Here is a 144,179-nt window from a genome sequence, read left to right as displayed (position 1 = left end):
CAATGTTGGGAGGAGGATTCAATGGATTGTATCACAGGTTTACCCAAGTCTGAGGGAAAGAGTGTCATCATGGTGGTAGTTGACAGACTTACCAAGTATGCACACTTTTGTGCATTATCACATCCATTTAAAGCCAGTACAGTTTCTATTGCATTCATGGAAACAATTCAAAAGCTACATGGAAACCCAAAGATTATTGTAAGTGACAGAGGTTCCATTTTCACTAGAAATTTTTGGACAGAATTATTTTCTTGTCTTGGTACTCAGTTAACTCATAACTCATCTTATCATCCTCAATCTGATGGGCAAACTGAGATAGTAAACAAATTTTTGGAAGGATATCTTCGTTGCTTTGTATCTGATAAACAGACACAATGGGTCAAATGGTTGCCTCTGGCTGAATGGTGGTATAACACTTCCTTCCATACAGCAACAAAAATGACCCCATTTATGGCACTTTATGGGTATCAACCACCATCCATCACATCATATTTAAGAGAAAATTCTAAGGTTCAGGCAGTGGAACATCACATCGAACATCAACAACAAGTCCTCCAACTCTTAAAGGATAACCTCGTGTTGGCACATAATAGAATGAAACAACATGCAGATCAACATCGCAGTGAAAGAAGTTTTGATGTAGGTGATTGGGTATTCCTACGGTTACAACCATATAAGCAAATGTCCCTCAAGCAAGCTAAGAAGGATAATAAATTATCACCAAAGTATTATGGTCCGTACAAGGTGTTGCAAAATATTGGTACTATGGCATACAAATTGGAGCTTCCTGCAGCTTCTCGATTGCACCAAGTTTTCCATGTTTCATGTTTAAAGAAGGTTATAGGCGACAAGCTCCCAGTTCAAAAAATATTGCCAGAACTTGATGAGGAAGGAAAAATTATATTGGAACCGGAAGCAGTCACAGAAACAATAACTCGACAGTTACGAAGTCGTTTAATTTCAGAGTATCTTATCAAGTGGAAGAACTTATCCGCTGAAGATTCCACATGGGAGGATGATAATTTTATGCAGAAGTATCCAGAACTACTCAAGCGTTGAGGACAACACTTTCTTGAAGGAGAGGGGCATGTTGGGTCCCTATAATACTAGTGATTACCCCATTACTATTGTAGTTATACCCCTTATTAATATTTTTGTTCCCCTATTGCCCCCAGATTGTTATTACTGTGCCCCATAGAATCCCTCTATTGTTATTTTTGTGGCTTTATATTATTATTGTTAGGTCGGCTAGATTATATTGTGACTCCTTAGACTCCTATATATAGAAAGGAGGTTTTGTCATTTGAATCATCCAAGAATTGTTCATTTATGTAATGTAAAGGAGGTTGCCCCCTCGAACAGGCTGAATTCTAAGGCATTGATCTATCTTTTCTATCTTTTTCTTGAGTTGGATTCATAACAACATAACTTAGAAATAAATCTCAAAATTTTATTTGTGAATACTACTAAGAATATTCTGGAATATTTCATGGAGGTTAATGTTGGCATTATGATGCATGTGTTGTACTTGATGGCAACCCACTCGTAGAAGAACAACTCACATATATATAACTAGATGAATCTACAGAAGAGATATCAGATATGATGAGATGTAGGACAACTCAAAGGAATCAGATGACAATTCTCAGTACGACAAGTTAGCTTTGCCATCAAGTCCAAAGGGGGAGATTGTTCGTATTATGATACAAGTGTTGTCCTTGATCGCAAATCACACAGATGACAGATCATAGTGTAGAAGATCAGTAGCAAAGAGTTAATGTTTAGGCTCTCAGAATGGAAGAAAATGAGATACCCGCAGGTTCCTATTCACGAAGTCATGGACGTACGCAGGTGCGCCAAACAAAAGGTGCAGACATGTATGCAGGTGCTCCAAAAAACAAGTGCGGACGTAAAGTACACGCAATTTCATGCAGAGAAAAGCACGCACACGTGGGAAATCTTATGGTTAGTCCATGGTATTTAGTCTAACATTTTGAACCTATGGTATGGTCTGTGGTTTTGCATCCAAAGTATTAAACCCAGGTATTGGGTCCCTAGTATTAGATCTCAATGCTTTTGGACCATGGTTTGAGTAAGGCCTAGACTATAAAAAGGAAAGGAGATCATTTGGCTGGGGGTGACCAATGTGTTGAATATCTTGAGAAGAGCAAGATCTGAAATTCTGGTGGTCAGTTGGTGAATTATAGTTGGACCTAAATCAAGGAGGAACCTGAGCATTACAAGATGATTATGATCTACTGAGGGGTCGAGATCTCCTTGAAGCGTGATCAGATCTATAAATCTGATAATCTGAGTATAATTGAAGTCTGATAAATTATCTATACCCGTAGGTCTGATACAGCGCAAGCGCAGATACCCGTAGGTTCGACATAGCGCAGGCACAGATACCCACAAGTTCGACACAGCGCAGTTGCAGACATATGCAGGATTAACACAGAGAAGGCGCGGATACCCGCAAGCTTGACACATCGCAGGCGCGGATACCCATAGGTTCGACATAGAGTAGTCGCGGATATATGCAGGATTGACACAGAAAAGGCGCAGATACCTGCAGGCTTGACACAACGTAGGCGCGGATACCCGCAGGTTCGACACAGCGCAGTCACGGATATACGTGGGTTTGACACGACACAGGTGCGGATACCTGTAGGCTCAACACAGCGGACACGCAGATACCCGCAGGTTAAGGAAGTTAATACTACGTATGTATGCAGGTTTCTATTGGTGAAGTTGTGGAATTTTATTGAAATATGTTTTAGCTGCTTTTGTCTAATACTGCAGTGTTCAGGGTTCTGAATTGGTGTCTGGTTACTGGTATTGTGTTCTGAGAAGTTATTGATTCAATATTTGTACAAGGAAGTTGGTTGATTGTAGATATATTTAAGGTTTGATTGATATTCATGGATCCAATCTGAAAATTTATGAAACGTGGTCCCTGGAAGAAAAAGAAGGTTGTAGCCTTCTATAGATCGACACCTACGTACTAGTACATCAGCTAGTACAAGAGCTAAGGGGGTTGTAGCTCCCTTCTAGGAGAGTTTGGAGAACGAGAGAAGGTCGTAGCCTTCTGCAGGTAGTAGCCTGTGTACTGGTATAAGACTGCACCAGCACAGAACTATTGTAAAAAGAAGTTTCTTATTAAAAGAAGATTGAGACGACTTGCAGCAGGTGGTTTTCACCCACATTGGGTTTCCACCTTACAACATGGTGTTGATGTGTGCTTCTTGTCTGTGATGATCTGTTCTATTTTACTGCTCCTATTTACTATTCATATGGTTAATAATGTTCCGATGCACTCATTAAGGATCAACTAACTGAATCATAAGTTTACTGGATATACGCTTTCTGCATTACACACAGTTGCATATACACGCAGTTTTCCTTAACTGAAGTAGCGTATATGAATCTTAATATGGAAATGAAAAAGTTATATTGATTTGATAATATTGATTCACTCCCCCCCTCTCAGTATTATTTCCAACAATTGGTTTCAGAGAAGGTTCTTTGGTTGAAGCTTGATCGCTTGAAGGAGATCCGTAGAATAATGGGAAAGAAGCTTATGAAGAAAGAACATAAGAAGAATAAGACATCTCAGAAGAACTATGACAGTGGGAACACCGATCGGGGAATATGTGGAAGAAGCACTTCAGATTCAGAATCACTTTAGAATGAAGATGAACTATCATGTATGAATTTGTTATCCCCTGGTGATACATTTATCCATCCATTTGGAGATGATGAAAGTGATAGTGAAACAACTGAATTTGCTCTTATGGGTGAGCAAGAAAGATATCAAATAGAGGAAGAATTTAAAAGGCTTACAGACAAAATTAGAGATCAACAGGATCTATTAAACAAAAGGGAATGTGCCTTCAAAGAAGAAGCTACCAAACTAAAATCTCAACTAGAGGAAGGAAACAAGGTAAGGAGGTTATTTAAGGAAAACGAAGATCAATGTCAAAAGTTGCAGGATGAAGTGACATCATTAAGAAACGAAGTGAATGAAAGGAGCCCAACAATAAAGAAACTCAGAGATAGATCCAGTTACAATGAAAGTCTTGAAGCTAAGATCCTCTCGCTAAAAGAAGATCTTGAAGAATCAAATAAGCAGAATAAATAACTACTCCAAGCTCTTGAAAAACAAGAAAATGAAGTTCTTGAATTAAGACATCAGTTGGAAGAAGGAAGGAAAGCTGAAGAGAACATGAAGAAGTAGTATCGTGAAAAGGAAGAGCATCTTCAGGTTGAGGTAAATATTCTAAAAGATAAATTAGAAGAAAAGGATAAGCTCTTACGATTTCAAGATAGTACTAAGATCTTGGATGATATTCTTAGTAGTCAAAGGTATCCTGCTATCAAAACTGGTCTTGGTTTTCATGAATCTAGTTCACAAAATAAGACAAAGATCTCTAATGCACAATGTGAAATACTCAACAAGGAGATGAGAGGTCAATCCCATCAAAAACCAAGGAAAGAAATTCTTCAAAGAAAATATTTTACTCCTCCAATGAATAATTGTTGAATGTTATGTATGTCATAATCTTGGACATGTTGCAGCCAGATGCAGAAGAAGAACTTTTCAAGACCATCACACAAAAAGATCATCACATTCCAGGTACTTTAAGGGATATTGCTTTGCTTGCAATATGTTTGGTCACAGAGCTGTTGATTGTTATAGAAGGAATATGAAACATGTAAGATGTTATGCATGTAACAAGCTTGGACATCCAGCAAAGGAATGCAGAACCAAAGTACGGGCACCATACCAAAAGGGGAAAACATCATCACACTTGAAGATATGGAAGAAGAAGGAAGTACAATCAGAAAAATGTGGCACAACACAATATACAGACATAACAAACTCAAAGGGAGCTGAAAGTGTAAAACTGCAGTGTCCTAAATCTCATACACAAGTTTAATAAAGGGAAGTCACGTATATACGTGAGTTAGTTAGTGCACAATCGCGTATATGTCAGTTTGAGAAAAGCAGTGGGACAGACTTAGAAAAAGGGCCTGATATGATTTAGTCCATTACTTGCTATGTTTGATACAATCTGCTGATGATGTCTTAAGATGTTTAGAAGTGTTTTGATCCTAACTTATTGATGATGATGCCTTGATACTTCTTGCTGATATATGCATGATCAGATCTGACAGTAAACAGATGGCACAGGTTCAGGGGGAGCATATGCCTTTAATAATGCATTGTTGTCATTATGGTTAGTAGTCCTTGGTAATGATGCTTATATGGCTAAATGATATATGAGTTGTCCATGAAAAAATCTCATATGATTCTTGGGGACGCATAGTTGATGTTCAGATCAGATTTGTAGTTGATTCTATGATGATGCATATATGGTGCTTACATGGTGATCTTCATAAGGATAAGTACAAAGCTTGAATACGCATCTTCATTACTTATGAGTCACTCATATGTTGCTATCGTCATATGCATAAAGATCATTTAATACAGTTATGATGTAGAATTCCTATAGTTCTTGGCGCTCATATGGATGTGGATTGTTGCTGTTGCTAATATCAAGAAGTTTTGACAAATGATCTTGAGCTCAAGATACATAGTGCTGGATACATGGATGATTACTCAAAGTTGCATTGTTGGAGACATGATAATGATGAGTTCTTACCTGTGTGATGATAGGTTGATACTTACACATGTTGATTGATGCAGATGCTCCCAAGTGATGATACTTGGATCATGCAGATCTTGATGTTGATGAGATGGCTATGGTGTTTTGTGAATGATTCTATATATCATATGCAGAATTCTGTTCAAAAGGATGAGTTGATGCAGACATACCCTGTTGATGACTTATACACTAATGATCATATACAGGTTGCAGGTCTAGAAGCTGTTGTCAGATGATTATGGAGCAGATTATACATTGTGTATGATAGTTGCTGATGACTATCATGATCTTATGTTTGGTCTCTATTATAAATGTCATGTAAAGGTCATATCAAGACTCATGATGTAATAGTTTGTCTCTATCTATTGTAGTCATTTGATGAATCCCTTTTGGTCATATGATGTAATTTGTACCCCCACTATGCATGGAAAAGATGATGTAATATTTAAGTCATGTATAAACAATTGGTATTTGGTATATCCCCACTTGGTTGGGGGATGGATGAATGTATGAGTCTTTAGTGATAGGAAGGTAATTTATGATAGAGTCATGTTCTTCTTGTAGAGCATCTTTTTGCAGACCTTGCTTACAGTCAGGGGGGGCATGAACAACATGCTTCAGTAGAGCAAAGATTTCAGCATGTACTCAGAGGGAGCATGGACAGATTGGTACAACTTGGCATATACAAAGGGGGAGCTCAATCAGAGATTTCAATAGGTACTCAGGGGGAGTATGGACAACAGAATGCTTATCAAGGAAAGAAAATATCTTGGTCTGCCTTTGCCCTTGATGTCAAAGGGGGAGAGTGATTTGGTGTTGTTGCCATCAAGTCCAAAGGGGGAGATTGTTGGCATTATGATGCATGTGTTGTACTTGATGGAAACCCACTCGTAGAAGAACAACTCACATATATATAACTAGATGAATCTACAGAAGAGATATCAGATATGATGAGATGCAGGACAGCTCAAAGGAATCAGATGATAGTTCTCAGTACGACAAGTTAGCTTTGCCATCAAGTCCAAAGGGGGAGATTGTTGGCATTATGATACAAGTGTTGTCCTTGATGGCAACTCACACAGATGACAGATCATAGTGCAGCAGGTCAGTAGCAAAGAGTTGATGTTCAAGCTCTCAGAATGGAAGAAAATGAGATACCCGCAGGTTCCTGTTCACGAAGCCGCGGACGTACGCAGGTGCACCGAACAAAAGGTGCGGACATGTACGTAGGTGCTCAGAAAAAAAAGTGTAGACGTAAAGTACACACACTTTCATGCAGAGAAAAGCACGCACACGTGGGAAATCTTATGGTTAGTCCATGGTATTTAGTCTGACATTTTGAACCTATGGTTTGGTCCATGGTTTTGCATCCAAAGTATTAAACCCAAGTATTAGGTCTCTAGTATTAGATCTCAATGGTTTTGGACCATGGTTTGAGTAAGGCTTAAACTATAAAAAGGCAAGGAGATCATTTGGCTGGGGGTGACCAATGTGTTGAATATCTTGAGAAGAGAAAGATCTGAAATTCTGGTGGTCGGTTTGTGAATTATAGTTGGACCTGAATCAAGGAGGAACTTGAGTATTACAAGATGATTAAGATCTACTGAGGGGTCGAGATCTCCTTAACGTGTGACCAGATCTGTAAATCTGATATTCTGGATATAATTGAACTCTGATAAATTATCTATACCTGCAGGTCCGACACAACGCAAGCGCGGATATCCGCAGGTTTGACACAGCGCAGTCGTGGATATACGTAGGATTGACACAGAGAAGGCGCAGATACCCGCAGGCTTGACACAGCGCAGGTGCAGATACCCGCAGGTTCGACACAGCGCAGTCGCTGATATACGCAGGATTGACACAGATAAGGTGTGGATACCCGTAGGCTTGACATAGCTCAGGCGCGGATATCCCTAGGTTCGACACAGCGCAGTCGCGGATATACGCGGGTTTGACATGGCGTAGGTGCGGATACCCGCAGGCTCAACACAGCGAAGGCGCGGATACTTGCAGGTTAAGGAAGTTAATACTACGTTCATACGCAGGTTTCTATTGGTGAAGTTGTAGACTTTTATTGAAATATGTTTTAGCTGCTTTTGTTTAACACTGTAGTGTGTAGGGTTCTGAATTGGTGTCTGGTTACTGGTACTGTGTTCTGAGAAGTTATTGATTCAGTATTTGTACAAGGAAGTTGGTTGATTGCAGATCTATTTAACGTTTGATTGATATTCATGGATCCAGTCTGAAAATTTATGAAACGTGGTCCCTGGAAGAAAGAGAAGGTTGTAGCCTTCTGTAGGTTGGCACCTACGTACTAGTACATCAGCTAGTACAAGAGCTAAGGGGGTGGTAGCTCTCTTCCAGTAGTAGCTGGAAAACGAGTGAAGATTGGAGCATTCAGTAGGTCGGCACCTACGTACTAGTAAATGGATCGGCTAGTATAAGAGCTAAGGGGGTTGTAGCTCTTTCACTTATTTACATCATTATTTCATCTTCAAGCATCAATTTTTGTGATGTAATTGCATTGAGTTCATAGTAGGATGATCAAATATATTTGTTTGAATTGCTAACAAAAGGAATTAGGATGTATATTTATGTCATAAAACATGATGCTAGGTAAAAAATTTAATAGTAAAAAATCAGAGTTAATCATTAGGCCCAAATTTTGAGGTAAAAAATGGACCCCAAAATAAAAAATATACTAAGAAAAACAACTTTAAAACAACCTATAAGATTCAAGATGATAATGTAATCCCTAGGGGTGAATGTTTTTGGAGTGAAAAAGAAGAAAATTGTTTTTGTAAATCATATTTTTGAGTTATCTCCTTATATGTTTACTCAAATTTCAAATGTGGGTACTCATTCGATGCAGAATTAGATTTTGTGGCTAATTAGCCACTCTGCATATTTTTTGGCCCATTTTAGACCTCAAAATCCCCCTAATTTAAATAATTTAATAATAAATTATCCAAAAGGCATAGAATGATAGGTAGTAGTGTGTATAGTTAAGAAACTCATTGTGTGAAGTTTGTTGGTTCAATACCCCATGGGTCTAGCTAACAAAAGGAAAAAAATAAGAAACTATATGATCTTTAAAATTTATTTCATAATCATAATTATTTGTCATTTGATAAATTCACTATATTTAATCATTAATAATGTATGTATTAAAAATCAGTCTATAATTTTATAATAAGTCATAACAACATAAAATACTTTATTAATAACAATATTTTTAAAGTAATAAAAACATTATTTTATAGTTTTTTGTTTTTACAACATAGTTAGTACTTTGTATTAAAAAGAGGAAGTGACTAAGTCACCATTGTAATACAAAAATGATATTGTCTCTTTAAAGAAAAAAATAAGATAACTATCAAGTAGTATGAGTCTAAAGAAAAGAGGTATATTTTATCCTTCACAAAGGATTTAAAACATTCTACTAGAGAAAAATCTAAAAATGACACCTAAAATCAGAAGTGCTTTGCATCACATAAGATACATTAATAGTAATAAAACGTATTCTTGTTTTATGACTCATATTGAACAACATTAGTAGGCCTTGATTCTTGTTTCTCCAAGTCTACGTCTTCTAGCATTTGGAGGACCATTTCCGCTTCTTTAGGTTTGGTAGGGATAAAGCTTATTGAACATTCTAAACTTGGAGAAAACAAATTGAGAATCATTAATAAGATTGAAAAATCATATTCCTTGGCATTTATTATTCTACATCTAATACCTAATTTTCCTTTCTAATTGCAGGAGGGTTTCCAAAATCAAAGAATTTTGACATTTACATTGACTTTAGTTTTCACCAAGAATATGTATGCCTTGTTGCCATTGATGAAGTCTTCATGTCTGTGCATGAATTTATATATTTATTGCATATTCCTTAGATGATTTCCATGGTACATGGGGAAATTCATAGCCAAAAACCTCGAAAGGTGCTTAACTAAAATATGCATGACTGAATTTGGGAGGAAACACGTACAAATCACCCAAATGGAAACTCGAAGCTATAAAGCACAAATGAGCGAAAAATACCTTCTTATGATCGAAGTGGTGGAAAGCTTAGAGTATTTTGTAAATGTAAGTCCAAGGTTAACTCAAAAAACAACAAAAATTTCCCAACATACTTAATCATAATGCGAGAATGATAATTCCAGTCAACCCATAGGAGAAAGCTATCTACGATAAAGAGTATGAGAGATCTAAATTCTATGTTATTAGTGCAATGAAACAAGAAAATGATATCATAGCTAAAATATATAAAAGAAACACTATATAGACTTTCCCTTTCTCGTAAAAGAAGTAGACTTAAAGTGACCCCAACGCTTCAATATAAAACTAATGCAGAGGAAGACCAGTTGTGCCAAACCAAATTTGAAACCTCAAAGTATGACCAAGAAAAAACTTGACCAATAAATAAATAAATTCATAGATATTAGTCTAAATGTCTTACTCAAAGTTCCAACTGAGCTAAAGGTGACAACCATAGAGACCCCCATCAACCTTTACTTGAATTCCTACCTCATACTCCATGATTCCACATACAACCTATATTAGGTTTCCCAACAACTCAAAATGCTAATAGTGAGTTAAGAAATGATTGTTTGATGATGTGATGTGAGTGATGCATATAATGTCCCACCTCCAAATATATTCTTTCCTCATGCTTTGACATAGTGACATAAATGTCTTAAACTACTTGGAACATGGTGACATGCATTCAATGATGGGAGTCATAACTTTAAGGGACAACTTTAAAAAAAAGTTCATTTCCTTTTCTTAGAATGTCTCACTCAATATCAAGAGCATGTTGACATGGTTGTATGAATGCTAGTTTGTTGTTCCCTCAACAACCCCATTAAGTTTTGAGCAAAATCTGGGGCCCATTCTATTGTGTTTTGGGGATTTATATTGATCTTATCTCCATCTTTCACTTTCTTAATATTATGTCAGTTCCATTCCTTTGACTTGATTTGATGTTTTCCATTAATAGGATTTTAACTTTCTTACTATTCAATTTTTTTTTTTTGAAAATATGCCCAGAACTCTCATATTTTTCTTCATTTCTTTAGTTTGATCTTCTTTTTTTAGTTGAAGTTTCTTTAGTTTTGAATTTAACCGTATTTTATTCAAACACTTATTCTAACTTTTTCCCCTCGATTTCCAAGTTAGGCCTAATTGTCAAATCAAGCCTCCTGTTTATTTTAATCATGTTCTCCTTGCATAAGTTCAACATCAGGGCCCTTCTATTATTCACTCAAGTGGTCATTTATTTTATTCTTCATATCTTCAAACTTACCTTTCCCCAATTTCTAAATTGGGCCTGAATTGAAAATTTGGACCCTCATTTCACCTCCTTTTACTAATACTTTTATTGATTTATAAATTGGTCCCTAAGTCCCCACTATCATCATTCGAGTTATTCATACTTTTGATTTTGTCCAATGAATTTTGTCATTTTTATTCCTCTTCAAATTTGGGATGAACCTTGGAAGGTCAAACTCTTCAATTTATTCATTAAGATATTTTTTTTTGTTGTATTCTCATTGCATGTGTTTGTCGTAGACTTTTTATTAATACAATTTTTTCTATTATTGTTAATAAAATAACCTTTAACTTCAATCCAATTGTATTTATTTTATATAATAAAAAAATTAATAGTAATAATTAATTATAATTTTATTTTATTGGTGAAAATGTTATTAAAATTTTGTTTATGAGAATTTTAAATAATTTATTATTACTTTTTGTCTTGTTTTCTAGTTTGTTTATGACTTGTGGGACTAGCTTTTTACTGACAAACTATGACCTAGGGGCATCTAAGTTATCATATTCACGTGGGGATTGCCCATACCTTGGGCCACACCAACCCTTCATATGAATATATTTTTTTGTGCCCATGAGATTTCGAACTAATGACCTTTACGAAAGGAGTACCTTAACATCTTGTGGGTAATTTATTCAATAGATTCAAAATAAGTATTTTTTTTAAAGATAATTTTAATTAATTTTTGATTTCAACATTTTTTTGGGTTATATAAACCCACACAATTTTCTATGATCTTCACATGAATAATACCTTAACAATGCATTATATCACCAATTATTCTATGCCCATGGGCTTGTTTGAAATTTTTTGTTTTTATTAAAGAACTCAATATGTAACTTGTGCCTTAACCATGTGTCACCAACTATTTTAGAACCCATGGGTTTGTTTTAAAATTTTCATTTTTATTAAACACTCAACATGTCACTCTTCTTATTTACTCCCACTAAACCCAATCGACATATATAATGTATTTATGCATACTCTCCACGATATTTTGATATAGAACTTTTACATGACAGTAAAAATTGCAATTTTTAAAATAATTTTTTATAATCAATTTTGTGAAATATTTTTTTTGGTTAAAAATTTAATTTTAAATAAATGAAATTATTAATTTTTAATATAAAAATGGGTTAAATATTTTCAAATGCTCTTACTATAATTAGACTTGCACAACCATATAAATTAAATGACTGGTAAATACATAGGTGTTAAAACACTTAACTCATGGTACATCTCATTTTATCAAGATTATGAAAAACAACGAATTATAGTTTTTTTATTATTAAAATGTTAAAATATGAGTTATATATATATATATATATATAACCATGAATATTCACCCCTACTTTAAGATAGATATTCATAACCTATAAGTGGACTTTGTTACAATACCATAGGCCAATATCATGCCTTACTAAAACCACATGCTTAGGAAACCATAACTCATTTTTATGCGCCACATTTTCATATAACATTTTTTGAATTAATCGATTTAATTAAAAGGACATAACTTAGAAATAAATCTCAAAATTTTATTTGTGAATACTACTAAGAATATTCTGGAATATTTCATTGAGGTTAATGTTGGCATTATGATGCATGTGTTGTACTTGATGCCAACCCACTCGTAGAAGAACAACTCACATATATATAACTAGATGAATCTACAGAAGAGATATCAGATATGATGAGATGCGGGACAGCTCAAAGGAATCAGATGACAGTTGTCAGTACGACAAGTTAGCTTTGCCATCAAGTCCAAAGGGGGAGATTGTTGGCTATGATACAAGTGTTGTCCTTGATGGCAACTCACACAGATGACAGATCATAGTGCAACGGGTCAATAGCAAAGAGTTAATGTTTAGGCTCTCAGAATGGAAGAAAATGAGATACCTGTAGGTTCCTATTCACGAAGTCGTGGGCGTACGCAGGTGCGCCAAACAAAAGGTGTAGACATGTACGCAGGTGCTCCAAACAAAAAGTGCGGATGTAAAGTACACGCAATTTCATGCAGAGAAAAGCACGCACACGTGGGAAATCTTATGGTTAGTCCATGGTATTTAGTCTAACATTTTGAACCTATGGTATGGTCTGTGGTTTTGCATCCAAAGTATTAAACCCAGGTATTGGGTCCCTAGTATTAGATCTCAATGGTTTTGGACCATGGTTTGAGTAAGGCCTAGACTATAAAAAATAAAGGAGATCATTTGGCTGGGGGTGACCAATGTTTTGAATATCTTGAGAAGAGCAAGATCTGAAATTCTGGTGGTCGGTTGGTGAATTATAGTTGGACCTAAATCAAGGAGGAACCTAAGCATTACAAGATGATTAAGATCTACTGAGGGGTCGAGATCTTCTTGAAGCGTGATTAGATCTATAAATCTGATAATCTGGGTATAATTGAAGTCTGATAAATTATCTATACCCGTAGGTCCGACACAGTGTAAGCGCGAATACCCGCAGGTTCGACATAGCGCAGGCGCAGATACCCGCAGGTTCGACACAGCGCAGTCACATATATACGCAGGATTGACACAGAGAAGGCATGGATACCCGCAGGCTTGACACAGCGCAGGCGCGAATACCCGCAGGTTCGACACAGAGCAGTCGCAGATATACGCAGGATTGACACAGAGAAGGCGCGGATACCCGCAGGCTTGACAAAGTGTAGGCGCAGATACCCGCAGGTTTGACACAGCGCAGTCGCGGATATACGTGGATTTGACACGGCGCAGGTGCGGATACCCGCAGGGTCAACACAGCGGAGGCACAGATACCCGCAGGTTAAGGAAGTTAATACTGCGTACGTATGCAAGTTTCTATTGGTGAAGTTGAGGACTTTTATTGAAATATGTTTTAGTTGCTTTTGTCTATTGCTGCAATGTTCAGGGTTATGAATTGGTGTCTGGTTACTGGTACTGTGTTCTGAGAAGTTATTGATTCAGTATTTGTACAAGGAAGTTGGTTGATTACAGATATATTTAAGGTTTGATTGATATTCATGAATCCAGTCTGAAAATTTTGAAACGTGGTCCCTGGAAGAAAGAGAAGGTTGTAGGCTTCTGTAGGTCGGCACCTATGCACTAGTCCATTAGCTAGTACAAGACCTAAGGGGGTTGTAGCTCCCTTCCAGTAGCAGCTGGAAAACGAGTGAAGATTGGAGCATTCAGTAGGCTGGCACCTACGTACTAGTAAATGGATTGGCTAGTACAATAGCTAAGGGGGTTGTAGCTCCCTTCTAGGAGATTCTGGAGAACGAGAGAAGGTCGTAGCCTTCTGCAGGTAGCAGCCTGTGTACTGGTATAAGACTGCACCAGTACAGAACTATTGCAAAAAGAAGTTTCTTATTAAAAGAAGATTGAGACAACTTGCAGCAGGTGGTTTTCACCCACATTGGGTTTCCACCTTACAACATGGTGTTGATGTGTGCTTCTTGTGTGTGATGATCTGTTCTATTTTACTGCTCTTGTTTACTATTCATATGGTTAATAATGTTCTGATGCACTCATTAAGGATCAACTAACTGAATCATAAGTTTACTGGATATAGTTGTTGCATTACACACAGTTGCATATACACGCAGTTTGACTTAACTGAAGTAGCGTATATGAATCTTAATATGGAAATGAAAAAGTTATATTGATTTGATAATACTGATTCACCCCCCCTCTCAGTATTATTTCCAACAATTGGTTTCAGAGAAGGTTCTTTGGTTGAAGCTTGATCGCTTGAAGGAGATCCATAGAACAATGGGAAAGAAGCTTATGAAGAAAGCACCTAAGAAGAAGAAGACATCTCAGAAGAACTATGACATTGGGAGCATCGATCGGGGAATATGTGGAAGAAGCACTTCATATTCAGAATCACTTCAGAATGAAGATGAACTATCATGTATGAATTTGTTATCCCGTGGTGATACATTTATCCATCCATTTGGAGATGATGACAGTGATAGCAAAACAACTGAATTTGCTCTTATGGGTGAGCAAGAAAGATATCAAATAGAGGAAGAATTTAAAAGGCTTACAGACAAAATTAGAGATCAACAGGATCTATTAAACAAAAGGGAATGTGCCTTCAAAAAAGAATCTACCAAACTAAATGCTCAACTAGAGGAAGGAAACAAGGTAAGGAAGTTATTTAAGGAAAAGGAAGATCAATGTCAAAAGTTGCAGGATGAAGTAACATCATTAAGAAACGAAGTGAATGAAAGGAGCACACCAATCAAGAAACTCAGAGATAGATTGAGTTACAATGAAAGCCTTGAAGCTAAGATCCTCTCGCTAAAAGAAGATCTTGAAGAATCAAATAAGTAGAATAAAGAACTACTCCAAGCTCTTGAAAAACAAGAAAATGAAGTTCTTGAATTAAGACATCAGTTGGAAGAAGGAAGGAAAGCTGAAGAGAACATGAAGAAGCAGTATCGTGAAAAGGAAGAGGATCTTCAGGTAGAGGTAAATATTATAAAAGATAAATTAGAAGAAAAGGATAAGCTCTTACAATTTCAAGATAGTACTAAGACCTTGGATGATATTCTTAGTAGTCAAAGGTCTCCTGCTATCAAAACTGGTCTTGATTTTCATGAATCTAGTTCACAAAATGAGACAAAGATCTCTAATGCACAATGTGAAATACTCAACAAGGAGATGAGAGGTCAATCCCATCAACAACCAAGGAAAGAAATTCTTCAAAGAAAATATTTTACTCCTCCAATGAATAATGTTGAATGTTATGTATGTCATAATCTTGGACATGTTGCAACCAGATGCAGAAGAAGAATGTTTCAAGACCATCACACAGAAAGATCATCACGTTCCAGGTACTTTAAGGGATATTGCTTTGCTCGCAATATGTTTGGTCACAGAGCTATTGATTGCTATAGAAGGAATATGAAACATGTAAGATGTTATGCATGTAACAAGCTTGGACATCCAACAAAGGAATGCAGAACCAAAGTACGGGCACCATACCAAAAGGGGAAAACATCATCACACTTGAAGATATGGAAGAAGAAGGAAGTACAGTCAGAAAAATGTGGCACAACACAATATACAGACATAACAAACTCAGAGGGAGCTGAAAGTGTAAAACTGCAGTGTCCTAAATCTCATATGCAAGTTTAATAAAGGGAAGTCGCGTATATACGAGAGTTAGTTATTGCACAATCGCGCATATGTCAGTTTGAGAAAAGCAGTGGGACAGGCTCAGAAAAAGGGCCTGATATGATTCAGTCCATTACTTGCTCTGTTTGATACAATCTGCTGATGATGTCTTAATATGTTTAGAAGTGTTTTGATCCTAACTTGTTGATGATGAAGCCTTGATACTTCTTGCTGATATATGCATGATCAGATCTGACAGTAAACAGATGGCACAGGTTCAGGGGGAGCATATGCCTTTAATAATGCATTGTTGGCATTATGGTTAGTATTCCTTGGTAATGATGCTTATATGGCTAAATGATATATGAGTTTTCCATGACAAAATCTCATATGATTCTTGGGGATACATAGTTGATGTTCAGATCAGATTTGTAGTTGATTCTCTGATGATGCATATATGGTGCTTACATGGTGATCTTCATAAGGATAAGTACAAAGCTTGAATACACATCTTCATTACTTATGAGTCACTCATATGTTGCTATCGTCATATGCATAAAGATCATTTAATACAGTTATGATGTAGAATTCCTATAGTTCTTGGCGCTCATATGGATGTGGATTGTTGCTGTTGCTAATATCAAGAAGTTTTGACAAATGATCTTGAGCTCAAGATACATAGTGCTGGATACATGGATGATTACTCAAAGTTGCATTGTTGGAGACAAGATAATGATGAGTTGTTACCTGTGTGATGATAGGTTGATACTTACACATGTTGATTGATGCAGATGCTCCCAAGTGATGATACTGGGATCATGCAGATCTTAATGTTGATGAGATGGCTATGGTGTTTTGTGAATGATTCTGCATATCATATGAAAAATTCTGTTCAAAAGGATGAGTTGATGCAGACATACCCTGTTGATGACTTATGCACTGATGATCATACATAGGTTGCAGGTTTAGAAGCTGTTGTCAGATGATTATGGAGCAGATTATACATTGTGTATGATAGTTGCTGATGGCTATCACGATCTTATGTTTGGTATTTGTTATAAATGTCATGTAAAGATCATATCAAGACTCATGATGTAATAATTTGTCTCTATCTATTGTAATCGTTTGATGAATCCCTTTTGGTCATATGATGTAATTTGTACCCCCACTATGCATGGGAAAGATGATGTAATATTTCAGTCATGTATAAACAATTGGTATTTGGTATATCCCCACTTGGTTGGGAGATGGATGTATGTATGAGTCTTTGGTGATAGGAAGGTCATTTATGATAGAGTCATGTTCTTCTTGTAGAGCATCTTTTTGCAGACCTTGCTTACAGTCAGGGGGAGCATGAACAACACACTTCAGCAGAGCAAAAATTTCAGCATGTACTCAGAGGGAGCATGGACAGATTGGTACAACTTGGCATATACAAAGGGGGAGCTCAATCAGAGATTTCAGCAGGTACTCAGGGGGAGTATGGACAACAAAATGCTTATCAAGGAAAGAAAATATCTTGGTCCGCCCTTTGCCCTTGATGTCAAAGGGGGAGAGTGATTTGGTGTTGTTGCCATCAAGTCCAAAGGGAGAGATTGTTGGCATTATGATGCATGTGTTGTACTTGATGGCAACCCACTCGTAGAAGAACAACTCACATATATATAACTAGATGAATCTACAGAAGAGATATCAGATATGACGAGATGAAGGATAGCTCAAAGGAATCAGATGACAGTTCTCAGTATGACAAGTTAGCTTTGCCATCAAATCCAAAGGGGGAGATTGTTGGAATTATGATACAAGTGTTGTCCTTGATGGAAACTCACATAGAGGACAGATCATAGTGCAGCAGTTCAGTAGCAAAGAGTTGATGTTCATGCTCTTAGAATGGAAGAAAATGAGATACCCGCAGGTTCATGTTCACAAAGCCGCAGACGTACGCAGGTGCGCCGAACAAAAGGTGCAAACATGTACGCAGGTGCGCCGAATAAAAAGTGCAGACGTAAAGTACACAAAATTTCATGCAGAGAGAATCACGCACACGTGGGAAATCTTATGGTTAGTCCATGGTATTAAGTCTGACATTTTGAACCTATGGTTTGGTCCATGGTTTTGCCTCCAAAGTATTAAACCCAAGTATTGGGTCCCTAGTATTAGATCTCAATGGTTTTGGACCATGGTTTGAGTAAGGCCTAGACTATAAAAAGGAAAGGAGATCATTTGGTTGGGGGTGACCAATGTGTTGAATATCTTGAGAAGAGCAAGATCTGAAATTCTGGTGGTCAGTTCGTGAATTATAGTTGGACCTGAATCAAGGAGGAACCTGAGCATTACAGTATGATAAAGATCTACTGAGGGGTTGATATCTCCTTGATGTGTGACCAGATCTATAAATATGATAATCTGGGTATAATTGAAGTCTGATAAATTATCTATACCCGCAGGTCCGACACAATGCAAGCGCGGATATCCGCAGGCTCGAAACAGCGCAGGCATGGATACCCGCAGGTTTGACACAGTGCAGTTGTGGATATATGTAGGATTGACACAGAGAAGGCGCGGATACCCGCAGGCTTGACACAGCGCAGGGCGGATACCCGCAGGTTCGACACAGCGCAGTTGCAGATATACACAAGATTGATACAGATAAGGCGCGAATACCCGCAAACTTGACACAGCGCAGGCGCGGATATCCCCAGGTTTGACACAACGCAATCGTGGATATACGCAGGTTTGACACGGCGCAGGTGTGGATACCCGCAGGCTCAACACAGCGGAGGCACGGATACCTGCAGGTTAAGGAAGTTAATACTGTGTACATACATAGGTTTCTATTGGTGAAATTGTGGACTTTTATTGAAATATGTTTTAGCTGCTTTTGTCTATTACTGCAGTGTTCAGGGTTCTAAATTGGTGTCTGGTTACTGGTACTGTGTTCTGAGAAGTTATTGATTCAGTATTTGTACAAGGAAGTTGGTTGATTGTAGATCTATTTAAGGTTTGATTGATATTCATGGATCCAGTCTGAAAATTTATGAAACATGGTCCCTGGAAGAAAGAGAAGGTTGTAACCTTCTGTAGGTTGGCACCTATGTACTAGTACATTGGCTAGTACAAGAGCTAAGGGGGTGGTAGCTCCCTTCCAGTAGTAGCTGGAATACGAGTGAAGATTGGAGCATTCAGTAGGCCGGCACCTACGTACTAGTAAATGGATTGGCTAGTACAAGAGCTAAGGAGTACGAGAGAAGGTCGTAGCCTTCTGCAGGTAGCGGCCTGTGTACTAGTATAAGACTGCACCAGTATAGAACTATTGTAAAAAAAGTTTCTTATTAAAAGAAGATTGAGACGACTTGCAGTAGGTGGTTTTCACCCACATTGGGTTTCCACCTTACATCATGGTGTTCATGTGTGCTTCTTGTGTGTGATGATCTGTTCTATTTTACTACTCCTGTTTACTGTTCATATGGTTAATAATGTTCTGATGCACTCATTAAGGATCAACTAATTGAATCATAAGTTTACTGGATATACGCTTGTTGCATTACACACAGATGCATATACATGCAGTTTGCGTTAATTGAAGTAGCGTATATGAATCTTAATATGGAAATGAAAAAGTTATAATGATTTGATAATACTGATTCACCCCCCCCCTCTCAGTATTATTTCCAACAGTTAAATCTCTGCCATCCACCTAATAATTATTGAAAATTAAAATAAAATTCTCGAAGCCATTTGTATTCGAGTGGTTAGGAGAAAAACTAATTCATAACATGTTTAAACTATGACATAATGTATATCGATAGTTGTATTTTATAGTTATACTCCATTTTGTATTTGGATTTGGCTTGAATGATGGGCATTCATGAGTCTCTTAAGAAAGTTTTTGTCTTATACAATATATGACAATTTAAAGCTGGAGTGGACCACTTAAACCATAGTAAAAGTGTGGATGTTGATACTTATGTTATAGGTCCAGATATACTTTGATAATCAAGTTTAGAAAATTTTGTTTGGCTATATAATTGTCTCATTTTTCACATAAATTCTTTAATTCTTATACCGATTTGCTATCCTTTTAACCCATACTCATCTATCTTTGTTTTCTATGATACGAACCTTGGTGAAATTTGTTTATCCATAAAACCTTGTAATTTTATTTAATGATTTGTAATATAAAGGTGTTTTATTGTGATCTAGCTAAGAGTTTGTGGAGACAAATTTTGTGATGAATAGGGATCATGAAGCTCGAGGAAAAACAATTTCACCATGGATATTTTTGGCTAAAGGACAAGTACCAACATAAAGTTGTTCCTATATTATAGCATTAGTTGTAACAATGACCCTCAACCTTCTCATAGACCTAGAAGATATTTCTTTGAATTAGAAAGAACATCTTGAGAATTAGAACACAATTCTTGGTTCTATCTTAAAATGAACAATTTTCCATCATCCAAGTCAGAGGCAACTCGATCCTTTTATATTACAAAGAAGATTTCAAATTAATATTACAAAATAAGGAACATCCTAAGAATCAAGTATTCTTAGGATGTTCCTTATTTTGTAATATTAATTTGAAATCTTCTTTGTAATATAAAAGGATCGAGTTGCCTCTGACTTGGATGACGGAAAATTGTTGAGTTCAAGATAGAACCAGGAATTGTGTTCTAATTGTACCTATTTCTCTGACATATTTTTAATGAAAGGAGCTACCAATTAAATTATTCATTTATCTATTCACATTATGATCTGCATTTTCCTTAAGACTGGCTGACTCCTTGTAGTTGGGTATGCTCCCCTAGACGAGGTGTTGTCTCGAACATGTATAATAGATAGTTTCATTATTGAAGAAGTGTAGGATTTCTATGCGATATTGTGTGTTGTTACTTTTTGATTAAGTGTCGCTCCTTGGTTTGAATGATTGGTTGTTACTTTGAGTGTCAATTATAAATGCTATTTGTGATAACAATATAGTTACTAGACTTTCTCTTTGATTTTTCTTTCTTGAGATAATGTTCCTTTCAATTCTAGTTTTTGTTCCTTAAATTAGTGTTTGTTGTTTCTCGCCTATGGTCTAGTTTTTTTATGAATTAGCGTATGGGCATATGAGTGATAGGTTATAAGATTTCCCTTGTTGTTTCTTAGTTAAATTTACAAGTTAGAATTGTGTTTTAGAGAAGCATTTTCGATTAGCATTAAATTTAGCTGATTTTTAAGTTGCATTTATATTTTACATGTGTGAGTTAATCTAATTAGAGATAGAGTACTTTTTTCTTGTCATTCATTTTCTAATTTTGGAAAATCTCTTCTGGTTCATTAGGCTTTGCTAGATTTACATTATTTTGAGAGTGTGTATATAATATATCTTCCTTCAACAAGTAGGAATATTTGTTAAAGTATTATAGGAAATCTCATGTAGAACCAATATTAATGTTTAGGTTGATAAATTAATTTCTAGGTAATTAGTTGTTTAATTTAAGCAATTAAAAGCCCTAACATTTTGGTGTTGTTGTCGGGGAGGCTATCAAAATAGCACTAATGCACTAATATCTGGTTGTAGATTCATACTTTGCTTCAACATGATTGGATATTAAAGGTATAAGGCAAGAACCTACACACACACCCTGGATAATTTGTGGTGGAGTCTGCCCTCAGCTGGTAGTCTTAAGCCATATAGTGTGCATGACTAGAAGAGGATATATCTAGGTAAAAATAACAAAGAAATGAATAAAAAAACCATCCTTGTGGGTGAGAAAACCAAAGGCCATGTGGGCCTTGGAGGAACAACCTTTACATATGAAATCACATGAAGAGAAGAATCTCAAGCTTCATCGAGACCTCGACTAGTATCTATAAAAGGATATACTCTTGTCATTACTCATGTGGAAAAGTCCTATGTTACAACAAAAGCTAATATTCTTAATAAAACCATGAGATTGACAATAAAAGAAGAGGATATTTTTCAATCCTCATCAACAGAACATCCCAACATTCATAATATAAGTGAGGGACACTCATAATTTGAGAGAAGGAGGAGGTGAAACATGTGATCCAATTTTTCAAACATCGGAATGAGATCCTCCTACAACACAAATAACAAAATAAGGAATCATGATCTGTGATTTAGGTAGTGTTGTGAGACATTGACATATTCCTCCAGAGCTAGAACAAGGCCCAGGACCTCAACATCACCATAGCAGTCCTCATCAATTAGTGCCTCTTGACTTTGGGATCCCAGAAGGGTACTGGGGAATATGTTAGGCCCCTATGCTACTAGTATAACCCCTTATTATTATTAGTACAACCCACTTATTATATTGATGTACCCATGTAGTGCCCATATTGTTACTATTGTGCCCCATAGAAGCCCACTATTGTTATTATTGTGCGCTTACATTATTATTGTTATGTCGGCTCTGATTATGTTATGACCCCTTAGACTCCTACATATAGAAAGGAGGTCTTTTCATTTGTATCATCGAAGAATTGCTCATTTATGTAATGTAAAGGAGGTTTCCCCCTCGAAGAGGCTGAATTCTAAGGCGTGGATCTCTCTTTTCTATCTTTTTGTGAGCTGGTTTCATAACATTTGGTATAAGAGCTTTGGATTCTAGGGTTTCGTTGCTCCAAATAGGTCATCATGGAATTTTCGCTATAGCTCTTTTTCTGTGACGTTTCAGAAGCTAAAAACAAAACCCATTTGAGAAGACAACGCGCTGAACCTTGGGTCCCAATTTCGGAGCCTTTCGTGCTATATTTGTAGAGATATGATCTGAGGAAGTTGGTCTTTTTGTAGACTCCTGAATTACATTCCAAATAGGTGACTTGGGGAAAATCATCATAAATTTCTCTCTGAGCATCAGATTGAAATTTTGTAAGAAGGTACAGAAAGAGGACGGACTGTAGTTTCTTGTATATATTTTTTAGTGCCAAAGGTCGAAAAAGTGACACGTGGAACTTCATACAAGTTTGCTCTTCTGGAAAGGTGTATAATCAGGTCATCTTGGGAGATTGTGCATAACTCTTTCTTGGAGAATCCAATTTGGATCAGACGTGTGGCATTGGAAATAGGACGCAGAGGGCTACTACAAGTCGCAATTTCAGAACTTAAAGATCCAAAAGTTCAGAGTTACAGTAATTTCAAGATCGAGCTCCTAAAATCAAGAAAAAGCAAGATGAGGAAGTTTGATGGCGAGGATCCGGTAAATTGGATACTTCAGATGGAGAAATATTTTGATCTACATAGTGTACCACTGTTACAAAAGTTATGTATTAAATCCTCATATTTAGAACCGGATCAATTTTTATGGTATGAAGGGCTTTGTTCTCATAAACAACTTGTTACATGGCCAATTTTCATGGAGGAAATGATAGCACATTATGAGGATACAAAGAGCAACACCTTCTTTAGAGCAACACCACAACAATTGGAAAGAGTAAAAGGGCTTTGTGACATAGTGGAAAGAAAAATTATGGAAACTAGGAAGCATACCCCTCACAACTATAAAGATGGAAGTGTTGTTTCTCCTAGCCTTCCACAACCTACAAGGGTCACACCACAACAATTGGAAGAAAAAAGAGAAAAAGGGCTTTGTTACAATTGTGATAGCAAATGCACTAAAGGTCATATGTGTGCTGAGAAGAAATTATTTTACATAGAATATGAAGAGGAGGAAGAAAAGGATCAAGAAACATCAAAAGAAGAGGATATATGCCAAGACCCCACCCCAGAGAAAGAAGAAATGAATTAGACCAAATCTTGTAAAGCATTGGCAAGAATTACCACTCCTCAAACTCTCAAGATAGAAGGACATATCAAGAAGAAAAAGGTGCAAGAAGTGAAAGATCACATCGAGAAAGAAGAAATGAATCCAACCATATCTTGTAATTCATTGGTCGAAATTACCACTCCTCAAACTATCAAGATATAAGGACATATCAAGAAGAAAAATGTTCAAGAATTGAAAGATCACATCGAGCAGCAAGAAATGAATCCGACCATATCTTGTAAAGGATTGGAAGAAATTACCACTCCTCAAACTCTAGAGATAGAAGGAAATATCAAGAAGAGAAAGGTTCAAGCATTGAAATATCACATCGAGCATCAATAACAAGTTCTCCAACTTTTAAAGGATAACGCCAATTCGATGCAAAATCAAACGAAACAACAGGTAGATCAACATCGTAGGAAAAGTGTTTTGATGTAGGTGATTGGGTATTTTTACTGCTACATCTCAAGCAAGCTATTTATGAGAAGGAAATGTTGGCAATACTACATGCACTTAAAAAATGGCGACCTTACCAAATGGGAAGACTCTTCAAGGATGAGGATGTGGAAGCATTGTTTTGTGTTATTTCTATTATCCAACCAGATTGGATAAACGAAGCATGGGGTGAATGGAAGAAGGACGAAGAAGTATGGCCACTTATTCAAAAGTTGCAAAAGATCCCAATTCAAACAAAATTACCAGAAATTGAAGAGGAAGGAAAAATCATATTGTACCTGGAGCGGTCACAGCAACAAGAACCCGACAGCTACAAAATCAATCAATTTCAGAGTATGTCATCAAGTGGAAGAACTTACCTGTTGAAAATTCCACATGGGAGGACAAGAATTTTATACAGAAGCATCAAGAACTACTCAAGCGTTGAGGACAACACTTTTTGAAGGAGAGGGGCATGTTAGCCCCCTATACTACTAGTGTAACCCCTTATTGTTATTAGTACAACCCACTTATTATATTGATGTACCCATGTAGTGCCCATATTGTTACTATTGTGCCCCATAGAAGCCCACTATTGTTATTATTGTGTGCTTACATTATTATTGTTATGTCGGCTCTGATTCTGTTATGACCCCTTAGAATCCTATATATAGAAAGGAGGTCTTTTCATTTGTATCATCGAAGAATTGTTCATTTATGTAATGTAAAGGAGGTTGCCCCCTCGAAGAGGCTGAATTCTAAGGCGTGGTTCTCTCTTTTCTATCTTTTTGTGAGCTGGTTTCATAACAGAATATTTGATCAAATAAAAGGACAGGTAAATTCAACTACCAAAACAACCTCAACAGTAGAATTTCCTATTGTTGATCCGCAGGAAAATGCACCTATGAAAGCCATACCATTACAAGGTCTTCTAATTTTTCATGGATTGGCCTCAGAAGATCCAGTTGCATTCTAGTTCGAATTTTATGTACTATGTAGAGGATATGATTTACCACTGATCCACAAAAATTTAATTTGTTCCTCTCTAATTTTAAGGGGGAAGATTATGATGGTTTATGGAAATAGGAGGAGGTATTATTAACTCTTGGGACAAAATGAAGGAAAGTTTTCTTTCAAAATTCCAGGACTATTGTAGGTCCAGGGATCCAAGAGAAGAAATATTTAATATGACCTATAAAGAGGATGAAATCTTATAAGAATTCATAGAAAGGTTCCAATATAACCTGCAAAGGTCACCATATACTACACGTCTTAAAGAAGTATTGAAATATGCCATTATTAGGGCTATGGAAGGTGAATGGTTGGAAACATTTAATCTAATGGGATAGAGAGATATATTGAAAGCAAAATATGATGCATTATTAAGTCGTGTATCAAGTGTTCCCAAATAAGTGCAAGTAGCAAGCATGGAATATGAAACCCCTTGGGAAGAACTAGTAGAATTACTGGCGGAGGAGTTACTCAGGCATAAATCTATAATTTATTAGAAGATTTTAAAACTGAAATTATAAGTACCCTGACTACACAGTTGGAAGTATTGCAGGTAATCAAAAGCAAGTAGGGATGGAACAAGTGCTAGCAATCTTTTTCCTAAAAACATGGTCATAAAGAAGGCCCATTAGATGCAATCAACATTTTTGTGATCTGTGTAAAAGACCATCCAAGCAATCAATGTCCATATTTTCTAAGATTAAAACATATATACAAAGAGGCTGAGGAGGAAGTTGATCCAACGTAACTTGTATCTCAATGACAAAAATAAAAATCTCGACCTCTAAGTATGATCCATGATCCCTCCACATTTTTACTAATCAATATAAATTACAGCAATAACTTGGATCATTTAGGCATAATATACAATGCCCTAGACCATTTTGGCATAATCCACAATATCTTAGACTATCCTAGTAGAACGAACAATATCTTGGACCGCCTTGGAAAAATATGAAATATGCACAATATTCTTCCTAATGGACAAATTAGTCTACCCAATGGCCATTTTGGTCTCAAAATTGGAAACACTCTCATGGTACCAGTAATCAACCTTTCAAAAAACTACCCTAATCACAAAAATCACAACAAAAACTCTAGTTACCCTTGAATGCTCCACCAAATGCATCTTCGTTATGCCCTCAATTTACCGTACAACCCAACCCCAACCCAACAATATACCCATTCAATTCGTTGAAGTATGATATACTTATAATTATTGTCTTCCCACTTTGGAATATGATGAAATATAATTAAAATTGGGTCAAACAATATTTACAGAAAAATATCCAATAATTTTTTAGCAAACAAAAAAGAAAAATATAATAAAGAGTAGATTCAAAGCCAACTTAAATTTTTATCATCAAGCGCAACCTATGGTGGATTAGAATCGTCTTAGTCACCAATATCAAATCCAGCTATTGAAACCACTAGAAATAATAATTTGACTAAGGTTCCAATTGTTTCTCCCCCATTTCCAGGCAAATTAAATTTAGTAAAACAACCAGTATTCCCCGAATTTTATCTAGTTGGAGAATTATGAAATATGTGCAACAAAATTTCTCTTTTGCATGCTATTAAATATGTACCCATTTATGAAAATACTATTAAAGAGTTGTGTGTTAAGGATCCCGGAAAGAAGCAAAAATACACTCCCACTATCCATGTAATTGGGAAACTGTCTGATTTAATCTTAGGGAAACAAATTCCTATGAAATATGAAGAGCCTGGGAACCCTGTAGTCATTGTACAAGTGTAGGGCATCAATTTTTCGAATACCTTGATAGAATTGAGATATTTTATTAATATTACAACACTAAATCCTTGTGCTTTTCTTGGATTATATCAATTAATACCAAATACTACAATCCTGGAATAACTAATAGGTTTGTAATTAAACTCGAAGGAATTCTGGAAGATGTAATCATTTTGGTGGAATCTTGGGAGTACCCCACCAATTTTCTGGTCGTTAACCTCAAATACAAGCTAGAAGGACATACCCTTATATTCTTAATACATTGGCTTACTACTATTGATACATATATCAGATGTCAGATAGGGAATATAACGATAGCCTGGGGAACAACCATTAAAAGTCATACTATTTACCCTCCCACTAAACCTAGCACAAAATATGGTAATACAATACGGATCTTTCCTAAACATGAAGGAGAAAATTTGCCTCCAATCCTCACTATAAGAAAATCTCTTACATTAAAATAAGAAATAAGGATGAAATTATTAAAAACTTCATCAACCAACCTTCTTCAGTAGAACATCAAACTTGTCAATTGGTTGAAGCTGTAATGAAAAATCAATCTCAGGGTAACCCTATAAAAGAGTCCTCGAACGATCATATCCCTATGATAGTTTTTCATAGTAGTATTGCAATTGAAATTGAACTTGGAAAAACACCGAATATTAATTCCAACCTTCCTAGTTCTCAATAGGAACGATGAGATACAAATCCTACAAAAACATAAAGAAACATTTTCTTGGGACTACACTCATATCAAGGGAATTGATTTAGAATTATGTACACATCACGTATATATATAAAAGGATGTGCATCCTATCTTTCAACCTCAAAGAAGTCTAAATCCACATATTAAAGATATAGTTAAACAAGATCTCCAGAAATTACTTGATGTCAATTTTATATACCCTATATCGGATAGCTAATGGGTTTCACTGCTTATTCTCATCGCTAAGAATAATGGGAAGTGGATAATTTGTGTATATTATATTGATTTGAATAAAGCCACTCAAAAAGACCACTTTCCCCTTACATTTATTGATCAAGTCCTTGATACTTTGTCTGGAAATATATATTTTTCTTTCCTACATGGATTCAGTGGGTATAAACAGATCCAGATTGCTTTGGAAGACCAAGATAAAACTACATTTACTTATCCATGGGGGAATTTTGCATATCAATTTCTGCCATTTTGTCTTTGTAATGCACCAAAACCTTTTAGAGAGTAGTCTTAGGCATATTCTATGATTTAGTGAATGTTGGACTTGAAATTTATATAGATGATTTCACACCCTACAATGATGACTTTGAAGAAGATTTGGGAAACCTATAGAAGGTCCTCATGATAGGTATATTGACTAAGATATGTCTTAGCAATGACAAATGCCACATGTTAATGATAGAAGGCATAGATTTGGGACATTTGATTTCTGTTGTAGGTATTCAGGTGGACCCATTGAAAATTTAGGTAATTCTCAGAATCTCTACTCTGCAAACAACAAAAGAGGTATGTAGTTTCCTTAGCTATGCTAGTTATTATTGGAGGCCTATGAAAAAATTTTCAAAAATTTCAGCACCACTATATGTGTTAATAGGAAATGTGGAGCTTACATGAATTGATAAATGTGATGGTGCTTTTGTAGAATTAAAGAAATTAGTTTCTACATTGCCAGTATTAAGAGGTCCCAATTGGAAATTTCCATTTCACATATTCTCTGATGCATCAGATACAACCATAGGAGCAGTATTTTGGTAGGAAGAAGACCAAAAACCCTATATTATCTATTACATTAGCAAAAATATGATGCTAACATAATTAAATTATACAATGGTGGAAAAGGAGATTATGGATGTCATTTATGTTGTTAATAAATTATGCCATTATATCACTGGATATCCTATTTTCTTATATATCGATCATTCGGATATCAAGTATTTAACCAACAAATGATTACTAATGGAGAGTGACTTGGTGGTTGCGTTGGTTGCAGGAGTTCGACATCGCCATCAAGGTTAAACTAGGAAAGGAAAAGCTCATTGTAGATTTCATATCCAAAATTATGCATGTGAATGATTCATCTCCTGTAGAAGAATGATTCCCATATGAGCACTTATTTATGATATCCACTAGAATGTCATGGTATGCAGATGTCACCCACTATATTGTAGTAGGGAAATTACCATCACATTTGTCTCCTCGAGAGAAGATACATATCATTCAATTTAGCTATCGGTTTTTCTAGATAGATGGTTATTATTTTTATAGAAGAGAAGATATTCAGATCCACAAATGCATAAGGGAGGAAAAAATTTACAACATCCTTAAGGCTTGTCATGATGAACCTTGTGGAGACCATTTTGCTGATAGAAAAGCATGACACAAAGTGTTACAGATGGGTTACTTTTGGCCAATAATATTTAAGGATGCTAAAAAACATGTTCAGTGATGTGATAGATTCCAAAGAATGGGAATCCTATTCAATCTGATGAACTTCCTTTTCAAGCGCAACTGGTACTGGAATCATTCAAAAATTTGGCTATTGATTTTGTGGGTCCCATTAACCCTCAAACAAATAAAAAATTGTATATTCTAGTTTCTACCAACGATGTTACAAAGTGGGTGGATGAAAAATATATTTCAAGAGATATAGACGAGGTAGTGCCAAATTTCTTGTTCGAACAATTTGTTCGATATGGCTGACCCAGATAAATTGTCATTGATAGAGGACCAAAATTTATTGCTCATAAAATTTCAGCAACATTTTAGAAATATGGCATCAAGCACATAATTACTTCACCATACCATCCACAAGTGAACGACCAAGTTGAAAGGAAAAACAAGGTGCTGGAAAACATTTTATCAAAAACAATGGCTTCTAATTGTTTAGATTGGGCTTATAAGCTTCCTAAATCACTATGGGCTTATCAGACTACTTCGTATAATACCACAAGATTTTTACCTTACCAAATTGTGTATGGTAAAAAGCTTATTTTTTGAATTTAGTTTGAGATTAAGACTTTGAGGACTTCCCTAGAAGTCGTATTGGATCTTTCAGAGGCATAAAAATAACGCCTTGAGCAACTAAATGAATTAGATGAAATTCACCTCGCTTCCCTTCAACAAACATCAATAGTTTTGCAACAGAGGTCCAAATGGCATGATCATTTCATGAAAAGGAAAACCTTCCATAAAGGTGAACGAGCATTAATGTATGATTCAAGATTCCAAGACTTCCCAGGTAAATTTCAAACTAGATGATTAGACCCTTATGAGGTTGATGAAGTATAGGATAATGGAATAATGTGCATTACCACTATAGACCAATATGATATTTCTTTCCTTACAAATGGCCATCGATTGCGCTTATACCATCCACAATTCACAAAAGATTCTTTTCTTAATAAAAACAAAGATGAGACAGATTTGGAAATCATAGGTGGTCATTTCGATGCCCTCACACCTTCAAAAAAGTAAAATTTTATTTTTATATAGACTAGCATTTGCACCTTATGTTGCAAAGGAAACGCCATAAGGCATAAAGTGGTAAGGCATAGAGTGGGGAAGAATAGCAACATGTGAATGGGCATTGTTGAAAGCAAGGGTGGACGATAATGTGTATTCTGAAAATGGATATTTTGTTATGGTCAACCTAATGCATTCATTAATTAGATGACAACGAAAAATTTTCGAGCCCAGGGTGAACCAACACAAATCTTTTCTACAAGACTGAAATTGCCTAAATGATTCCTCAATCAATGGAAATAGCCGTTTCCCTTCTCTGATACCTAAAATACATTGTAGGAGACCGATTTTTCAAGTAACTTAATATAACTAGCAATTGCCCCAAAAAGTGCAAAGAGAGGCTGATTACAGACATGTTTTTTTTTATGTATAAAGTGTTGAGAATGGAGGATCTCGGATTAGACTTTAGTTGGACTCCATTGGTTTGGGAGATGTATCATGTGTTACCATTTGTGCATATTATGGGCATAAAGTTTATTATGATGATGGAGATTATTTTCAACCAGTTGTGGGTTGGCAACAACTTTTGTGAATGCCTTGGGTAAGATTCCATCTTCTGGATAATGGAAATTCCAGTGTCCATTTAGTCTATACTAGAGTACAATGATTGTTGGCAAAGCTAAAGAAACTGTCATCAATATATAGAGCCAATGTAACTCGTAGTCATCAGTTTTTATCCATACAGGGCTATGATTATAGGTACCAGCCATTTGAGCGGGCAGCCGGTGTATTTGCTAAATAGGGATCATGTTATCCTCGTGGAGTTATTGGTTGTGCTTAGAAAATATAAAGTAGGATTGAGCATCAACTATCTGGCTGGATGGAATTTTTGATAAGTGCTGGCCAATTTTATCTATTGTGTAATCATTTCCCTGATTTAAAGGCTTCTCTAAGTTACTAATAGAGACAGTTCTTAAAGATAAGGCTTCGAGAACCTTGCTTTAGTTGGTGGAGGCTTAGTACATTTTCTTTTGAAGCTTTGGCCTCAAACTCGAAAGCTACTTGTAAAGAATTATCCAAAGCATTTATACTAAGCAGGTCCATTTTTCTTTGGATATTTTGGTTGAGAGTCCTCTGAGAAGTGAGTCGAGGAACTTCCAAGTTCATCACCATGGACTTGAAGCCATCAAAAATATTGTTTTATGCCTTTGACCAGGTACTTGCCTTACGTGAATCCATTGCTTCATGATTTCCTCTACTTTCCCCTTCAGGTATAACCTATCTTGCATTTCTTGCTTGAAGCATATCAAAGTTTGTGTAGGAGGTGAATTTGAGTTGACTAAGTCTCATACAAGAGCCCACCACCATGTTAAGGGTTGGTCGCTCCATACTGACTTCTTTTAGCATCAACTTCTGTGCATCATTCAATTGTTAAATTTGAAAGAAGGCTTCTCATACAAGAGCTCACCACCATGTTAAGGGTTGGTCGCTCCATACAGACTTCTATTAGCATCAACTTTTGTGCATCATCCAGTTGTTACATTTGAAAGAAGGCTTCTAGGCTTTGCAGTGAAGCATCCAACACTTATATTTTAGGATTGAAGGCTTGATATATAGTTCATATATCAGTGATGTTATTTTCCCATAATACCGTAAGACTGAAAGATTCATATCTGGTTGGAATTTCGATGATAGTGCTGGCCTCACATTCTGCTAGACTCCACATTTTCTGAAAGGCCGGGAACATATTTTGCAATTTTAGATGCAATTGTTGGTTGTCAAATATGTCTTATACATTATTTTTATTGGACTTCATGCCTGCAGAGATATTTACTCTTGGATACCTCCCCAGCCATGATAGAGAAAAGGAGCCCAAACACTTGTGAGGCTTCTTCCTTTGCATAGGTGGTGTGTCAGAATGGGTGCTCTTTTGGCAGACATTTGAGTAACGGTCTTCCGCCAATATAAGATTTTGGTATGCAAGTATAATTTCAACATAGAATTGCCTACATGAACTTAGACCTGAACATTGCTGGAGAATAGAGACTTCAAAGCTAGTTCTTCAAGCGCATGTAATATAGATTTATTTAGAAAAAGGATGCGTGAAGACAATTGTAATGTTGAAGACAGACTTTGATCACCATATTGAGGAACTAACATTGTGCCCGAGCCCTACTGGCTTGAGAGTTTTGACAGGGTTTGTGTCCGACTAATATAGTCAATGAAGGTGAGTATTGAATAGGTTCTGATTGGACCACAAAACCATGATGAGTCTCAATGATTCCTCAGCAAGGCATCAACCAAAACAATGCAGGAATTACACAAGCCTTTCAGGATGCTCTCTAAAGAAACATGAAACTTCTCATTGTGTTTAGCAACGTTTCTATTGAAGGTCAAGTTGGCTCATGTAAAGCAAGGGAATTTTTGCATCTTCAACAACTTCACATTGTCAAAGACAGCCGTATTCTCTTGTCCAATGTAAGAAGAGAAAGAACACTTACAATGCAATATATTCATAAAAACATACTAAGAAATGATAGTTATCAAGATAGAATCTAAATTCAAATGTGGATACCATACAATACAGAAAACAATTGGCCCACAAAACTACAGTTCAGAAAATTCAGGAGTATACATATTATTAAAGCAAAAACATGCACTTCTTCAAATTTATTGAAAAAAATAGGTATGTGGATAGTCCATACTAATTTTATAAAAAAAAATAATGATTGGATAACATAAACCCCTACAAAAATGCTCAAAGGTCCATTGAGCCTTCTGATGCAATCCCTTCAAGAAATGTATTTCCTTATCATACACAATAAACTGTACGAAACCCAGCAAAAAGTAGCAGGTCTTCTCTAAAGAACATTAGATTTATTATTGAGATTATTACAAGTTTGATTTTAAAAAGTTGATAGCCATCACACTATTTTCTTGTGCTTGGTGGGCGTATGTATTTGTTTGCATGTGTTGTGATTCTACTTTTGATAATGTAGGTCATGTAACCTATTCTAGGTGTTCCGGAAGTAAGAAGGATATGCACAGACATTAGGTACACCCTTTCAAGTTGAAAAATAAAAATTAAATAAGCACATAGCAAACAGAGAATATATGACTAAATACCTAGTGGAAGCTACTTATTTAGTATGTTGGCTCGGTTGGCATGCTTCATTTGAGTGTAACTTTGTTTATGAAGGTCTAAGCAGGCCTTTAAGGTGCAGGCAACCGTTTCCCAACTACAAATGCAGTCTCCTCGAGACTTCACACATGAACAGAATAGACAAACCTCTCTAGGCATCAGTAGCAGCATAGTCTCCTGAAATCTCCCATGGCTATCTCCTAAACGAGGGAGTAGTGACAGGCATTGGAAGGACAGGGAGAAGAAATGGGCAAATAACATATTCATTGGTGGCTTGAAAGTTAAAATGCATTTTCTTAAGAATTCTTTAGGGTTTCTTGGGAAGATGATTTTTTTGGGTTAAAATTGGATTTGGTTTGGTTCAGTTTTGGACAAACAACAGATTGACTATATGAATCCCAACTGAACCGAATTATTTGGATATACCAAAGTTCTTCCAGATTTTCGAATGTTTTCCTAACTTTTTTACCATGTAAAAGATAGTTTCTTATTAGATATAATTGCAATCAATCGAAAGCAAGAATAAAAAACTAAGCACAACAAAACAACCACAACTCTAAAAGCATTTAAGCAAACTATACTACAACAACAGAAATTCATGAAACATAGAATTTATTACATGAATATGAAAAACACTACATATTTCAACAATAATTTAGAAAAAGGCATCGCTCAACATCAATCTCAAACAACATAAAATGCCATGTTTCACCAACTGCATGATAACTTGCAGTGGAATAGTGTTACTTAGAGGAAAGGAATCCTTTTGGAACATTATATACCATTTTTTAGCAGAATGGTTGAGACAAAAAAACACCCTTGAGCTTTAGATGTCAAGAAAATACAGCCTATATTTCTAACACATTGTTGATTTCATGCCTGCCAACAATCCATGATGTTGCTACTGTTAAAAGACAATCCTTGGTTGACTAGGTTATTGCAGTTGTGTTTTAAAGTGCCTATAATGGAACACTACATATAGAATTTGAAACAATTTACAAAAATGTTCACTTTAAGGCTTTTCTGCATATGTTTCTGGCAATCCCAAAAGGAAATTTCCGAATCTTTCATATAAAAATTAAATGGGGAAACCAACAAGAAGAGAAAATATCATTATTTATTTTAATAGAAGGCCTCTTCTACGCTTGTAATCATTCATAGTTAATGTCAGACTATGCCTCCTTCCATCATTGCTAGGAACTTTCACTCCACAAGTTGACTCAATCTTCTGCTTTCTAGCCATAAAAACTAAAGGGGCCCCTTGAGCACCCCCATACTTCTGCAGTCCAGCAAGTGAAATTGGAAGTTCAAAATCATGCAAAGAATACACCGTTGAATCTTCTGATACAGGAGCATCAGTGTCGACAAGCTTTCCATCATCCTCAATAGTTTCTATTGCTATGGCTTCCTCTACTTTCGCTGCATCTGCCTCTTTGTTCGAATCAGTGTTGTCTTCAGCAACCTTCGCCTTTATATCATAATAATTTTGAGACTGAGTCCAATGTTGAGTGAAAGGATCATACCCCGCTTCACCTGCTTTAAGATTAAGGTTTAGAGGCTTGATCTCAGAAGCATTCTTGAAATTTTCAGCCTTGTTTTTCTTATTCATTTCTACTAGCATCAAGGCTTTTGCATCCTTGCTTTTGCTCTGAAGAGAAAGGAATTCTAGTTCCTTCAATCTCACTTTAATTCTCTCAACTTTTGAATAATCATGCCTGCTCCCCACCAGCTCCATCTCTCTTCTAACCCTGTCCTTTTCAGCAACCACATTCGATGGCCTTTTGGAAGCCAACTTCTTTTCCTACAACATTTGTTTTACATTTTCTGCAGAATACACAAATTGATTTATCTTTTTTAGCGCATTTATTTTTTCCTCAACTTCTGCTCGACTAATCATCCGACCACCACTGCGTTCTACTTCCCATTTCCAATCTGAAAACTCTTTCTCAAGTGGAGGTGAATCAGACACCCTGGCCATATGCCATCTTGTTGCATTGCTCTGGCTACCCCAGAAACAATTCAAATACTTGTATGTGGTGCGGTTCTCAAACTTGTATTGTTTATCAGGGTCTGTCACATCAACATTTTTTACCATGCAAAGACGGTAAGTACTCTGTCCTGACCTGGACATTCCTATCCCAATTCTTACAAAGCAGCCCACAATGATATTCGCAAAGAATGGTTCCATAAACCACTTGGAAAGTTTTGATCTCCTTATTGTTATGCTTATAATATCTTCAAAGCTGCTCCCTATCTTCATCATCTTTGTATAAATCACTTCCTATGGATAATTCGCTATCAGAATCATCACAGCAACCCCTGTCATCATCATCCTTGTCACCATAATCAAATCTCTTTTTCAGGGGCATTCTTGACCCAAAAGCCTTCCTATTTGCTGTCGCAGCATCATCTGAATCATCATCATCAATGTATTTCGAGTCATTGCCATCATCTAAATCAGAATCTTCCAGTCTCCCTTTCGCAGGATTTCGGTTTTTCTTTCCATCATTGGTAGATGTTCGACCAGCTGCTTCTAGCAGCAAATGCTCCAGTTCAGCCATAACTTTTTTTTCCCCTCTAAACACCCACGTCGATTGAATAGTCCGTTCCCTGGCTAGAGCAGAGACTGCAAATACCACTCCTCAATAGATCTTCAAAACCTAAAACCTACTGTCCATCAAACAGATTAAAATTGTGAGAGGCAAACCACACCATGGAGCTTAATAAATGTACATCACCAACATTACATTTTGTAATACATGGTCCTTACAATGAAACGAACAGTACTATCTCAATTAGTTCAAAAGAACCCTTAGACCTATAAAGAAAGCACATTGAACATAGAGATGGCAAATTTCAAAAATATTTCTAAGGAACATAAATGGATGGAAAGGTCCAAAATGCAACCTGTTCTCTGACATCATCACTGGCAACACTAAGAAGTTGCACAAACTTGGGCACAGCTCCATGATCAATCACAACTCTGGTATGCTATGAGGTTCCCGACGCAATATTTGTTAAAGCCCAGGCTGCCTCAAACTATAATATGACCAAATTAAAACGATATTAGATTACCACAATATAATTTCAATTCAATACTTAGAATCTCAACTGAAAAACAGAGCATACCTGAAGCTGAGGGAAATTATCCCTTGTAAGAAACTCTACAAGTCGAGGGACCACACCTGCAACGATAACTTCCTCAATTGGAGGACTGCCTTCTGTCACATATATTTTTTCAGATGGCCATTTCCTAAAGACAAAAGAAAATGGTAATAAAGATACATATACTCAAGACTATTACCAATAGAGAGAAGCTTCCTGAATTGAGTTGGTGCTTCTAACTGCATGGTAGGATCATCATACCAGACCCCTGCTACCATTGCAGGAAGACTCTCCAACTGTAACATATCCAACATAATCTTAGTAAGACTCCCTTGTTATGTTTTGGCTATAAAATATTTGGGCTTAAGTTAAGTCATTATTTATATGTAATTGATGCACAATTGTAAATAGAAATTTAAACCCATTGTCCTTGCATGTCCCACAGTTGGACATTACTTGTCATGCAAGTTGAAACATGTTGTGTTGCCTTTAAAAACATGTTATAAAGTAAGCAATTTCAAAAAATAGAAATTTCAGCTGAACAACCAATGAGATCATTGTTCAATGGTGAATGCAATGGTGTGTCAGGCGACGCACCAAAGATCTAGTCTTCCACAACACCAATAAACGGTTGGGACAAAATTTAAGCACTGTCTTATTTTTATGGAAAGAGCAACTCCCTGTTGCCGCAGCTTGGCAAAACAAAAGTGATTGTGATGCATGGTTCATCTTAGAAGACCCCAAAACTGGGCCACTTGCAATGCCTAACATAGTCTAGCCCAAATGTAATCCTTCTGGAATTTAAAGGAAGCACATCTCCCCATTTGCATAAGTCCATTTTTTGGATTGGAAAACAAACTTTCTGGGCACCCCAATTGAATTTGAACTATGTGTACAAGTTTCCAGGACAGCTGAACTGGGGAGATGGGAGGAGGGGTGTTTAGAACGACCAGAGCACACCCCCAAACATTTCATGGGTTGGCCAGTTGGGGACTCATGAAATAGAACTAATTTACTGCATAAATATCAATTTTTATTGGTTCTAAGTTGTTTTTTTTATTGCACTTGCCTTTCCAGGGGAAGTGGATTACATATACATATATAGTTTACTGCATAAATATCATTTTTTACCTGCCTTTCCATAATTTAATTTTCCAACCCCTATCCGAAGCACGACTGTCAGTTTCTCCCATATCTTCCCTCTCTTTAGTGGTTGGGGATTCAGTATGAGCTGAGTTCTATTACTTCTATCATTTTCAAATGTTTCGATCATTTCAGTCTTGAATGCTGCAAAAATTATTTGATCATAAACATCATCGATCTCACAGAGGTTTTTTATGGTGTCAGGACCAGATGCTATTCTCAGGTCTTTTCTTATCACCTGGCCTAAACGGGATGTCTCATTTTTCATCCATCGGTCTTGGCATGATCATCTTTATTCTCACACTGTTTATATGATCATTTTCTGGAGGAAGAATGTTACAGTCTTTGCAATAGCAGAAAAGTCGAGTCCCCTTACAAAACTCATGAGTCATGATTCATGGTAAGATAACATGATTTTTTAGTATGATTTTTCAACTTGCCAGATCTCAATATTTTCTTAAGTCCAAAATTACCTCTGAAAGCAGTTGCTTCATTAACATCACATTAACCATTGATGGGAGGAAAATCTCCCCATTCCATCCACTTAGCCTTGATCTTGACCTAGAGATTTCAAGATGTTATGCAGTGTTTCCAAGCCTTTAACCACACTGCACAGAATCCGTTGCATCAAGTACATCTCTGAATAAAAACACCATTAGAACTACAATACGTCAAACCTACATATGCCAATATGTGCCAAATCATTAATCAAATGGAGAAGTAATCGTTATTGTTTTTTCCATTTTTTAACGTTACAAATAAGGGTTCGACATTGAAGCAGCTAGGAGTTCCCTCCAAAATCCCAAAAAAATCCCTAAACTTGGCAGGGAACCACGTAGGTACAGTTAGAAAGATTTCCGAATCCCCGATAGAGTTCTCGCTCGTTTGGTAGGTTTCCGCAGAGTACCGAAGTGCCCGAAATACAAGAACGCAGGTTTTAACAGCAGGAACGGGTCCCGAGCTACATAGAATTTAAGTTTCTGAAACCTCGTAAATGAAGATTTGCTCTTTTGGGATCCGCCGAAATTGTTTTTATTTTCAGCATTTTGTAAATGAAAAACATAAACATGGACAGAAGTTTGAAGTGATCACTGGTAACAAAAACTCTATTTGGGAGCTAACCCCTTTTAAAAAACAAACTTCAAGGGTTACCCCTGTTGAATTTTAAGATCCTTGAAAGTTTTCTGATTGAAATTTCTCTCTGTTGGGTTCCATCATTTGTTTTGTTTTTTGAATTTTTTGTGACTGTAAAACATAAACATTGACAGGAGATATGTCAAACCCAAAGTTTCATATGATCCTGATTTTCAATTAAAAATCATAATTTCGGGATCCCCCCTCTTGAATTTTAAGTTATTTGAAAACCTCCTGAGAGAAAATTTCACTCTTTTGGGTGCCATCTAAATCGATATTTTTAAATTTTAAGAGAAGGAAAAAACACAGAACATATGTCCAACCCTGTAACCTGAATAGCCTAATTTTGAGGTGGGTTATCGGCCAAAAATGGATGAATTCAACATACCTTCTTGTCGACAGTAGTAGAGTGCCCCTGCTGAAGGAACTGTTGCGCCGCCTGCATCCCTTCTCTTCTCTTCTTCTGCAAATTATCTTCCCTCTTACTTTTCCTGATTTCTATTAGATTGTCCTCTCTTTTGCAGCGAGCTTCGTCTGCATCGACTGACGGCTTGTAATTCTTCTTCCGGACCTCGGTCCGAGAATTGGGTCGAAGCGACATGGCTGTAAAAATTTGAAAAACAAAAAACAAAAATCGCAGAGCCAAAAGCCTCTGGAAATTGACAGATGAAACCCTCGAAATCAATAGATTAAACCCTGGAGAGTATTTCTCTGAATCAATGGCAGATTCAAAATCCGAAAACTCGGTTCTACGGAGATCAGATCTGAAGTTGAATCTGGATCGTATTTGGATGTGCGAGCACTCGCACCACTATAAGTGTTCGAGCCCGAACAATAACTTTGAATACAGAGAGGCCATTGGGTTGGGAGACAAAAGGAGAGTGGGAAGATCAACGACCAAACTTCGTTCAATCGTCTAACACCACAAATCCACGGTCAACAATAGGACACGACATCGGCTTGGGCAATTCATTTCAAAGGGAAACGCCTTATGGCGTAACAAGGAACTCACCTGACAATACATCATGTAAACATATCCTCGTGGAGTTATAGATATTTTATTTTCTTATTTTTTATTAATAAAGTGTGATTTTGTTTGATTTCTCCCAAGCCAAGTCACATAACCTTATCGTCGTGGGGTTGTAAATATTTTATTTCATTAATAAATTGTGATTTTGTTTGATTTCGTCGAAGGCAAATTGACTGACACCTGTGTTGAATAATTAAAACCAATGATATGATAAAGATACTAATAAACTTTTAAATCAGAATTGTTTTTGGTGAGATTTTTTTTGTAAGTTTTGTTTATGGTTTTTTCAGTTTAATTGCTCTAAATTTGTTAGGAATTTATTCAAATCACAAGTTTTGATTGGTAATTTCTGCACAATAGAAACACCCTAAAATTTTTCAGAATACTGAATTTATATATACACTCAAAACCAGTTTAAATAACACAAATCAAAATTTTCGAACAAATTCCAACACCAAAAATCTAAAAGATAACACTAATAAAACTCTTTTCAACTCTTTTCTTATGTAATTACCCTCCTCAGTGAATCTCTACCAACTAAAAGTACTTTGATCCGACTAAATTAACAAACGATTTGATTCAGCAACGAATCAAATCGTTTCTCCTGTGTTTTGAAACAATTAAATTAAGCACAGGTAGTGGGCTCTGCATGCTTCAAAGCTGCCATGGTTTCATACAGAGGGCGATGCAAAGTCTCGGGAAGCTTGAAAGCCAGAAACCCTCCCACAATACCCGAAACGCCGATAATTGCAAACGGCAGGGAAGGATTTACAGTTACCATCACCACCACCAGCGGAGCGATTATGGCGTCGATTTGTCCCGCTTCGCTCGCCAGCCCGAGCGTTGTGTTCCTCACTACTGTTGGAAACAGCTCGCATGTGTATATATATAGCAAATTATAAGTCCCCGCCATGCCGAATATTGCTACCACGCCACATGCTAACTGCACGCCGCTCAGAAATCCCCGCATGCGCTCGACAACCCAGCTTGGCATGCCCATTGTGGAGTTGGGATTCGAACTGCGAACATGGAGTAGGGCCAACATCAGGCCTGCCAACATAGAAGCCACTCCGCTCAGCAGCGTCGTCGAGACCAGCATCGCTCGCCGTCCGAATTTTTCTAACATGAGCGCCGTCAGGCAAAGGCGGGCATTTCTACGCTTCCATTGAGGAAAACGCTCAGGTATAAACTGGTACTTAGATTTACAACGTTTAGGCTCAAACCATAGTAGCCCACTCCACAGGCCAACCAAATGAACGCCATTAAAACCATTCGGGTCCGCGTCACAGGCGACTGGAAAACGTCCACGAGGCTTCCCGATGACTCGTCAGAGTCCGCCGCATCCTGTTCGTCGCCTGCCAGGGCCAAAGAAACTCCCGCCAGCAGCGATTTACCGTTCTTGGCCGCAATTGATCTCATGATGCCCATGGCTTCTTGCAGCCTGCCCTTCACCAGGTACCACCGCGGGGACTCCGAAACGAACGGCAGAACGAAGATGCAATACAAGGCCAAGGGAATCAAACTCACGTCGTACAAATATCTCCAGTTGTCGGAAAAGTAGGACAGAGCCGGCATCACTGCTATGCTGAGAGAAAAGAAGTAGAAAGTCGACATGCCAACCGGTCCTCTCTTGGAAGGTCTGACGACTTCCATCGCCAAGACGAATGACGACAACCCCAGGCCACCACTGCTAATTCCCGTCAATAGACAGAGAATTAAATAAACCCAAAAATTCGGCAACATTACCGTCAAGAAACCAAAAATGGCATTGCAAATGCAGACTAACTTCAAGACACCCTTACGCCCCAGCGAAGAATCCGATAGATGCCCAAATATCCATGCACCTGTATAAAAAAAAAATCATAAACTGAAAGAAAATATTAATGGCAATCAGCCGTCAGATATAAAAGCGCACAGGGGCTGAAAATATCAATTACTGAGCAAACACCTGACAAAGAACGCAGATTGCAGAAACCCAACTTTGTATTTCTGGCCGCAAACGAGATCCCATTTGGAGACCGTGGAAACCCCAGGGCCTCCGTCCCAGCCCCATGACGCCCGATCCATGGAACACACAGATCCCGTGGAACTGCAGGATTCGAACCCGTGCTTCATGGAAAGGAAATCCTCAAAGGGTTTCTCTATGTTGCAGTGCCAGTTGGGCTCATAGTCTGCAAAAATCATGACCATCGTATGAAAGGCCTCCAGAGTCCATGCGAGGCTCGACAGCAAGAAATGCTTAATCTGCCACCGTCCGAACTCTACGGAGATCAGATCTGAAGCTGAATCTGGATCGTATTTGGATGTGCGAGCACTCGCACCACTATAAGTGTTCGAGCCTGAACAATAACTCTAAACAATAACTCTGAAGACAGAGAGGCCAATGGGTTGGGAGACAAAAGGACAGTGTGAGGATCAACGACCAAACTTCGTTCAATCGTCTAACACCACAAATCCACGGTCAACAATAGGACACAGCATCGGCTGGGGCAATTTATTTCAAAAGGAAACGCCTTACGGCGTAATTAAAAAAAGCAGGGTGTACTATTTTTTTTTGTTTTTATTTATTTTGTTTACTTTTTGCTTTGATTGTTTTTACATGTATATATTTATTTTTATATATTTTGCTATGTATAAATTAATATTTAGATTCAAAACTGCTCATGAAGTTTACTAGATCACAAGTGTTAGTTTCAGTATTTGCATATTTCCATCAGTGATCAAAAATCCTCTTTTCATATCATATTAGGGTCCCATTATGAAATTTTTGTCATTCCACTAGGTCATCATGCAAAAATTTGGTCACTGAAGGTTGAATTAGGGGTTCCTTTACTTCTTTAAGAAATTTACCCCTTGTTGGCTCATTTAAACCTTGTTGAGTATCCATTGTCCATAAATTTAATGAAATCATGCCATCACATCAGTCATGTCATCTTGAAATTCATTCCTTCAAGGTCTCATTAGGTCTTTTAGGGTTTTTCAAGGTTTCATTAGGTCATTAGGGTTTCCAAGGTTCCAATAAAACTCCATTCCATTGCATAAGACCAGCAAGTAAAGGGTGATCAAATAGCATCTCTTCACCATGTGAAGATTATTTGTAAAGAGAAAAGCTTATTTCATCATGTACTTTTAAGTCCAAATGTAATATTTTTAATTTTCATTTTGTAATTTTATGTCATTTAAATGTAATAAGTACAAGGTTCCCTTGATGTTAACTCAGTGTTCCGAAGATGCCAGACTATCAATAAATCAATTTTTCAAAGGAAATAGTTAATTGAAAGGGTAAAGTTTCAAAGGATTAAGTGAATGCCAAAGGGAGTTGTATTTTCCCAAGGGTGTCCAAATCATCATTTTCCACAAGCACTAAAGCCTAATTTCCTCTCCCAAAGAGCTAGGGTTTTCTACGAAATCAGAGACATCTGTGAAAATAAAGAATAAGGGAGGTAATTTCAGAAAGTATGAGGCCATTCCAACTTATAAACATCAGGTCTCCATCATTTTTCAAGAAGTCATTCCAAGGGACAAATCATTGGCCACACACACGACCAAATTTTCTTCAAACTATGTTTCTGACGAAACAAAGATGAATTTGACAAAAGTGAGAGAGATTTTTGTCCATAATAGGCCAAGTATGAAAAACCCCTTTACATTTTTATACAGGTGTCACGATTTTGGAGAAATTTCAAAAACATAGTTGCTACAAGAGAGTTGTTGTACTTCTAGAGTGACCTTGGGAAAATCAATGTTTCCCCTAAATGGAGTGTCCAAATGACTTTCTTGATGAGTCAACTGATAACTATAGAGAAACATATTTCCAATAAGCTATCACGAGCTCAATTTGGAGTTGAGGAAGATCTCAAAAAGGTGCTTGCAAGAGCACACTTCACTTTTGCACCCTCATTCTGCACGTTTTGACTAGTCTTGGGAGAATGAAGTTTTGGAGGGTCAAATCAAGTCCATTTTGGAAAATGGAGGTAGTTTTGGAAACTAGACAGGACAATATTTCCAATGAGCTATCTTGGGCTGAATTTGGACATCGGAAAGGTAGTCAAAATCAATCTGCCATTTGGAGTGAACATTCTGAACTTGGGGGGTGTGCTTGACTGGAGTGCTGCGTGTTTGCCTGAAATTTTTGTGCATTTCCTAAGGGCATTGTGTGCCTTTAAAAGGAGGGTGAGTTTTACCATATTTCTGCGCGTTTGCCCAAAACCTTCCAGAGGTAGCCCACAAAGCACAACATCCTCTCCAAACTTCAAAATGTGTTACCAACATGTTCCATCACCACAAGTAGGTTGAAATCACATCACTCCTCTCCTCCACAATTGATTTATATGGTGTTTCATTGTGTTTTGGTGTCTTAATAAATTCAAAACCCTAGAAACATAATCCCATCCCTAAATTCCATATCCTAGCTTCCCACTACCATTCCTACATTTCAAAACTACCCCTTTCCACCTCCCTCATATCACACATCCCCATTTCCATCTCCTCAATTTCCTCGCACCATTCCATAATCTCTACACGTACATTCCATTTCATCACCTCCCTAGGATTTGACTCCAAAAACTCAAAGTTGCAAAAGAGAAGACTGAAGCCTTGACTAGGCAAGAGGAGAAATTGAGGCTAGAAATTCTTGATGAGGAATCACTCCATGCCTCAAACACATGATCAACAGTCATCCCACCAATTCGAACAAGTTTTGAAGAAAATTTTGTAACTTGTGAATTACTGTGTTTTTTTAGGCATTTTTAGCACAGTGAAAAGGTCAAATGTGCAACACCTAGGGCGTTGCACTCTTTTTTGGGTCATCTAATGAGCAAAAGGTCAGCATATTTGAATTTAGAGTGATGAGTACATGTACCCTATGCATTTTCTAAGCATTTGGAAACAAACAGGTCAGCCAAAAAGGTCAAAAACCATCAAAAAACCACCTTTTTGCCTCATTTCTGGCTTGGGCGTTGTGCGTTTACCAGTCTTGGGAGATTGAGTTTTTGATAGGGCAAGTGAGCTCCAAATTGAAAATTGAAGACATATCTAGAAATTAGACTTGAAGGTCTTTCTAATGAGCTATCTTGGAGAAAATTTGGACACTGGGAAGGCACCCAAAAGCAGTCTTGAACTTGGAGGGCGCGTTTGACACTAAAAGGGCACGTTTGATAGTGGTCTCCAATTTTCACTGTTTCTCTCCAAATTGATTTTCAACTATGGAAAATTGATGGTTTACTTATGTAATTGATAAGGATGATGTAATTATTATGGTTTTTACTATTATCTAGGGTAAATACATTAGTTAAATGGCCTACATGACTTGTAATGAATCCGTTTGCTTAAGTTAGGGATGAATCACTTTGACCACCATATACTCTAGCTATTAGTTCAGTATTTCTTGCAATTGCTCCTCCTCTCATGGATTGGACCTTTGAGACTAGTATGAGCTGGTTTGAGGCCTATATTATGTGTTTTCTTAGTCATTTTACAGGTTGGACTCTCTTGGATGTTGTAATAGCTTTCAGAATTTGGCATGGAATATATTGGATGAAATTGCAGCTATTTTTGTGGGATTCTTGTGGCATGGTAATTTGATCTTGTTTCTTCTTCAGTTTCATATGTGTGAATGTTTTGTTCCTTTCATGATCCATTTCACTCTAATTATGTTTGATTTTTAAGGTGTGATAAGCAGAATTCATCTTTGTATGCTTTGTTTTGGGAAAATCATCATAGATTGTTTCATTTCTTCAGTTTAAAAATAATTCATGACCCTCATGTTCTTTTTAGCATCTTACTAGTCTAAACCATCTCATCACTATACTACAAATTTTAAAGTATCTTTCCTACCTTGCCCCATCATATGTCTACAATTCTGATTCACTTTGCCTTGACCTTGTTCGTTCTCTGACCTAATTCACTCATCCTTCTGACTACCCAACCAAATCAAATCAAAACCCTAAGCTACTATATCTAGCCTAAAACCCTAATCCATCCAGCCCTCTTGGCTATGATCCTTTCGAAAGAGCCCTCTCTCGCTTGGTAGGGCTAGCTACCAAGTCAAAAGCTTGGTCTGTGGTTGTGTCAGCTGGACTCTTCCTTAGCCTTGGAGATCCGAAGGAGTGATAACAAAAAGCATTGAAGCTATACTACTCATTCGCGGAAAGGAAATCATGATCAAGAACAAAAATCATTAACATGCATCAAGATTCAACACACATACATAGAGATTTATCTAAGGGAAAGTGACTGCTTAAAACCCCTTACTATATGTATCGCGTTAATCAAATAATAGAGAAGAAGTATAATCCTTTCTCAAGCCTGAGAAACCTCTGCACTAGTATAATCTATCTCACTACATCACAGATTGACTGAAGCCAATACTTGGCCAATTTCTCAGCATGCCAATCTCCTATTTCCTTGTGCAATTCCTTTAGGCCCTTCTTTGACTGCATGCACCACCTGTACAACTTGTTAAATTCTACAATTGATAGTACACTTCCCTTGAATTCCATTCTCAACTGGGTAACTCAAATTCTCTTCATGCATGAGTTAATTTAGGCTTATTCATCAGTTTAACTAGATGATCGCTCAGTGTGAAAAAAGTTACACACCCTTGACTGAACCTCCACTAGTTCTACTAACATTAAGAACTAGTTACAATGACAATAACTCAAATTAAATGAAATAAATTGCTACAAATTAGAAATCAATCATGTATAATTGAACTCAAGGGTCTCTATATTGAATTTACTAAGTTAACTGAGTGAAAATACCCATGTCACCTTAGTTAACTACCTCCAAGTCTTTTATTTTATTGAAATTCAATTTTTCTCCTAATTTAATCAAGGCAAAATTAAATTAGGATTTTTTCTGCATTCTCAACAATCCCTCTCATCAAGAAATGGATTGTTAGATACCCCAATCCTAATTCTATGCAGCTTGAATTTTCCTCTTGAAAAAGACCTTTTCAAAATATCTGCATCTTTCTCCTTTATCGGAATTACTGCAACAACATAATATGCCTTTACACACAATCTTGTAGATGGTGATAATGGATGTCGATATGCTTCGATTGATCATGAAATATTGGATTCTTAGAGAGTTCGATACAACTATGATTGTCACAGTAAGTAATTGTACTATCCATCATCTGACCAAATAACCCAACATGAATCTTTCTCATCCAGATAACTTCACATGCTTCTTGACTTGCAGCCATGTATTACGTTTCCCTTGTTGGCAGGAAAAGTTCCCTAAGGTAAGGGTTGACAACCTCAATAGAGAATAACAAGAAAATAAACAAGAAGCAATCAAGTAAGCATGCCAAACATGTGAATTATTAAATGTGGACTTGGAAACTTACCCGGAGGTCCTACGTTTAATGATGTTCCCATAGGGTCCAAACCCTTTGCTTCCTCTAGAATCGAGCAGGCCTACAAATCAATTCAGAGAAGAATATACATGATATATAATTCAATTTTCATACATAAAAGATATGTTAGATCATCATATATAAACATCTAAATTTCTATTCAAGAGACAATAACATATCAGCAACAAGACATGAGCTTCTTTATTGATAATCAACAATAAGTACAGGAAAGGTACAACCTGATCCAAGCCAAAGCATTGAGGAAGCCTTACTTTGGATCCGCCCAACCTGATCCACGAATACAATCTCTCTAAAAAATGCAAGGATATGCTATAAAGATGATGAACATCTTTGCAAAGGAAATAAGGGTTTCCATAGGCACTGGGAGTGCATGAGGCATGGGAAAATCACACTTGATCTGGGAGAAAAATGGGTATAGTGTCGACAACTCTTCTCTTATGTGTTTTAAGCCTACCCAAGGTGTGCATATATACCACATGGAATTAGTTAATTCAATTGTGCTATGGGTTCCTGTAGGTGGGCTCTTGGTAAAACCTGTGAACCCCGCCCCAAAAATAACATACTATTTTATTTTTTATATTTAAAAAGGTATACATTGGTATGTAGTTATAGAACCCACGTATGTATGTGATTTTGAATGGGTAGAATCACGTATGGAATTTGATATTATTCTATTTTATAAAGGATGAAGTCTGCTTGGGAAAAGGTTTCCCGAGGCCATACAAGAGCATCAAAATCTACAAGAGTGCTAAATAATTCTATAATAGATGCCCCCTAATATATGGGGTCAGAAGGGATACATGATGGCCGAAATGTATTAAGTATAGAGAGAGCAGTCATTCGAAAATCTTGGAGGAGATCACTAGATTCCAGCTCATCAAATACTTGTGGAAAGGAGTCAGAAAGAAAACTCATGTTCGAGGTAGGCATACCCATTCTCAGAAGAACATGTACATTGATCAAGTATAAGTGGAACTAGAATGTATACATAAGTGAAGGGAAGTAGCTTTAGAATGCATAATGAATCATCAGATCATAGCCGCAAAAGAACACAACGGAACTATGTCTCAATATCACATATAGAAGAACATCTTATCAATGATGGAAGAATATTGTTTGATCAATGATGATGCATAACTGATAAACTCGGGTGCCAAAATATAAGATGTTGATGTGAAAAATTGCAACATATAAGGTGGAAGGTGTCACTTGCTAAAAACTGAAGGAGTTGTCAAGTGAACCAAAATGTTGACACAACCTGAGGTCTTCACCCACCACAGAAGGTAAATTTCTACACTATGGGGAAACGAGTTGATGTCGACCATGCGAGAAATCGTTCGATTACCAGTCATTGATGTATACCATTAACAAACATGAGATAACTCACCAATAATGATAATGAGTGTCATGGTACCCCAGAACAATCTAACAAGTGCAAATAAATGTGTTGAAATCAAACACTTGAAAGAATTTATCAATAAAGAGACATTGATGTATTCTCACCATCGATAGCGAAGGAGTCTGCCACTAATGACTGCAAACCTTGAGGAATTGAAAAAATGACTCTAGACCTTATTCCCAGAGCAATGAGTTGGAGTCAATGGGAAAAGATTCACCGAAAGGAAGGAATTAAGGCATCGCACATCAACTACCGTGAGTGTAACCCATAGGGAAATAACTTGGAAGAACTCTTGGGTGTGTTCTATTCTTTCGACAACTAGTCGCACGTGTGGGGGGAAGTCACAGGAGGGGCTATTGCTCCCCTTGTTCAATGCACGAGACACAACAGGAGGGTCACAGGGAGGGCATATCCATCCCTATCGGGGGGTTTTAGGGGGGTGGTAGCCCCCTACACAGGGTTTGGGGCAGTGCCCCGAGAATTTTTTATTGGACCCTATATTAGGTGGGCAGACCTACCTATCATTTTGTGCATGGTTTTTGCACATGGTATTGTGCATGATGGTTTTATTCCCATGGTATTTTATATATCTCATCAAGGGAACTAAAATTATGTTCTAATCCTGGGTTAATGGATTGGGGTTTTATGAATGCTTCAACATGTATATATGTGTAATGTAACAATGAGGAAAATAATGAAAAATCAATCTCGTAGTCCCGGTTTTTGGATCTAGGGGAAATATTTGTGTATTTGTTTTATATTTTCATCATTGTTTATTTTTTGTCTTTTAGAATTCATATGCAGGTAATTTTGTACATGGTTAAAACCTACATTTCGTATCAGAGTTATTTCGTCTTCAAGGGGATGCCTTTGCTGCTGAGTTGTTTTTCTCAGTCCTGTGGTAGACCCTATTTTGTGGGAGATATGCGGGGCCAATTCTTGCAGCGAAAGAATATGGAAAGGAGTGGAAAGATAGAGATTGAAAAATTTAATGGTCAAAGTTTTAAGTTGTGGAAAATCAAGATGGAGGATTGTTGGCAATAATGTCATTGATGGAAAATGTGCAACAAACAAAGGAGTAACACAAGGAGTAGCAAGGAATGCAGAAGCAACAAAAGGCAAGGAGAAACAACAAGCATGCATGGTTGCGATCAATGCTAAATAAGAATAGGTAGACATATGTTGTTATAGCTACAAATCAACAAACAAAGGAGCAACAAGCACAAAGAAAAACAACATAAGGAGAAGAAAATAGTAAGAGAAGGAAAAGGTGCAGAAGAAGTAGGAAGAGTTGTGATAATTTGTTTTTTTTTTATAATGTTGTTGAGGTTACTATATTAAATAATCTGTTGTGATGTAAAACTGTTCATTAAGCTTAATTGTTGTGATGCAAAGGCAAGACTCCAAGGCAAAGGAAAAGATTGTTGTGATGCATTAATGAGAAAGAGATTGGTATTTGATGTTGGCATTAGGTTGATTCATTTAATGATTACATGTGGCTGAAATTAATATTGGATGAGTTATTTATTTTTGTTCTAATATTAAAGATATTAAGAGTTTGGAAACAAATGAGTGGAAGGAAAATATTCAAGCCTATTCACTTCATATTCCTATGGGGGATACGAACAACCATAAAACTATCTATATAAAATATGTGATTTTTGAAGGCATAAGGGAGGTTAGGGAATGGATGAATGTGGGGGAGCTGATTGAACTATTATGCATTAGTTACCTGACACTTATGAACCTAATGTGAAGCAGTTTTGAAGGGAAGAAGATGTAGAAATGAAGATGGAGATATGTAAAGTTTATGACCAGGTAGACCAGTCGATTGTTATTTCATGTTTGCATAAGGGGATGATAGCCTCCTTTCAAGTTGAAGCTTGAAAAATATCCAGTTGGAGTTGGTTGAGGTAGGATCCTTATGTGGGTTGTAGCCTACAGAGAACATATGGGAGTTGGAGCTTCTGTACATGTTGCATCTTGTAGAAAATGGAGGTAGCAGCCGCTTGTAGGTTGGGGCCTGTTATCACTCTCATAATTCTTTTGAAGTAAAAAGAAAGAAAAACCAAAGGTAGCCATAAACCTCTTTTGGATATCAGTACCTAGCCTTCTTGATGCTCATAGAGGGCTCTCTCTTTAAAATTTAACTTTATTTTAGTTAAGATGCTTTTAGGCTAGTTATGATTTTTCAAGGGGTTTTTTATTTGTATTTGAGATTGGGTGGTGGGATATCTTAGACAAATAGATAAAACGATGTCTTTTAGACCATTGGGCTATGGAGTCAAACAATAAGGAAGAAAAATTGGCTTAAATCACTAAAGGGAATGTTCTAAGGGCAAGATAGCAGAGTGTTTTTCAGATCTTTGAGACAGAGGGGTGAAAGGGTTTCAGTCGGGGTGAAAGGGTTTCAGTCGGGGTGAGAGAGCAGTTAAGGGTTCTCAGACCCAGATAATGAATGAGGAATGAAGGTATAATCAAGATCAAAGGGAAATTAAGAATCCTTTAACCTAGATATTCAAGAAATCAATCTAAACCAAAGAGAAATTAAGAATTATTTAATTTAGATATCAGCAGAAAACATTTAAATGTATAACTGTTAAGACAGAGTGTAATTAAACAAGTTTTGAAGTATTATTCCAGTTATGACATTTAGATTGAGAAACAAATTAAAGATTATGAATAAATTTGAGAAAAATAACAATAACACATGAAAATACTTGTCTGAAATTCGCTCAACACATGAATCCTTGGAAATATCTAATCTTTATTTATCAATCCAGCTTGCTGGCTCAACAAATGATACAATAACCTTCTGGGTCTTCTGATCAAAATGTCTATAGAAATGTCTAATAGAACCCACTCTACATACTTCGAATTTTAAATTATTAATACAAATGAAGTTACAAAATATCTGAAACTATATTTAGAACTAATCTAGGAAAAAAGAAATATCTTCATGCAAGAAGATAGAGACAAATATTGAACTGTTTCATGTTGTCCCTTTTATTTTGGTTCAATTGGCTTTGATTTTTTTCCCTTTAATCTACTTTGGTGTTTGGTCTTTCACATTGGATGCTTAATTTACTTTAGCCTTTCTTTTGATACACATTCATTTGATACACTTTGACTCTGCTGATCTGTCAACATACTCTTACCATGTTGTTTTACTTTTACTATACATTAACCTTCTTACTGCATATTTCTATAGTAAATTAGTTAATTTCTCCCATGTTTCAGGATAAGGTAATTGGATTTTTAGCATCTTTCTATATGTTTCATCTGCCTCTGTGTATTTGGAAAAAGTAGGCTTATTGATAAACAAGTGTTTTACCTCCTGCTGGAGGTAAAACAAGTTTTCAAATGTTTGGTAAAGTACTTTTCCTGTTGGCAATGCCTTCATTGATGATGTATTTACCTGATCTTTTGCTACCTCTCTGATTTTCTTGTTGTAATCCTCCTATGTCATCAGCTTATCATTTATGACTAAGGGATTAGGTAATCCCTTTTCTCTCAAAATCTAGAACTTAGCCATAAATCTATCAATGACTAGCTTCATATTCTGACACTTATCCTCCAAGTTTTTCATCAAGTTCCTCTTGGAGAGGACCTTTCTGACCTCCAAAATTGTCTTTGTTCTTTCCTCTATTTCCAATTCCTACAGCTCATACTTATTCTTGGTGTTAAGGAATTGGATAATTCTGGAAGCCTCTTCTGGCATTTATCCTAATTCTGCTTTTACTTTCTGGATGGCCTCTGTGGCCAGCTTTATCAAATATATTTTCTCAAAAATCACCTGAATAGATGGCCAAATATCATTGACAAAGTCAATGATATTTTCCCATAGTTGTTCCTTAGCCTGCCCAAGGGGTTCTTTCAGTGTTAAGTCCTTTTCCAGGGCTTTCAATCTTTCACTCATCCTGGTAGCCTTTTGCACTTCTTCTTTGTACATGATTTTGGCAAGCTTGTAATCAGTTTCCAAGCTTGTCACTTTCTCTTTGAGCTTATTCATCTATGTGGTTTGTATGGACATTTCTTCCATAGCTTTAACCAATTTTCCTACTTCTTCACCTGATGTACCTATTGTTGATGTAGATGTTGTAGAAACTGGTAGTGTTGTGGCCCTTGGAGCTGTGGGAGCCAATGGGGCTTCCAATGTGGAAGGAACAACCATGGTAACTGTTGGGATGACATTTACCGAGGTAGTGCCAAGATCAGTTTGTTTTAATTTTATTAGGTTGTCCAATTCCTTTTCTGTCTCCCTCAACTGATCATTGAGTTTAAGGACTAATTCCATCAACTCTTCATGCTTAGTTTGGCATTCCAAGACTTCTTGTGTCTGGGGGTGCCTCAGTTGAGGTATCTTTAACTGTTTCTTAAGGGCTGCAATGTCATCATTCTTCTTTTTTATTAATTGTTCAGTATCCTTGATGTCTTTGGGTTCATGTCCCAATTCAATTACCAAGTCTTCCAAAGACTTGATTCTAGTGTCTTTCACTTATGAGGAGGCCTTTTCCAACTGATACTAGGTCAAAATGTTATTCAGTGAATTCTGCAATTGATGTGCAGCCATGGCCTTTCCTGTAAGGGTGGAGTAAATCATTTCTCTAGCTTGCTTGTGAAACTCAATCTGGTCAACAGGATGAATATCCCTTGCCAATACTTCAAAGTCTATCTTCTTGAAATCTACTGATGTTCTCAGTAGTTGTACAATTGGCTTCATGAAGGACATTTGTATCTTTCATTCCTTGATGTCAAAAGCTGACATTAACCTACTTTGATTAGGCGGTGTTAGCTTGAAATATTGTGAATAGGATTTCGCCTTCAGTTTCTCATTTCTCATTTTAATGTCCTTTAACCTGTCCTTAATGTCCCTATCTCTATCAGCAGGCTTATTGAATGGGGAGACTTCTACACTGAGCTACCTTTCTAAAATTTGAGTTTTTGATGTAGATGGCTCCTGTGTTTTTCTAGATGGAGTTGTGCCTTTGATCTTGTCTAACTTAGTATTAGTTATTTCTACTGAGCCTTCTGTGTCTTCTTTTTATGAAACAGGATTGAACCTAGGCCTTTTGCTCTGGCTAGCTTCATACTGTACATTGGAAGTGTCCATACCTGAGCTGGAGCCTTCCTCTCTGTTCCTTTTGGGATTCTTTTCCTCATTCTGAGGAGTCTGCAAAACAAGAGGGGTACTCATGGTTCCTTCATTCTCTAGTGCCTACAGGAATGAGCTTTCATCAAGCTGTCTCTTTAAATCAAACAAGGTATTTTCGACATATACTTTTGTACTATCCCTGTCTATGAGAGTGTTTTCCAACCACTTAGATTGATTGGAATATCTCTCTATTTCTCGTATATCGTGATGAATGTAAGGTCACAATTTGACCTTTTGTCTTCGTTTGGTTATAAAACCTTGAGGGTCATACCTCCACATGAAACTATTCTTAAACTTCATTTCTTGTAGAATTTGATCTGCTTCCTCTCTCGCATCTCTAGTATTGCAAATGAAAGGGCCTAGCTGGTTCTTGATCTTGAACTGAGTCCTTTTCTTGGCTGAGACAAAGTTGATACCATCAAAGTTCATTATTTTCCTATAATATTATAGAGAAAATAACCTCATGGGGAGGTATTTTGGCAGTTTGTACGTGGAAAGCTGGCAACCATAGATTCTTATTTCGGTGTGATTTTGGTAAAGGTACCAATCTCCCACCTTACCTTGTTTGGACAACTGCAACACTATTTTGATTTGTTGGCTTACTCTGGGTGGAGGGCTTCTTGTCAGCATGGTCATGACTAGATGGACAAAAGAGTCAATGAAGTCTGTGTAGGTGTATGATGATGAATACCTATGGAGTAGTGGTGTCCAAAATATAATAGACCCGGGCTGGCCTTTAGTATCTAGCTTCTAGATGGTGAAGGTAAATCTGTTTGACTGATAATACGAAAACATGTGGTAAAGTACTTATGAGTACTTGAATACTCTCTCATTGTGCATTCTGGTAAATTTTTCATGCATCCTTTCAGCTATGAACTGGGTATAATTGTACAAAGTAGCAGGAGGCTTTCCTGGGGTGAAAATGGACATGTAGGCGAAGATGAGCTCATCAATGTATTCATCTGTGGTATAGCGCAGAATACATGATATCATGGTTACAATTTGCTTTCCATTTCAGAGAAAATGGCAGAAACATATGGAGGGGCATCTATAGGAATGTGCTGCTCCTCTACAATGAAAGTTTGGAGTATTTGGTCCAGTCTAGATGGACTCAATTGTTGTACTGGTCTAAAAAATCCCAAATGGAGAGTGGGGTCAGGTTTGGACCTGGTTGGACTTGCAACATTTCATTGATTGACTCAGCTATAATAGTAAACAAGACTTTTTGTTCTGGGGACATTATAGCTCTCTGGCTGGGAATGTAACAAGCATGGCACAGATGAACAATCTCAGGAAAGACATGCACTTGTGGAAACTGGTATTTTGGTAAATTGGATTCCCAAAGGCAAATTTCATCAGTATTGTTTAGATATTTTTCCTTACTCCAACAATGAATTTTGAGTAGGACTGTATAGGCGCTTGTGTCTTTGATTTGAAAGTTCCTATCTGCCAGGGGAAGGTGGTCAAGGTCCAAATGGGGGGTTGTCACTGGTCTGACATCTATGGCGATAGGGGCAACCATAATTCAGTTATTGTGGATTTGAATTTGACTTATATAGGTTTATATAATAGGTTTGAAGGTAATTCAGAAGCTTTCAGAAGGGTTTTGGGTATTTAAGTCAGGAACACTCTTTAATTTTAAAGTAATTTCAATTAATTTTACTCAATTAAAACACTTTAAAGATTGAACGTTTTGAAATTAAAAGGGTGTCTGGTAAATTCTCTTCAAATATCTAGAATTTGGGTGAATTAACTTCAAATTGGTGTTCTCGGCAACTGCAGAAATTTGAATGGGATCTGGTATGGATTGAGATCTTGATTGGGGTATCTGCAACTTCTTCAGGAGTGAAATTGAGGTCAATTGGCGATTTCAGGGTTTGAAGGTGTCACAATGGCTTGTAGAGGTTTACAAAGAAATTGATTGAAAAAGGCCAAATAGGGCTTCTCAGCCTTTTTATTGAACAACGGTCATTTTTTGGTGGGCAAATTACAAATGAATAGTGGGTAGTTTTTCGGGTTGGGCGGGGAGGTGGTTTCCCAAGCCATCACACCACTTTATCGAGGAGACGGTATTTTGGAGAGGTCACCCGATCTACCTTAATGCTTGACATGTAGGAGACGGGGGTTTGGGAAATACCACTTTATCGGGTGGGTAAAGGTTGGATATTGGGTGAACCCGATATGGCTGTGAATCGTTACATTCGAGTGCTGACGATCAGATGGAAGTCGGGTGACGAATTAACATGGATGAAATAATTAATGGTGGTTTGTGATTATTTTGGAGTTTAAACATGGGAATAAATGATCGGACGGGTTAATGGATGGATTATGTTAACTTTACGGAGAATTGGTGAGTTAAGAGGGTTTTGTTGGGGGGATAGGGTAAAAATATAGTTTATAGTTAAACTAAGGGTAGGGGTAATATATACGGGGATTTATTTATATACGAGGAAAAGGGGTATATCAGGAGCCATATTATTAAGTTAGAAATTAATATGAACTTAAATGAGTGGAATGAAAATAATACAAAGTATAATGTATGTTGGGTAGTGGATCCCCCAATAGCGGGTTTTTGGGGCTTAAAGCCCAAGTTTTGGGTTAATGTAATGTAAATACCCTGCAAAATGCGGGCGCAGAGTGCGAGACTCTAGGGTAGTCCAACCTAAAATATTGTAATTTAATTTAGAATGTGTCAGCCGTGGACCATGGGAATGTATAAATAGAGCAAGGCTCTAAGTGTAGAAGTAAGTTTTTGCTAGTTTTTGATATTAAGTGTTATGGGTTTTTGAATGTGATATTTGATCTAAGTCTGTAAGTCTAAGTCGTGGTTGGTAGTAGTAGGAGTAGGCTCTGCATCTATGTGTGTAGAGGCCTGGTAGAGTCCGCAACTGTGTGCGTGGATCCCTGCAGCTAAGTGCGCAGGCGGAGTTGGGAATGTAACTGAATAGAGGTTTAATAAAAGATAAGGGATTCTGAAATATTGTGCATCTGCTCACATATCTGTGTGTTTATACTTTTGTTATATGCATCTCTTTATAGTTTATGTTTGCGTGCACTTGTTATGAATATTGAATGATTGATAAAGACTCCCGGGCCTACAAAATTAAGTAAGATCTATAATAATAACATAGTAAGGGTAAGGGATCCAGACCGTGCCTCTTCACACTCGGTACAAAAGCTACGCAAAGGCCAGACAGCTATGCAGAATAGTATAGGTTCGCAATATTGGTTTGTGACCTTCCTAAACCTCATCAAGACATCCCTAGGATGCGGAAACCTAGTTCCAACGCCCTCCCCTACTACCTCGGGTGAGACCTCAGTGCGCACTCAATGGATTGCTGCCAAAAGGGCAAGTAGTTTAGGATTTGCTTGGCTAAATCACTTCTGAACCTGGGTGAGGCCCCAATAAGCCAACAAATGGTTCCGTTGCCGGGACCAAGATTTGTCTAAGGGATGTTTGATGTCGGAACACTAGAACCCTACAAAGAAGGAAATTGAAGAGTAGTTAGATCAGAAGCTTCACGAAATTGTGATACAAGAAAACAAAAATATGCAAATATCTGAGAAGAGTTGGCTCGATCACTACGTATATATGAAAATCCACGAGATCTTCTTCGCGTCCTTCTCTTATGAACTGTACGAGTGGATCACGAGGGTAGACGACAGCCAGGGAAGGTATAAGCTCGATCGACCGATAGTGTGGACTCCGGAGTTAGTACACAGACTAGAGGCATCAGAAGATAAGATTGCACGGGTCGTGGACCATCGGCTAGACTGGATAATAGGGGGGTTCATCAGTGAGTATGCAGTAGACATGACTGTGAGCTATAGCGAAGCAGAACGAAATTTTCTCAAGGGACCGCAAGGTAGGTACATGAAATCCTTGAATAGCTGGATTAAGATGCTTTTATGTGAAAAGCAGGTTATGTGAATACATTAATGAGTGGAACTACGTGGAGTGAAAAGATCTACAAAGTGATCGAAGGGTTAGGGAACAGTCCTTTAATTTCACCTTCGTGAGAGAGTGAGGAAGAGTGCGCTCAGATTTCTCCGAGAAGTGTGGTAATTTTGATAAAGCAACTCATTCCATAGCTATCACCTCCACTTACGCCATCACCCACTTCACCTACTTCACCTCCATCTTCATCCACCCCAACTCCACCAAAGTCACAGTTCAACATGACGAGTGTGATAAAGCTAGCCGTATTCAAAGGAGTAGGGAATGAGGATCCAGATCAATTCTAGTTCATGGTAAGAGCAGTGTGGGAAGCACACGGGGTTGTGTATGACAACATTAATAAGGCTACATTGGTGAGTGCACTGTAGGATCACACATTGACATGGTATATCAATCACTCAAACGATCACCCAAGTGTAGGAATAGTGGAAATCTAGAATGCGTTGAACAGAGAGTTTAGCTGGCTGAAGTTAGAGACACAGTTAATCATTGGGTTTAAAGAGATCATGATGCTTCTAGGTGAAACCACCAAGGATCTAGATCAGAGGCTGAAAAGTAGGATCCACGAGGCTAATATGACGTTGACAAATGTTCAGCACCGCGTGTGGTTTGTAGTGTCTTTGACACCAAACCTGAGGATGACGCTGTCATAGCAGAAGCTTTCAATCTAGGTAGAAGCATTGGAAATAGTGATGAGGTTGCATGAAACACTGATACAGGATCCGGGGTTGGGAGTCCAACAAATCCTCACAGAGCTATAGAACTTATGCTTGGATATGTAGAGTTTGAAGCAGGATAAGGCACCCTGGCCAAAAGCACGCGAAGAAGTGTGGTGCATAAAATGTAAAGGCCAGGGCCATGATAAGGATCACTGTCCAGTATTCGTGAACTATTTGGCAGGAGGGGGACCAATGCCGTTGAGACCAGAGGCACAGGTAGGGCCAAGTGCGGCACCCGCGCTCTAGTGTGTGATCTGTCAGGTGGGAGGAAAGCACACGACGGACAACTGTCATTTGTTGCAGAAGTATACACAGACTCCCCAGCAGCTGTTTTGCAATTTTTGTAGATCAGTGGGCCATGACGAGCGTACTTGTCGCAACTACAAGTTAATGATGGAGTGGACCCCAGCATATAGAATGCAGACAGAAACGCGAGGCCTCGACCCAGCCGTGGGGATGGTGCGCACTAGATTTCAAGGCTGAGGTCGAGGATGGGGAGGAATGGGACCAGGAAGGGGCCATAGATAGTTAATCTGTTATAATTTCAGAGGACCAGGGCACTATGCTCGCGATTGTACCAACCCAACGAGAATATCTTGTTCGTACTATGAGTAGTTTGATCATGAAATGGTAGATTGTCCTACGTTGATCATATAGATGTGCAAGAAAGGGGTACTACAACATACTCCGACTTAGAATATCCAAATGATGAGGTCTGAACCATGCAAGGAAGACCCTAATGTGAACATGATGCTCAGAAGCGACACGACCACAGGGGAGGATAAGGAGAAGCAGGTTGAGGAAGAGACATGGGTTCGCAAGGCTCCTACAAAGAAACCTGAGTTTGACTTGGAATGCGCAAAGGAGACATTTATGGAAGCTAAGAAGAGCTTCACGAAGGCCTCTACTTCAGGTAGTAAGGATCAACCAAAGCCAGAAATGGATCCTTATATGCTTACTACCTTTTTAGAGACATGGATAAAGTTTTTGTGCGACAATAAAGCAGTTAAAGGACTACAAGAGCTGATCACTAGGTGCACAGGGTTGGATGGGCCACCCATAGTCTAGAAATTGTGAAAGCATGCGTTACGGATCGGGAGGGAAATGAGATTGATGGTGCAGATTGGCGAGTATGAAATGGATCAGGTAATCCTAGCCCTGGGTTTGGATGTGAATGTGTTACCAAAGTAGACGTGGAAACGCATGGGTAGGCCCGCATTACAGTGGTCTCCTATTCAATTACGAATGGAAAACCAAGAAAAGATCTTGCCCATGGGGAGATTGTAAGCAGTAACAGTGGATATCGAAGGCATGAGCATGTAGATGGACTTTAAGGTAATCAAGATTGTTGATGACAGTAACCCCTACCACACGTTGCTAGGAATAGACTGGGCCACTGATATGAATGGAGTCATCAACCTGAAGAAGCGGAAGATGATATTCGAGAAAAAGTCTTTATGCATAGTAGTTCCGCTGGATTCAGTCGAAGGAGCGCCCTACACTAAACCTGTGCACGATGATGACAACGACGATGACCTAGATTGCATTTACCAGACAACAACGCAAGACCAGGATCGGGTTAACTCGACAGCATATGGGAGAATCTCATGGGAGCATGATAGTTCTTGTACTTCGGATTCAGATGAAGAAATAGAGTGCTGGTAGAACCAGTTGCACGAAGTAACAACGCTGAATTGCAACATGATGGTTAGATCACTACAGTGCGTGCCGGCCGAAGTAAGGGAATCACCAACATATGATGGGGTAACAAAAGTGGATAAATTCTTAGACAAATTTGAAAAAGCAATCCCAAAACAGCGGCAGTGCGGTGCACTAAAATGGGTGTTGTGCGCAACACTCGCATGATGGTGGAATACACAACAGAAGAATATTGGAAACTGGTGCGAATGTAGAAGATGGATGCACTTATGATTTGGAAGTCCCCAGCAACGAATGTGAGTCGGGCAGCCAAGATGAGGTAGTTTGTGCGACCACCTGTGTCGATGGGTGCAGACGTGTGTTGTGCGAACACCTCCCAGACTAAGGATAAAAAATCATAACCTAACGTGGCAGCAGGGAAGGCGACACACTCCATGAATAGTCCGTGACAGAGCATTCAAAAAGATATGTGTGGTCATGAACAGAGTTCACCAGATGAGATGAACCAACTGGGATTTTCACGTACCACCGATTTGATGGGCCTATAAGACGATAAGCAAAAAGCGAAGCACGGAAATGACCCGAACACCGACAAGTAGAAATGAAACAGAGGGGAATTTCCAGATTGCAACCAAGATGCAAGGATCGGGGTACAAGATTTAGGTAGTTACAGGAATCCATTCGGCGAGGGAGCTTGAAACTTTATAAACTTGATGAAGATCGGGCATGGCTGAGGAAGAAAAGCATGACATTGGACGAAGAAATTAGTGAACTCCAAACCGAAGTCGCGCAAACGGGCCGCAAAAAACTAAGCATGATGGGACCAATTCTAGCCAGCCCTGCTACTGCATTAGAAGGAGTTGTGACCCTGCTATCATGGCTACGACCACACCTTACTAAACAGGGGAGCCTACCATATGAGGAAAAACACGATGCACTAATGAACGAAAGGGTAGTTGAAGGGTGCCCGCGGCCCGGGTTAGTAGGAAAATTGAAGCCTTGCACCAGGAGTGTGACCACTAGACTATCTGTAGGAAGCACAGTCTCAGCACTCCAAGTAGTTGAAAGAGGGCGTGTGACTATAAATGAATTTACAAGAAAGATACACGGAAGGGAGGTTCCGTGTAGGGCCAGTATATCACAAGGGTCGCGGTCGTGCGTAAGGGGTTGTGCTGCTGTGTAGGTTGGCTTGGAAGTGACCATTGATGTCACTGTTCATGACAAGAGGACCAATTTAAGACAGAAGGGAGCAGATAGTGGGCCATTAAGATAGGAGTTAAGAGCTAGATTTAGGATGATCTTCCACCAAGAAGGTATTAATGACTCAGAAGTGGAGGGAATGGTCGAATTCAGGTTCAAACGCTACTATAAAATCCCTTGGGGTAGCCTCGAAGCAACACTTCGATGTTTGAGATTTGAGCCAATACAGAGCAGTGAGCACCAAGCTACCTTGTCACCCGTGAGTACGCGACCGAACGAATCGGGTGTAGAAACAATGAAGGCTGTGAGAACCAGAGTGAGATTCACGGAAGTTACCCCAGAGCCCTGTGTGACCCAGGAGGAGCCTGGAGAGGCAACAATTGCACTAGAGGTACCAAAGTCCCCACAAACGCCACGACCACAAAAAAACAAGTAGGCAATGGGGCCAGTTCAGGTATCACCCTGGAACCCACGAGTTAGTAAATTATCAATGACAGAGAAGGGCAAAGTTGTCACCGTTGAAACAGAGGAGGAGGAGGAATATTTACATGCACTAATTGCCCAAATTGAAGCATAGGACGATGAGGTGGGGAATGTTTCCCAAGTACCTTTAGCGATAAAGTTACCCCTCTACATTCCCCCATGGAAAGGGACAACCAAGATATTGAAGGACCTAGAGGCCACAAAGAGTGCGCTCTAGAACCCGCTTCTTCCAGATGAAATAAGGTTTGACAGTCTGCCACTGGAACGGGTGCCTAATATAAAGTTCAAAGACTGGGACCTCATGGACAGCGAGAAGTTCCCACAGTTGGCCGCGGAGCAATTATTGCAGCAGAAATGGTTACGCGGTGTGGAGAAGGCTGGGATACTACATTTGCGATGGATACCACACTACCACTGTGCGCCCATCACGATTTTTGTCATTCGGCAAGTACTGTGTCTAGTACATGATGGGTATCTCTGGCTGGAGGAACCGATTCCCATCACACCCGACTTAATTCACCGGATTTCTTGGCTGCCTATCAAAGTAAACAATCTCGCAGCCATAGCAGGAAAGAGCAACGACTTAGCCCTCGCGGAAGCGATGAAGGCCAAATATAAGCTGGAGAAGAGGACTTGAGGGTATGTAATAGCAAGCATCAAGGATAAAGGGGTGCATGTAGCCACTGAGCTGCTGGCTGGCAAGCTCATGAGGAAATGCCACATAGACGAGGTGCCAGCGTCTGTAATTGCATTGGCGGAGCAGTGTGCAAAGGGGGTCCAGTTCAATTGGGCATAGTTTCTCTACGATGAATTTTTGACAAATTGTAGGGAGGCCCAGGAGTAGGGTAAGACCTTCCACTCCCCGTGGTTGCTCTTATGCATCCTGTTGGTTGCAGGGGAGCGTCCGGGGGACAACTAGTTTCCCACCATTGAGAGGAACCTACCCGAAGCCGCGAGGTACACCTTTCTCTGGGCGATGAAAGACGAGACAAGGGTTCGTGAGATAAATGTGTTTTGGGTGTTCATGGAGGTGAGTATCCAGACATGGATCAACTACAGGCTGCACTTGTCCCCGACAGTATACAACAATTTGCAAGGCGCAACTGAATTCAAGGTGGATATGCATAATCTGTATATCAGGCGTGAAAGGATCCATCCCAAACACAGGTAAAGCTTCCATTCATTGCAATGGACGATGCAATCTTCAATGTAATGGTGACATGGTCTCCGGAGTGGAATGCTCCAAACTTGGTAGAGCTATAAAAGGTTGCATCATAGCAGTGGAAGTAGGAAGCCAAGCTGCACATTGCGAAGTTGGCGGAAAGAAAGAACCAAGAATAGGAAGCGCCCACGCAGCGAAAGGCAGCTAAGGTAGCAGCGACAGCACGGATGGAAGAAACCACAACCGTGACCACCAAAGAGACTAAGGAAGGTCAAGAAATTTCCATGGAGTAGGACATACAGGGGGGAGGTGGAGACACAGGAACACACGGAGCTTATAACAAAATCGACCCAACTCAAGAGGCCGCGCATCTAGGAGCAGCCAACCACACGAAAAAAGATAAAGACAACAAAGACCTTGGAGGGAGGCATTCTTGGCAGTAGCGAACTAGTTCGCGATGTCAATAATGATCCTATAGAGGAGTTGATGATGGAGCAAACAACTGTGTTGGGGGCGCTCAGAGCGCATTTACAGGCATTACAAGTGTGACCCCCAGGAGTGATGACACCGAACCTTGCAGAAGGAGCATATGTAGCTAAGCAGATGTTGCTGGATGGACTCCAAGCGAAGATCAGTGCACCAGCCGAGTGACTCAAGATGAGTCATGATGATTGTGTCGGGGGCCTGTTGGGCAGTGGATCCCCCAATAGCGGGTTTTTGGGGCTTAAATCCCAATTTTTGGGTCAATGTAATGTAAAGACCCTACAAAATGCAAGCACGGAGTGCGAGAGTCTAGGGTAGTCCGCCTTAAGATATTGTAATTTAATTTAGAATGTGTCGGCCTACGCATGGTCCGCGGACCATGGGAATGTATAAATAGAGCGAGGCTCTAAGTGTAGAAGTAAGTTTTTGCTAGTTTTTTATCTGAAGTGTTATGGGTTTTTGAATGTGATATTTGCTTTGAGTTTGTAAGTTCAAGTCATGGTTCGTAGTAGTAAGAGTAGGCTCTACAGCTGTGTACGCAGAGGCCTGGTAGAGTCTGCAGCTATGTGCGCGGACCCCTACAGCTGAGTGCACAGGTGGAGTTGGGAATGTAACTGAACAGAGGTTTAATAAAAGATAAGTGATTCTGAAATATTATGCATCTACTTGCAGATCTGTGTGTTTATACTTTTGCTATATGCATCTCTTTATATTTTGTGTTTGCGCGCACTTTTTATGAATATTGAATGATTGATAAAGACTCATGGGCCTACAAAATTAAGTCAGATATAAAATAATAACATAGTAAGGGTAAGGGATCTAGACCACGCCTCTTCACGATCGGTACAAGAGCTACGGGAAGGTCGAATAGCTGTGCGAAACAGTACAGGTGCACAAGATTGGTTCGCGACCTTCCCAGACCTCATCAAGACATCCCTAGGGTGTGGAAACCTGGTTCCAGCACCCTCCCCTACTACCTTAGGTGAGACCTCAGTCCATGCTTCGCGGGCTGTTGCTGAAAGGGCTGGTAGTTCGGGATTTGCTTGGATAAATCACTTCTGAACCTAGGTCAGGCCCCAATAAGTCAACAATGTAATATTTTCACTTTTCCTTTACATACACTTATACTTAGGATAAAATCTTTTTCTGGGTATTTTGAGTGAAATGGAACTTAACATCGGGTTTTTTACTTTTCATAGTCAAATGGAGTTTAACCTTAGGAAAACGGGTTTTATTAGGGTAATGAAGGGAAATGACTTTTATGAAGGGAATTCTAACACTTGATGTCCATAAGTCATTAAGCCAAGGGTCCGGTCCCACCAAAAGTCAGAGAAATGCTCTGAGCCTTTATGACTTGAAGGATTTTTAGTACTAGAACATACTTGTGGATGGGGAAATTAGTAAGTATAGGGATGAAATGAATGAGGGGAAGTCAATTAAATCAACTTGTAAACCTCTATTTTTGCTTTCTTAATTTCTCATGCACATTGAAACATATGATTAAGCATGATAAATGTGCTTTTGTCCAATCAACTTTATACTTCAACAACCTTTCTTCTACTTACCCATTACTTACCCTAACATTTTTTCTTCACTTATTTGGGTACACTTAGGCTATCAAACCCTTATCATTCTTTTTTCTTTTGAAAAGTAAACTATCTAATTCTATCCTTATATCTTCCAAGGGCTCAGATTAAGCTGATGAGTCCCTTTTATTTTCTCAACCTATTTAATGATCTGCCGAGATTAAGCTGTTTGGTCAGATTTTATTCTCTAACTATGAACATAAAATTCAAAACATGAAATAGTCAAGATTAAGTAGTTTGACTACCATGGGTTGTGGAATGTATGACAAGCTGCACACAACCATTATTTACAGAAGAAGTAAAATAGTAGTGGCATTTAGACTTTCACACTATCATGATCTGTTTTTGTTTTTGTTTTTGTTTTCATTTTTTTATTTTGTTTATTTTTTACCTTTTCTTATTTTGCTTGTTTGTTTGTTTGTTTTTTTTGGTCCTTTGATATTTCTTTTAAGATGCACCCTCTTTACATTTCTTAATTTTTAATATGGAAAACATTTGTAGAAAGAAAAGGTATGTACAATATTACAAGGCTTAATCTTAGCCAATTCAAAATTATGAATCCTATCACTATAGGACTCTAACAGTGGCTCCACATGGGGATGGCATTTCTTAGTGAAATGTTAAGAACTCTAAAGGTCAGTAGCCTTTGAATTGTGGCTGAAGTTACCTTGCAAAGTGTCCTTCTGTGAATCTGTATTATTGATACTTATGAGAGTGAATCCTCCAAAGCTCAGGGCCTTCTCTCCGGGCTTCAACTTCAAAGGATTACCATCCAATCCAATCTACACTCTGCAATGTTATGTACAATGATGCACAATAAAATGAACTATTGTGAATCAGTGGAAAAATAATGCATCAACCTCCTACCATTAACAGGTCCTCCTGGTAGATCTGATCCATCTATGTTTGTTAAGAAAAAGGCATTGTTACCTCTGTAGCCATAAATGACATAAGGCCCCTGCCACAGAAAATCAAATTTTCCATGCTTACCTTTGTATTCTCTCCTTAAATCCCACTTAAGGACTTTGTCTCCTATGTGAAATTCATCTGCTTTAGTCTTTTTATCAAAGACTTTCTTGATCTTTGCCTAGATTACCTATGATTTTACATATACTTCTTCTCTACTCTACTGCAGGTGTATGGTCTGATTTATTCTTCTTTGAATATCATTTGGTTCCACCTATAATTCCTGGAGGATATTCATGACTGGTACTCCCAAAGATGATGGGAAAACTACATCCATCCCATAAACCCGCTGACAGGGTGATGTTACAATAGACTTCTTAGTAGTTAGTCTATATGCTCATAAGGCATTGACTAACTTCTTGTTCCATGTCTTTTTATTGTCTTCCAGTAACGTTTTGATAATATTGACCATAATTTTGTTGGATGACTCTGCTAGTCCATTACCTTGAGGGTAATAGGTTGTGGAATGGCAACATTGATGTGGTATTTGTTACAGAAATCTATCATTCTTTTGGATTTAAAAGCTGCTGCATTATCAGTAATGAGCTTCTGGGGACACCCAAATACTGAAAGGATATTACTCTATAGGAAGGTGATTATGACAGTGTCTGTGGCTTGCCTAGAAGGTATGGCCTCTATCCATTTGGTAAAATAGTCTGTGGCTGTCAGAATCCACTTGTGCTGAGCTGAGGATGTTGGGTGTATTTCTCCAATGAAGTCTAACCCCCATTGTTGAAATGGCATCTCAGTGGAAATTGGTTTAAGAGGCAAGGATAAAAGTTTTCTCTTTCCCTAAAAAATATGGAATTTATGACAAGAGGTCAAATGTTTTTTAACATCTGCAAACAAAGTAGGCCAATAAAAACCACCCCTGAGAATCTTGTTAGAAATACTCTTCCAGTACAAGTGTCCTCCACAATCCCCTGCATGAAATTCTTGTAAAATCTTGTCAGCTTCATCTTTTAATAAACATGTTAAAAGAATACCACTATTGTCTTTCCAAAACAATGCATTATCTATAACACAATATCTCAATGACTTCATTTTTAAGAATCTAGCTTTAGTTCTTGTCAATCCAGGAGGAGCTTGTAAGTTTAGTAAAACAAATGTAATATTTACATACCATGGTGAATCAGTAAAAGGTTCATTGATCTGTGGAGTCGCCATCTCCCCCTGATCATCAAGGGCACTAATGAAGTTAATATCAAGCACCTGACAGTTTGATTCAACCATGAGTTTGGCTAAACTTTGGCCTTTGATGAGCTTGGTGGGTTTTATCTCTATGTCATATTCCAATATTGTGGCAATCCATTTGCCTCTTTTTCCTTCAGGACCATTTTGAGTCAAAATGTCCTTAACTACAGAGTTTGGAAAATAAGCAATAATGTGAGAGTACAGCATGTATTCTCTAAAATATTTGATAGCCTTAACCAAAGCTAAAGCCTGTTTTTCCATGATATTGTATTTGAGTATGGCATCTCTTAAGGATTTACTAAAGAATGCTATTGGTTGTTCATATCCTTGATTTTTCTTTTGTAGCAAGACTGCTATAGTCATGTGTTCTAAAGAAAAAGAAGAAATGATAAAATCTTTGTTAAATTTAGGACTAATTAGGACTGGGGTCTTGGTTAATTCTTCCTTAATAGCTTCAAAGGATTGTTTGGCCTCCAATGTCCATTTAATTGCTGAGTCTTTTCTTAGCATGTAATTTAATTCCCTAATTAATTCTGCTAGATTTGAGATGAATCTCCTAAGAAAATTAATCTTACCTAGAAATTATTGTAGCTCTTTTATGTTTCGGGGATGGGAAATGGTAAAAATGGCTTCTATTCTAGCAGGGTATATCCTAATCCCATATTTAGATATGATGTGTCCTAATAGATTTCCCTCTTCTAGACCAAAAGGTGTCTTTTTAGGATTTAAAGAAATCTCAAATTTCCTACATTTGATAAATACTCTTCTAAGGTGGTCTATGTTATATACCTAGGGGGGATAATATGGGGTACCAAGGGAGGTACCCAAGGTAATAATGTAATAATGGGATGGGCCACAGTAATAAATAAAGTGGTTAACCGATATCATGTAAGGGACCACAAGTAGTTAATAATAATGTAATGGGCCCATGGTATTAGTTGATGGTATGAGGGAACCATGGTAATGACCCATGGTATTGTATGTATGAGGCCTATATAGAGGCTAGAGACTCCATGTCAAGGAGTAGTGAAGGATTATTGTATGAACAGGCATATGGCTTGTGGAGTGTTCTCCTTCCTTAAGGAGTGAATGTATGGTGTTGCCCTACCTTAAGGGTTTGATATTAATAAAGTGAATCATTTCTATCTATTTCTATCTTATTTATGGGTTTATTGGTATTCTCTTATATTTTTGGATCAGATCTATAACAAGTGGTATCAGAGCACTTTCTTGGGCACAAAAGTGGAGAATTTTTTTATTTTTGCAGGATTTTGGGGGTGACGAGTTTGCAGATCATATCTGTACATTTTGGTGCAAGATCTATAAAATATAATTGCAGATCTGGATTCTTTGTGAAGAAATAGCCAATTTCAAAAAAAAATCAGTTGAATCGGAGTCCAGATGAAGGAGATATCGCTGATCTAAAAATCAGTGGGGTTGCAGACAATTTTTCAGGGTAGCGAGTTTGCGATGCAGATCTGGACGTCCTGATGCAAGATCTGCAAAACATAATTGTAGATCTGGAATCTTTGTGAAAAAATACCTAATTTCAAAAAAAAATCAGTCGAATCAGAGTTCGGATGAGGGATATATCGCTGATTTAAAATCAGCTCTTTTTGCAGAAATTTTGGTGACAGCGGGAGAGTTGCAGCGCAGATCTGAAATTCTAGTGCCTGTATCAAGATTTCTATCACATGGGAATATGCAGAATGATTGTTCCATTTCTGAAAAAAGGTTATAATAGAGATTCTGAGCAATATTGACGGAATTGTGAACATTTCAAATTTTCGCCAATTTTTTTGTGATGGCGGGCCTAGATCTAAATTTGAGGGACTTGTATCCATTTGATGGCTCTCATCCAGCCAAATGGCTAGCACAAATGGAGAAATGTTTTAGATTGAATTACATCATGGATGATGAGACTCAGCTGAGTGTGGGAACAATGTACTTGGACATTGAAAGATTGCAATGGTGGCAAGGGCATCAACGTTGCTATCAAAGGCCCTTGACTTGGGACAAATTCACAAAAGCTCTTATGGACCACTTTGACCGTAAATCTAATCTTGTGGATAAGCTCACACAGACAGATACACAGCCTAACAAAGATTTTATTTTTATAGGAAAGAAGGAAACCAAGGAACCTAAAGGGTTATTTTTTGCTAGTATCTCCTTATTGCGGGTTCATGGATTGATTCAGAAGGATAAAATCATTGTTTCTATAAATCCTAGTTGCAAGCATAATTTCATCAATGTTAATTTGGCAAACAAATTGCAAGTTCCAGCAAAACAAATTGAAAATACACAGGTTGATGATGAGGATGTTCAAATTTATAAGGATTTGAAGCTTTCTATGGATAAGTATGTGTTGCATGGTGATTTTTATACTTCATAGCTGGATAATATGGATGTTGTTTTGGGATATCCTTGGATGGAATCTGCAGGTACTATCAATATTAATGTGTAGAAGAAATTCGTGAAGCTCTGGTATAAAAAGAAGAAAATTACATTACAGGATATTTCCATCAATAAACAGGTAGAGTACATGGAGGTTGAAGCAGAAGATGTTCCAGGGACTGACATATCAGATGATGAGCCTTTGATGATCGACAATCAAACACAAACAGAGGCTGAAGCAGAAAATGTTACAGGTACATCATATGAGAGCTCAGTGGTTGAAGTCATATTGGAAAATAAGACACCGCAACAGGCACCACAGCAGGGTGAATTAAAACAAAAGACAATGTGGGTTAAAACTTCCACATATCATCACCCACATCACCCTACAAGAAAACAAACAACAAGATGGCAACCAATTAGCCAGAAGGACAACAACCCCCGTATGACGGATAGTGAGGAGCGAAGATCCACCTACTACACATCAACACAGAAGAGCTGCCACGGTCAACTTCCATCTCAAGCGAGCGAGGCACCAACGAGATCAAGGGTTCACCTTTCTCTTGGATGGCTAAATGCACATGCATGGTACCAGTGGACTACTCTTTTGAGTAGATCTTATTATTTGTGTTCTTCCCATGTTTCGGGGACGAAACATGCTAAGGGGGGTGGAATGTTATATACCTAGGGGGGATAATATGGGGTACCAAGGGAGGTACCCAAGGTAATAATGTAATAATGGGATGGGCCATAGTAATAAATAAGGTGGTTAACCCATATCATGTAAGGGACCACAAGTAGTTAGTAATAATGTAATGGGCCCATGGTATTAGTTTGATGGTATGAGGGAACCATGGTAATGACCCATGGTATTGTATGTATGAGGCCTATATAGAGGCTAGAGACTCCACGTCAAGGAATAGTGAAGGATTATTGTATGAACAGGCATATGGCTTGTGGAGTGTTCTCCTTCTTTAAGGAGTGAATGTATGGTGTTGCCCTACCTTAAGGGTTTGATATTAATTGTTGAGATTGCAACAAGATGATGGAGCTTAGTGAAAAGAGTCGCCTTCACTAAGTGGGCCCGCAGGCTATTTTTGGCGCAAGTCTATTTTTAGACTATGTCTATTTTTAGACATATGGATCATGTCTATGTTTATGGATGATTGATCAAGTTGGGAAAAATAGATGGACTTCTATTTTTTATGAAAGTGTGAGTGATCACAGTGTGAGTGATCAAGTCTATTTTTAGACTGGCTGTCAAAAATAGAAAAGTCAAATATTATTATCTCACAATAATATTTGGACTATAAACTTAATATTATTCTCTTGGAGCACTTCAGTTTGAGCTACGGAAGTGGCACATGCAGCTGTCAGAAGGAAATTCGTTTTTCTTATGAGTCAGTTGAGTTGTTGCATGCATGACTTCAGTTAGAACTCAAGTGAGTTGAGTTTAGTGGACTGGAGGTACAGTTGATAGAGTTGTGTTCAGTTTAACTTAGTTAAACTGGTTGTAGTTAGTCTAACTGCAGATAGACTAATGATGAGTTGTTAAACTAATTATTAACTCATAATACAACTAAAGAATACATCAGTTAACTCAGTTGCATGTCAGTGCATGTTCAGTTCAACAGGGACAGGTGGTAGAGAATCAGATTGCTATCAGTTGTGACTATAGTTGTGCACCAGATCTTGCACAATCAAGGGATTGAGTATGCCAATGAGTTTGCTCACGTATTTGGCCAGCATTTTAGCCTTTGCTCACGTCCACAAAGAGTGAGTGACTATTTTGCAGGTGAAAATCGAGTTTGGGAAGCCATTCTCATCAGTTCTTGAGCAGGTATTGAGCAGTGGAGGTAGGCAAGCAGTGGAAGAGATTTGGAGATCAGATCTGAGCTGTATTGTGTGTAACAGAGGTGGAGATACTTGTGAGAAGTATTATGCTGTGTAATGTTACATGACTCAATCATTAATATATAGATAGTGTGGGGTTTTTAGCGAGATGCTTTCCCCGTGATACATACTGTGTTAATGTGTGAATGCTCTTGATGTTTTATTGTTATTGATGCTGCTATATTCTTGATCAACGTAGAGGAGATTATGTATTATACATGTTCCGCTTAAATTGTATGATCAGGATAATCTTTGTTGAATATGTGTTAAATTATTCAAAAAATTCTACATGGTATCAGAGCTAGATAATTGTAGAAAAAGTTTCTACATGGTATCGGAGGAGCTTGATTTGTAGAAGAGATTTTTACAGGATATCAAGCGAGGGTTGATCGTAAGCAGTTGAGTTGGTTGCTGGTGGAATTCGAATTTGCAGCAGTGTTTTCTTGGTGACAACGCAGCAATGTCTTTCAACGGATTGCGATTGGAGTATGCTCTTGAGGGCAGCTCAAACTATATTGCATGGAAGGACAGGATGGAGGCAGTATTGGATGATAACGGGCTGAAGGAATTCATAGATACGGATATCCCAAAGCCTACTGATGCTACTCAAGCTGATGCTTGGCAAAAGAAGATTGCAAAATGTCGAAGAATTCTGTTGGAGGGCGTGAAGGATCACATTGTGTCCAGCCTCCATGGAAAGGATACTCCATATTTGATGTGGAAATCATTAACAGAATTATTCCAAAGCAAGAGCGATCAGAGGAAGCTGGCGCTCAAAGATAAACTCAGAAACATCAAATGCGAGAAGGGAGACATTATTCCCAAGTATCTCACGAAGTTCACTCAGTGTCGAGATGAGCTGGGAAGTGTGGGGGTTACTGTCGATGATGAGGACTTGGTGAGCTTGGCTCTCCTTGGTCTTCCGAAGAGTTGGCATTCCTATCAGGACTCTGTCAATGTTTGGGAGAAGTTGCCAGGATGGGAAAGACTATGGTCAGATCTTGTGCAGGAGGAGATCAGGCGGAGTACCAGGGACAGATCTTCGTCAAAGGGAGCTGATGAAGAGAATTGTGCTTTGGCTGCCAAAGAAAAGAAAGGGAAGAGCAAGAAAGCTTCTCAGTCTGGTGCGAAAGGCAAGAAGCAGGATATGTCCAAGGTGAAGTGTTTTCACTGTCACCAGCATGGACACTATGCCACAAATTGTCCGCAGAAGAAGAAGAACAAGCAAGCTGCTGGATCTGCAGCGGGAGAGGCTTTAGCTTCTCAGTTTGAGCTTGATTTTTCATTGATCGCATGCTTGGTTTCAAGTGTGATGGGATCAGTGTGGTTCTTGGACAGTGGTGCGTCTTTTCACATGACGGGAGATAGAGATTTGTTCTCTGATCTGGAGGACAAAGATCTTGGAGTGCACATCGAGATGGGCGATGATGGTAGATACAGTGCGACCGGTATCGGTACCATTTCCTTTGAGAGGGAGTCTGGTAAACCCTTTGTATTGAAGGAAGTCATGCATGTTCCAGGATTGAAGAAGAATCTCATATCAGTGGCGATGTTAGAAGACAAGGGGTATGATGTTGTTTTCAGTGAGGGAAAGGCCTTCCTGCGCAGCAAGACAACTGGTGAGACCCGGAAGATAGGGGTTCGAGTGAGGAACCTTTATCAGTTGCATGTAGATGGATGCGCAGCAATGGTAGGCAAGGCAGAAGGATTGGTGAGCCGGGATGATGGCGAGTTGTGGCACAGGAGATTGGGTCACCTTCACCATGGAGCCTTGAAGATACTGCAGCAGATCACTACAGGGCTTCCTAAAGGCACACTTGCGCAGTCAGATCAGTGCAAGGGGTGTACTTTGGGGAAGTTTGTGAAAGCCACCTTTCACGAGAAGGATAGTCGCGCCACGACAATACTTGAGAGAATTCACACAGACGTGTGTGGACCTTTCTCAGTTGCTTCGACAGCAAAACACAGGTATTATGTGATTTTTGTTGTTGATTTCTCTCGTAAGTGTTGGATCTTCTTCATGCAGAAGAAGAGCAAGACATATTCAAAGTTCTGTGAATTCAAAGCACTGGTCGAGAAGGAGTCGGGGAAGAAGGTGAAGGCTCTTAGGAGCGATAATGGTGGTGAATACATCTCGGACGAGTTCAAGGATTTCTGCAAGGCAGAAGGGATTCGTAGAGAGCTCATAGCTCCCCATAACCCACAGCAGAACGGGGTAGCTGAGCGGAAGAACAGAACGATTGTGGGTGCTGCACGGGCAATGTTGCATGATCAGGGCCTACCCCTTCACTTGTGGGCGGAAGCATGCAATACAACAGTTTATGTGCAGAACCGTTGTCCTCATAGGATACTTGGCATGAGTACACCCGAGGAGGCTTATTCTGGTAAGAAGCATGATCTTTCTCATTTGAGGATTTTTGGTGCTAACGTTTACATGCATGTGACGAAGAATGCCAGAAAGAAGTTGGAGCCGACTGCAGAGGTTGGGATATTTGTGGGGTACACTGATACGCCCCACAACTATCGTGTGTATTTTCCAGACAGTGGTAAAACTGTTGTGCGACGGGATATAAAATTTCAGGAGGAGAAAGCCATGAAGTGTTCGCTTGAGAGGGAGCTACACTTGCATGCAGATGAGGAGCTATTAGTTCCTAAGGATGAGCTTCAGGACGTGGATCAGCCACAGGACGAGGTTCATGGAGTGGAAGAGACCACTCATGCAGCGCCAACCATCAGAGGGCGAAAGCGCTTGACAAAAGCTGAGCAACCGGCTCAAGATGCAGAGAAAGTTGTAGGACCACCTACAGCCCAACGCAGGCAGAGACAGTCACCTGATCGGTACAGTGGATACATGGCTCTTATGAGCAAGTGTGTTGTGACTGAGCCATCCTCTTTCGAGGAAGCTGTGGAGGATCCCGCATGGGTAGACGCCATGGTGGAAGAGTATGATTCTATTGTCAGAAACAGTGCATGGGAGATTGTTCCTAGACCGGAAGGGAAATCAGTGGTGGGTTCGAGATGGATCTACAAAGTTAAGCAGGCAGCTGACGGGAGTGTGGAGAAGTACAAGGCAAGATTTGTTGCCCGAGGCTTTTCACAGATTGAGGGGATCGATTATGAGGAGACCTTTGCACCTGTCGCAAGGTATTCTTCCATACGGACGATTCTTGCTCTCTCAGCGCAGATGGGATGGCACATTCATCAGATGGATGTGAAGACTGCGTTCCTCAACGGAGTCATTGAGGAGGAGGTGTACATTGAGCAACCCGAAGGCTTTGAAGTCTTCAGCAGCGAGTCGCATGTGTGTAGGCTCAAGAGAGCGTTGTATGGGTTGAAGCAAGCACCACGTGCTTGGTACACACGGATAGACAGCTATTTCACAGGACTTGGATTCTCCAAGAGCGAGGCGGATCCGAACCTATACCAGATTGTGGTGGAGGGTAAGTTGCTTATCATTGTACCGTATGTTGATGATTTGATTCTAACGGGTGATGAGCTGTTGATACTGTCATGCAAGAAGGATCTTGCTACAGAGTTTGAGATGAAGGACTTGGGCCTCCTTCACTATTTCCTAGGATTGGAAATATGGCAGCGCAGTGGTGGACTGTTTGTTTCTCAGGGCAAGTATGCTCGGGAGATAGTGGAGAAGTTCAACATGCATGGCTGCAAGCCTGTTGATACTCCTCTTCCTGGAGGTTGGAGGAAGGAGGATGCCACTTCGGGAGAAGAAGTGGATGCCACTGTTTATCGACAGTTGGTGGGGTCGCTGATGTATTTGGTCAATACACGACCTGATATATGCTATGCATTTAACCAGCTTTCACAAGCTATGGTTAAGCCTACCAAGCTCTTCTGGAAGGCGGGCAAGCATGTATTGAGCCACTTGAGAGGCACATCGGGATATGGTTTGTGGTACAGACAGGAGGATGAGGTGAAGCTATGTGGCTTCACGGATGCAGATTGGGCAGGGAGCCCAACGGACAGAAAGAGCACATCAGGAGGGGTCTTCAGTATCGGATCGACAGTAGTTTCTTGGTACAGCAGGAAGCAGAGATCTGTGTGGATGAGGATGATCTTGGTCGGGTTTTTCGGGTCCAAGCACATCAGGTACCATCATATCAGAGATTGTGTGCAGCGGAGGATCATGTTACTTTCGTACATTCCAACGGAGGATCAGGATGCTGATATTCTGACGAAGGCTCTCACCAGGAGAAAATTCGAGTACCACCGAGGCAGGATAGGGGTTGATGATAATCCATATCTTGTCGAGAGGGAGTGTTGAGATTGCAACAAGATGATGGAGCTTAGTGAAAAGAGTCGCCTTCACTAAGTGGGCCCGCAGGCTATTTTTGGCGCAAGTCTATTTTTAGACTATGTCTATTTTTAGACATATGGATCATGTCTATGTTTATGGATGATTGATCAAGTTGGGAAAAATAGATGGACTTCTATTTTTGATGAAAGTGTGAGTGATCACAGTGTGAGTGATCAAGTCTATTTTTAGACTGGCTGTCAAAAATAGAAAAGTCAAATATTATTATCTCACAATAATATTTGGACTATAAACTTAATCTTATTCTCTTGGAGCACTTCAGTTTGAGCTACGGAAGTGGCACATGCAGCTGTCGGAAGGAAATTCGTTTTTCTTATGAGTCAGTTGAGTTGTTGCATGCATGACTTCAGTTAGAACTCAAGTGAGTTGAGTTTAGTGGACTGGAGGTACAGTTGATAGAGTTGTGTTCAGTTTAACTTAGTTAAACTGGTTGTAGTTAGTCTAACTGCAGATAGACTAATGATGAGTTGTTAAACTAATTATTAACTCATAATACAACTAAAGAATACATCAGTTAACTCAGTTGCATGTCAGTGCATGTTCAGTTCAACAGGGACAGGTGGTAGAGAATCAGATTGCTATCAGTTGTGACTATAGTTGTGCACCAGATCTTGCACAATCAAGGGATTGAGTATGCCAATGAGTTTGCTCGCGTATTTGGCCAGCATTTTAGCCTTTGCTCACGTCCACAAAGAGTGAGTGACTATTTTGCAGGTGAAAATCGAGTTTGGGAAGCCATTCTCATCAGTTCTTGAGCAGGTATTGAGCAGTGGAGGCAGGCAAGCAGTGGAAGAGATTTGGAGATCAGATCTGAGCTGTATTGTGTGTAACAGAGGTGGAGATACTTGTGAGAAGTATTATGCTGTGTAATGTTACATGACTCAATCATTAATATACAGATAGTGTGGGGTTTTTAGCGAGATGCTTTCCCCGTGATACATACTGTGTTAATGTGTGAATGCTCTTGATGTTTTATTGTTATTGATGCTGCTATATTCTTGATCAACGTAGAGGAGATTATGTATTATACATGTTCCGCTTAAATTGTATGATCAGGATAATCTTTGTTGAATATGTGTTAAATTATTCAAAAATTTCTACATTAATAAAGTGAATCATTTCTATCTATTTCTATCTTATTTCTGGGTTTATTGGTATTCTCTTATATTTTTGGATCAGATCTATAACAGTCTAAGTGTTCATTGTCAGATTTAGAGAAGACTGTTCTGTCATCCTGGTATACTACTAAGAAATCATGGCTTTCCTTGGAAAAAACTATATCCACGGCTCTTTGAAATGTAGCACATGCATTCATTAATCCAAAGGGCATATTCAAGTACATGAAAGTACCCCAGGGAGTATTAAATGAAGTTTTGGCTTGGTCCTCAAGTTGGACTAAGATCTGGTTATATCGAGAGAATCCATCTAATAGTGAAATCCTAGATGACCCTGTTATAGACATTTTTGTGCCTTACAGCATTGAGCATGAAATGTCCATAATCCAAGGGATCCAAAGTCCCTAAAAGAGTTGTTCCTACCCCTAAAGGAACAAGGTCAACCAATGACAACTTCTCCCAGAAGTTCTCCACCAAAAACCACTCAAAAACAGTCAATTCAGGATCAATTCAGAGGCTCCACTAGCTGCCTGCGTTGAAATGCAGAGGCTACACTGGCTAGGTGCACTGCAACGCAGGTGGAAGCACTACCAGGGTGCGCTGAGCGGGAAATGACAAATGGCAAGCTCATTCAACGAGGTGGAAAGACCATGGAAGCTTCCAGAATCTTCTCCAATGACACTTGCCTCAATGAATTTGACTAGTGATGAGTAAGAGGCTCTCAACCTCCAAGTGGAAGTAAGAACTGACAGAGAGAAGCCACAAGTCAAAACATAAGCTGACTCATCCTCTCTGCTTACATCTATATATGGATCTCTCACCCAGAGGTTCAGGGGGCTGGAATTTTGTACTTTGCAGAGAATTGCTGTTGGTTTGAGATTGAGATTAGTACATTGGGTGATTTATGCTTTGTTGGAGGAGAGGAAGGGATTCCTTTGCTGGGAGGTAGATGCTGGATCGGAGCTCACTTGGTTGTATCTCCTCTTGGACTTTCTTATTCTGTCAATAAACTATTTGAGTTTCTCCTACATGTTGTGTACCAATGATGTTTTGTTATGCTTACATGGTTAGCTTAATCTGATCTTGGGCTTTTTATGAATTTATATCTGTATCTTCATGTAGTTTCTCTCTCTTGTGATCTTGCAGGAATTCGGTGAAGCTGGGCCGGTGAAGGAGCAAGGAGCTGAGAGTCACTGAAGAGAGGAGCGATTGGATCAACAAACTAGCGGAAGACACAGGTTAGTTACATCCTTTCTCCTCATTTACATTTCATAAAGAAGAAATACTCAAATAAGTTTCCTTGTTTGTTGCTAAGGCACTATCACACCTTAGAGTGGGATAGGGGCATTCCGAATGGATACTTTTCCCAACAACAAATTGGCGACTCCGCTGGGGATCATATCTTGTTAGTTTATTTGTGTTTCTATTGTTGTTCTTCTCATAAACTCAGGAGTGTCAAATCGAAATGCATTTTCCATTTTCAAATGGAAAGTAGAGATCTGTTACTCTAGTCCATTCACTGGGCCTGTTTTTATGATCTGAACAAACTGATCCATGAGTGCTCTAACAACCCTTTGTGATAGATCTTAGTCCTCCTTTAAATCATCCTCCTAATTGTACCTAATTGATAGCTTTTATCCGGCCAAAAACTGTAGATTAAACTGCAAACCGTGACCCAGAACCCAGAGACAATTATTCTTTCTGCTTCAGCGCAAACTCTATGAAGAGGTTCTGCATTTCAACGCAGGTCCCGTGAAGGCTACTTGCGTTGAAGTTCAGTTTCTCTGTGCTGAGGGTGCGCTGATCAGCCTTTGCCTTGTGCAGCTGTGGTTCCCTGCTTCCTTTTGCTCAGTTTTATCTCTGTTTTTTTGCAGCCTATTATCAGTAAGTGTACCTATCTGAAACCCCTTTTCTCTGCCTCAATTCCACCTCCGTTGTATAAAGAAACTGTATTTTTTCTTTGTGTATTTGTTACATCATTTGCAGTTTCCCATTACAAAAGTAAACTAGTCATACTGTCGCCCTTAGATCTAGACCTGTCGTAAGTGTCGTTTTGATCTTAGGAGTGAGTTTGTTTGCTGTTCACAGTTGATTACGCTTTTACTTTTGTCTTTAAGTTTGAATTTATGCATTTCTAGTGTCGAAACAAGTGTTTACTTCAAAATCATAAAGTGTCGTAATCGTCTTTTTGTTTTCAAAAAGAAACTTGTTTATGTTTTCACTTGAAATCGAATTCAAATTTGTACAACAGCTTTCTTTTTAGGCATCAATATTAAGAAAGCGAAAACAAATACATGCATATGTGCATTTGCATTTTGATAGTTTGCATGCTTTGATTTAGGAAAAGTGCATTTACAATGTGCTCTATGCTCTTTGAGAAAAGATTGTGTCTTTCTTTTCCCCTTGTAGCTAGGATTTTCATTGTTGAAAAGATATAAAAGCTTGCTTATCATCTTTAGACTGCATTTAGGAATTGTATCATACATCTGGTGGTGATCCAAAAAGGCAAACTTCTAAGAAATATCAACCTAAAATAAATTGAATGAACTTAACAACGCTTTGTAACTTAACGCACAACATAGAGGTCTAGGCTAGAGATGTGTTGCGGCGTCGTAAAACCTGGTGACTATCGATCTCGCTGATGGTTGGGTGATTCCTCCTAAGAGATGATAGCGCCAGTACGGATTGTGCTCCCACGTACCGTCGAGTATATATTGGGAGACCCCTATAGGAATAAAACCTTTATCCATAGGAAGCCGTGTCGGCCGCCCTACTGATCGCAATGCACTGAACACAGCATTCGGGAAGATTGACCGCCCGTACCTTAAAAAGTATTCTGCGGTTTTGCAAAAAGTTTGGCACACCCTCTACCTAGAACTCCAGAGCAGTTCCTTTTGGCCTTTTTTAGACTCTATAACGGAAAAAGTCCATCCGAGCATTTGTCACTTCGGGCTCGTTAAAACATCGAAGGAGACTAGAGTCATCTTTTGCTTTTTCTCGACTCTTTAAAATTGAAAAACCAAGTTGTGTCTAAAGCGTCTAAAAATTCATTTAATTCGGAAACACACTTTCCCCTTTTTGTATTTTGGTTGATCGAGTAATCCGCAATCGTGGAAGAAAGTCAATTGGAACCCCATCGTTCGCGGAGGCTTACGAGTCAACCGTCTTTGTCTCCGGAATCGAAAATAGTACGGACAAAGCGAACTCATTTAATCGGTTCGAAATCTCCTATCAAAGTTAGAACAAGTGTTCCAACAACATCTGAGATTCCGGTTACTCCAAACATTTCTGGAAACCCTACCTCTACAGAAGAAGTTCAACAGCCATAGAGGGACAGTGATATTGATCCTAGTCTGAGAGTAAACACTTTTGTTACTGAACCAGTTCCATCTGCAACCGGTTCGGAGAGTCTTGCTCCTCAAAAATCTGTCGCTGTCGATTCAACCCCTTCTTCGGCACCAGAAATATTTTACGGACATGACGGTCTTCCCCTTCCACCTGGTTTGATTGCAATAAAGTAAATTGTAGAAGATTCGCAAGCAAGTACTCCAACACATTTTGGAGTCGGGGTCACTCTATTTCCTTCGACATCAGAAGTTAGTCTACCACCAGTGGAAGTTCCTGTAGAATCGCTAGGTAATCTTTTGGATAGACTCAAAATGTCTGAACAACCGTCAACATCTAGGACTATGTCGGCTGACACAGCGATAGCGGAACTCCAAGCCGTCACTCCGACAATGTTTGCGGGCGTACCATCTGTCCCGACTAGCTCACAACCACTAGAAGGAGTCCATCCAGGGACTATTTCGACAGTATGGTCTGTTCCTGTTTGTTCCTCTGGAATAATATCCGGCAACTCTTATGTTGAGACTCGACAAATTGATCCATTTGGAGGTCAATTTGGGCAATCCAATCCCCAAGGGCAAACAATCCCCTTGAGTTCCGGGTTACCACCGTATGGGGGGCAGTATGCCCTTTCATTACCCCCTCCGGGAGGATATCCATACGGGAGTTCTCAACACTATTCAGGTTATACTGGAGTTACGTCAAGTGGTTGGGTACCTATACTACCCCAACAACCAAGAGTTGCGTATTCTATGCAACAATGTGCACCTATGTCGAACATCCCAACAACACCAGCTATTGTAACAGTGTCACAAGTTCAAACGCTGCCTGTTGTATGTCAACCTCAGATTTCTCAGGTTGTAGTGCAACAGCCCATTGACCCTGTGACTCAACCACAATCGCCAACTGGTGGGACGACACAGGTCCAAACGGGTACAATTACCCCGCATCTTGGTCCAACGGTTAGTATAGCGCAACAGAGCATGGCTTCACAACCGTGGCTGGTGCAATACCAACAACCACAATTCCAACAAGTGTACCAAGGTTCTGAGCAGCAGATCTTTGTGAACAGTGGACAACCGTACATTCAAAATGGTCAAAATCAACCACTTTACGGTGGTCATGTCCACCAACCGTATCAATCATACCAGCATCAATTACATTATGCTGGTATGCAAAGGCCAACTGCTCAGGAAATTCCATCGTATCATGGGTATGCTTCACCTAACCTGAATCAACAGTTACCATTCGTGGCAACTTTAGAGTTACCCGATTTACACCGGTTAACAAACGATCCAATTGCTTATGCCCCTTGGTGGCCAGCGATTCCTCACAAACTTCCTTCAGATATTCCTAAATTTAATGGAAATCCAGGTGAGGACCCTTCGAATCACGTGATGACATTTCATCTATGGTTTTCATCAAACACCCTAAACGATGATCCGATAAGGCTTCGCCTTTTTCAGAGGACGTTAATGGGTCCAGTGGCAAAATGGTATATTGAATTTCCTAGAGCTTCGTTCGACAATTTCAGCACCTTAGCCACGACTTTCTTAACCCATTTTCAATTACCGGTAAGGTATGAAACGGGAACGGAAATCTTAACCAACTTCAAACAGACAACGGCCACTCACATATATGATCATATACATGAGTGGCGACGTCGTCATAGGATGGTAAAAATGTACGTTCCCAATCAGCTATTAGCTGAATGGTTTATCAAGTCGTTACTTCCTGCTATAACGGAAGATGTGGCACAGGGGGGAGTCGTAACAGAAGAGAAAGTTATCGCTCGTGCGCAATATCTAGACTTGGTCTATACTCAGTCTGGCACGCTCTACGACAAAATACATGACGCCCCTAGACCAGAATTCTCAATTCCTCCTCCGAAATCAAACAATGACTCTCATGCCGTCGATGGCGTGATTGGCACGATAAACACGAAATCGACAAAGGCTGCGTCCAAGAGAGCTCGTAAGATTTTAGATCAAAATGCAAAAGATGAAATTCTTGCTTCGGAAGTAAATGCCGTATCAGCAGATAAGGGCAAAGAAACCAAACAACCAAGAAGCAATAAGAAACAAAACAAAGGGAAGAAGAAGAAACAGGGTGAATCATCTCCTGAAAAAACTTCTTCAAACCCTCCTGGAAATAGGAAACCACCCCCCTCAGGGTGTCAGATATGTGATGAGGATCATTGGACCTCACAATGTCCATACAAAGCTGAGCTTAAAAGATTCTTTAAAAGTTCGCAAACCTCAGCTGTGTTAACTGATCCGTTTCCAAATCCAGGAACAAATCTGGTTGATAGTGGAAATGCTTCCCCGTCGCAAGTGCTAATGTTGTTGATTTCGAAGCAACAAAATGATGCTTTGATTTCGACAAGGAACAAAGATTACGGGAATCCGCAACTATCGAACAGCAAGGATAAAGATCAACCAAGCAGTTCGACAACAACTTCGACAGAAGTTGTACCACCCATCATTCCTGAATTAACAATAAAACCACCAAAGGGAGTAGTACACAAGTCGACATTTAATCCTCGTGCCAGAGCAGTGTAGCATTATAACATAGTGGAAGATTTGGCCCAATCGCCATCCACTATGTCGACTCTTGAAGTACTACAAAATTGCCCATCCCAAAGGCAAGCTTTGTTATCAGCCATTGGTGGGGTTGATCCTAAGGATTCCAATCTTGTATCCTTTGACCACAAAGGATACGATCCTCAGTTACCAGCTCAACTAGCTTTCCTTATCCAAGTGAAAGCCCTCAACAAAACTGTTCATCGAACAATTATTGATGAGGGGGCATCTACATGTATTATGTCGATGAGTTGCTGGAAAACTTTAGGATCTCCAACCTTGTCGCGATCCTTGACAACATTAAAAGCATTCGACGGAAGGACATATATCCCATATGGTATCCTAAATAACTTGAAGGTTGAATTAGGGGGAAAAACAGTAGAAATAGATGTTGAAGTCATCGATGGGAATCTTGATTACAACATCCTACTAGGAAGACCGTGGATCTATGCGATGGCAGCTATTGTGTCGACCTATTTTAGAAAGATTGCATTCCCCTTTCAAGGGGGGATTACGATCGTCGACCAACAAAACTTCCTCCCTAATGGTTCACAAGTTACAGGAAGCATTCCCATGATCCATGGAAGCCCCCATTCGCTTCAGAATATCGCAGTAGGCCTACTAAAATATCCTAGACTAATGGGAACTTTCGCTCTTCCACCCCCAATCGACTTGGCGGAAGTAGCATCGATAGGTACTTGCAATATGATATCTTCCACAAAGATCTCAGAAGACGATATCAACATGGATCATGCAATGGTTTTGCCCCCAAGCCCAATAGAAATATTATAGCAATCAATGTTTCTGGCATGGGAGGCGAACCCAAATCAACGCTCATCAAGCGTTTGGGTAGATAGGTCTAGAGAATATGGTACCCCTTTAGATCCTTGGTTGAGAGTGCATGGAACTGACGAAGGAATTCTACAATCAAGGTTGATTGAAGGGACACCATGGAATGATTGCCACCATCGTTCCCTTCTTCCAGAATATGAAGAAGATACTCAAGATGACCTTTATCACCCTACAGTTTTTGAATTCCTATCAAATATTGTGAATAGGTGGATTCCGAGCGAAACTTATCCAATATTGAAGAGACTATAGCCATAAATATCTCGACTAAAACAAATGTTGTAGAGAATATTTATGTCGGCAAAGGTTGTTCTCCTTTAGAACTGGAAATATATAACACTCTTTTTCGTGAGTTCAGAGATGTCTTTGCTTGGTCATATGATGAAATGTCAGGCATTGACTCGAGTATCGTTGAACACAAAATTAAGATGTATCCAGATGTCAAACCGGTATGACAACGGCTCAGGCAGGTGCACCCCAAGAAAGTCGCTGCCATTAAGGCAGAAGTTGAAAAACTTCTCCATGCTGGTTTCATCTACCCGGTTCCTCTAACCGATTGGGTATTGAATATTGTCCCTGTTATGAAGAAACAAGGGACAATTAGAGTGTGTGTCGATTATAGGGACGTAAACCAAGCTTGTCCAAAAGACAACTACCCTACACCCTTCATCGACCAGATAATTGATGAATGCACCGGATGTGAAATCTTTTCATTCATGGATGGATTTTCCGGGTATAATCAAATAAATATCTGCCCACAGGACCAGTCAAAGACTACATTCATTTTTCCGTGGGGCACATTCGCATATCGAAAATTACCATTTGGTTTAAAGAACGCAGGGGCGACGTTTCAGAGGGCAATGAATTATGCCTTCCATGACATCAAGAACATCGTTCAACCATACCTCGACGACCTTCCGGCTCATTCGCGAAAGCGGACTGATCATCCGCAGCATTTAAGAGTGATATTTCTACGTTGCCGACACTACAAGATACGACTCAATCTGCACAAATGTGTATTTTGTGTCAGTTTTGGTCGTTTACTTGGCTTTGTAGTCTCCAAGGATGGGATTCGTCTCGACCCTTGCAAGGTCCACGCAATCATCAATTTACCTCCACCTTCGAATTTGCTTCAGATTCAGAAACTCCAGGGAAAGCAAACTTTCTGAGGAGGTTCATTCCAAATTACGTCGAACTTGCTAAAGGTTATACACGTCTTTTGAAAAAGGAGGTACCCTTCGTCTGGGATTAGGTTGCGCAAGCTTCCTTTGATGCTTTAAAATATTCCTTAATAAAAGCATCATTAATGTACACACCCGATTATCAAAGAGACTTTAACATGTATCTGGCTGCAGCAGATACAACAATCGCAATGGTTTTAGTTCAAGAAGTCGATGGAGTTGAACACCCTATATATTATTTAAGTAGAAACTTAAATGATACAGAAAGTAAATATTCTTATTTTGAAAAACTAGCGCTTGCGGCTGTTCAAGCGATACAAAGGTTTCGACACTATGTCCTCTTTCGGAAAACTACCATTCTGTCTTATTGCAACCCCATGACTTATATATTGTCGCGACAGTTGCTGAGGGGGCAAATATTCAAAATGGATAGCAATCCTTCAAGAGTTTGATCTGGAATTCGTAAAATCCAAATCAAAGAAAGCTCTAGTTTTCGCAGAATTATTGTGCGATCTCCCATCATCGTCCAACGATGAAACATCCGAAGAATCAATCGTGGACGAGAATTTGTTTCTGATATCCACAAGCAATGAGTGGTATGGAGATATAATAATTTATCTCCAGACCCAAAAATTCAGGCCAAATACCTCTCACTCTGAACAAAAATGTATACGATACCAAGCAAAAGACTACATGATCGTCGGTGATACGCTTTACCGTCGTGGTATCGATACAGTTCTGAGAAGGTGCCTCACCCATGAGGAGGCCGAAAAAGCCCTGAATGAGTGTCATTCAGGCGCGTGTGGGGGGCATCAATCTGGATATGCTACAGCACAAAAAATCTTACGAGCAGGATACTTCTGGCCAACCATGTTCAAAGATTGCATAACCGCAGTCAGAAGTTGCCATGCTTGTCAAATTTTTGATAGCAAAACCAGAAGACCACCCGCACCTTTACAGCCAATAGTTGTTGTTGGGCCTTTCGCCAAATGGGGCATCGATTTCATGACATGTAACCCCACCTCGACGGGGGGCATGGGTATATTATAGTCGCCGTTGACTATTTTACCAAATGGGCCGAGGCGATGCCTACATTAGATAACACTGGTGAAACAGCTGCCCTTTTCTTTTTCAATCATGTAGTCGCCAGATTCGGCGTACCACAGGCTATAGTTACGGATCATGGATCGCATTTTCGCAATCACATGATGGTTGAATTAGCTACCAAGCTAGGGCTATCTCACGACAGCTCTACCCGTATTATCCGCAAGCCAACGGACAAGTTGAAGCGATCAACAAGGTCCTGAAGCGTATGTTGCAAAGGATGATCAGAGTTCACAAAAGAAGGTGGCACCTAATCCTGTACTCAACCTTGTGGGCTTACCGAACATCGGTAAGGAATGCGACCGGGTTCACACCTTTCCAGTTGGTATATGGCCTGGAAGCAGTCTTACTTGTCCAGTGCGAAATCTCGTCTCTTAAACTCGCAATCGATCTCCTCCCCGGAACTTCAGGAGAAGAGGCCCGTTTCTTAGAATTAATCCAATTGGATGAAACCCGTCGTGATGCCACTTTGGCTAACGAAGCCCATAAGAAACGAGTCAAGGCGCAGTTCGACAAAAATGTCAAACCCCGTGTCTTCTAAGAAGGTGACTTGGTCTTGCTTTACGACCAAGAATCCGATAAATTGGGAGCAGGTAAATTTAATTCTTTATGGATGGGCCCCTACATTGTTAAACGAGTGTTAGCGAAAGGAGCCTACGAGTTAATGGATTATGACGGAATTCCACTGGCGCAACCCCGTAATGGGTTGTACCTCAAGTGTTACTATGCTTAAATAGTAACCAATATGCTTTTGTTGTATTTTGTTTTCGCCAAAGTGGTCGTTTGGTCGAGTAATCCACCTTTTTACATTTATTGCAGATGTCAAACCTTTTGGAGACATGTGTTGGATATGCCGACGGAGCGAGTCATAGTTCGTGGAACCTATCCTCCGCAGCATGGGCCATTTTTGATCCAAGCAACGAGTTAGTAAGTTTCAGAGGTGTATGTATCGGTCAATCAACGAATAACATCGCTGAGTATAGCGCGTTGATAGAACTACTCTCTGATGCCATCACCCATGGTATACGCCGACTAATCGTTAGGCTAGACTCACAACTCGTAATACTACAACTCAATGGTATATATTACGTCCGAAATCCAGCTATTTATCGCATGTTCCTAAGAGTTAAGATTTTGGAAAGACATTTGATTTAATTCAATACCAACATATTTCTAGAAACTTAAACACATTAACCGACTCATTAGCAAACTATGTGTTAGATAGACATTTGCGACATTTATAAAAAGAAACACATCATCAATGTTGTACATATGGATCACATAACTCAACCAGAATAAAACCCCGAAAATCAAATATATATATATATATATATATAAGCTGTTTATGGTTTACATATAATGTTCTGTAACCAAGACAAAACCGGTCACATGACCCAAAAAACTCAAAATGCTAGGGGGCACCCTAGTCTAGTGATGCTCGTGATAGCACGTCACAGCCTGTGCGATCATGCGTAAGAGATGAGTCCATCGTCTAGGCACACCAGTAGTATGCCGTTGCAACTGTAAAGGTAACTCGTCGATCCTCACATATGGAATACCGAGAGTAAGGCTCTCAACCTGCTCCTGCACAGCTGTAAGGGTCTCGGCCACATCAAGGTCACGAAGGATAACCCTCCCGACGGCCTCTCCTGCTGGGGCAGCGGCTGGCACTCTCAGGCGAACTACTGGACAAACAGGACTAACATCTGCATGCACACATGAGTTTGATTAAAGTCTTGATAGAATAAAGCACAAGGAAATTATAAATAAAAACAGTAAACAGTGATATGGTCAAAGATTTTACCAATAGCGCCCCACTGCTCGCCGTCCGGTAGTACTAAATCCGGATCACCCCGGAAGTCCATGCCAACATATGGATACTCGGAATAGACCATCTCCTGATGCTCAAACCACCTGAAGAAGGTATCAGAAAAAGAAATCTGAGATTGACCAACATGCCTAGACATGTGGTCAACCCGTCTCTGCATGCGTGGTTCAGTAGGAGAAGGCAAGTCGAGTGTAATGTACTGTGTCTGCATCAGTGGTATCTTCTCCAAAGCAAAGGCGGTCAAAATAGAACCGAACCCAAAGTTCTTCAACCTCCCGTCCTTTACCTTGGTCAAGTGACTCTTCATCTAAAGAAGTACTGCATCACACCAGTTGAATATTTTCGGTTGGAGGCACTCCAAGACATGTTGCATATAGGATTTGTTGGCTACATGAAGAGACGCACTACCGGCCATCCTACCAATAGTGTAGAGGATAGACCTAAGGGACCTATCAGCAACCTCACGGATAATGATCTTGTCGTCTTTACTCGGCTGAGATCCTTCCCTGCAATACTGGCGGACATAATCTCTCACAGAGTCACTCCCTCGGGCCGAACCTGACAAAGAGATGGGCGCACCCCGCCTCGACAAGCCAGTCAAGAAGTAAATGTCTACTGCGGTCAAGGGGATAGATTTGCCCCTAATCTGGAAAACTTGGTTGATAGGATCCCAAGCATCGAGTAAATACTGCAGTAGGTTGATCTGATGTCTCATGCTAGAGATGCGGAAGAACTTCAACAGACCACAGTTCCGCAGCGCGTTCACCGTAACCGGATCATGTAGGGCAATCATGTCCTCTTCTTCATGTTCTCGTTCTCACCATGTAAGGGTCATTCTGCTCCAATATCTCTAAAAAACAAACATGAGATGAGTTAGATCTTGGTTTTGATGAGAAACAAGCAAAATTTTTCATCAAAAACTGTGAAACAAAATCCTTTTCTGCGCCCAATGCACCTACACAGTGTTCCACCTGCGTTGAAGGTCAAACTGCCTTCATACTGCTTGACATTCAACGCAGGTTTCGAGTGACCAAGGTGCACTGATGGCACCCCATGGGCTCAGAAAAATAGGAAATCAAGCACAGAATACAAAAAGGAAACCATGAAATGAAAGAGCTCGGGTTTAGCTCCTACCTGGTCCAGACGGCGCCGAGAATCGTCCACAGAATCTCCCGAAATCATCTGATGAAAATCAAGGGGGAAGAGGCACCTCCAAAGCTCCAACAAACCAAGTTCAAATGAAATGGTAAAATGAGAAGTAAAAACACTTTTTAATTGCTTTTTACGTAGTTCAAAGTGAAATATTAGGGTTTTAATCTCATTTTCAAGCAAATGTTATTCATTTCTAACTAGTTTGATGTAGCAATTGAGGGTACAGTACTATCTTTGAAAAGAGCAAAGCTAGTTATGGTAAAAATCAAAACAAAACCATGTTATCGAGCAGTTTTAGCACATAGTTCATGCTCGTTAAAAAATAAACATAAGACCGAACAGTGTTTTTCCGCGTTTAAGCTCATTAAAAACTGAACTACCCTCCGGTAAATAACCACCGTGAATGTAACATTATCAGCCACTAAAGCCTTGGTCGTGTTTGCACAGTCACCTCCACTTTTCCATTGGCCGATCATTCACCTCCATATTGATTATTTACCCATTTTGAGGAATAGCTGCGAAGAGTGATTTCACTAGCCATCCTTGTGACACTGCCGTGATTGGAAAATTCCAACCCTTACCTGGAATCAGCTGCTACCCGTTTTATCACTCGTTCCTCAAAAGACGAGTCTTCTTTAAGCTCTTTTCATCTGACTCGTAAAATATGAAAAGATTGCCGAGTTTTGGCCTTCCAGCTCGTTAAAGCGATCGGAAGTGCTATCCCTCCTTTAGATTTTAATATTTTTGGACCTGAGGGATTATTGCACAAAAAGATCGAGCGCTTGTTTTGTTCGGCTCGTTAAAACTATCGAAAATTCATCCCTTTTGTATTGTTTTATACTTTTTCGAACTTAAGGTATTAGATGACGAAAAAGGACTTTCGGAGTTGACTTTACGTACCTTTTCAGACTCTCTAAAAATGAAAAGGACCGAGTTATCTTTGTCGTTAGACTCATTAAAAACATTAAATAGCGACAAACTTGTCTTTAGATGAGAGCGAGTTTCACTATTGCTAGGCTCGTTAAAACATAGCGATGGGTTTGCTCGAAGGGAAAATTATAGAACAAGCATATGTTATCCTCCTCAAGCTTGACAAAAATAAAGAGGTACTGGTCAGCAATGACTGGGGAAAATTGGGAAGAAACTCAAAGAACTTTATTGGTAGCAAGTCGCTCTTGAACATGACACTTCCACTCCATGCCTGAGTCCGGTTGGGTTGTTTCATTCATCGGTCACATCACCATGGTCTCGCCATACCATCCACCTTTGGGGTAAATGCTACCAATCCATCACATAAGTGTCGCCGGTATGTTCAAGAGAAGTCATCCAGAGAAGTCAACCGTATCCCATCCACTACCATACATTATCCTTCATTCTTTCATGACTGCCACCCTGAACCATATATCATCAGATCATTTTCACCTCCATAAAAATCGTTTGCTCTGTTCCGTGTCACTAATGTGGGATACATCAAGGCCCTCCTTTGACGGATCGCTTCCTGTCGACATCAGCTCATTATCTGAGAAGTTGATCTAGGAACACCCCCTTCAGTACTTTGAAGCTTGCATGCCTCAATGGCAAGTTTCTCACTTCCGGCGACAGGTATACATCAATGACCTTCGACCGAAATATTTTGCGTGGTGTTCGACGCCAAGTCCTTTATTCACACCACGTGAATTGTACTGCAGTACCTTGAGGGTCATTATCATTATCGGTGATTCCTCTCGCGCTTGTTAACGGTTTACATCATTGGCTGGTAATCAAGCAATGTCTTTCCATGTTTGACTTCAGAACATTTCTCACATGGATCGACTTGTACTTAGAGTGAAGATCGAACGAGATTGAAGACCCCGGATCTAGTTTCATCCATCCGGGCTGCGATATATATTCAGGAAAAATAAAGACATTGACATGTACAGCATTGCAACACAGATAATCATCCTACCAAAAGGATGATGATTTCATCAAAATCATCAATCTACCATCAGACGATTTTTTGTCCTATGTACATCAAAATGAATTTATAAAGCTAAGCATGGGAATGCCCGCCTCAGCTAGATCATGAAAACAGTATGAAAAATAATGTATTGTATTGTATCTTATTACAGGTCTCCTCCCAGCATTGGAAGAACTTCGGATCCTCCTAATAAAGCATTTCACCCGATAAACGGCCTCATACTTTAGGGGGCAACTGTTATAGACATTTTTGTCCCTTACAGCATTGAGCATGAAATGTCCATAATCCAAGGGATCCAAAGTCCCTAAAAGAGTTGTTCCTACCCCTAAAGGAACAAGGTCAACCAATGACAGCTTCTCCCAGAAGTTCTCCACCAAAACCCACTCAAAAACAGTCAATTCAGGATCAATTCAGAGGCTCCACTAGTTGCCTGTTGTTGGGCTGTTAATATGCCATTATTATTATCACTTTTGAACACTTATCCCACCCATTTCCACTATTCTTCATCATATCATTTGTTATAATTTATCATTTAAATCCATTTTATAAATGATTTATGCTCTTATGAATGAATATTATCTATTCTCCTTTTTTTCTAATAAATTCATGATTATGAATTATTTTATCAATGATAGTTTTAATACGTTGGTTATAACATTATTTACCATTTTTAGCCTCCAAGATAATTTTCAGATTGAATATTTGATTTTTAAAAGCGCCAACTCAGAAATGCGCTGGAATAAGGAGTGACAGTTTTGCTGTTGAGATTCTAAGCAAATGGAGCATAATCTGGAAAATCTGGAACATGGGTTTTGTCCAGAACGGGCCCAATTAACTTTTTTAAAGAACGGTTTGCCCAAATTCGGCTTATACTGAGAGAAACGCAGGGTTCTTTGAGCACGATTTTCTCAGATTTGCTGTTGCAGCCGTCCTCCAAATCTCAGCTGCAAAGCTAAATTCGTCTTGCTTTTGTTGAAAGCTGGAAGGAAATATATCTTCTTATTGATCAATTGGTTAGAAGCAAACCAATTTTGTAATGTAAATCATGTTGCAGTTATCTCTATTGTAACTTCTCTCTGATCTCTCTCTATTTAAATGAAAACAGAGATCAGAGATGGATGACTTCAGGGTGATTTCAGGGGAATTCGAATGATAGAAAAATGATGAAGAATGATGGTGGATTATCCATGATAGGATAGGGATTGTTGCATGCTGTAATTATCAAGCATTCGTTGCTGTAATGATTCCACAATTGGTTGATTAATACATGATTTGGAGTTGCTGTTCATTCTTTTCCTTCTGAAGTAACCCAGCAGCATCCGCTGGCGGCTAAGGGCCCAGCCTCTGGTGGAGTACGCTGCTGCTGCTACTGTATATTATATTCTTTTGATTTCTGCATGGTTTGCTTATCTTTATTGCTCGGTAATCTAACATGATTTTTCATATGCTATTCCATGTTCTGCTACGATTAATTCATTAATGGTTTCTTCGGGAAATTTATATAGTGACTCTGTATTGTATGAGTGAATCTTTTCAGAGTTGATTGCATGTTATTAGTCTAAACCAACTATTTCTGTTACATAGCATTTGTACTAAATATTACTGTTGTTGGATTCATTTGAAATCCTGATTATTGGAATCCGAAAAGTGATATTATTCTATTTGTAAACATAGTCGTACTCACCTTAATCGTCAGATTACCATATTAGCGTGTCGTGTGTATGTATGGTAGATTCTTGCTAATTCATCAATGAGTGCTATTCCATAAAGTACATTCCATCCAATTTGCCTTAAGAAAGAAGATTGTTATTTTATTGCAGAATGTGAGTTTAGTTCTGACTCGCGAGACTTAGTTTATTTGATTGTTGTTCCATTTACTGCTTGTTGTTCCATTTCCTGTTTGCTATTCCATTTTACTTTCTGCCGTTCCATTTACTTGCATTTGCTGCTTTGGTGTGAGAGAAGGTCTAAGGCTGTAGTGAGCCAGCAAGTCGCTGCTTAGCTCCCAGACCTATGGTCCATGCTCTAATTTCCTTTCCATCAGTTTCTAGAGGGATGGGTTATCGCTTCCGCACCCTTGACTGATAAGCTTCCTTGTGTGATTTTATTCTTTTAAAGTAATTTAGTCATAGTTTGCTCAGTGAATAGTTGTTGTATCCTCAATTGGTGTTTGCTGAGTGAATAGTTGGATTTCAGAGCATTTGAGTTTATGTTATTGTTAGATTTCTTTTTCAAGCATTCATTTACTTTTGGGTTTTAAGCACTATACTGCAAAACATTACTCTTAAGTAAATAGCCGCCTCAGACTCAGTACACTCTTGAAATAAAAAGTCGTCCCTGGGTTGATAATTAATGTGAAGGTAATTAGGAGTTTAAAAGACACCTTTTTATCGCTCCACATTTTGGCGCCGTTGCCGGGGAGAGTGTAGCCATTTCTAAAGAGTAGTGTGAATCTGATGAGTGCCTGCTATGGAAGAGTTGGATCTTAAAAACGGAAGGTAAGAACCTGCATACAGAGCATGTAAAAGCCCTGCTCCCCCGTTCGCTTTCCAGCAGGACTGTTAAAGAACCTAGGGTAGAAATAGACGTTTGAATTTTTGAATGATTAGGAAAAAGATAGAAATTTTAAAAAAAATGAATCACATGATCTCACGCAAGTGGTGATGTAAGAAGCATCCATTTCACTAACCGATTGACAGGAACATTTGAAGAAGGAGCCTCGAAGAAAACACATGAAGAACATATTATATTATGGTAAGAAATGGCTCACGTTTCTACTTTTGAATTTCCTATCAAAGATCTAGGAGAAGTGACACAAATGCACATAATTCCCCCATCTTTACCAAATTTTCATGGTTTAGCAAATGAAGATCCAGATACATTTTTATTTGAGTTTGAAATACTTTGTAGAGGATATAATTATTGTACTAATGATGAAAGATTGAAAGTGTTTCCTCTTACTCTAAAAGGAGCAGCTCTCCGATGGTTCATGAGCCTAGGTGGGAATTCCATCCAATCATGGGAGGACATGGAGAACATATTCTTGAAGAAGTACCAAGACTATTGTAAATCCAATGAAGATATTTTCGGTATGATACAAGGGGAAGATGAAAGTTTGGAGGACTATGTAGATCGATTTCAATACAACCTTCAAAAATCAAAATATAAGCATTTGGAGAAAGAGACCTTAAAAACACTCATTCTTAAAGGAATCAAAGATGAATGTTTAGAAATCTTAAATTTGATAGGAAAAGGTGATGTTTTTCAGTTATCATATGATGATGTTTGTGAGTTGTGCATAAGGTATTCAAGAGGAATCTCCAAGGGTGGTAAGAATTCTAGAGATGTTTGTTCTTTCTTTTCCAAATCTGCTACAAGAATAGGAGACATAAGAGCTGAAATCAATGTGTTATTTGAAAATTTTAAAGTTGATTTTATTAGCTCTCTAAATGAAAAATTGGATGTTTTGCAGGTTCATAAAAATAAAGAATTGGATGAAGTGTTTTACCCTCAGGACCGAAAGGAGCATCTCATAGATACTCACTCTTCCTTATCTAGGATGGAAGTAGCATATCAAAGAGGTAAGGAAGCTGCAACAAGGTCAAAACCACGGAAATCATGGCCTACAGGTATGGTTCAAAACACTCCCTCTCCACTTTCTTACTTGCATAATCCATTATGGAATACTAATGTGTTAGGGTAGCCATGTCAATCTCAATATAACCACCATCAATTTTCTCTACAAGCTTGGCATGGTTCACCTTATGATTGCATGACTACTCTCCCCCATCTTGTAGCACAAGCACATTCTCCATATTCTCCACCAGCTCTTCCACAATATCTTGCTTGCCCATCAAAACCATTCACACAACCCAATCAACCATATCATCAAAATGCTCCATTCCTTACACATTTTCCTACTCAACTAATTCCACACCCTCACCATAGTAAACCAGTACAACATACTTACAATGTTGAACTGGCAAATTTACCCACCCTTCCCACCCATTCTATCTCACATGTGTTATTAGAGAAAACCTACAATGAGATTCAGAATGTTTCAAATGCAAAAATTGTAGAAGCTATGGAAGAAAATGAGGTTTCTTTTACTATGCATCAACAAGCTATTTTAAAAGCTCAAGAACTTCATGATATCATGGCTATGCGAAATCAAAAAAGTAAAGGATATATTGAAGATTGGTTTCACTCCATCATTTGTTTGCAACATCATTCTATGCTTCAACAATTTTTGATACCATTTTTTGAAGGGAAGTTGGCTTCTCATACCCTAATATCCATTAACATGCATTTTTCAAATTTGGGTATGTGCATACGTGAAGCCTTACTTCGAAAATGGCTTCACTGGAAGAACTCATATACGCAGTAATATTCATTTTTCAAATCAAAATAGGTTAGTGAAGAAAATAAAATAAATAGGGGAATAAATAAATGCATTTTGTTTTTTTTTTATGTAAAACTAGTTGTTTTTTGTTGCAACATGCTATGCAAATCAACATCGATGATAAATGTTTCAATTCATTTGTGTATGTAGATGATTTATAATATAAATAACAATTCTACAAACACATATATTCATCTTTATCACCAATTTGAAAAAATGCTTGAATATCATTTTTTTGGCTTGCGGGCTTGATGAACTTTCTGGAAAAACAGTCAGGACAGTCATGTTTTGAGGGACCAAAAGTGAATATTTTTAAAACCTGTTTCTTCCCTAGGTAGCCCTTGATTTCTACTTTCTAACCCAATTTGAACCACTCAATTTGGATTTGAAACGAAAAAGTTAGAAACAAAACATTAACAGGGTGTCTAGTGGGCAGGTCAGGAACAGAGCTGGGACAGTCAGTTTTTGGAGGCCTAAATGAATGAATTTTTAAAACCTGTTTCTATGGTAGATTCCCCTATGAATCTAGTTTACAATGCAATTATAATCACTCATTTTTGATATCGTATGGGGAAGTTATGATCAAAATACTGACTATCTATTGTAAATCAGCACCCTTAAAACTATGTCTTTCCGGCTGTTCCTTACAGTATTTGACCTATCAATTCTTCTTCTCTTCAAAAAATGTTTCTATTGGAAATATATAAATGAATATACTTTCATTTCCAATTTGAATCCTTTGAATCCAACATCAAACGAAAAAATTATGCTTGAACTATCAACTGTTGGTCTAGGCTGGGTAATCGAAAATGACTCTGTTATGCAGGATGTTATAACTAAAATTGACATATCATATCATTGAATTTTTAAAACCTATTTCTACTGGAGATATACCTTTGAATTACCTCTCATTTAGCTTTGGAATCACTCAATTTGGACAAAAAAACAACGAAGTTGTGATTAAAACACTGCTGGTTAGTATGGTCGACCACTGCTCTCCCGTAGGTAACAAATAAATTTTACTTTGATATTTTCTCCTTGGATTTGTTCTATAGAGTAACTACTTGTTAGTTTTTTTTGCATAATTCTTGGATTAGGGGAGCCGTGCACCTCTCTTTCTCCATGATTTAATGTTTTATTGCAGATAGACACTCGTTTTTTACAGGTCCTAGGAGAAAAAGAACGTCAATGTATGGACAAGTGATTCTTGAAACAAATTTTAATAAAACAAAGGAATTTCATCCAACTCATTACCCAATGGATTCATAATAGAAGAAATGAAGAATTGATTTCGATTTGAAGATTCATGTCTTGTCACTGCTGCCAAAACATTTTTCAAAAAGATCATTTTTTTACATAATATCATAGCTGTTGTAACTTAATTTACATATTGTTTTTAAATAAAATGTTGTTTCTTTTCTAATTTCTCTTATATTTTGTGTTTCAGGTGTTGTTTCATTCAAAGTTTAACTCATCCGTAGCATGAATGTCGTGAACAGCTAATTTGTTTTTGCATGCTTTCATTTTATGATTGTCTATTTTGTTGTTCCTTTTTCATGTTTTGTTGTTCCTTTTCGAAATGGAACAGCACTTCTGCACTTTCACGTTTTGCTGTTCCTTTTTGAAATGGAACAACACTTCTGCACTTTCACGTTTTGCTGTTTCTTTTCGAAATGGAACAGCACTTCTGCACTTTCACGTTTTGTTGTTCCTTTTCGAAATGGAACAACACTTCTGCACTTTCACGTTTTGTTGTTCCTTTTCGAAATGGAAGAACACTTCTGCACTTTCATGTTTTGCTGTTCCTTTTCGAAATGGAATAGCACTTCTGCACTTTCACGTTTTGTTGTTCCTTTTCGAATGGAACAACACTTCTGCACTTTCACGTTTTGCTGTTCCTTTTTCCAAAGGAACAACATTTGCATTTTCACACTTTTTTGTGTGTATTTTTGTTCTTTTGTGTGCATTTCCTTTGTTGTTCCCTACAAGGAACACCACTTTTTTACTGTTTTTGCTGTTCATTCAAAAGAGCAACACTTTGGGATTATTTTTGAGAGCAACCCTTCCTTCCTCTTGTGGGATTATTCCTAATTCATCTCAACCACATTTTACTGATTTCATTTTATGGCATGAAGTACACTACTTTTATGAGGACAAGAATTATGGATTTTTTTAAAGCAAAGTTAATATCATTAACGTTATGATCTTTAACAGGACAGCTCCTTGATGATAGATTCTTTTCAAAAGGCACACAATTATTTATATATCACTTTACTGCATTGTTTTCTGTTGAACATGATATTGATTGATCATCTTAATACCATGCTGGTTCCACCCTTCCTGGTTATAATCTTCTCTGTCTGTAGTAAATGAGATTATGGGTATATTTTTTTTTCTATTGACATGTTCAACTTCTTCCACTATCCATGCTCTTAAGGAGTACTGAGCCTCCCTCTTTTTATCATCAAAATGTGTAATAATAACAAAATTTTGTTCGCAGATGGAGGATAGGGGGTCTCATTACGAGCCAACCTACCATGTTCATAAGGTTGTAACAAAGTGACATTCCCATTATGGCCACCACACCAGGGTTATGATCCATTGGATAGCCAAATTATCCTTGGAACAGGAGGTCTCATCACGAGCCGACCTGATCACTTTTGCTACATCCTAGTGAATGGCAGTGTGGTTATTTGGTTACCATGCCAGCACATTGATCTCTTCTATAGAACAACACTGAAACTCTCTAGTTATAAATTGAGGATTCTGGCTCATATGGGTTAAAAAGCAACCCTGTCGAGGCTATGGACGCCTGCTGGTAGCAGCGACTCTGCTTATGGTATTGAAGTTATATCTTATCGTCAATTATTATTATAATACCCTTTTCTTATTTTCCTTTTTATCAGAGAAGTTATTCCCTTAATTTTTTCCTTGTTTTGAACCTTTATGCATGAGAAATTGTTTTATGATCAATCACATCATTTTCAGCTAGAATACCGTCAGCAAAGCATCTTTTTAGCATATTGTTGTCCTTTTTCGTTTTGCATAAACTATCATCACTCCAAAGCGTCCTATCTCTTATTCATAACTATCTTTACACACTTTGCTCTCAATATAACCATAACTTTCACCGTCCTATCATTGATAAGTGTACTCTGCCTCCCTTACTGATATATTGTTCATTCCATTGCCTTGCCGTGAGCACCACCCCTTTCATATGCTTTATGGTTATGGAACCCATTTTCCAATTGGAGGGGGGAATGTATGCATTATGGGATTGCATGCGATATTATTACTGCACTTTGCCTTACCTTGTTGATTTGACAACATATTAGTATTGCATGTATACATAAGTTTTTCTAATTGCAATTTTGCATGCATCTTATCTGTTGCTATTCAAAGCTAACACTATGGATTCAAGAACATTGTATGCAAAATAGTGCTTTGTTTACAGGAGAACAACAAGTATGCAGGGGAAATTCTATTCACAATATGACCACACTATTGCAACTAACAGAAGCGGCTCGAGCAACTTGCGAACATGAAAAACTCTTCAGACATTATGTGCTTACCTGGATTCCACCTTTTGCACCAACTTTGCCTACATCAGCTTCAACAACTGTCAATACATATATGTCATTCCACATTTTTCTTTTGGAGGTAAAACTTGAGGTAAAATAGCATAATTTTCTGATTTATTACGAATTTAGGAGAATTTACTGAACATCCATTTTGAGCATTATTTACCATCCTTCATTTCATAGTTTTTACCACTTCCCATTTTTCAGCAGCATATCATTTCCGAGTGTGGGTGAGTGTTCCTTCATTTCTTTCTTATGACCATTTCATTCATATTCTTTATCATCCATTGCTATTCTTATTCATTCTCAACACCTCCCTTATTTCATGTTGTTTTACACCAAGCATAGAATTCAACAGCTAGTAGCAACCACCTCTATTTGTTTTCTAGCATCGCATGAGGACATGCTAATTTTTCAGAGAGGGGGAGGAATTGCTATGCATGATGGATGTTTTCTACTTTCTTCCTTATTTAAGGCATACAATTTCATTTTTACACAGTGCAGAAATTGATTTCCACATATTTTTAAAACTATGAACTCAATTCTTGTAATTTTTGGAAAACACATACGTATCATTAATACAAACCCACACAATTTCAAGAAATATTGGTTCATAAATTTTGGAAATCATGCACTCTCACCTACAGCCATTTTGTTTATATCTCATGATCCATGCATCAAAACGATCTGATTTTTGGATCATAGAAGTCTTCATATATTACAAATCTACTTGCAACATTTCAACAAAATCTGGTTTGTAGTTTTTGGGAAAATGGTTAATGAAGTTTGTTGTTATCTATGTCATATTTTGCTGCAACTTCATACATATAGTTGAATGTCAATGTAAAAATTGTTATGCCTTCATCGAGATTGCTAAAATTGAATATTCATTAATTAAGGAAGCATTCATTTGTTCTCAAATTTTTATTGCTTGGTTAACACATGGGTTTTTGTCTTTGGGTTGCATGAGGACATGCAATATATTCAGTTTTCGTTGCATGAGGACATGCAACATATTGAGTGTGGGGGTATGTTGGGCCGTTAATATTCCATTATTATTATCACTTTTGAACACTTATCCCACCCATTTCCACTATTCTTCATCATATCATTTGTTATAATTTATCATTTAAATCAATTTTATAAATGATTTATGCTCTTATGAATGAATATTATCTATTCTCCTTTATTTCTAATAAATTCATGATTATGAATTATTTTATCAATGATAGTTTTAATAAGTTGGTTATAACATTATCTACCATTTTTAGCCTCCAAGATAATTTTCAGATTGAATATTTGATTTTTAAAAGCGTCAACTCAAAAATGCGCTGGAATAAGGAGTGGCAGTTTTGCGGTTGCGATTCTGAGCAAATGGAGCATAATCTGGAAAATCTAGAACATGGGTTTTGTCCAGAACGGGCCCAATTAACTTTGACAAAGAAAGGTTTGCCCAAATTCGGCTTATACTAAGAGAAACGCAGGGTTCTTTGAGCACGATTTTCTCAGATTTGCTGTTGCGGCCGTCCTCCAAATCTCAGCTGCAAAGCTAAATTCGTCTTGCTTTTGTTGAAAGCTGGAAGGAAATATATCTTATTGTTGATCAATTGGTTAGAAGCAAACCAATTTTGTAATTTAAATCATGTTGTAGTTATCTCTATTGTAACTGCTCTCTGATCTCTCTCTATTTAAATGAAAATAGAGATCAGAGATGGATGACTTCAGGGTGATTTCAGGGGAATTTGAATGATGGAAGAATGATAGAAAAATGATGAAGAATGATGGTGGATTATCCATGATAGGATAGGTATTGTTGCATGCTGTAATTATCAAACATTTGTTGTTGTAATGATTCCACAATTGGTTGATTAATACATGATTTGGAGTTGCTGTTCATTCTTTTCCTTCTGAAGTAACCCAGGAGCATCCGCTGGCGGCTAAGGGCCCAGCCTCTGGTGGAGTACGCTGCTGCTGCTACTGTATATTATATTCTTTTAATTTCTGCGTGGTTTGCTTATCTTTATTGCTCGGTAATCTAACATGCTTTTTCATATGCTATTCCATGCTCTGCTACGATTAATTCATTAATGGTTTCTTCGGGAAATTTATGTAGTGACTCTGTATTGTATGAGTGAATCTTTTCAGAGTTGATTGCATGTTATTAGTCTAAACCAACTATTTCTGTTATAGAGCATTTGTACTGAATATTACTGTTGTTGGATTCATTTGAAATCCTGATTATTGGAATCCGAAAAGTGATATTATTCTATTTGGAAACATAGTCGAATTCACCTTAATCGTCAGATTACCATATTAGCGTGTCGTGTGTATGTATGGTTGATTCTTGCTAATTCATCAATGAGTGCTATTCCATAAAGTACATTCCATCCAATTTGCCTTAAGAAAGAAGATTTCTATTTTATTGCAGAATGTGAGTTTAGTTCTGACTCGCGAGACTTAGTTTATTTGATTGTTGTTCCATTTACTGCTTGTTGTTCCATTTCCTGTTTGCTATTCCATTTTACTTTCTGTTGTTCCATTTACTTGCATTTGCTGCTTTGGTGTGAGAGAAGGTCTAAGGCTGTAGTGAGCCAGCAAGTCGCTGCTTAGCTCCCAGACCTATGGTCCATGCTCTAATTTCCTTTCCATCAGTTTCTAGAGGGATGGGTTATCGCTTCCGCACCCTTGACTGATAAGATGCCTTGTGTGATTTTATTCTTTTAAAGTAATTTAGTCATAGTTTGCTCAGTGAATAGTTGTTGTATCCTCAATTGGTGTTTGCTGAGTGAATAGTTGGATTTCAGAGCATTTGAGTTTATTTTATTGTTAGATTTCTTTTTCAAGCATTCATTTACTTTTGGGTTTTAAGCACTATACTGCAAAACATTACTCTTAAGTAAATAGCCGCCTTAGACTGAGTACACTCTTGAAATAAAAAGTCGTCCCTGGGTTGATAATTAATGTGAAGGTAATTAGGAGTTTAAAAGACACCTTTTTATCGCTCCACACCTGCGTTGAAATGCAGAGGCTACACTGGCTAGGTGCACTGCAACGCAGGTGGAAGCACTACCAGGGTGCGCTGAGCGGGAAATGACAAATGCCAAGCTCATTCAACGAGGTGGAAAGACCATGGAAGCTTCCAGAATCTTCTCCAATGACACTTGCCTCAATGAATTAGACTAGTGATGAGTAAGAGGCTCTCAACCTCCAAGTGGAAGCAAGAACTGACAGAGAGAAGCCACAAGTCAAAACATAAGCTGACTCATCCTCTTTGCTTACATCTATATATGGATCTCTCACCCAGAGGTTCAGGGGGCTGGAATTTTGTACTTTGTAGAGAATTGCTATTGGTTTGAGATCGAGATTAGTACATTGGGTGATTTATTCTTTGTTGGAGGAGAGGAAGGGATTCCTTTGCTGGGAGATAGATGTTGGATCGGAACTCACTTGGTTGTATCTCCTCTTGGACTTTCTTATTCTGTTAATAAACTATTTGAGTTTCTCCTACATGTTGTGTACCAATGATGTTTTGTTATGCTTACATGTTTAGCTTAATCTGATCTTGGGCTTTTTATGAATGTATATCTGTATGTTCGTGTAGTTTCTCTCTCTTGTGATCTTGCAGGAATTCGGTGAAGCTGGGCTGGTGAAGGAGCAAGGAGCTGAGAGTCACTGAAGAGAGGAGCGATTGGATCAACAAACTAGCGGAAGACACAGGTTAGTTACATCCTTTCTCCTCATTTACATTTCATAAAGAAGAAATACTCAAATAAGCTTCCTTGTTTGTTGCTAAGGCACTATCACACCTTAGAGTGGGATAGGGGCATTCCGAATGGATACTTTTCCCAACAACAGACCCCACTACCCTTTGCAATATATGGTCCATTTTTGGTAAGGGGTAGTTGTCTTTTAAAGAGACCTTGTTTAAGTTTCTAAAATCTACACAAAGTCTAATTTCACTTATCTTTTTCCTAGTTGTAATTAATTTTGAAATCCATTCTGAGTATCTAATGGGCGCTATTATTTGGGCATCAAATAATCTTTTAACCTCTTTCTCTATGGATGGAATAAGGACTGGGTTTATCCTCCTAAGTTTTTTTTTGAAAGGTTTATGATCTTCTTTTAGAGGTATTTATGTTGGATTATACTAGTGTCGTAAGATTTTAAGTCTTCATAACTCCAAGCAAATACATATTGAAACTCCTTAAACAGATTTATATATTTGATCTTTTCCTTTGGGGGTAAGGCTTTAGATATTAGAGTCAAACAAATCTTCTAAAGGTACTAATCCTTTAGGCAAAAAATATTTTTCAAATGAAGAATCTCATGATCATCATCCATTATTTCATCTATCTCTACATTTTCTAAACTATCTATTTCTACTCTAGTAAATTTAGGTTGTTTAGTTATATCAAAAACATTTTGATCTAAACTTCTTTCTACATTACTTTCTAAATTCACCTTCATTGTTCATGAAATCGTAGATCTGAGAGTCTTGGGAGAAAATCTACCATACTTAAGGTTTTTTGGTATAACAAGCCTATGACCGACTTCTATAGTGTACTGGTGGTTTGGTTGAAATGGAAATTTACAAGTACTAGCAAAGGTAGCGAGACTATGGGCCTGCATGTTTTGTTTTCTAGGAATGACAACAAAGTTTGATTCTAGGAGGTCCTTGATCAAGTCTAACACAGTATCCCTATATCTACGAAGCCTAGGGTTGTTGACAGAATATTCACCACTGATCTGTTTGATAATTAGATCTGAGTCTTCCATGATGGAAACTCTTTTGGCTCCCAATTTTCTAACCAATTGTAACCCTAGAATCAGGGCTTCATATTCGGCCATGTTATTGGTACATTTGAAATTTAATTTGAATACGTGTCCCTCAACATGGTTATTTTCCATATTATGGATCCACACTCCTACACCAACCCCTAACTTATTGACAGATCAATCAAAGTCTAAATGCCGAAGTGACTCATGGAATATGTTCTCACTATCAGCTATTCTATACTGAAGGTCTTTGGTTGTGATTTCATTTTTATCACTTTCTTCATTATATAAGATGAAGGAGTTCGTATCTGAATGCATGGAGCTTTTCCTCACTACTAACCATGTACTTCATCAAGGTATCCCTATATAATTTTCTTGGTTGGCAAAAAATAGATATGGTGGCATAAGACATGTCCAACTGCAAAGATCCCTGCAGTTTTTCTCCCCATGAGCGAGATAGTAGCATTCCATATTTTGGTGGGATGTCTGCAACTATAATGGCCATTAGAATTCTCTTTGCAGGGCACTATACAAGAGTCACACATAAGTCTTTGGCTAGACCAAGGCATTTAACCTATCTGGAGTCAAAAGAAAGTAAATCCTTATAAGGCCTGGTAATGTCTAGGTTCAGTCATTCCATTATTTCATTTGGAATTAGATTGTGGGATGCTCCTGAGTCCAACATAACGTTATGCAAAATTTTATCACGAATTTTTAGGCTAATTTAAAAAGGAGGAACTCCTCCTTGCTGATGAATTCCATTGGCCTCAAGGCAAAATAATAATTCGGGCTGGTCATCATTCAAATTAACATAATCCTCTTCCTCTCCTATGTTCAAAGTCTTAGTTATCTGTGACCTATAATATTGATTCTTTACTAGTTCGATCAAAGGAATTGATATCTTTAATTTAGCAATTTCATTTTTAATATTGAAAGGGAGTTGAGGTTTGTTTGTTTGATCAGATCTTCCTTAATGTGTGCAGTTTGAGTATCTTTATTTTGTGTCTCAGTGGTAGGTATTTGAGTTTGTGTTTCTACTGTCTTGCCTTGATTTCTTTTATTTTGATTGTTTTCAGTGATTGTCTCTATTTGGGTTTTAGTGGAGGTTATATCTACAATCCTAGGGGTTGAAGTTTCAGTTGTTCCTCTAGGGAGAATTTGCAATACTTTGTTAACTGGAGCTTCTTTTATTATCTTATTCTGGGTTTGGATGGATCTTTTAATGGGAGTCTCGTTATTCTTCTTACTTCTCAAGCTATATTGTTTATGTACCTCATATATAGCTGACTCATATCCTCGTTTAAAATCAAAAGATTCACTAGATTCTAACTGCAACTGCTAAAGCATATATAACTCTTGTTCTTCCTCTGTGGTTTCCTTTTAAGTTAATTTGGGTATAATCCTATGCTTCTTGGTTCTGTGAATCCTCAACATAGTTTTCTTGGAAGGGGGGCCTAATCTATTGGTCTGGTGTAGCATTTTTTGCAGTATTAGGGTTCATCCTAAAATTTGGGGTTTCTTATTGGGGGTTATTGTTGTTGATTCTCCCATTGATTTTTCCTCTCCATTTTCTCTAACCTATCCGTGATTCTTTCTAAAATTTTAGCTAAAACATCTACTTTTCCATCGGAAGTTGAAGCTTCTTCTTTAAATACAACTTTATTTTCATTCCTCATTCATGCTTTCTTAGCCAACAGATTGGCCTCTACACTAACAACATTACTTTGCATTTGTTCAAGTGTTTCAGGATTTCTCTCCCTTAGATGGTATCAAATGTCAACATCAAAACCATCAGGGAATTTACTTAATGTAAGGCCAGGTGGAGGATTGATGTTGGCTGGAATTGCATTGTAGATATTATTCAACCTAGTGCAATAGTCCTGAATTGACGCGTTAGGAGCTCTTTTAATATTGTCATATTCAGGCAGTATTTGCAATGGGTTTTGCTTTCTCTCCCATCTATCAATGAATAACCTTTTAGAATTTTCTAAGTCTACAATATGGTTGTCAGGAAAGGCTTTGAACCATTTCTAGACATCACCAGTTAAATTTTGGGCAAACAATCTCATTGGACGTTTGCTTCATATATTTCATGCAATTAAAAAAAGCTAGACATCTTGTTTACATGCTGTTGGGTAGTGTAATGACGAGTAGCATCAAACAGGAAGATCTTACTCTGATAATCTACAGGCATGGGATGGATTTGGGCAGGTAAAACAAGAGGAGCATATCGATTTGTCATTGTTGTAATTCTGGTTTGACTGGGCGGTAAAGTTGTGGTGGTTGAAGAAGGGCTTGAAACTGATGGAGGTGAACGAGATGATGATGAAGATGATTGATTAATAAGTGGTTTAGATGATTGGATTGTAGTAGATACAATTGATTAAGTTTTGGTAAAGGAAGGTGTATTTACAGCGAGTGAAGTTTGTGGAGAAACTCCAAGGGCAGCAGTAGTAAGGGCAGCTAGTTCAATAGATTGTTGAATGTAAGAATCACCTATATTACTTATCAATTTAGAGGCCCAAGCTTCTAATTTGTCAAAAGTCTCAACGACTAATTTATCTAAATCCAAATGAATAACCCTTTTTGATTCAATGAGTTGAACAAACCCAGGATCTAAGACTATTTCATGGATTGCATTCTCTGATTTACTTCTGAATAATGAGAGGTCAAATGACAAATCGAAAGGGATGTCGTCTAAAGTTGACAACTCCTCAGGGAGTGAATTGTATCTAACTAACGTGCTACTACTGGCTTGAGTTTCTATTGTTTTAGGTTGTATTAAAATCCTCTCCGGGTCATCCACTATAGTTGTAGAGTTCGGATCTGGGTTTGCCCTAGTATAGTGAATCTTTTTAGGAGCTAGAATTTTAAGTTTTTAAACTGTTTTTATGAAATTTTCTAAAAACTTACTTCAGTTAATGACAAGGGGCTCAAGATTTAATTTAAGGTTTCCTTAAAGTTTTAAGAGATTGAGGATCAAAGTCCCTAGTATGGTCTCCATAAGTGTTATCACTCTGATAATTCTTTTGAAGTAAAAAGAAAGAAAAACCAAAGGTAACCACAACCGCTTTTGGAGATTAGGACCTAGCCTTCCTAATTCTTAGAGAGGGCTCTCTATTTAAAATTTAACTTTGTTTTAGTTAAGATGCTTTTAGGCCAATTATGATTGTTCAAGGGGTTTTTGATTTGTATTTGAGATTGGTGGTGGGATCTCTTAGACATATGGATAAAATGATGTCTTTTAGGCCATTGGGCTATGGAGTCAAACAATAAGGAAGCAAATCTGGATTAACTAACTAAAGGGAATGTTCCAAGGGCAAGATAGCAGAGTGTTTTTTAGATCTTTGAGACAAAGGGGTGAAAGGGTTTCACTCAGGGTGACAGAGCAGTTAAGGGTTCTCAGACCCGGATAATGAATGAGGAATGAAGGGATAGTCAAGATCAAACGGAAATTAAGAATCCTTTAACCTGGATATTCAAGAAATATAAAGCAAAGAGAAATTAAGAATTCTTTAATTTAGATATCAGTAGAAAACATTTAAATGTATAAATGTTAAGACAGAGTGTAATTAAACAGGTTTTGAAGTATTATTCCAGTTATAGGATTTAGATTGAGAAACACATTAAATATTATGAATAACTATGCGAAACATAACAATAACACATGAAAATACTTGTCTAAAATTCACTCATCACATGAATCCTTGGAAATATCTGATCTTTATTTATCAATCCAGCTTGTTGGCTCAACAAATGATCTAATAACCTTCTAGGTCTTCTGATCAAAATGTCTAGAGAAATGTCTAATAGAATACACTCTACATACTTCGAATTTTGAAGTATTAATACAAATGAAGCTACAAAATATCTGAAACTATATTCAGAACTAATCTAGGAAAAAAGAAATATCTTCATGTAAGAAGATAGAGACAACTATTAAACTATTTCATGATGTCCCTTTTATTTTGGTTCGGCTGGCTTTGATCTTCTGCCCTTTAATCTGCTTTGTTGTTTCATCTTTCACGCAGGATGCTTCATTTACTTTAGCCTTTCATCTAATACACTTTCATCTGATACACTTTGACTTTTCTAATCTGTCAACATCCTTTTACCATGTTGTTTTACTTTTACTGTACTTAACCTTTTTACTATCTATTTCTATAGTAAATCAATTAATTTCTCCCCTATTTCAGCATCAGGGAATTGGATTTTTAGCATCTTTATATATGTTTCATTTGTCTATGTGTATTTAGCAAAAGTAGGCTTATTGATAAACAAGTTTTTTACCTCATGCTGGAGGTAGAACAAGTTTTCAAATGTTTGGTAGAGTACTTTTCCTGTTGGAAATGACTTCATTTATGATGTATTTACCTAATCTTTTGCTACCTCCCTGATTTTTTTGTTGTAATCCTCCTGTGTCATCAACTTATCATCTATCACTAAGGGATTTGGTAATCCCTTTTCTCTCAAAATTTGGAACTTAGGCATCAATCTATCAGCGACTAGCTGCATATTCTGACACTTATCCTCCAAGTTTTGCATCAAGTTCCTATTCGAGAGGACCTTTTTGACCTCCAAAATTATCTTTGTTCTTTACTCTATTTCCAATTCCTACAGCTCATACTTATTCTTGGTGTTAAGGAATTGGATAATTCTCGCAGACTCTTCTCACATTTATCCTAATTCTGCTTTTACTTTCTAGATGGCCTCTGTAGCTAGCTTTATCAAATCTATTTGCTCAAAAATCACCTAAATAGATCGCCAAATATCATTAACAAATTTAATGATATTTGCCCATAGTTGTTCCTTTGCCTACCCAAGGGTTTCTTTTAGTGTTAAGTCCTTTTCCAGGGCTTTCAATCTTTCACTCATTCTGGTATCCTTTTGCACTTCTTCTTTGTGCATGATTTTGGCAAGTTTGTAATCAGTTTCCAAGCTTGTCACTTTCTCTTTGAGCTTATTCATCTTTGTGGTTTGTATGGACATTTCTTCCATAGCTTTAACCAATTATCTTGTTTCTTCACCTGATGTACCTATTGTTGATTTAGATGTTGTAGAAACCGGTAGTGTTGTGGCCCTTGGAGCTGTGGGAGCCAATGAGGCTGCCAATGTGGAAGGAACAACCGTGGTAACTGTTGGGATGGCATTTACCGACATAGTGCCAAGATCAATTTGTTTTAATTGGATTATCTGTCTCTCTCAACTGATCATTGAGTTTCAGGACTAAGTCCATCAAATCTTCACGCTTAGTTTGGCTTTCCAAGACTTCCTGTGTCTGGGGGTGTTGCAGTTGAGGTATCTTTAATTGTTTCTTGAGAGTTGCAATGTCATCATTCTTATTTTTGATTAATTGTTCAGTAGCCTTGACGTCTTTGGGATCATGTCCCAATTCAATTACCAAGTCTTCCAAAGACTTGATTTTGGTGTCTTTGGCCTGTGAGGAGGACTTTTCCAACTAATACTGGGCCGAAATGTTATTCAGTGAATTTTGCAACTAATGTGTAGCCATGGCCTTTCCTGTAAGGGTGGAGTAAATCATTTCTCCAGCCTACTTGTGAAATTCGATCTGGTTAATAGGATGAATATCCCTTGCCAATACTTCAAATTATATCTTCTTGAAATCTGTTGATGTTCTCGGTTGTTGTACAATTGGCTTCATGAAGGACATTTACAACTTTCCTTCCTTGATGTCAAAAGCTGATATCAACCTACTTTGATTAGGCAGTGATAGCTTGAAATATTGTGCATAGGATTCCACCTTCAGTTTCTCATTTCTCATTTTAATCTCCTTGAACTTGTCCTTAATGTCCCTATCTCTATCAGCAGGCTTATTGAATGAGGATACTTCTACACTGAGCCGCCTTTCTAGAATTTGAATTTTTTAGGTAGATGGTTCCTATGTTTCTCCAGATGGAGTTGTGCCTTTGCTCCTTTCTAACTCAGTATTAGTTATTTCTACTACGCCTTATGTGTCTTCCTATTCTAAAACAGGATTGAGCCTAGGTCTTTTTCTTTGGCTAGCTTCATACTGTACATTGGAAGTGTCCATACCTGAGCTGGAGCCTTCCTCTCTATTCCTTTTGGGATTATTTTTCTCATTCTGAGGATTCTTCTAAATAGGAGGGCTACTCATGGTTCATTCTTGCTCTGGTACCTACAAGAATGAGCTTAGATCAAACTGTCTCTCTAAATCAAGCAAGGTATTTTCAACATATACCTTTGTACTATCCTTGTCTATGAGAGTGTTTTCCAACCACTCAGATTAATCGGCATATATCTCTATTTATGGTATAGCATGATGAATGTTAGGTCCCAATTTGACCTTTTGCCTTAGTTTGGTTATAAACCCTTGAGGGTCATACCTCCACATGAAACTGCTATTAAACTTCATTTGTTGCAGAATTTGATCTTCTTCCTCTCCCGCCTCTCTAGTATTGGAAATGAAAGCGCCCAACTAGTTCTTGATCTTGAACTGATTCCTTTTCTTGGCTGAGACAAAGTTGATATCATCAGAGTTCATTATCTGCCTATAATATTCTAGAGAAAATAACCTCATGGGGAGGTATTTGTGCAGTTTGTACGGGGCAAGCTAGCAACCATAGATTCTTATTTTGGTGTGATTTTGGTAAAGGTGCCAATCTCCCACCTTACATTGTTTGGACAATTGAAGCACTCTTTTGATTTGTTGGCTTATCTTGGGTGGAGGGCTTCCTGTCAGCATGGTCATGACTGGATGGAAAAAAGAGTCAATGACGTCTGTGTAGGTGTATGACGATGAATACCTGTGGAATAATGGTGTCCAAAATATAACAGACCTGGGCTGGCCTTTAGTATCCAGCTTTTGGATGGTGAAGGGAAATCTGTATGACTGATAATACAAAAAAATGTGGTAAAGTACATATGAGTACTTGAATACTCTCTCATTGTGCATTCTGGTAAATTGTTCATGCATCCTTTCAGCTATGAACTGGGCATAGTTGTACAAAGTAATAGGAGGCTTTCCTAGGGTGAAAATGGACATGAAGGCCAGGATGAGCTCATCAATGTACTCATCTGTGGTATAGCCCAGAATAGATGATATCATGGTTACAATTTGCTTGCCCCTTTCAAATAAAATGGCAAAAACATATGGAGGGGCATCTGTAAGAATGTGCTAGTCCTCTATAATGAAAGTTTGGAATATTTGGGCCAATCTAAATGGACTCAATTTGGTGTACTAGTCTAACAAATCCCCAATGAAGAGTGGGGTTAGGTTTGGACCTGGTTGGACTTGCAACATTTCATTAACTGACTCAACTGTAATAGTAAACAAGACTTTTTGGTCTGGGGACATTATAGCTCTCTAGCTGGGAATGTAACAAGCATGGCACAGATGAACAATCTCAAGAAAGACATGTACTTGTGGAAACTGGTATTTGGGAAAATTAGACTCCCAAAGGCTAATGTCATTAGTATTGTTGAGATATCTATCCTTACTCCAATAATGAATTTTGAGTAGGACTGTATAGGCACTTGTGTCTTTGATTTGAAAATCCATGTCTGCCAGGGGAAGGTGGTCAAGATCCAAATGGGGGATTGTCATTGGTCTGACACCCATGGCGATGGGGGTAGCCATAATTCAGTTCTTTTGGATTTGAATTTGACTTATATAGGTTTATATAAAACTTTTGAAGTTAATTCAGAAGCTTTCAGAAGGGTTTTGGGTATTTAAGTCAGGCACACTCTTTAATTTTAAAGTAATTTCAATTAATTTTACTCAAATAAAACACTTTAAAGACTAAATGTTTTGAAATTGAAAGGGTGTCGGGTAATTTCTCTTCAAATACCTGGAATTTTGGTGAATTAACTTCAAATTGGTGTTCTCGATAATTGCAGAAATTTGAATGGGCTCTGCTACGGATTGAGATCTTGATTGGGGTCTCTGCAACTCCTTCAGGAGTGAAATTGAGGTTAATTGGTGATTTCGGGGTTTGAAGGTGTCGTAATTTCTTGCAGAGGGTTACAAAGAAATTGATTGAAAAAGGCCAAATAGGGCTTCTTAGTGTTTTTATTGAATAGCGGTCATTTTTTGGCTGATGACTTACAAATGAATAGTGGGCGGGTTTTCGAGTTGGGTAGGGAGGTGGTTTCCCAAGCCATCACACTGCTTTATCGAGGAGGTGGTATTTTGGAGAGATCACCAGATCTACCTTAACGCTTGACACTAGGAGACGGGGATTTGGGGAATACTACTTTATCGGGCGGGTAAAGGTCAGATATCGGGTGAACCCAATATGGCTATGAATCATTAGATTCAGGTGCTGATGATCAGACGACATTCGGGTGATGGATTAGCACGGATGAAATGGGCAAAGGTTTTGGGGGGGCCTGGGGCTTTAATTAATGGTGGTATGTGATTATTTTGGAGTTTAAACATGGTATTAAATGATCAGACGGGGTTAATGGAGGGATTATCTTAACTTTACGGAGAATTGGTGAGTTAAGAGAGTTTTGTCAGGGGGATAGGGTAAAAATAGTTTACAGTTAAACTAAGGGTAGGGACAATATATAGGGGGATTTAAATATATACGAGGAAAAGGGGTATATCGGGAGCTATATTATTAAGTTAGAAATTAATATTAACTAAAATGATCAGAATGCAAATAATACAAAGTATAATGTAATATTTGCGCTTTTCCTTTACATACACTTATACTTAGGACAAAATATTTTTGTGGGTATTTTGTGTGAAATGGAACTTAACATGGGGTTTTCTACTTTTCATAGGCAAATGGAGTTTAACCTTAGGAAAAGGGGTTTTATTAGGGTAATTAAGGGAAATGACTTTTGTGAATGGAATTCTAACACTTGATGTCCATAAGTCATTAAGCCAAGGGACTGGTCCCACCAAAAGTCAGAGAAATGCTCTAAGCCTTTATGAATTGAAGGATTTTTAGTACTAGAACATACTTGTGGATGGGGAAATTAGTAAGTATAGGGATGAAATGAATGAGGGGAAGTCAATTAAATCAACTTGTAAACCTCTGTTTTCTCTTTCTTAATTGCCCATGCACATTGAAACATATGATTACGCATGATAAATGTGATTTTGTCCAATCAACTTTATACTTCAACAACCTTTCTTCTACTTACCCATTACTTACCCTAACATTTTTTTTCTTCACTTATTTGGGTGCATTTAGGCTAGTAAACCCTTATCATTCTTTTTTCTTTTGAAAAGTAAACTATCTGATTCTATCCTTATATCTTCCAGGGGCTCAGATTAAGCCAATGAGCCCCTTTTATTTTCTCTACCTATCTAATGATCTGCCAAGATTAAGCTGTTTGGTCAAATTTTGTTCTCTAACTATAAACATAAAATTCAAAGCATGAAATAGTCAAGATTAAGCAACTTGACTACCATGGGTTGTGGCATGTATGACAAGCTACACACAACCATTATTTGCAGAAGAAGTAAAATAGTAGTGGAATTTATAATTTCACACTTTCATGATCTGTTTTTATTTTTGGGGTTCATATGTTTTCATATTTTCATTTTGTTTATTTTTGACCTTTTCTTATTTTGTTTGTTTGTTTTTTTTTTTTGGTCCTTTGATATTTCTTTTAGGACGCATCTTCTTTACAGTTTTTAATTTTTAAATGGAAAAACTTTGTAGAAAGAAAAGGTATGTACAATATTACAATTCTTAATCTTAGCCAATTCAAAATTATGAATCCTATCACTATAGGACTCTAACAGTGGCTCCACATGGGGATGGAATTTCTTAGTGAAATGTTAAGAACTCTAAAGGTCAGTAGCCTTTGAATTGTGGCTAAAGGTACCTTGCAAAGTGTCCTTCTGTGAATCTGCATTATTGATACTTATGAGAGTGAAACCTCCAAAGCTTAGGGCCTTCTCTCCGGGCTTCAACTTAAATGGATTACCATCCAATCCAATCTACACTCTACGATGTTATGTACAATGATGCACAGTAAAATGAACTATTGTGAATTAGTGGAAAAATAATGCTTCAACATCCTACCATTAACAAGTCCTCCTGGTAGATATGATCCATCTATGTTTGTCAAGAAAAAGGCATTGTTGCCTCTATAGCCATAAATGACATAAGGCCCCTACCACCGAAAATCAAATTTTCCATGCTTGCCTTTGTCTTCTCTCCTTGAATCCCACTTAAGGACTTTGTCTCCTATGTGAAAATCATCTATTTTGGTCTTTTTATCAAAGACTTTCTTGATATTTTCCTGGATTACCTGTGATTTTACATATATTTCTTCTCTGCTCTACTGCAGGTGTGTGGTCTGATTTATTCTTCTCTGAATAGCATTTGGTTCCACCTGTAATTCCTAGAGGATATTTATGACTAGTACTCCCAAATATGATGGGAAAACTGCATCCATCCCATAAACCAGCTGATAGGGTGATGTTCCAATAGACTTCTTAGTAGTTAGTCTATCTGTCCATAAGGTATTGACTAACTTCTTGTTCCATGTCTTTTTATTGTCTTCCAGTAACTTTTTGATAATATTGACCAGACTTTTGTTGGATGACTCTGCTAGTCCATTACCTTGAGGGTAATAGGCTGTGGAATGGCCAAGGGTGATGCGGTATTTGTTATAGAAATCTGTCATTCTTTTGGATTTAAAAGTTGCCGCATTATTAGTAATGAGCTTCTGGGGACACCCAAATATTGAAAGGATATTACTCTCTAGGAAGGTGATTATGACAGTGTCTGTGGCTTGCCTAGAAGGTATCCAGCCTCTATCCATTTGGTAAAATAGTCTATGGCTATCAGAATCCACTTGTGCTAAGTTAAGGATGCTGGGTGTATTTCTCCAATGAAGTCGAACCCCCATTGTTGAAATGGCATCTCAGTGGAAATTGGTTTAAGAGGAAAGGGTAAAAGTTTTCTCTTTCCCTCGAAAATATGGCATTTATGACAAGAGGTCACATGTTTTTTAACATCTACAAACAAGGTAGGCCAATAAAAACCATCCCTTAGAATCTTGTCAGCAGTACTCTTCCAGTACAAGTGTCATCCAGAATTTCCTGCATGAAATTATTGTAAAATCTTGTTAGCTTCATCTTTTAATAAACATGTTAAAAGAATACCACTATTGTCTTTCCAAAACAATGCATTATCTATAACACAATATCTCAATGACTTCATTTTTAAGAATCTAGCTTTAGTTCTTGTCAATCTAGGAGGAGCTTGTAAGTTTAGTAAAACAAATGTAATATCTGCATACCATGGTGAATCAGTAAAAGGTTCACTAATCTGTGGAGTCGCCATCTCCTCCTGATCATCAAGGGCACTAATGAAGTTGATATCAAGGGCCTGACAGTTAGATTCAGGCATGAGTTTGGCTAAACCTTGGCCTTTGATGAGCTTGGTGGGTTTTATCTCTATGTCATATTCCAATATTGTGGCAATCCATTTGCCTCTTTTTCCTTCAGGCCCATTTTGAGTCAAAATGTCCTTAACTACAGAGTTTGGAACATAAGAAATAATGTGAGAGTACAGAATGTATACTCTGAAATATTTGATAGCCTTAACCAAAGCTAAAGCCTATTTTTCCATGATATTGTATTTGAGTGTGGCATCTCTTAAGGATTTACTAAAGAATGCTATTGGCTGTTCATATCCTTGATTGTTCTTTTGCAGCAAGACTACTGCAATGGTGTGTTCTGAAGCAAAAGAAAAAATGATAAAATCTTTGTTAAAGTCAGGACTAATTAGGACTGGAGTCTTGGTTAATGCTTCCTTAATAGCTTCAAAGGATTTTTTGGCCTCCAATGTCCATTTAATTGTTGAGTCCTTTCTTATCATGTTATTTAATTCCCTAATTAATTATACTAGATTTGAGATGAATCTCCTAAGAAAATTAATCTTACCTAGAAATGATTGCAGCTATATTATGTCTTGGGTATGGGAAATGGTCAAAATGGCTTCTATTCTAGCAGGGTCTATCCTAATCCCATATTTAGATATGATGTGTCCTAACAACTTTCCCTCTTGTAGACCGAAAAATGTCTTTTTAGGAATTAAAGAAATCCCAAATTTCCTGCATTTGATAAATACTGTTCTGAGGTGGTCTAAGTGTTCATTGTCAGATTTAGAGAAGATTGTGATGTCATCCTCGTATACTACTAAGAAATCATGGATTTCCTTGGAAAATGCTATATCCATAGCTCTTTGAAATGTAGCACCTGCATTCATTAATCCAAAGGGAATCTTCAAGTACATGAAGGTACCCCAGGGAGTAGTAAACACAGTTTTGGCTTGTTCGTCAAGTTGGACTAAGATCTGGTTATACCCAGAGAATCCATCTAATAGTGAAATCCTAGATGACCCCACTACCCTTTGCAATATATGGTCCATTTTTGGTAAGGGGTATTTTTCTTTTAAAGAGACCTTGTTTAAGTTTCTAAAATCTACACAAAGTCTAATTTTACTTATCTTTTTCCTAGTTGTAATTAAGTTTGAAATCCATTATGAGTATCTAATGGGCACTATTATTTGGGCATCAAACATTCTTTTAACTTCTTTCTCTATGAATGGAATAAGGATTGGGTTTATCCTCGTAAGTTTATGTTTGAAAGGTTTATGATCTTCTTTTAGAGGTATTTATGTTGGATTATACTGGCGTCATAAGATTTTAAGTCTTCATAATTCCAAGCAAATACATCCTGGAACTCCTTAAATAGATTTATATATTTGACCTTTTCCTCTGGGGGTAAGGCTTTAGATATATTAATGAGTTCTGGATTATATTTAGTTCCTATATTAACCTCTTCTATGTCAACTCTCAGAAGTTCCATCTTGGGTTTCCTAGCTACATCATTAGAGTCAAACAAATCTTCTAAAGGTAGTAATCCTTTAGGAAAAAAATTATTTTTCAAATGAAGAATCTCATGATCATCATAGATTATTTCATCTATCTATACATTTTCTAAACTATTTATTTCTACTCTAGTAAACTTAGTTTTAGTTATATCAAAAACATTTTTATCTAAACTTCTTTCTACATTACTATCTATTGTACAATCAGTATCTATCTTACAATTCCGAAATTCACCTTCATTGTTCATGAAATCGTAGATCTGAGAGTCCTGGGAGAAAATCTGCCAACACTTAAGGTTGTCTGGTATAACAGGCCTGTGTTTGACTTCTATAGTGTACTAGTGGTTTGGTTGAAATGTCAATTTACAAGTACTAGCAAAGGTAGCCATACTGTGGGCCTACATGTTTTGTTTTCTAGCAATGGCAGTAAATTTTGATTCCACGAGGTCCTTGATCAAGTCTAAAATAGTATCCCTATTTCTACCAAGCCTAGGGTTGTTGACAGAATATTCACCATTGATCTGTTTGATAATCAGATTTGAGTCCATGATGGAAACTATTTTGGCTCCCAATTTCCTAACCAATTGTAACCCTAGAATGAGGGCTTCATATTCGGCCATGTTATTGGTACATATGAAATTTAATCTGAAAGCGTGTCCCTCAGCATGGTTGTTTTCCATATTATGGATCCACACTCTTGCACCAGCCCCTAACTTATTGACAGACCCATCAAAGTCTAAATTCCAAAGTGACTCATGGAATATGTTCTCAATATCAGCTGTTCTGTACTTAAGGTCTTTGCTTGTGATTTCATTTTCATCAGTTTCTGCATTATATAAGATGAAGGAGTCCATATCTGAATGCACGGAGTATATATGGGAAAGTTTTGTGGCTTTTCCTTGCTACTAACCATGTACTTCATCAAGGTATCCCTATATAATTTTCTTGGTTGGCCAAAAACATATATGGTGGCATAATACATATCCAACTGCAAAGATCCCTGCAATTTTTCTCCTCATGAGCGAGATAATAGCATTCCATATTTTGGTGGGATGTCTACAACTATAATGTCCATTAGAATGCTCTTTGTAAGGCATTGGACAAGAGTCACACATAAGTCTTTGGTTAGACCAAGGCATTTAACCTGGCTAGATTCAAAAGAAAATAAATCTTTATAAGGCCTCGTAATGTCTAGGTTCAGTCTTTCCATTATTTCCTTTGGAATTAGATTGTGGGATGCTCCGGTCCAACATAGCGTTATGCAAAATTTTATCATGAATGTTTAGGCTGATGTAAAAAGGAGGAAATCCCCCTTACTTATGAATTCCATTGGCTTTAGGGCCAAATAATAATTCAGGTTGGTCATCATTAAAATGAATAGAATCCTCTCCGTCTCCTATGTTCAAAGTCTTAGTTATATATGACCTATAAGATTGATTCTTTACCAGTTCGGTCAAATAACTGATATCTTTAATTTAGATATTTCATTTTTAATATTGAAAGGGAGTTGAGGTTTGTTTGTTTGATCAAATCTTCCTTAATGTGTGCAGTTTGAGTATCTTTATTTTGTGTCTCAGTGGTAGTTATTTGAGTTTGTGTTTCTACTGTCTTGCCTTGATTTCTTTTATTTTTATTGTTTTCAGTGATTGTCTCTGTTTGGGTTTCAGTGGAGGTTATATCTACAATCCTAGGGGTTGAAGTTTCAGTTGTTCCCCTAGGGAGAATTTGCAATACTTTGTTAACTAGAGCTTCTTTTATTATCTTAGTTTGGGTTTGGATGGATATTTTAATGGGAGTCTCATTATTCTTCTTACTTCTCAAGCTATATTGTTTATGTACCTCATATATAGCTGACTCATATCCCTGTTTAAAATCAAAAGATTCACCAGATTCTAACTACAATTGCTAAAGCATATATAACTCCTGTTCTTCTTGAGTAAGAAAAAAATTGTCTTCCTCTGTGGTTTCCAGTAATTTAATCTAGGTATCATCCTCTAATTATTGGTTCTGTGAATCCTCAACGTAGTTTTCTTGGAAGGGGAACCTAATCTGTTGGTCTGGTGTAGCAATTTTTGCAGTATTAGGGTTATCCTAAAATTTGGGTTTTTTATTAGGGGTTGTTGTTATTGATTGTCCAATTGATTTTTCCTCTCCGTGTTCTCTAACCTATCCATGATTCTTTATAAACTTTTATCTAAAACATCTACTTTTCCATTGAAAGTTGAAGCTTCTTATTTAAATACAACTTTCTTTTCATTCCTCATTCGTGCTTTCTTAGCTAATAGATTGGCCCCTACACTGACAACATTACTCTATATTTGTTCAAGTGTTTTAGGATTTCTCTCCCTTATCTGGTATCAAATGTCAACATCAAAACCATCATGGAATTTAATTAATGCTAGGTTAGATGGAGGCTTAGTGTTGGCTGGAATTTCATTGTAGATATTATTAAACCTAGTGCAATAGTCCTGAACTAACTCGTTAGGAGCTCTTTTAATATTTTCATATTCATAAATTATTTGCAATTGGTTTTTCATTATTTCCCATCTATCAATGAATAACCTTTGAAAATTTGCTAAGTCTCCAATATGGTTGGTAGGAAAGGCTTTGAACCATTTCTTGACATCACTAGTTAAAGTTTGGGCAAACAATCTCATTTGGACATTTGCTAAATCTATTTCATGCAATTAAAAAAGGTCAGACTTCTTGTTTACATGCTGCTGGGCAGTGTAATGACCGATAGCATCAAACAGGAAGATCTTACTATGATAATCTATAGGCATGGGATGGAGTTGGGTAGGTAAAACAAGAGGAGCATATCGATTTGCCATTGCTGTAATTCTGGTTTGATTGGGGGGTAAAGTTGTGGTGGTTGAAGAAGGGCTTGAAACTGATGGAGGTGAACTAGATGATGATGAAGATGATTGATTAATAAGTGGTTTAGGTGATTGGATTGTGGTAGATACAATTGATGAAGTTGTGGTAAAGGAAGGTGGATTTACAGCGAGTGAAGTTTGTGGAGAAACTCCAAGGGCAGCAGTAGTAAGGGCAGCTAGTTCAATAGATTGTTGAATGTAAGAATCACCTATATTACTTATCAATTTAGAGGCCCAAGCTTCTAATTTGTCAAAAGTCTCAACGACTAATTTATCTAAATCTGAATGAATAACCCTTTTTGATTCAATGAGTTGAACAAACCCAGGATCTAAGACTGTTTCGTGGATTGCATTCTCAGATTTACTTTTGAATAATGAGAGTTCAAATGACAAATTGAAAGGGATGTCATCTAAAGTTGACAACTCCTCGGGGAGTGAATTGTATCTAACTAATCTGCTACTACTAGCTTGACTTTCTGTTGTTTTAGGTTGTCTTAAAATCCTCTCGGGGTCATCCACTATAGTTGCAGGTTTTGGATATGGGTTTTCCCTAGTATAGTGAATTTGTTTAGGAGCCAAAATTTTAAGTTTTTAAACTGTTTTTATGAAATTTTCTGAAAATTTACTTCAGGTAATGACCTTAAGGGGCTCCAGATTTAATTTAAGGTTTCCTTAAAGTTTTATGAGATTGAGGATCGAAGTCCCTAGTATGGTCACCAGAAATGTTATCACTCTGATAATTCTTTTGAAGTAAAAATAAAGAAAAACCAAAGGTAACCACAAACCACTTTGGAGATCTGATCTTTATTTATCAATCGAGCTTGCTGGCCCAACAAATGATACAATAACCTTTTGGGTCTTCTAATAAAAAAGTCTATAGAAATGTCTAATACAATCCACACTACATACTTCGAATTTTGAAGTATTTATACAAATGGAGTTACAAAATATCTGAAACTGTATTCAAAACTAATCTAGGAAAAAAGAAATATCTTCATGCAAGAAGATAGAGACAACTATTGAACTGTTTCATGTTGTCCCTTTTATTTTGGTTCTGCTAGCTTTGATATTTTGTCCTTTAATTTGCTTTGTTGTTTGATCTTTCACACTGGATGCTTCATTTACTTTATCCTTTCATCTGATACACTTTGACTCTATTGATTTTTCAACATCCTTTTACCATGTTGTTTTACTTTTACTGTACATTAACCTTTTTACTGCATATTTCTATAGTAAATAAATTAATTTTCTTCCTTGTTTCAGCATCAGGTAATTGGATTTTTAGCATCTTTCTATATGTTTCATTTTCCTCTGTGTATTTGGAAAAAGTAGGCTTATTGATAAACAAGTGTTTTACCTCATGTAAGAGGTAAAACAAGTTTTCAAATGTTTGGTAGAGTACTTTTCCTGTTGGAAATGCCTTCATTGATGATGTATTTAACTGATCTTTTGCTACCTCTCTGATTTTCTTGTTGTAATCCTCCTGTGTCATCATCTTATCATTTATCACTAAGGGATTGGGTAAGACCTTTTCTCTCAAAATCTGGAACTTAGCCATAAATCTGTCAACAACTAGCTGCATATTCTGACACTTATCCTCCAAGTTTTGCATCAAGTTCCTCTTAGAGAGGACCTTTTTGACCTCAAAAATTGTCTCTGTTATGTCCTCTATTTCAAATTCTTGCAGCTCATACTTACTCTTGGTGTTAAGGAATTGGATAATTATGGTAGCCTTTGCTGGCATTTGTCCTAATTCTGCTTTTACTTTCTGGATGGCCTATGTAGCCAGCTTTATCAAATCTATTTGCTCAAAAATCACCTGAATAGATTGCCAAATATCATTGGCAGAGCGAATGATATTGGACCATAGTTGTTCCTTAGCTTACCCAAGGGGTTCTTTCAGTGTTAAGTCCTTTTCCAGGGCTTTCAATCTTTCACTCGTTCTGGTAGCCTTTTGCACTTCTTCTTTGTACATGATTTTGGCAAGCTTGTAATCAGTTTCCAAGCTTGTCACTTTCTCTTTGAGCTTATTCATCTCTATGGTTTGTATGGACATTTCTTCCATAGCTTTAACCAATTTTCCTACTTCTTCACCTGATGTACATGTTGCCGATGTAGATGCTGTAGAAACAGGTAGTGCTGTGGCCCATGGAGCTGTGGGAGCCAATGAGGCTGCCAATGTGGAAGGAACAGTCATGGTAACTGCTGCGATGAAATTTACCGAGGTAGTGCCAAGATCAGTTTGTTTTAATTGGATTAAGCTATCCAATTCCTTTTCTGTCTCCCTCAAATGATCATTGAGTTTAAGCATTAAGTCCATCAACTCTTCATGCTTAGTTTGGCTTTCCAAGACTTCCTGTGTCTGGGGGTGCTGCAGTTGAGGTATCTTTAACTGTTTCTTGAGAGCTGCAATGTCATCATTCTTCTTTTTGATTAGTTTTAGTAGCCTTGATGTCTTTGGGATCATGTCCCAATTCAATTACCAAGTCTCCCAAAGACTTGATTTTGGTGTCTTTGGCCTATGAGGAGGTCTTTTCCAACTGATACTGGGCTGAAATGTTATTCAGTGAATTCTGCAACTGATGTGTAGCCATGGCCTTTCCTGTAAGGGTGGAGTAAATCATTTCTCCAGCCTACTTGTGAAATTCAATCTAGTTAACAGGATGAATATCCCTTGCCAATACTTCAAAGTCTATCTTCTTGAATTTTGCTGATGTTCTCGGTTGTTGTACAATTGGCTTCATGAAGGACATTTGCAACTTTCCTTCCTTGATGTTAAAAGCTGACATCAACCTACTTTGATTAGGTTGTTGGCATTATGACAGGTTTGGCGCTATGGCACAGGTATTGTCCTTGATGGCAACTCACTCTGGTGACAGATCTCAGTTCAGGCTCTCAAAATGAAGGAAAAATATATATACGCGGGTTCATCGTGACCAAGCCGCGTATACACCCGGGTTATACATTCCAAAGACGCATATATGTATACATGCACTTTCATGCAAGGAAAAGCGTGTACATATGGGAGAACTTATTTTTGGTCCGTGGTATTTAGTCCTTGGTATTTGAACCTATGGTTTTGGACCATAGTATCTCGTCATATGTGTTGATCCCAAGTATTGGGTCCATGGTATTGGTTTGTTATGGTTTTGGACCGTGGTATTGTGAAAGGCCTAAAGACTATAAAAGAGGAAGGAGATCATTAGGCAAGGATCATCTGATGTATTGAATATCTAAAGACGTGCAAGTGATTGGTTTGTGTGGCTGGATCAGAATCAAGGAGGAACCTGAGCATTACAAGATAGATAAGTGCTATTGATGGGTCGAGATCTCAAGGCTTGAATAGTAATATCTTTTGTGAATTGATCTGTTATAATCGGCGCATAATTAGATCTATAAATTTGATAATCTGAGTATAATTGAAGTCAGTTTAAGTGTAAAGGGTGAATTGTCTTTTATAGATCTATACGCAGGTTCAGCTCTGAAAAGGCGCATATACACGCAAGTTCAACGAGAGAAGAAAGCGTATACGCTGGTCGGCCTTGATTCAGCCGTGTATGTACACAGGTTTACACACAGTGAAGTAGCGTACGTCTCTTGAAATTTGTTTTAGCTGCTTCTGTGGATTTCTGTAGTGTTCTGGGTTCAGCATTGGTGTCTAGTTACTAGTATTTTTTTCTGATTACAGCATTCTGAGAAGTTATTGGTTGAGTCAGTAGTTGTTTGTGGAAAGGAGATTGGTTGATGCACATATACTTGATGTTTGTTTGATATTCATGGATCCAGTTTGAAAATTGATGAAACATGGTCCCTGGAAGAGAAGATAAGGTTGCAGCCTTCTGTAGGTAAACACCTACGTACTAGTATCTTAGCTAGTACAAGAGCTAAGGGGGTTGTAGCTCCCTTCCAGAAGGAGCTGGAGAATGAGAGAGGGGTGTAGCTCTCTGCAGGTTGCAGCCTGCGTACTGGTATAAGTCTGCACCAGTATAGAATCATTGTAAAAATAAGTTTCTAATTAAAAGAAGATAGAGACAAATTGCAACAGGTGGTTTTCACCCACATTGGGTTTCCACCTTATATCTTGTGTTCTTATGTGTGATTGTCTTCTACTCTATTTTTGTTGTTCCTGGTTATTGTTTATATGACTCTGATGCACAGACTAATGATCAACATCTGTAGAATACATTAAATTATAAGTCTGCATGGTATATGCTGGTTTCGTTATTTGAAGTTGCGTATATACGAGGTTTTCTCTAACTGAAGTAGGGTATATGATCTGGGTGTGAAATAAAAAATATTTGACTTAATAATACTGATTCACCCCCCCTCTCAGTATTATTTCGAACAATTGGTATCAGAGCAGGTCCTTCAAAAGAAGCTTGATCGCTTGAAGGAAGATCGATCATCATGAGCAACTACGAGAGAGAAGCCTCGATCAGGCCACCAATTTTTGATGGGACCAACTTCATCTATTGGAAGGTAAGAATTATAGCCTATCTTCAATCTCTTGGTACATATGTCTGGGATATCATAGATACAGGGTACACTTTTCCATCAGCAACTCCTACAGATCTGGCTGGGAAGAAGCAGTATGAAACAAATGCAAAGGTTGTCAATACTCTATTAGGGAGTCTATCTGTTACACTAAAAAATGTCACCATGGCTATTTACAGTCAGTATGGCTCAATCAACAGTCATACTACCCTTTTGAGCAAGTCTTAGGCCTCTGCTATTCATGTCAAAATCCAAGAAAGAGAGAAAGTCCTTATAAAATATGTTTATCTCTGGGTACGCAGGTTCTCTCAAGCCTTGCCTGCGGGTACGCACCTTTTGTTCACAAGGTCTGCGTCCAAGGACGCTCTGTATCTAAAGGGGCAGGTGCGTCCCTCTGAAAAGGTTAAAATGCGCGAGTTTCATCTTTAAAAACTTACTTGTGGTCACTTCTAGAGATTTCTAGAAGATTCTTGGATGAATATTGAGCGCCTCCAGATGGTTCATGCACTCCTATCAAAGAGGAACTTATCCCATCAATAAGGGAGAGATCCCATCCAAAGAGGGGACTATCCCATTGATGGTGGACCTGATTAACTTCCTCTTGAGCACTATAAAAAGAGGCATTGAGCTAGAAGGAAGAAGGTTGAAAGCTATAGATTTCTAAGGGTAAATGCTGCAGGAATTAGGACTCCCATTTAGAAGCTTGTGAGGAGAGATTGTCACCCTTACTTGTTCTATTTGGAAGTGGGTGAGCTTTGTCAAAGTAGAGGAAGACTCTTGTGGACCCTGGAAGGAGCTTGCACAACACCAAGGCTCAGGTTGTAATGGTTCCTTTTGATTACCTTTAATGCAAATTGGTCCATTCTTCTCAATAACTTGTTTTTAATGGGTTATTTCATGTACTCCTTGGTCTATATGTTGAATATGCTTTGTTTTATGTTATAATCAGGTGCTATTTAATTGTTTGACTATTGGTGATTGCAGGTTTTGGAGAACGGGAGGAGCTCATCCGGATCAACAAAGCTTGGAATTCTACAACAGCGTTTGGACAGAGGTAAGAACGAAACACTTGATTTCTCATATCATAATGTATGTTTAGAGAAGGATAGCTCCAGTTTGTTTTGTTTGTCATTAGAATGTCTTAGACTTCTAGGAAGGTCAGCTGTGTCCGCACCCTTGACTGATTCCGTGTGACAAATTGGCGACTCCGCTGGGGAAGATTCCATTGATGTGAAGAGTCTTTTCTTTTGTTTGAACTTTGCTTTGAGAAAATTGGTTTATTTTTCTGGTTTTGGCTCTGTGATCTTGTCTCTGGGTGGGTTAGCTTAGGATTAGTTTTATTTTAGGTTTTCTTGAGTTTTTCAGCAGGACGCACCCTCTGAGTGCTGCACAGTGCGTCCCTGGACGCACTTTTGCTGTGTGCACAGAGCGGGCCCGCACCTGTGCTAACAGGTTGCCTGTGTCCCCTGCCAAAATTTAAGAAAATTCCACTTTTTGCCTTTTTTGCTCTTGGATTTTGTTTTTTCTTAGTTTTTACTGCCCAGATCCACTCGTTACCTGCCATAAATCTTCACCTAGGCTTGTTTCCTTGGCATTTCTACTTTAAGCTTTCATCAATTGGGTGTTTTGAGTCTCTTTTTTGAGAAATTTTTAATTTGATTTCCTTTGGTCATTACTTGGAGGTTTCTCTCAGCCTTTTCACAATTTTGTATCTTTTTGCTTGTGTTTTTGCAAAAAAAATTCCCCCTCATTCGTCGGGGGGGGCTAAATTGTGTATGAGTGTTAATCGCCTTTGAGTGTTTTTATTTTTTGATCTTTGGAACTCTCACCCAATTTTCTTGACTTACACTTGATTGGTTCTTAGATTACATTAGAATCATCTTGTGTTTGAGAATTCTCTTGCATAGATCACATTTGCATAATTAGAATTCTCATTTTCAGAATATGAATGGAAAATGTGCATAGATTACATTTGCATACTTTTCAAGTGAATTGTGCATAGATTACAATTGCATAGTTTACATTCTGAAAAATCAATTGTAGATTTAGATCAGCTTTCTTTGATTTGAATTTACACAAAAAAAAAATGGTTTGGAATTGATTTGCATTAGTTTTTCTTGATAAAATTAGTGCATTAGAGAATTTGTTATATTTTCTCTTAGTGATCAATTTTTTGCATTATTGGAAGTGAATGGAAACTCTCTCCTTACTTTAGTTAGGATTCATCGAATTGAAAAGATTACATTATCATATTCGATTGCATTCAGTTGAGTCGGGTCATAACACCATTGGTTTCATCTCCATGTATCCATTTGAGTAATAACAGCCTTAATAACACAGCGCTTAATTAAAATTCATCTAGTAATTTTTACATTTCTAGGGCTCTGAAGCACCAACATAGCTTAGGCTAGTGTGTTGGAGTAGGTGAGTACTTAACTCTCCAAGACAGTAAAACCAAACAAGTAGTTGATCTTGTGATAGAATCAAATCCAATTGTTACATTTACACTCTGGGAAAGCTCCTCTTAAAGGAGAAGCACGAGCTCGTGTCCGAACCAGTGAGGGGATCCATCCTCCCTCGTTGGGAACGACGCCAGACAGTACGTATTACAAACGGTAAACCTCGGATTAACCATTGTCGAGGAGCCAGGGGTCACTTATCGGTAAACCTTGGATTATTGTCAAGGAGCTGGTAAGGGGATTGAGCTTGCTACTCTGCCCTTGCGTGCTGTCGGAGTTTAGACTGTTCCCCCAGGTGTACTTGTTGCCGTTGGTAACCTTAGTGACCATAATTTTTAGGATTCTACCCAAGGTGACGGTGGAGGGAAGATCCCACTGTACCTGGAGCAGACGTCGGTTATACTCACTTGGATTTTCCGGGGGGTTCGCTTCACTTCGAGACGGTTAAAGTGGAGGAACTTGTGCCGGTCTATTCATTAAGCAGGTTGCCGGGGTAACTGTTCCACCCTCCACTTCTGTACTGAATTCGGCGATGTTGGATTTCATCACCAACTAGTGTTTTCGGTCCGGAAGGCTATTGTTTGTGTGTGGTTTGACTCCTAGATTTGATAGCGCGTGTTAATTTGTTTGTTTTTACTTTTAGAGACCATAGGTGTGAATTGTGAATTTTAATTGTTAAGTGTAAATTGTGAATTGTTAATTTTAGTTTAAAATTGTTAATAAATTCACTGAAGTTGAATATAATGGCAAATGTTCCGGAATTTATCAACCTAGGAACCCCTCCTAATGAGAATCCTAGTACTTTTCCTTACTTTGGGAATGTTGGTCCTCCTTATATGGCTACTTTGTCATTACCTGGATTTACAATAGGTTTACCGATATGGTTATTTTCAACTTCGTTCGCCCAAAGTACTCCAATTGTTCCATCTCAACCGGATGCTTCACCTCAACAGAGTTCACCATCTCAACATCAACAACCTTCTGTTGACCCTTTACCTTCTTCGCCTAATTTTTCTTCCTCCATTTCTTCCTCTTCGCCTGGTAAAAGCCTTGATGCTAGTAACCAGGAGGCTAAGAAGAAGAAGAAAGGGAAGAAGAAGAAGAAGAAGAAGAAGCAAGATAACAAAGAAGTCAACCAACCAACCATGGTTGTAAGTGTTAGTTGTGTTGAGGAAAATTCCGACATGCACCGTAAACCCAAATACCCTTGCAGGCTTTGTAAGGGTGACCACTTCCTTGTTAATTGTCCTGGTATTCCAAAGGTCTTGGAAGTATGGTCAGAAACATCTCATCAACTTTCCGTTGATCCATCAACCAGTGATAGTCAGGTTCCTGGGAAAAAGGGTAAAGTTAGGTTTCCATGTAAGTTATGCAAAGGGAGCGATCAAAGACACGTCGTTTTATTTCCGTATCGAGTTTGAAACGACAAAAACCCGGCAATCTTTTCCTGATTTTACGGTCAGAAAAGAGCTATAAGGGGACCGTCTTTTAATTCCGCTTTAACGAGTGTAAAAGAAACGCTCGGCAATCTTTTCATTTTTTAGGAGTCAGAAAAGGGCTTAAAATATGAATCTGCATGTTTCACTTTTTCGTAAATTTTAACGAGTTCGAAAAAGGGATAAAAATGTACTCATGTGGCCGACTTTCAATTTAATTTACGAGCAGGAAAAGACGGAAAGAACTCGGCATTTTCATTTGTTTTACGAGAATGAAAGATAGCAAAATAATCTCGAGATTTTCATGAGTTTAACGAGTCTTGAAAATAACTGAAATTGACTCGAGATAGGTTTCATTTTTACAAAAGCTTGAAACAGAGGGAAACTATGCTTTCGAGTAGTTTCATTTTTACACAAGCTTGAAACAGAGATAAAACTGTGCTTGATGCCCCCTAAGCATAACTGCTAGAGCGCATGCCCCCCAGCTTCATTTCATTCAACTAATTACAAGATAGATGGAATGAAGGTTCATGAACGAGATCATTTGAAAGACTCGACCTAAAACACTAAGAAAATTATGCAAAAAACTGAAATAACTAACCTAAAAACTTAACATTTATAAGATCTCGTCAATCTCTCGACTCAAGTAGAGGAGGATTTGTTTCATTTTTTAACGAGCTTGACACAGGAAAAGAACTATGCTCGGATTCGGTTTCATGTTTACGCAAGCTTGAAACGAAAAACTATGCTTGTTATAAGTCCACATGCCCCCAGCATAATGACGCAAATCAAGGTACATGCCCCCCAAGCTTCATTGCATTCAGTGAGGTGGATGGAATGAAGCTTTACTTTCAAGATCTTGGAAAGACTTGTGGGAGTTGTTTCATTTTTTAGTGAGCTTGACACAAGACAAGGAACTATGCTCATAACTACTCTCTACAATCTACCTAACAGAAAGTTTTGGAGAATGGGAGGAGCTCATCCGGATCAACAAAGCTTGGAATTCTACAACAGCGTTTGGACAGAGGTAAGAACGAAACACTTGATTTCTCATATCATAATGTATGTTTAGAGAAGGATAGCTCCAGTTTGTTTTGTTTGTCATTAGAATGTCTTAGACTTCTAGGAAGGTCAGCTGTGTCCGCACCCTTGACTGATTCCGTGTGACACTATCTCAAACAGAATTCGTCAAGGTTATGCAGCTCAAAACCGCAAAAGAAATTTGGGACAAGATTGTTCTGAGCTATGAAGGAGATGAACAGGTAAAACGAGAAAAACTTCAAACCCTCATAATTCAGTATGAAAATCTCAGAATGCACAATGAAGAAAGTGTGGCTAACTATTTCCTTCGTATAGATGAGATTGTTAATTGTATGAAGAACTTGGGTGAAGAAATAAAAGAGGTTGTTTTGGTTGAAAAGGTGCTAAGATCTTTGTCTTCTAATTTTGAATCAAAATATTCTGCCATAGAAGAAAAGTAGAACCTTCAGAGCCTTACCATGTCACAGCTACACGGAATTCTAATTGCTTATGAAATGAGAAAAGGAGCACCATCAGATAGGAGAGAAGTTGCATTCAAGGCTTCAGGCAAAGGAGATTACTATGAGTTAGTACATATGTCAGAAGAAGAGGAAGAATCAAATTTTGTCAAGAACCTCCAATGGGGAACTGGAAGATTCAGAGGTAAGTTGCCTTTCAAATGCTTTGCTTGTGGAAGTGTCGGTCATGATGCTGCAAAATGTCCTCATAAAGATAAACTAGACAAAGGCAAGGAACCTGTCAGATGGAACAGAAAGTAGAATAAGAAGAGCTATTACACGCATGAAGACAGTGATGGATTCTCAAATAGTGATGAAGATGAACGAGGTAATGATGACAGACTTTTAATGGCTTTTGAAGATGATGATTTCTTGGATTCTATAAATGAAGAAGGTCTTTATGAAGAAATTTCTAGACTTAAAGTTTGTTTAGAGGAAAAGAATATGATTATAGATACTCTAACAATCCAACTTGCCAAAAAAAAAAAATACAATGATAAGTTAGAATGTGAAATTGTGGGATTTAGAAAATAAATTGAGAAAACAAAAGCCCTTAATCTCATATTTGCTAAAGGGTCTGAAACTTTAGATGAGATTATCAAAGTGCAGTGTTCTCCTCTAATCAAGACAGGTCTGGGATATAATGAAGAAGCTTCCACCTCCAAAAGTTATCTTGATGCAGTAAGGAGGAGTGGAAAAATTGACAATCGATAGCAAAGGCACAATGGAGATCACTAGGTAAATCAGGGAAAATTTACCTCAAGAATGAATAGATATTACCAGGTAAATCGGGGGCAATCTACTTTAAGGATGGACAGAATCTACAACCAGCCACAAGTAAAACATTCTCAATTTGCCTCAAGAATGGATTTCAATAGAAACTACAATCCTTCGGTTGGTAGATTTGATAATCGCAGGAGTTTCTTCAATGGCCAGTGTTTCTCTTGTCATAACTTTGGTCACAAAGCAGCTCAATGTGTTGCCTATAAGACAATCATGACTAGAGAAGCTCAAAAACAAAGAAGTATGACTGGGATCATGAAAAGGACCTACAATAACTTCTCTGCTCTTGAAAATGAAATAGAATTTTCTATTTGTAACAACTTCGGTCATGAAGATTCTGAATGCAGGAGCAGGTTTCGGCAGACAAATCAGAAGGAACAAGTCTCAAGTGCCAAAACATGGAGAATGAAAGAACCGCAACCAGAAAGATGTGGGATAGCCTTATATACATAAGGACAGGAAAATCAATGGTATATCGATAGTGGATGTTCGAAACATATGACAGGTGATAAAGAAAAACTTCAATCATATAGTGCCTTAGAAAAGGCAAAGAAGGTCTCATTTGGAAATGACACCCCTGCGTTCATAAAAGGTAAAGGTTATGTTCAGTTGAAAGAAAAGGTCAAAGCTGGAAATGATATGTATGTTGATGGCTTAAAGCACAATCTATTGAGTGTCAATCAGATGTGCGACCAAGGAACTGAGGTAATATTTCGATCAAATGGATGTAGTGTTCGTGATCTTGATACAGGAAAAATAGTGATCAAAGGCATAAGAACTCCAAATAATTTATACATATTCAACGAAGGACAACACCAATGCTATCTAAGCAAGGATGATGAACACTGGCTATGGCACAGAAGATTGGGGCATCTCAGCTTCTCTCAGATAAGGAAAGCATGCAAATATCAGGCGGTTCGTGATCTTCCTAACATCAGAATTCCAGACAATACAATATGCAAATCATGTCAGTTTGGTAAGCAAACCAGAACTAATTTCCCGGAGAAGGAAGGATCAGCTAGTAGGCCACTTGAACTTGTCCACAATGATATATGTGGTCCAACTAGGAAGAATTCACCTTGAGGTGAAGAGTACTTCATATTTTTTATTGACGACTTTTCAAGGATGTGTTGGTTAGGACTCATGAAGTATAAAGATGAAGCTTTCAAAAATTTCAAATCATTCAAAGCCTTGGTTGAAAATGAATCAGATTGACGAATCAAATGTCTCAGATCTGATCGAGGAGGAGAATTTACCTCAGATGAATTTTTCAATTTTAGTGAAGAACATGGCATAAGAATGGAATTTTCTGCTGCAAGAACGCCTCAACAAAATGGAGTAGTGGAAAGGATGAACAGAACGGTTCAACAAGTGGCTCGTACTATGCTCGATGAATCTGGAACTCCCGCAACCTTCTGGGGTGAAGCCGCATTTGCTGCAGTAACTATTCTTAACAAGACAAATGTCGGGGTAAATGGCACTCAGACTCCTCATGAACTTTGATATGGTAAGACTCCCATGGTGAAATATTTCAAAATTTTTGGAAGCAAGTGCTACATTAAAAGGACTGACGAAAATCTTGGCAAGTTTTATCCTAGAGCAGATGTTATAGACATTTTTGTGCCTTACAGCATTGAGCATGAAATGTCCATAAACTAAGGGATCCAAAGTCCCTAAACATGTTGTTCCTACCACTAGAGGAACAAGGCTAAAAAACCACAGCAATTCACAGAAGTTCTCCACCTGAAACTGCTCAAAAACAAGTCAATTCAGGATCATTTCAGTGGCTACAGTAGCTGTTTGCGCTGAATGTCAAAGCCAACACTGGCTACCTGCGTTGAATGTCAACTGGAACAAAGGCTACCTGCGCTGAACGAGAGTGGACAAGTGGCAGGCTCATTTCTCAAGGTGTCAAAACCCAGGAAGCTTCCAAAATGACACTTGCCTCAGCGAATTCGACTGGTGATGAGTAAGAGGTTCCAAATCTCCAAGTGGAAGCAAGAACCTCCAAGTGGACTCAATAACTGACAGATGGAGAGGACACTAGTCAGATCTCAAGCTGACTCATCCTCTCTCCAAACATCTATATATGGATCTCTCCTCCATGGGATCTAGAGGCTGGAATTTTGTTATTGTAAAGAATTGTTGTTGGTTTGAGACTGGAATCATTGGGTGCTTAATGCTTTGAAGGGGCTGAAGATAGGAATTCCATTTGCTGGGAAGGAGATGCTAGATTGGAGCCCTCTGGGTTGTATCTCTTCCTGAACCTTGTTATTCATCAATAAAGCTATCTTGGTTTCTCCTATATGCTGATGTATTTTGATGTATGAATGTATTAGTGTATTTGGTTTATTTATAATCCTAAACTAGTTATGAATGTGAACATCTGTCTTTGTGTAGTGTTCTTCTCTTGTCTCAAGTAGTTGTTCTCTTGTCGCAAGTAGCTATTCTCTTGTGATCTTGCAGGAAGTTGTAGCTGGATAAGCAAGAAGGCAAGTAGCTGTGAACACCCAAAGAGAAGGGAGATTCGATCGAGGGACAAACGGAAGACACCGGTAAGTCTATTGATCTCTCTTCTTTCACATTTCATAAAGGAAGAAACCAGTATAGCTGTACTCGTTTGTTGCTAAGGCACTGTCACACCTTAGGTGGATAGGATCGTCCTGCATAGGCATTTTTCCCCACAACAAATTGGCGACTCCGCTGGGGAGGATTGTTTAGTCATTTTATTTGTGTTTCTATCATTGTTTGCATCATAGACTTGACAGCAACAGTCGAACTGCATCTTTCCCGGATGCAAAGTAGAAAGTTGTTGCTTTGATCCAATTGCTGGACTTGTCTATGATCTGAACAATGGATTCACAAATGATTTGATGATCCTTGTGATAGATGTTAGTAGCCTTCAAAGCATCCCTTTTATTACACCTTGCTTGTTGCTTTTATTTGGCCTGAAACAGTTGATTGAGTAGCAAACTGTGACCCAGAACCTGAGGGAAACGAGAGTTTCTCCTTCAGCGCAAACCCAGTGAAGGGATTCTGCATTTCAACGCAGGTCCCGTGAAGGCTACTTGCGCTGAATGTCAAAACCCCTGTGTTGAGGTTGCGCTGAACCAGTTTGGCCTTGTGCAGCTGGGGTTCTCTGCTCTATTTTGTCCTGTTTTGATCTCTGATTTTTGCAGCCTGTAACCAGCATAGGTACTAGTCTAATAACTCCTTTTCTCTGCTTAAATTCCGCCTCCTTTTGTACAAAAAGACTGTGAGTGTTTTTATGTGTTTGTGGCATCATTTGTAGTTTTCCTTTGCATGAGTGAAATAATCATCCTGTAGCCCTTGATTCAGATCTGTTGATTGTGATCTTAGGAGAGAGTTCATTCGATGTTTGCAGTTGATTATACATTTACTTTTGCATTTGGTTTGAGTTTGTCTCTTTTAAGTGTCGAAACAAGTATTCGTTTCGAAAATCGTTAAGTGTTGTAATCTCTTCTACCCTCTCTGATTTCAAAAAAGTAAACTTGTTTGTACTTGTCATTTAAAAGCAAATTCAAAGTTGTACAAGAAGCTTTCTTTGTAGGCATCAATACTAAGAAAGCGGAAAACAAACACCTGCATTGTGTATTTGCATTTTTGATAGTTTGCATGTTTGATTTAGGAAAAGTGCATTAGAGTGTGTTGATTGCTCTTTGAGAAAAGATGGTGTCTTTCTTTTCCCTTTGTAGCTAGGATTTTCATTGTTGAAAAAGAGATAAAATTTTCTTATCATCTTTAGACTGCATTTAGGAATTGTATCATATATCTCATGGTGATCCAAAAAGGCAAACTTCTAAGAAAGATCAACCTAAAATAAATTGAATGAACTTAACAACACTTTGTAACTTAACGCACAACATAGAGGTCTAGGCTAGAGACGTGTTCCGGCGTCGTAAAGCCTGGTGACTGTTGATCATGCTGATGGTGGGTGATTCCTCCTGAGGGACGATAGCGCCAGTACGGATTGTGCTCCCACGTACCGTCGAGTATATATTGGGAGACCCCTATAGGCATAAAACCTTTATCCTTAGGAAGCCGTGTCGGCCGCCCTACTGATCGCAATGCACTGAACACAGCATTCAGGAAGATTGACCGCCCGTACCTTAAAAAGTATTCTGCGGTTTTGCGAAAATTTTGGCACGCCCTCTACCTAGAACTCCAGAGCAGTTCCTTTTGGCCTTTTTCATACTCTATAACAAAAAAAGTCCATCCGAGCATTTGTCACTTCGGGCTCGTTAAAACATCGAAGGAGACTAGAGTCATCTTTTGCTTTTTCTCGACTCTTTAAAATTGAAAAAGTAAGTTGTGTCCAAGCGTCGTTAAAATTTATTTTAAACGGAATAATCATCACCATTCCCTCGTTGATCTTCGAAGTTAGTCTCTTTTCATCGTAAGTTCTTGTAGAATCACTAGAAAATCTTTTGGATAGATTAAATATGTCTGAACAACCGTCGACATCCAGGACTGTGTCATCCGACGCAGCAGCGGCAGAGCCTCCTGCTGCTACTCCAACGATCTTCGCTGGTATACCATCTGTCCCGACAAATTGTCAACAGCAAGCTGGAGTCCAATCATAGATTGTTTCGACGACATGGTTAGTTCCTATTTCTTCATCCGGATTATCATCTGGTATTTCTTATGTTGAAACTCAACAAATTGATCCAATGTGTCTTCAAAGGCCAATCTACCCTTTAAGTACTGGATTGCCACCATATGGAGGGCAGTATGCCTTTTCATTGTTCCCCCCCGGAGAACAACCATATGGGAGTTTACAACAAAGTTCAGGTCAAACTGGAATTACATTCAGCGGATGGGTACCGATACTGCCTCAGCAACCAAGGGTTGCATATTCAATGGAACCAGTCCACCCTGTGTCGAATGTTTCCACTATACCTGGTATGGTGATTGCGTTGCAAGTACAAGCGCTACCTGTTGTATGTCAACCCCAAGTTTCTCAGGTTGCCATACAACAGCCTCTTGTCTCGACAACTCAATCACAACCTCCGGTTAGTGCCTCCTTATCTGGAGCGACTCAGGCTCAAACAAGTACTATGACTCCTCATCTTGGTCAATCATCCAGTATTGGACAACAGCAACTGGTCCAACAACCAGAGCTGGTTCAAACTCATCAACCCCCATTCCAGCAATCATATCGAGGACCTGAGCAACAAGTCTTTGTAAGTAATGGGCAATCGCATTTACAAAGCGGTTACCAACAACCATATTATAATGGTTATGCCCATCAACCTTGTCAAAGTTGCCAGCATCAAATACATTATGCTGGTATGCAAAGACCCACTGCTCAGGCGATTCCATCTTATCCTGGGTATGCTTCGCCTAACCTGACTCAACAGTTGCCCTTTGTACCAACTCTAGAATTACTAGATCTAAACCGACTGACAAATGATCCAATTGCTTATGCCCCTTGGTGGCCAGCGATTCCGCATAAACTTCCGTCAGATATTCCTAAATTTAATGGAAATCCAGGTGAAGATCCGTCGAATCATGTGATGACATTTCATCTGTGGTGTTCATCAAACACCCTAAACGATGATTCGATTAGGCTTCGCCTTTTTCATAGGACGTTAACTGGTCCAGCGCCAAAATGGTATATTTAATTGCCTAGAGTTTCGTTCGACAACTTCAGTACCTTAGCCACGACTTTCTTAACCCATTTTCAATTACCGATAAGGTATGAAACGGGAACGGAACTCCTAACCAACTTCAAATAGACAACGGCCACTCACATATCTGATCATATACATGAGTGGCGATATCGTCGTAGGATGGTAAAAATGTACGTTCCCAATCAGCTATTAGCTGAATGGTTTATCAAATCCTTACTTCCTACAATCACGGAAGATGTGGCAAAGGGGGGAGTCGTAACGGAAGAGCAAGTCATCGCTCGTGCGCAATATCTGGACTTGGTCTATACTCAGTCTGGCACGCTCTACGACAAAATACCTGATGCCCCTAGACCGGAATTCTCAATTCCTCCTCCTCCTAAATCAAACAATGACTCTCATGCCATCGATGGCGTGATTGGCGCGACAGACACGAAATCGACAAAGGCTACATCTAAAAAGGCCCGTAAGATTTCCAGTCAAAATGAAAATGAGGAACTTCTTACCTCAGAAGTAAATGCCGTGTCTACCGACAAGGGCAAACAACTGAAGCAACCAGGGGGCAAGAATAAAAATAAAGGGAGAAAAAGGAAACTGTTGGAAATAATACTGAGAGGGGGGGGTGAATCAGTATTATCAGATCAGATAAAACTTTTCAATTTCATACTCAGAAACATATACGCGACTTCAGTTAAGTGAACCCGCGTGTACACGCGACTGTGTCTAAATCAACTAGCGTATATGCAGAGATCTTATGATTCAGTTAATCTTATCTTCAGTAAATGCATCAGGATATTATTAAGCATATTAACAGTAAACAGGTGCAGTATAACAGAATAGATCATCACACAAAAGCCACACACATGAACACCATGATATAAGGTGGAAACCCAATGTGGGTGAAAACCACCTGCTGCAATTTGTCTCTTTCTTCTTTAATGAGAAACTTCTTTTACAATTTACTGGTGCAGTCCTTTACCAGCACGCAGGCTACAACCTGCAGAGGGCTACAACCCTCTCTCGTTTTCCAACTACTTTTGGAAGGGAGCTACAACCCCCTCAGCTCTTGTACTAGCTGATCCATTTACTAGTACGTAGGTGCTGACCCTACAACCTTCAGGGACCACGTTTCATACATTTTCATACTGGATCCATAAGAGTACAAAGCAAACATTACCGCAATACAATCATCAACTTATACTTGCATCATAATTTATTAAACAACCCAATACAGAATCACTGAAACCTTGTCATCAAGAACACAGAACCCTAACCAGAATCCAGAACTCTGCAACAGCCACCAAAATCAGCAGCAACCTGAAATATCAACCCTTATCATGCATACGCTACTTCACTGTACCCAAACCGCGTGTATACGCGCTTTCTCCAAAGGCAACCCACGTGCAGATCTAGAAATGATTACTTCTGCCTTCGCTGTCAGATCCGACCCTTGCCAAGCGTCCCGAACAGATAACCAGTACTACCAGATCCTCTCACTGCGTCAGACACACAATCCACACCACTTTGCCTAGTGATCTTCTCCTTATATAGCCTTAGGCCTTGTTCAATACCAAGAGCCAAAACCATAGAAACACAATACCATCAACCTCGAAACTAGGGATCAACACGTCCGTCGAGACATTATGGTCCAAAACCATAGGCACAACTTCCAAGGTCTAACTACCACGGACCAAAGGTACTTTTCACATGTACGCGCTTTTACTGAAGCCAACCTGCGTGTACACGCGGATTCTCCTTGATGAACCTGCATATATCTCTTTCTTGTCCTTCTTGTCCTGCTGTACTGAGATCTGTCCTCTGATTAAGTTGCCATCACCTGTACCAACCTCTGAGTGAGTTGCCATCAAGGACAACACTTGAAACATAATGCCAACAATCTCCCCCTTTGGACTTGATGGCAACCACCACACCAAGTCACTCTCCCCCTTTGACATCAAGGGCAAAGGGCGTACCAAGATATGCTCTTCTTTGGTATACCTTCTACTGTCCATACTGTTGTTCATACTCCCCCTGAGTACATGCTGAAGTTTCTGATTTGGCTCCCCCTTTGTATATGCCAAAGTGTACCAATCTATCCACGCTCCCCCTGAGCAGATGCAAGTTCTAAGACCAGCCATTCAGATCTGTATCATAAACATCAGCCTGCAATACCATTCCTTTGATCAAACAACAAGATGTATCATCAACTTCTAACCATAGTGCCAACAATGAATTATTTGAAGAATATTCTCCCCCTGAGTGTGAGCCAACCATGTCTGAACCATTTCCTGAGTCTGTTCTGCTCCCCCTGAGCCTGAGCCAACCATGACTGAACCTGGGTCTGTTCTGCTGCCCTATCTCCATATACGCGACTTTGCAGCCTGTAACTCGCGTATATACGCGACTTGTCTTCATTATAACAGCGTATGCAGGATGGAATACTGAATTTCATCACTTTCAGATTCCCCTGTGTCTGTTATGTCAGCTGACTGAGTTATCCCACACCTTTCTGTCTCTGTCTTCTTCAATTCCTGCAACTGTGATGATGTATGGTCCCCTTGTCTTGAATTTTGAAATCTGCTCCTGCATTCCCTTGCTTTATGCCCATAGTTGTTGCATGTATAACACCTTATATTTTTCATGTTCCTTCTATCACAATCAATTGCTTTGTGTCCATATGCATTGCAGGCAAAGCAATACCCTCTGAAATACCTGGGATGCGATGATCTTTCTTGAACCATTCTACTTCTGCATCTGGCTGCAACATGTCCAAGATTATGACATACATAACATTCAACATTATTCAGCGGAGGAAATAATCGTCTATCACGTCCATAGTTAGGAGTAAAGGATCTTCCTTGAGAAATTTCTTTCCTTGGTTGTTCCTTGAGCATTTCAGATTTCTCATTAGAGTTTCTTGCTTCACCTTGTGAACTAGATTCACCTTCAACATATTCATGAAAACCAAGACCAGTCTTGATAGCAGGAGATCTTTGACTATTAAGAATATCATCCAAGACTTTAGAACTATCTTGAAATCGTAAGAGCTTATCCTTTTCTTCTAGTTTACCTTTCAAGATATTTACCTCAACCTAATGTTGTTCTTCCCTTTTTAGATACTGCTTCCTTAGGTCTTCTTCAGCTTTTCTCCCTTCTTCCACTTGTCGCTTTAGTTTGATCACTTCATGTTCTTGATCTTCAAGATCTTCTTTTAGAGAGAGGATCTTTGATTCAAGTCTCTGAATAGTTGTGCTCTGATCTTTTGCTATATCCTGCAATCTCTCCCTTACCCTGGTTTCTGTCTCCAATTGTTCTTTTAATTTGGAAACTTCTTCAGTTTCTGCATTCTTCTCTTCATGTGCCATGAGACTTTTAATATCCTCGCTATTATTGGGTGAAGCATTCTTCTTCTTATGTGCCATGAGACTTCTAATATCTTCACTATCATTTAATGAACTCTTAATATGGGTATAATAGCTTCTACCATCTTCTTCATATATCTTTCCTTTGTTATGAGGACATCTAGCAGCATAGTGACCAACTCTACCACATAGAAAACATTTGAAAGGTAGCTTATCTTTGAACCGTCCAGTTCCCCGTTCAAGATTCTTGACAAAATTTACCTCATCTTCTTCCTCTGACACTTCGAATGCGGCCTCTGGTGGTACCTCTTGTCGCATTTCAAAAGCAGTTAAGATCCCGTGAAGCTGTGACATGGTAATTTTCCGCACATTCTCCTTTTCTTCTATGGCAGATACTTTAGAATCAAATTTAGTAGACAGAGATCTCAAAACCTTTTGAACTAAGACAAATTCCTCAAATTCTTCACCCAGATCCCTCATACAATTCACAATCTCATCCATACGCAGGAAATAATTAGCTACGCTTTCATTAATTCGCATCTTAAGAGTTTCATACCGGATTCTGAGAGTTTGAAGCTTTGCTATTTTTACCTGATCATCTCCTTCGTAGCTTGTAACGATTTTGTCCCATATTTCCTTAGCTGATTTGAGATGCATGATCTTCATAAATTCTGATTGAGTCAAAGTACTCAATAGGACAGTAACTACTTTGGCATTGAGCTCATATTGCTTTTTCTCTGCTGGATCTGTAGGAGTTGCTGATGGGAATTTGTATCCTCCTTCTACGATTCCCCAAACTTCTGCTCCAAGCGACTGTAGATATGCAGTGGTTCTTATCTTCCAGTGAGTAAAATTGTTCCCGTCAAAGACTGGTGGCCTGATGTGTGCCTCTCTTTCAGGATTAGCCATTTGATGGATCTTTTCCTTCAAGCGATCAAGCTTTCTCTGAAGGACCTGCTCTGATACCAATTGTTGGAAATAATACTGAGAGGGGGGGGTGAATCAGTATTATCAGATCAGATAAAACTTTTCAATTTCATACTCAGAAACATATACGCGACTTCAGTTAAGTGAACCCGCGTGTACACGCGACTGTGTCTAAATCAACTAGCGTATATGCAGAGATCTTATGATTCAGTTAATCTTATCTTCAGTAAATGCATCAGGATATTATTAAGCATATTAACAGTAAACAGGTGCAGTATAACAGAATAGATCATCACACAAAAGCCACACACATGAACACCATGATATAAGGTGGAAACCCAATGTGGGTGAAAACCACCTGCTGCAATTTGTCTCTTTCTTCTTTAATGAGAAACTTCTTTTACAATGTACTGGTGCAGTCCTTTACCAGCACGCAGGCTACAACCTGCAGAGGGCTACAACCCTCTCTCGTTTTCCAACTACTTTTGGAAGGGAGCTACAACCCCCTCAGCTCTTGTACTAGCTGATCCATTTACTAGTACGTAGGTGCTGACCCTACAACCTTCAGGGACAACGTTTCATACATTTTCATACTGGATCCATAAGAGTACAAAGCAAACATTACCGCAATACAATCATCAACTTATACTTGCATCATAATTTATTAAACAACCCAATACAGAATCACTGAAACCTTGTCATCAAGAACACAGAACCCTAACCAGAATCCAGAACTCTGCAACAGCCACCAGAATCAGCAGCAACCTGAAATATCAACCCTTATCATGCATACGCTACTTCACTGTACCCAAACCACGTGTATACGCGCTTTCTCCAAAGGCAACCCGCGTGCAGATCTAGAAATGATTACTTCTGCCTTCGCTGTCAGATCCGACCCTTGCCAAGCGTCCCGAACAGATAACCAGTACTACCAGATCCTCTCACTGCGTCAGACACACAATCCACACCACTTTGCCTAGTGATCTTCTCCTTATATAGCCTTAGGCCTTGTTCAATACCAAGAGCCAAAACCATAGAAACACAATACCATCAACCTCGAAACTAGGGATCAACACGTCCGTCGAGACATTATGGTCCAAAACCATAGGCACAACTTCCAAGGTCTAACTACCACGGACCAAAGGTACTTTTCACATGTACGCGCTTTTACTGAAGCCAACCTGCGTGTACACGCGGATTCTCCTTGCTGAACCTGCGTATATCTCTTTCTTGTCCTTCTTGTCCTGCTGTACTGAGATCTGTCCTCTGATTAAGTTGCCATCACCTGTACCAACCTCTGAGCACCTGTACCAACCTCTGAGTGAGTTGCCATCAAGGACAACACTTGAAACATAATGCCAACAGAAACCCCCTGCGAGGTGTCATATATGCGATGAGGATCATTGGACGAGCGATTGTCCACATATAGCTGAAGTTAAGAAACTCTTTAAGAGTTCAAAAACCTCAGCAGTATTGACTGATCCGTTTCCAAGCCCAGGAACCCAACTGGTTGCTAATCAAAATGCTTCCCGATCCCAAGTGCTTATGTTGTCTATTTCAAAACAGCAGAATGATGCTTTGATTTCGACAAGGAACAAAGATTACGGGAATCTGCAGCTGTCGAACAACAAAGGTAAAGATCAACCAAGTAGTTCAACAACAACTTCGACAGAAGTTGTACCGCCCATCATTCCTGAATTAACAATAAAACCGCCAAAGGGAGTAGTACACAAGTCGACATTTAATCCTCGCGCCAGAGCGGCGCAGCATTATAACATAGTGGAAGATTTGGCCCAATCGCCATCCGCTATGTCGACTCTTGAAGTACTACAGAATTGCCCATCCCAAAGGCAGGCTTTGTTATCGGCTATTGGTGTGGTTGATCCTAAGGATTCCAATCTTGTATCCTTCGATCACAAAGGATACGATCCTTAATTACCAGCTCAACTAGCTTTCCTTATCCAAGTGAAAGCCCTCAACAAAACTGTTCACAGAACAATTATTGATGAGGGGGCATCTACATGTATTATGTCGATGAGTTGCTGGAAGACTTTAGGGTCTCCGACCTTGTCATGATCTTCGACGACATTGAAAGCATTCGACGGAAGGACCTATACCCCGTGCGGTATCCTTAATAACTTGAAAGTTGAACTAGGAGGGAAAACAATAGAAATAGATGTTGAAGCCATAGATGGGAATCTTGATTACAACATCCTGCTAGGAAGACCATGGATATATGCCATGGCAGCTGTTGTGTCGACCTATTTTAGAAAGATTGCATTCCCCTTTCGAGGAGGAATTACAATCGTTGACCAAAAAACATTTCTCCCCAACAGTTGACAAGTCACGGGAAGCATTCCAATGATCCATGGAAGCAATCATTCACTCCAAAATATCGGAGTAGGTCTCCTAAAAGACCCTGCCTTAATGGGTACTTTTGCCCTACCACCTCCGAGTAATCTGGCGGAAGTGGCCATAGTGGAATATGAAACCTTCTATATCTAATGGATTTGGACTCTGAGGACGGTTCTTATCTCGTGTCAACCTCGTTAAAAAATGAAACAAGGAGTCATGAGGATAGTTCTTTTACTGTGCCAACCTCATTAAAAAAATGAAACAATCCCCTTTCCAAATCTCAAAGGTAAACCTTCATTCCAACCACCGAGTTGAATGCAATGAAGCTTGGGGGGCATGATTTGCGTTGTTATGCTAGGGGCATGATTTACGTTGTTATGCTGGGGGCATGAAATTTTATCATCGAGCAATTTTAGCACAAAGTTCATGCTCGTTAAAAAATAAATGCAATATCCGAGCAGTTTTAGCACATAGTTCATGCTCGTTAAAAAATAAACATAAGTTTGAGCAAATGTTTCCACCCGCATTTAAGCTCATTAAAAAATGAACTATCCCGGTAAATAACCACTGTGAATGTAATATCATCAGCCATTAAAGCCTTGGTCGTGTTTGCACCGTCACCTATACTTTTCATTTGGCCGATCATTCACTTCCATATGATTGTTTACCCATTTTGAGGAACAACTGTGAAGAGTGATTTCACCAAGCCATCCTTGTGACACTACCGTGATTGGAAAATTCCAACCTGTACCTGGAATCAGCTGCTATCCCTGTTTATCACTCGTTCCTCAAAAGACGAGTCTTCTTTAAGCTCTTTTCAATTGACTCGTAAAATATGAAAATATTGCCGAGTCCTTGGCCTTCCAGCTCGTTAAAATGACAGGAAGAGCTATCCCTCCTCTAGATTTTAATATTTTTGGACCTGAGGGATTATTGCACAAAAAGATCGAGCGCTTGTTTTATTCGGCTCATTAAAACTATCAAAAACTCATCCCTTCTGTATTGTTTTATACTTTTTCGGACTTAAGGGATTAGATGACGAAAAAGGAATTTTGGAGTTAACTTTATGTACCTTTTCAGACTCTCTAAAAGTGAAAAGGACCGAGTTATCCTTGTCGTTAGACTCGTTAAAATCATTAAATAGCGACAAACTTGTCTTTAGACGAGAACGAGTTTCACTATCGCTAGGCTCGTTAAAACATAGCGATGGGCTTGCCCGAAGGGCAGGTTACAGAACAAGCATATGTTATCCTCCTCAAGCTTGACAAAAATAAAGAGGTACTGGTCAGCAATGACTGGGGAAAAATTGGGAGAAACTAAAGAAAACTTTGATGGTAGCAAGTCGCTCTTGAACATGACACTTTTCCTCCGTACTACAATCGTGTTGGGTTGTTTAATTCACTGGTCACATCACCATGGTCTTGCCATACCATCCATATTTGGGGTAATGCTACCGATCCATCGCATTAGTGTTGCCATATGTTCAAGAGAAGTCGTTCAGAAAAGTCAA

At 38.5% G+C, this 144,179-nt stretch overlaps 3 pseudogenes across 1 annotated transcript; all 3 read right to left on the bottom strand.

The window, feature by feature from the left end:
* Positions 1 to 34,811: 34,811 nt before the first annotated feature.
* LOC149210607 (protein RTF1 homolog pseudogene) lies at positions 34,812 to 36,255 on the bottom strand (annotated as a pseudogene).
* A 663-nt stretch (positions 36,256 to 36,918) lies between these two features.
* Positions 36,919 to 39,842, bottom strand: LOC149210606 (importin subunit alpha-2 pseudogene; annotated as a pseudogene). Its single transcript, XR_016253115.1, has 2 exons — positions 39,465 to 39,842; positions 36,919 to 37,095 (listed from the first exon to the last, which is right to left on the bottom strand). The product of XR_016253115.1 is annotated as an importin subunit alpha-2 pseudogene (transcript).
* An 865-nt stretch (positions 39,843 to 40,707) lies between these two features.
* On the bottom strand, positions 40,708 to 121,861 carry LOC149210605 (organic cation/carnitine transporter 4 pseudogene; annotated as a pseudogene).
* Between the last annotated feature and the right edge of the window lie 22,318 nt (positions 121,862 to 144,179).

This window comes from Pinus tabuliformis, chromosome 1_2 (assembly GCF_031772625.1).
Source record: "Pinus tabuliformis cultivar Carrire ecotype Pingquan chromosome 1_2, CPIR1, whole genome shotgun sequence".
Taxonomy (NCBI): Eukaryota; Viridiplantae; Streptophyta; class Pinopsida; order Pinales; family Pinaceae; genus Pinus; species Pinus tabuliformis.
The sequence above is the reverse complement of the archived record's forward strand: the minus strand, read 5'-3'. Positions and strand labels throughout refer to the sequence as shown.